This window comes from Macrotis lagotis, chromosome 8 (genome assembly GCF_037893015.1).
Source record: "Macrotis lagotis isolate mMagLag1 chromosome 8, bilby.v1.9.chrom.fasta, whole genome shotgun sequence".
Classification (NCBI taxonomy): domain Eukaryota; kingdom Metazoa; phylum Chordata; class Mammalia; order Peramelemorphia; family Peramelidae; genus Macrotis; species Macrotis lagotis.
Genome location: NC_133665.1, coordinates 36,716,560 through 36,860,738, shown reverse-complemented (window position 1 = coordinate 36,860,738; position 144,179 = coordinate 36,716,560).

Sequence of the window (144,179 nt, the reverse complement as noted above, 5' to 3'; positions counted from 1 at the left end):
TCTTGATATATGGTATGAGGTTTTGGTCTAATTCTAGTTTCTGCTATATTATCTTCCAGTTTTCCCCGCAGTTTTTATTGAAGTGTGAGTTCTTATCCCAGAAGTTGGACTCTTTGGGTTTATCAAACAGCAGAATATATAATCTTTTCCTGGCTCTTTTGCACCCAGTCTATTCTCCTGATCCATCACTCTATTTCTTACCCTGTACCTGGTAGCTTTGATGACTGATGCTTTATAATATAATTTTAGATCTTGTAAGGCTAAGCCACCTTCTTTTGTATTTTTTTCATTAAATCCCTGGATATTTTTGACTTTTTGTTTTTCCATTTGAATTTAGTTACAATTTTTTCTAGCTCACTAAAGTAATTTTTTTGGAAGTTTGATTAGTATGGCACTAAATAAGTAGTTTAATTTAGGTAGAATTGTCAACTTATTATATTAACTTGGCCTATCCATGAGCAATTGATTTCTGTCCAATTGTTTAGATCAGATTTTATATGTGTGAAAAGTGTTTTATAGTTGTTTTCATAGAGTTTCTGAGTCTGCTTGGCAGATAGACTCCCAAGTATTTCATGTTTGATGTTATTTTAAATGAGATTTCTCTTTCTAACTATTGCTGCTGTATCATATTGTATAAATATAAATATATAAATATAAATGCAAATATATATGTATATAAATTCTGAGGATTTATGCAGGTTATAACCTACAACTTTGCCAAAGTTGTTAATTGTTTCCAGTACTATTTTTTTTTAGGTTTTTGTAAGGCAAATAGGGCTAAGTGGCTTGCCCAAGGCCACACAGCAAAGTAATTATTAAGTGTCTGCGACTGGATTTGAACCCAGGTACTCCTGACTCCAGGGCCAGTGCTTTATCTAGTCCGCCAGCTAGCCGCCCCTTCCAGTACTATTTTAGATGATTTTTTTAGGTTTCTCTAGGTATACTATTACATCATCTGCAAAGAATGAGAGTTTTGCTTCTTCCTTCCCAATTCTAATTCCCTCAATTTCTTTTTCTTCTCTTACTGATGAAGTTGACTTTCTAGCATGATACTGAAGAGTTGCAGTGATAACAAGCATCCTTGTTTTACCCCTAATCCTATTGGGGATGCTTCTAGTTTATACTCATTGCATATGATACTTGCTGATGGTTTCAGATAGATAGCTTATCATTTTAAGGAACTCTTTTTATTTCTACTCTCTCTAGTATTTTAATAGGAATGGATGCTGTATTTTATCAAAGGCTTTTTTCAGCCTCTGTTGAGATAATCATATGATTTCTGTTTTTGTTATTGATACAGTCAACTATGCTGACAGCTTTCCTAATATTGAATTAACCCCACACTCCTGGAATAGATCCTACTTGGTCATAGTGTATTATCCTAGGGATAACACTGCAATCATTTTGCTAACATTTTATTTAAGATTTTAGCATCCATATTCATTTGGAAAATTGATCTATAATTTTCGTTCTCTGTTTTGACTCTTTCTGGTTTAGTTATCAGCACCATATTGGTTTCATAGAAGGAATTAGGTAGAGCTCTATCTTAACCTATTTTTCCAAATAGTTATATAGAATTGGAGCCAATTGTTCCTTGATTGTTTGATAGAATTCACTAGCGAATCCATCTGACCCTGGAGATTTTTTCTTAAGGAGTTCATTGATGGCTAGTTGAATTTCTTTTTCAGAGATAGGGTTATTTAGGTATTTAATTTCTTCCTCATTTAACTTGGGCAATTTATATTTTTATAAATATTCATTCATTTAACCTAAATTATCAAATTCATTGGCATACAGTTGGGTAAGATAGTTCTGAATTATTACTTTAATTTCCTCCTCATTGGTGGTGAGTTTACTTTTTTCATTTTTGATACTGGTAATTTAGTTTTCTTGGTTTTATTTATTAAGTTCAATAGTTTTCTTACTTTTGATTTTTATTAATTTTCTCTTTTAATTTTTAGAATTTCTAATTTGGTATTTAATAGTGGGCTTAATTTGTTCTTTCTCTAATGTTGCATGCTCAGTTTATTGATTTCCTTTTTCTGTCTTTTATTCATGTAAACATATAGAGATATAATATATACCCTAATAAGTGCTTTGGCTGTATCATTTAAGTTTTAGTATGTTGTCTCATTATTATCATTTGTCTTGTATGAAATGACTAATTCTTTCTATAATTTGGTTTTTGATCCATTCATTCTTTAAAATGAGGTTATTTAGTTTCTAATTAGTTTTAGGCTTATCTTTCCATGACCAGTTTTTGCAAGTTATTTTTATTGCATCATGGTCAGAGAAGGATGCATTCAATATTTCTGCCTTTCTGCATTTGATTATGAGGTTTTTATGACATAGAGCATGATCAAATTTTTTTGGAGATGCCATGTTCTGCCAAAAGAAAAGGTATATTTATTTCTATCCCCATTCAACTTTCTCCAAATTCTATCATGTCTAGGTTTTCTAACATTGTATTTACTTCTTATTTGTTTTATGTTTAGATTTATCTGATTCTGAGAGAGGGAGGTTGGGGTTTCCCACCAGTAGAGTTTTGCTGCCTATGTCTTCCTTTAACTCATTCAGCTGCTCCTCTAAGAATTTGGATATTGTACCACTTGATGCATACAAATTTAGTATTGAAATTGCGTCATTATCTATTGTACCTTTTAAGAAGATATAGTTTCTTTCCTTATATTTTTTTAATGAGATCTATTTTTGTAGCTGCTTTGTCTAAGATAAGGATTGTTACTCCTGCCTTTTTTTCTTTTCAGCTGAAGCATAATATATTCTGCTCCAGTCTTTCACCTTTACTCTATATGTATCTCTCTGTTTCAAATACAGTTCTTGTAAGCAGCATATTGTAGGATTCTGATTTTTAATCCAGTCTGCTATCTGCTTCCGTTTTATGGGAGAATTCATTGCATTCACATTCAAAATTAAAATCACTAACTCTTTATTTCCTTCTATCCTATCTTCCCTCCATTTATATTTTTCCCCTTTTCCCTATTCCCTAGTATTTTGCTTCTGAATATCCCCTCCTTCTTTGTGTTGGCTCCCTTCTATCAAACCTTCCCTTTTCTTCCCTCCTTTCCCTTTGCCCCTTTTTCCTTCCCTTTCTTCTGTCAGTTCCTCCTTTCCTATCCCCTCCCCCTTTTGCCTCTTAGTACTTAATAGGTAAGATAAGTTTCTAAACTCTACTGTGTGTGTTAATCCTGCTTTGAGCCAAATCTGATGTAAAATTCAGGCAATTCTCACCTCCTCCTCCTCCTCCTCCTCCTCCCTTCTTCTTCTCCTCTATAGCAATACACCCTCTGAACTTCTTCATATGATACAATTTACTCCATTCATTCTCCTACTTCCACTGGTCTCTTTACTCTCCCTCCCCTACCGAAACCCTTTTAAAGGAAATATTATTTTTAATGCATTCCTTCAGAGTACAGAGAAGTCGTGAATGTTCACTTCTGCCCAAATATATTGCCCTCTAATAGAATTACAATTTTTGGGGTGGCTAGGTGGCACAGTGGATAGAGCACCAGCCCTGGAGTCAGGAGTACCTGAGTTCAAATCCAGCCTCAGACACTTACCTAGCTGAGTGGCCTTGGGCAAGCCATTTAATCCCATTGCCTTGCAAAAACCTAAAAAAAGGAATTACAATTTTCAAGAATTATGAGAACCTTTCTCCCAGGTGGGGATACAGCCATCTTCATCTTATGGAACAGCATTTTTTCTTTTCCCCTCTTTTCCTTTTCATATATCTCTTGATACTCCTGTTTGAATACCAAATCTTCTGTTTAGCTTTGGTCTTTTCATCAGGAAAAGTTGAACATCTCCTATTACATTAAATGTCCATCTTTTCCCCAGGAAAAGAAGGCTCAGTTTTGCTGGATAGTGAACTCTTGGCTGCATTCCAATCTTCCTTACCCTCCAGAATATCATGTTCTAGGCCCTTCAATCCCTTAATATTGATGCACCCAGATCTTGTGTAATCCTTACTATAGCTTATTGGTATTTAAATTACTTCTTTCTGGTCACTTGCAGGATTTTCTCCTTCATCTAATAATTAGGGAGTTTGGCCATAATATTCCTTGGTGTTTTCATTTTAGGATGCCTTGCAGGAGAGGATTGTCAGATTCTTTCAATCATTATTTTGCCCTCTGGTTTCAGGATATTAGGGAAGTTCTCCTTCACTGTATTCTGAAATATGGAGTCCAGGTTTTTTTCTCTTCAAGGTGTTTATAATTGTCTCTTTTGGATCCATTTTCCAGGTCTGTTGTGCTGAGGAGATATTTTACATTTTCTTCTATTTTTTCTTTTTTTTTGCGGAGAGCTGTTTGACAGATTCTTGGTGTCTCATGAAGTCATTAGTTTCCACAGATTTCAATTCTTTTATTTAAGAGAAGAGTTTTCTTCATTTATCTTTTGCATCTCCTTTTCCAATTAGTCAATTCTATTTTTGAAGTAGTTTTCCATTTGTTCAATTGTGTTTTTGAGAGAATTATTTTTTTTACTTGTCCAATTGTATTTTCAAATGATTTGTTTTCTTGTAGAATGTAAATTTTCTCTTGCATTTCTCTTCCCAACTTCTCTTGTGATTTTTAAATTCCTTTTTGATCTTTTCTAAGAAGTCTTTCTGGTCTTGAGACCAATTCATATTCTCCTCAGAAACTCTAGACCTCTCTGAGTTAGGATCCTTGCTTCAAGGTAACATTCAATGGACCCCCCCCCCTTTTGCTGGCCTTTCTTCTTTTTGGTTCCTTTCCCTTGGGACTTGTGCTGGGGAAAGACTGGTTCACAGATCTTCAGGTGTTGAGATCCCTAGAGGCTTTGTCCACTTCAGGGGTCATTCAATGGGTTGACCTATAGGGGGGGGTGTGGGAAACTTTCTTTGGCTTGTCTGTGAATAGTGGCCCACTCCCTAGGTCTGGGGAGGTGGGCGGGACAGCAGGTTCTAGGTTGTCCTTGAACAATGTGGGCTGGGCCTTAGGGCTAGATAGTTAATCTACTTAATCCCCAATCAGCACTGGGGGGACATCTGCCACCCACACTTGAGCCTCAGGGCAAGGTACAAACACCCAGGAGGCTCATTCTCTCACAGGAATAGGTAGGGGGAGGGGACTCCACTGAAAACATGGGGGCTCATGGCCTGGGTCTTCCAGACCAACTGAGTTGACTAGATAGATGTCTGGGTTGCTGTTCTGGAGCTCTCCCACCCACCATATGCACAAGATATGCTTCTGCCAACCCTGTTCTCTGGTGAGCTCCCTGGCTTTACCTCACTGCTCCTGCACTGGGCCTCTGCTCTCTGCCCCCAGGTCACCAAGGCTCCCCTGTGACAGAATTCGTTGATAGATATTCTTTCCTTCAGTTCTTCTCTGGGGTTCTTTGATTCCAAAATCTGTCAAGAGGAGTCCTCATTTTATTTTTCTTGAGGTTTCTCTTTCTTTATTAGGAGGGTTTATATTTACTTTTGCAACATGATTATTGTAGTAATATGAAAACAAATTAAAAATTAAAAATAATTTAAATAAAATTCAAGGACATAGAGTACAGATTCTGTAAAACTGTGAACCACTTTGAGAGACAGTATACCATTCAAAGTCCATCAGAGAAAGCCAAGGCATAGTCAAAACCATTAATGTCCTTGAGATCAGGTAATTTTTATTTATCAGAATTAAACCATGAAATTACATTGTATTTAGCAAGTCAATAACAAGATACTGCAGTATTTCCCAGAACAACTAAATGTCCTTGGATATAAAACAAAAACCAACTATGGTCATCTAGGTCTGAATTAGTGCCAACAATTAATTCCATGAAGAGCTTGCATTTTTTTGCATTTTTTAAATTTGAAATTTCATGAAAATATGGCAGCAATTGCTTATATCTCAATGAAAATATGAAATGAAAAGTCAAATAATGAGACTATGTCATGGACTCTATTATTTACTTATAGGGCCCTTGCTGTATTGTTAAAGATAATTTCTGTACTATTTTTTGTGCCATACCTGTTGTCAAATTTTTTAGCAGGTGCCATGAATTCTAAAAAGTTACTAAGACTTTCTAATTGTCTTATTTTAAATTGGATTCTATATGTGCAAAAAACAATTCCCCTGCAAGGAGAAACTCATGCTGGTCAGTATGAGGAGATAATGACAGGAAACAAATGATTTAGGGGTATGAAGGACCATAGAGATCATTTAGTTTTATTCCCCCAATTTTACATCTGAGGAATAAATACATATATTTACATATGATGAACAAAAAGAAGTAATTGTCACATGGTCACACAATGAGCTAATGGTAGAACTGAATGTTGACAAAGGATAGGACTACATGAGTTCAAAGAAGGGAGAGATCGCTTCTGCCTGGATCAATGTGGGAAGGTTTCATAGAAGAAACTGAATTTGAACTGGAGTTGGAAGCACATCATTATAATAGTATATCTTACAGACAAGGGAGATAGAGGAATGTGCTATGGGATTACAGACATAAAGGACAATGTAAAAAAAAAAGAATATAGAAAACTGCAGGATCTGGAAGGAGGGGTGCAGAATGAGCTCTAGAATATTGGTAATAGCTGGTTTACAAAATGTTTTTATATAATCTCATTTGATCCTTATAACTATATGAAATTAAGATGGAAAGAAGTTAATTAATTTGCCCAGGATCACCCAACTAATGGGAAAGATAGGATTCAGACTCAGGTCTTCAGATTCAAGCTAGCCACTATGACATCTAACTGTTCATGAAGAATTATTGGGAGAATTTGGAGAGGATACATGTTCACTGACACTTTTCAAAAAAAGTAAGCTCCAGTTATTCCAGATGGATGATATGCCAGGGCCGTAACATTTGACAGCTTCCATCAATTATAGTGTCAGTGACTAACTGGCTCAGTGGATAAAGTGCTGGGCTTGGAGTCAGAAAGTTTCTCAAGTTCAAATCTGGCCTCAGACACTTACTTGCTATATGACCCTGGGCAAGTCACAAAAATCTGTCTAAATTTCTTCAGCTGTAAAATGAGCTGGAGAAGGAAATGGCAAACCACTCCAATATCTTTGTCAAATGGGGTCATCAAGAGTCAGACATTACTGAAAAAGACTGAATTACACCTACAGTTAAAAAGTTCTTCCCTCATCTAACTGGCAATTTCTCGTGTTTCCTCTTATTCAGTGGATGGATGCCTTAGTCCATCTTCTCACTTACAGTTTTCTAAGAGAACCCAAACAAACAAAGATTCCCACAGTGTGCTAATTCTGGGAGTGAGATTATTCTTAGTGGGTAGCATCCAAGCCAGCCAAACAAATGAATTTTTAAAGCCTCATTTTGTTGAATGAAAGCAAACCACCCTGTGACTTTAGTTATGAAGAAATGCTGTTAGAAATCAATAAAACAGCAGGTTTTCCCTAACCCAACATCTTTCATGTCAATAAAAGTATAAAATTATATAATGTAAAAACATCACATTTAGGTAGATTTCAGTAGGATTAAAGACTACACTCTAGCTTGATATATTCAGAGTCAATTTATAGGTAACACTTTCTAAACTTGCCCCTAAAGAGTATTAATTTAATATGACTGTATGAGAATGGTTTGGTCAAAGATCTGAATCAAGATCACAGCCAGAATAATACCAATTCCCATGCCCCTACTGCATTAATGTCCAATACCTCAGTCATCTACTACTGCAAATGCTGTTTTCCCATCAATCAACCTACTACCCTTACCCAATTCCAGAAATATTGAAAATAGTCTTACTTAATCCCAGGACTCTAAAGTTAAATTCAACTTTTAAAAGTCCCATTTTTATAGAAACAATGACTTCTCTGCCATCATATATACATACATACATACTTACAAGCATGCATATATATATATATGTATATGTATGAATAGACAATATTCTTATGAAAAATGTCCCTGGGGAGGGGCAGGGGGGAGTACTTTGCAGGAAATAATCCTTTGAGTTTCAATTACTATAACATGTTTTGCTATATAGACACCATTTTCTATAGCCTCAAGAATGAAAACTTTGGAGAATTATGAATTTTAAAGAGGCTCTGACTTGTAAGCAATTTCTCTACTCTTAACAGAACAGCTACAGAAAAAGAAATGCCATGACTAAGTTTTACAATGTGTATACTATTTTGCTCAAGTATTTTCTTGCTTCCATGTTAAGAAAGAAAGGTTCATTTCATTCTCTGGTCTTCACAATGGTTCTTTCATTTACATTTACATCGTTTGTAGTCATTTTGTAACATGTTTTTCTGATTATGCCTATTTCCTTCTGCATTAACACATGCACATACATATCCATACATACTTGTCATATTTCTCTGAATTCTTCAAATTCACTATTTCTTATTGCAGAATAGCATTCCGTTATACCTATATATCCCAATTTCACTATTTTCAATCATCAGACATACACACTGTTTCCAATTACCTGCTACTCCCCAAAATGGTGCTATAAATATTTTAATACTTATTGGATATTTGTTTCCATCTTTGACTTCCTTGACATAAAATCTCAGAAAGACCTTTTGGGTCCAAGGGAATGAACAATGTAATCACTTTTAAAATAATTCTAAACTGTTATCCTGAATTATTCAATCAACTTATTGCTCCACTAATGTGTTATTGCACTTATTTTTCCATAGTCCCTCCAACATTGATTCTTCACAATTTTTTAGCATTTCCAAGTCACATAATGTGAGGTAAAAAATCTCATAGTTTTTTTAATGACTGATCTTATTATGGATGATTTGCAACATGTTTCCTTTTGATCATCTATAGTTTACAATTCTATTTTGAAACAATTTCTTCCTATTCTTTCTTCACTTTTTAAAGAAATGACCCTTGGTTGTGTATATGTGAATTAATTCCTTAAATATCTCAGATTTCTTATACTTTTACCTGTGATATTTGTTGCAAAGATTATTTTCCTGATCAACCATTTGTCTTATAATTCTCAGTCTTTTCTATATATCTCTTCCTTTTGTCTATGCAAAGTTTTTGGATTTTATGTCTTTCATGATTATTTCTATTGCTTGCTTGAATAGGAACTCTCCACCTAGCTATAGATGTGAAGAATGCCTCCTTCCATTATTCTCGAATTTTAAAATAGTACAAATACCCCTGATTATTACAGTTTTGTTATTCAGCCCATAAGATGATCATCTACCATATTAACTGCTAGAAGAATTAAATAAAAGTAGTGGGTAAACCAGGATTTAGATACACAGAAATACTGGGCCTAATGCATCTAGCCAAAATAATACTTTATGATATTCTGAACAAAGTTAATAGGATCTTTATGGAGAGAAAAATAAATGTTTCTCAGTTCTCAACTACTCATATACTACTGATCCTCATTGCAGAGTTGTTTTCTTTTTCAATAATTTGAAATTTGGAAAACTTAAATCTAGATAGAGTTGAAATTTACTTTAAGAACATTTCTGAAGAAAAAATTGGCTAATGAATTACACATGAAGTCTGTAATGGCAAGGAAGTCAGGCATCCCACCCCTAGAGAGACACACGAAACAGATTTTAAAAGGAACTGAGAGTCCCAACAATCTTGGCAGGCCAAGTCTTCCTTAGCTAGAAAAATTAGAGCTTCATCCAACATCCAACTAGAGAAGGTTGTCTGGGTCAACTCCAGGGATAAAATCTGGTAAAAGAGTTTAAGTAAAGATATGGGGCAAAGACAATGAGGAACTAAGAAAAACTAGGCTTACTTCTGTGTGTATTTCCATGAAAGGCCAGAGTTAGTTTTTAAGATTTTTTTGAAATTGACAGTTTTTCCTTCAAAATTTAAACTCCTGCATGTTTTCCTGATATTATTAGCAACAAAAAAGAATTTTTAAACCCTAGAAAAGGTTTTTTGGGAAATTTTCAAGACAGAGGAAGAAATAAAACTCTACCCTCCTTTCCTCAAGGCAATTTAATGAGCAGTATCCCAGTTAAAGAAAAGGTAATACAAATAAGAAACCAGTAGGGAAACCAGGGACCCAAGTTCTGTTCCTTAGTTTACATTTTTAAAAGTTTACAATTTATAAATACAATAATCCTTTGAAAAAAGGTAGGAGGAAATTTGGAAATATAATAGGATTATGGTATCATCTTTTCTGAGCTAGTTATATTTTAACAGGAGATCCAGGGAAGCACAATGTCTTAATTCAAAAAAAAATTAATTTCTGTTGGCATTTAAGCAATCCTTAGGAGGTCAGTGGGAGAGATGTTTTTGACCAACTTTTGTAGTGTAATGCCCCCAGGTCTCAATGAAAATTGCTGGAAATGAACTTGATTCCTCACCCCCACTCAATTTCCTACTCTCAGTGGCCAGGACAATAAGGTACTTTTTACTGAGTTGCTAGGGAGTATTTAGTGAAAAATACATTTTAGATGCAAAATTTTGCTTGAGAGAGGTCAAGGTTTTAGCAGATGTCACACACACACACACACACACACACACACACACACACACACACACACACTCACACACACACACAGACCTAAAGTCAAGCAAAACAAATTCCCATCATAACTACATGAGCAGACATATGTCTCATTCTTCACCTTGAGTCTGTTACCTCTGTTAGAAGGTAGATAGTAGACTTGATCATCCCTTCTCTAGAATCTTGACTGCTCATTGTATAGAATAGAAATCTAAAGTTCTTCAAAGTCATTTGTCTTAAAAATCGTGTGGAGGGGCAACTAGGTGGTACAATGGATAAATCAATGGCCCTGGAATCAGGAGGACCTGAGTTTAGATTCAGTCTCAGACACTTAATACTTAGCTGTGTGACTTTGGGTAAGTCACTTAACCCTATTGTCTTGCAAAAAAATCATACACACACACACACACACACACACACACACACACAGACTTACAAATTGGTGCTGTTAGTGCATAAATTCTTCTTTTGTTGTTCTTATTTCACTCTAATTGGTTCATGCAAGCCTTTTCACAGTTTTCTGAAACAATTCTTTTTTGGCATTTCTTACAAAACCAAATGATTTCTCTAAAATGCACATCTGATCATGTTTCTGCTTACTTAGTCAAATGAGTCCTATTGCCTGGAGAGCAAATTATCTTTTTGTTCTTCTTCCATGGCACTTCTTCTTGTGTATGACTTAGTACTGACTCTCTCCTAAAACTGGACTACTTTTTCTTTTTATCTTCCTTTTTCTATGTCTCTCAGAATTCCTCGTTTCCTCTGTTCCTATGAACCATATGCATTCATCGAGATGACTTTTTTATTCACTCATTAAGATTGAGCAGCTATTGTGTCAGACTCTAATATAAATGAGTACAAGACAAATATGAAATAGTACTTGCCATCAGGACATTTATATTCTACTCTGTGTCTAGGAGAGACAGAATGGCATATCAGACAGCATGCTGGACCTGGAGAGATGTAGATGTGGGTTCACCCATACACCTCTATCTCCAACACTAACTATGTAGCCTGGAGGCATTTTAGTTCTCTGAAAGTCAGTTTTCTCCTCCAGAAGATGAGGAGATTGGATTTAATGACCACTAAAGGACAATTTAGCTTTAATCTGTGTTTCTCTGAAAAGGACTTTTCCTTTGAACATTGTTCTTAATGTTATACCCAATTCTTTGAGAGCTTGTAAAACCTAGTTACTCCCACCTGCCTCAATCCTGATTGGAAATCCTTTTAAGCTGCTGTTCTGTGAAGCCATTATATTCATTTGACACTGTGGAAACTACAGTGCCTTTGGGTTTTATTATTTGTACTAAATTTAATAAGCTACAAGGAGGAAGAAACTAACACTTCATCATCTTGGAATGATTAAGGAAAAGACAATTATCAGCTCAGGGAGATGCCCCATCTAAAGGGATGCTCTAGTGGACTCAGAGGAGTTAGATTTGTTAGCTATTCCTTCTGAAAATTAAAAGCTAGGTTGTCTGCAGGACATGGTTCTAACTTTGTGTGAAATTGAGAAGCCTGGGCCATGAGAAGGATAAAATCTCTGGGTGCATAGTTTAGATTTTGAAAGACTGATACAGCAGAAATGAATGAACGATTTTGAAGATATTTTGCACTTTATTCTTAGATTTCATTTCTACTTGTAAACTTAAAGAAAAATCCATAGATGGTAATTACCCTGACCATGTATTCTGACTCCTCTAGAGAAAACAGTTAATCATAATAGAAATCTACATAGCACTTTAAAGTTTGCAAAGCATTTTATACACATCATATCATTTGAAGCTCTATTTGGTCCTGTGAGTTAACTACTACAAATCCTACCATTCTATATGGAGTAGGCAAAATGACACTGGTTTTTTTATTCAGAAGGCCTGACTCCAAATCTTGCTTCTGTCTCACTTCTTTCCTGTATTGGAAAAATCACTTACTAAATATAAAATTCAGTTCCTTTATCTATAACAATGAAAATAGACTGGAAATCTTCCAAAATCCTCTCTAAATCTGAGTCTCCATTTTACCCATGAGTAAACTGAGGCTCATGGAAATTAAGTAATTAAATGAGAGTCATACAGCTAATAAGCTTAGAAGTAGGATTTGATTTCCAGTTTATCTTGTGTTATCTTGCATTTTGTCTCCTTCCTTAGACTGTAAGCTCCTGGAAAGCAGGGATTGCTCTTTATTTGTTTTGCCTTTTTAAAATTCCCAGTACTAGCACAGTGCCAGACTAGTAAATACTTAATAAATTTATATTGACTCACTGACTCTGATTTCAGCAGTCTGCTATGCTGCATTCAAAGTAGAAAGTTGAATGGATGTTTTTGAAATTGTTTCAAATCTACTTTGTTATGGAAATAATTGTTTTATTTCTTAAGTTCAGGAAAAAACTTGTTTTATCTATAATCACAAAAGCTGATTGATCTAAACAAAAGTCAAAAACCAAATGATTAAACCTAGGACCCATAGTTGGGTTGGTGGAAAAGAGAGAATGCATAGGTAGAAGCTTTCACCAGTTCTGGTGTGAAGGAATCACACCAGATGTATGTAATGATGCCAGGATGGCACATAAAGATCTGAGAAGTAAGAAAGATAGAGGAGATAGATTATTCTCAAAGAATTCATGTTCTGAAATTTTGTCTTTGAGAACTACCTGAGTTGTTGAGATTAAGTGAGCTGCCCTTATATGCCACAAGTAGAACTTGAACCCATACCTTCCTAACTAAAAAGTCAGTTTTCTATCCATAATTCCTTTGGAGAAAGTTATTGAGGAATTAATTAATTATTCCTTCTATCTCTAAATTTTTGAATTAATTTTGTCAGAAAAAGAAATTGTAGTCATATCCCTTAAACAAGTCAAACTTATAAGTAAAGAGAGGAAACAGGAATTTATTAAATATTTACTATGTCCCAGAAATGCCTATCATTTATAAATATCTTATTTGAGCCAGACAACAACCCTGTGAGGTAGATGCTTTTATGATCCTCATTTAAAATTTTAGAAAATTTAGCAAGATATAAGTTAAATAACTTACTTGACCAGGATTGCATAGCTAATAATTGTCAGAAACCAGATTTCAAGCTCATTTTGATTCCAGGCCCAGGACTCTATCCACTTGAATGCCTAGCTGCTTCAGAGAAGCATGGGAGAAAAAAACAGAAATAAGAGATTATTTAGGCAACAAAATAAATTGAATGAGCTATGCTTATCCTTTCCCTGCTAGAGGTAGCAACCATTCTCCCTATCACCCAGGCTCAAAATCCCTTTGTTATTTTTGATTTTTGAGTTCCTTCCATTGGCAAATGTTTTCATTTCCTTCATAACATTCTACATATTATACATGTTGTATGAGTTCCTTGTGTGTTTCCCCTTCTCTCCACTCACAAAACCAATACCACTCACCTGGACTATTCCAATTGACTTCTTTGCCATCTTCTGGTCTCAAAGCTCTCTTCACTCTAATCCATCCTTCACTCATTAGCCACAGTGATATTCCTAAAGCATAAGTCTGACCATGCTATTCTCCCCTCCCCATTCCCCAGCACCTGATAAAATCCAATGTCTCTTCTAGGAACAAATATAAAATCCTCCACTTGACAATTTTTTCATAACCTGGTTGCTTCCTACCTTTCCAGTCTTCTTATACTTTACTCAACTACATCTACCCTATGAATAAGTTTTACTGGTTTACTTGCCATTTCTCAGATAAAACACTCCATCTTCATATTGACTGTTTTTCCCCCATTCCTAGAATGCTTTCTTCTCTCATTTCTACCTTCTAGCTTTCCAGGCTTCCCTCAGCTCTCAAATTCCACATTTTTCTGCAGGAAAATAGAACCCCCCCCCCCAAGTGCCTTCCATTTGTACATTGTCACCTCAATTAGCATGTTATCTTTGTGAGAGCATCTTAGGATCCCTAGTGAAAGCATATTCCCTAGCACAAAGTAAGTTCTTAAATGTTTCTTGATTGAATAACTGTTAGGAGTTTACACTGGATAGCATGAGGTATTCAGAAAAGAGTACTGAGCTAGAAAACAGAGTACCTGAATACTTGTCCTGGTTTCCTGTGCAAATTAACTTCAGTCACTTCACTTTACTATCCTTAAGGATTCCTATCTGAATCAAAAGAATAAAACCTGTGGGTTCGTGATATAATAAAAAACTGGAAAAGGTCTTTGAAAAAAGTAAAAACAAGAGAAAAGGATGTCAGTGGTGATGCACAATAAAACTTTTTATTAAGGTTATTTGGAAAAGGTGACCAGTGAAGATATTTGAACTTTCCCAGAACATTAATAAATGTTGGATACCTCTTGATAATGATAAACATAATTGTGCAAAGCTTTTTTTCTTTTTCAGATTCTGAAAGATAGCCTTCAATAGAACCAATTAGAAGCTTTCTTCATTTCTTTGAAAAGTACTCAGGTTCATCCTTCTTTCCATTCCCTTGATGCTCCATTGAATACAAACCATTGTGTAGCATTACTTAGCAAAATTATCTTACTCTTCCCTGGCGCTTCCTGAAGTGGCTGTAACTTGAATTTCTCTAGAAGTTAAAAAATAAAAACTAAAATTAAATGGAAAGTGATTCATGGTGACACAGGGTTCCTGCCTCAACTATAAATACATGAAATAGGTAGCAGGAACTGACTTCATTATTGGTAGAGTTCTTTGGTAGAGTGCAGAAAACTGAAAAGAAGAATAATGCATTAAGCTAACATTACAAGGGCTAGAAGTATGCTTCAAGAAGTAAAGGAACAGAATCTCTTAACTGGAGTGTAGCCTCCATTTTCTATCTCCTGCTCCCTGCTGTCATTTGCAGTAAGTGTGGGATAAGAGAATAGATACATTTATCTATATGGAAGCAAATTGATCTGTATAGGAACAAATCTATCTATGCACACTCTTCAAACACTTCAGTGCTTGTACATGCACAGTTAGGTCTAAAAGAAGTCATATAGAAACAAGTGACTCAGAATTGGATTTCTCAATTAGAGGTTTAGATTTTTTTTAAAAAAATGATCCAAAGCCAAAATTGTATCTTAAATAGCTTTTTCTAAGGAGAATCAGGGATAGAGGAGAAAGGTGAGAAATCATTAGAACTTGTTTTTATTATTTTATCTTTTTTGTGTTTCTCATTTTCAAAAAAAGAAGTATTCTTATTCAAAATTAGTGGCAAATTATTCTTAAAGACACTTAAATAGTAAAAAAAGGAAAATATGAAAATTTAATATTTCTGAAAAATGTTTTGATATTTTTATGTTTTACTATTCATATAAGGAATAGTTCTGTAAGTGACTTACAACTGAACAGCACAGGTTTGATATGTGGTGAGTGATTTTTAATATCATTGTTCCATATAGCAGTAGAGGATTCTAAAAGCTTATTTTATTTTAATTTTTAGATCTGTTGGGTGTGCATGTGGGGGGGTGCCTATTTTATTGAAAAATCTAGCTCTTTTGCTTTTTATGGAGTTATTATTTGTTTTATGTTTGAGACTGAAAAGGAAAACAAACACCTGGTATAGCACAGTTTACTCAGTGAAAACAATGAAACGCTTACAATCCTCTTATATTTTCCCCCTGGACAACATAGCTTACCTCATTCAGGCAATGGTTCATGTAAGAAAGTTGGACTATGATCATAACCTTCTAATTGATCTTCCTTCCTCATATCTCTCCCAACAGCACAGCTGCCAAAGTGATTTCCTAAAGTATAGATATGACCATTTCACCACTCCCCACCTCAATAAATGTTACTGGTTCTCTATTATACCTAAATCACATATATAAAGTCCTTAGGCTTTTTTCAGTTCTTTGTAACTTGGTCCCTTCCTACCTTGCCAGTTATGCCTTACTCACCTTCACACATTCTACAATCCAGTGAATATAATCCTCTCGAACACACTATTCCATCTCCTATTTTTGTCTGTCTGCCTTTTCATGGACTGCCCCCCCCCCCCCGCATGGAATGCTTTCTCATTTAACTGTGCCCTGTAGCAACCATACTTTCCTGAATTTTTTTAAATTTTCACTTATTTTATTTTTGATTTATGGAATAGGATATATATTTCCATAAAATAGTATAATCTTAAAAACATGATTGCACATAACTTCCTTTAAAATACAACTGAAATGACACCTATAGACAGCCTTTATTAGTCTCCCTTTTCATGGTAGCTTTCCATTCCTAGGCTTTTTCCTTAATTCTGTATGTATTTTGTCTGAACCAATAAATCTACATGTTGTCTTCCCTGTTAGAATATAAACTCATTGAAAGAAAGGATTGTATTTGCTTTCTTTACTTTTTTTGGCTTTCTTTATACTTCTAATACAGAGCACAATTCTGACTCATAGTAAACAATTAATAAATTCAGGTTTTCTTAACTTGATTCAGTCCCGCATTGTCTGGAAGCTTGTGTTTTTCATTCTGTCCTTTTCTCAACCTGCTGACAAGGTTTTCTTCTTCCCTGTCATCTCTCCCCTCTGTCTCTGAAAATTACAATTAAATTCCAATGACCTTTCTAAAGGATGTGTTTAACTAAAATTCCAATGATCTTTTTAAAGAATTTGTTTAAGTATTACACCCTGGTTGCAATCACCATCTTTTGACTTGATAGACCATAATTTCTTTGCCTGGCTAATACTCATCCCCGCCCCTATCAATTATATCCTCTGTTAGAATATCAGCTCCTTGAGGGGAGGGATTGTCTAACTTTTGCATTAGTATTCCTTTCCAGTAGAAGTTTTTTGGAATAGGAAAAGAGAAAGGACTGAAGGAAAGGAGGGGGGTGAAGTAGTAGATCTTTTCCTAACACATGCAATAGCAGTGAAATGTTGGAGGTCAATAGAAATGACATCTACAATTTTTACCCTGAAGTCAAAACTTCCAAGAAAGACTACAATAAATAAAGGCTAATGAGATAAGTGGGAAGTATGAGATTTCTTTGGTCATAAGCATCCATTGGAATCCTTACCCTCCACTCCTGCCTTACTTTAGAAGGTTACAATGGGCAATCATTCCCATTCAAGTTCTTTTAGTCTGCTGAAGACTGCATCTGACATATCTAATCTTATTTATCATAAATTCCTGTGATTGGTCCTGGATTGTACATTTCACTATAATAAGATATGAAGTTTTAGTTCAGTAATCAGAGCAATAGAGGAGAGAATGATTTTTCCTGGTCATGGTTCAGATCTAAAACTGAAGTCCATTACTAGGAAGTTTTCACTCTCTAACTGAATGTATAATCATGAGCCATCCAACTGTTCTTTAATTATGCTTCCAAGAACAGTCTTTAAAATCTACCTTATCAGACATTAATGTAGCATGCATGTGTAACATCTGGAGCTACACATTTGTAGACAAACTGCCAACTGGATTTTTTCATTGTTCAGCCTGTCATTCTGGCATTGGGTAGACACAGATAAAACATTCATATATTCCTAAAGTTTCACTTCTTTAATCATTAGCATGACCTTCCTTTTTGAGATGATCTTCAACTTAAAGCAGAAAAATTCCTCTGAGAATTCTACATCTTCCTTAGATTTTCTTCAGATTTGCCATGCTTTGTAACTTGAATTGGAATGCTTCTAGTATCTCTTAAAGGCCAAAATTCCAACAATATGTATGAACCCACTAATCAGTTTGCCCACTACTCATATCATTGTCTTCATTCTTCTTCTTTGTTTCTGGTGGTATAATGTTTCTTCCTTTTTTATCCCTTTGCCTACTTAATATTATTCTCTAGGTCTTGCTCCTAGATGCCAACATTTTAGGCATTGAAATTACTGAAGTTTCTCCTCCCCTCAACTTATCATTTGATGTCATTATGCAAAGTAAGAAAGAATGGGTATCAGGAAAGGGTATGCTGTCAGGTCATCTAGAAAAGTGTACAGTTACTCCTGGGGGGAATCCTACACTTTTTCCAAGCCTTCACTTATGTATTTACAAAGTCCTTGATTAGTTCCTCTTTCTCCTATTTCAGTTCTTTGACTTTCTTTTCTATTTGATGTCAGTATTCCTATCTCCACATTTCTACCAAGAATCATGTTATTTCTATATTATCTTTTTTCTTGGGATGGACCCCAAGAGAGAAGCATTTTATTGGCAATCTTCTGGGAAAGCTTCAGGTGACACCATCAAGCATTAGAAAACACTAGAGAATACTGTATGTTCTTCCTAATTTACCCCATATGTCTGAAACAGTCACAGATTTTCTTTGTGATAAGTACTATCCTGTCTTCAGGTTGTATATTAAACTCCATCCCTCCTGTCTCTGTGTATTACAGTTTCATTCCTAGGAATAATTTTGTGACTTTGTGCACTAACAACATTTTCCCACAAATTATTTTTGGTGAAGTATAAACATCTTTATCAATGATTTCGCAAAGACATAGATGACATATCAGATTTGAAAATGACACAAAAAAATGTGCTAATATACTGGATGAGAAAGTCAAGATTAAAAAAATCATGAACTTATCTGATGTTAGACTCAAGATAAAAAGATTAAATACACTGTTAATTCTCAGTCAATTCATGATCTCATCAGGGTAGGGACTCCTTCCACTGGCCTAGATCACAATCTAGTCAAATTTCTCATCATAAACAATTCTTAGCAAGATCCTTCCATGACTCTTTCACAGAGATTAATAAAAAGAATACTGAATTTGAAAACAGAGGCTCTGAGTTTTAAGTTCCCACTCTATTACCATATATTTGATCCAGGATAATGTAAAACTGAATTAAATTACATCATATATATTATATAATGCAATTTAGTTCAGTTTTTAAGTGATTAAGCACTTATTTAATGAAAGGAAGAGTAGAATGGTGGATTAAGGGATTACTTTGAAGTCAAGTTGACCTGAATTCAAATTCTACTCTTGGAAAATATTAGTAAATCACTTAATTTCTTAGAATTCTAGGAAATTTTCTAAGACTATAAGCACAGAACAGCTGCTGGTTTGCTGTGGTAGAGTGTTTTTCCTCACTAGAAATTCCCTACACTTGTGAAATGATATAAAAGGATATATAAAAAAGGGAAAAAATAAGCAGAAATGCTCAATTAACCTCTCTAGGAAGTCCAAGAAACAAATGAAGTAGCTCTCACCTTTTGCTAACTTACATTTTACCTGAAGTTTAATATATGAACATAAATAAATAAATACAATTCTAAAAAAAATTGAGATGAGTGATGTAGAGAGAAAGGGAGGGAGAAAGTGAGGAAGAGAAGTGAGGGGAGAGATACAGACAGAGAAGTGAGGAGTATGAGACTGAGATAAAGACAGAGAGATAGATTATACTTGCAATGAGGGAGATGAAGGAGGAGGGAGGAATTGGGGCAGTCATAATTGAGAAAGAAGAGACAGATTCTCTTTTTGACAGATGAGAAAAGAGAAGCAGTTTAAGCAAAAATATAGGTTGGAGATAGGGCCTTGAGTACAAGGAGAAATAACTACAATATAGTTGAAACAAAGAATTCATGAAGAGGAAGAGTATGAAATAAGTCTAAACAATAAGAGGGGAGTGGCTAGGTGGCGCAGTGGACAGAGCACCAGCCCTGGAGTCAGGAGTATCTGAGTTCAAATTCTGCCTCAGTCACTTGATAATTACCTAGCTGTGTGGCCTTGGGCAAGCTACTTAGCCCCATTGCCTAGCAAAAAGTAAAAAAAAAAAAAAAAAAAAAAAAAAAAAAAAAGCTAATAAGAAGATAAAAGACTGTAAATTGTTTAAAATGCTTGTTTAGTAGTGGTAGTAGTAGTAGTAGTAGTAGTAGTAGTAGTAGTAGTAGTAGCCGCCACAGCAGCAACAGCAGCAGCAGAAACAGCAGGTAGTAGTAATAGTAGCAGCAATGGTAGTAGTAATAGCAGTGTTGCTGGTAGTGGTTGTTGTCATTGTCATCATAATAATCATCATCATAATAGTAAGAAAGATTACAAAACATACTACATATTAACTGATATGATTCTCACCACCAGACTTTAAGATAGGGGCTATTAATATACCCATTTTACAGGTGTGGAAACTAAGGACAGAAAAGTTAAATGACTTCCCCAGAGTCATCTAACTAGGTAATGTCTGAAGCAGGGTTTGAACTCAATTTCTTCACTCCAAAACTGCACTCTATTCAGGGTACCACCCAGGTAGGAGATTGCTAAAACTTTTTAAACAAAGTAATGATACAGTCAAGAAATTAATGTTGGCAACTATGTTGGAAAGAAATTGGAGAAACAAGAGACTAATTAAGTAAATGTTAGAAGATACCAGGTGAGAGATGATGGGAGCTGAACAAGGATGTACTTTATAGGTAGAGCATGGATAAAAGAGTTTCTGAGGTTGAAATAATAAGCATGAAGACCACTTGTTGAGTTCAAGATAATGTCAGGTCTTTAATGTATGGATTGGACTAAACAGTAACTAAGGTGCTTTGCAACTTTTAAGTTCAGTGATTCTGTAAGCAAAAGGGATGAGGTAGTAGAACTATTGGGAAGGGTATGAAAATGTCTATAAAGGGCAGTAGAAAAGGAATGTGTTTGTCTGGTTTGTCAGTTTTCTCCCTAAAATGGCATGACCACATATGAACATAATTCAAGTTGTTCTGTACAGAGTAAAGTAAAATCATTACCTCTCTCATTTTGGATATTTAGAAACAAAAGATCATTTTGGGGGAGAAAAGTGGGTGTGTCCTAATGTAACTTAGAAGGAAGATCTATACACTTCTCCCCATTTCTCTAAGTCTGTGGATGTAACTCCTCTATTGTGACAATACATTTATACTATTGGGATTCTGGTCAATTAGAAAGTGAAGAGAGCCAAAAGAGGAGTAGCGAGGGGTTGCATCAGTGATTTAATTGTATAGGGAATCTACCAAATGCTGATGCTACCAATGCATGCCAACACCTTCTCACAAATATTAGAGAATTACCCAGAATCCACTAAGAGCTTAAATGACTTCTCTAGGCAGAAGTTGAACCTAGGCTCCAAAGTTAACTCTCTATCCATTATACTGCACTTCCTCCTATGTAAGAGAAAGAAAAGGAAAAAGGAAGAAGGGAGCCAAAGAGAGAAGTAGTCAAAGAGAGGAGTCAAAAGAAGGAAGGAAAGAAGAAAGAAAAAGGAAGGGGAAAAAGAAGGAGGAAAGGAAGGAATAAACAAAGGAAGGAAGACCAAAGGAGGAAAGGAATAGAAGAAATTTAAACACTTCAGGGCAAAATGATGAAATAGCTACCAAGGTACAGCTGACGTGAAAAATTGAAAAGCCAATGGAATGCAAAAAGCATGCATGACCATCACCATGATTTCATTCACTCACAACTTGATCTTAAAAATGTTTTCACACATTAGCAAGAAAGGCACCAGTTGGGATCCTTGGATAGGCATTCCTGATTGTCCTTGTCTTAAGCAATAAAATAGGGAAACATCTCAAGATACTGTGTTAAGGGTTGTGAAACTTATTGAGATAAAGAAATCATCATTCAGAAAAATCTTCTAAGTAGCAACTTTCCCAGACCTCATTGTTAAGGTATTAGTGAAGAGAATTCAGACCAGGGACACACTTGGCAGTTGGGAGCTTCCCTTATATTAGAAATAGAAGTTATTTCAGAAGTATGAGATGATGTCTAAGAAGTCTTCTTTCTCCCCATTCCTTCTGCAGCTATGTTCTCTTCCTTGCTTTTACCTGTGAGGTTTTTATTTACTTTCTGTGAAAAGGAACATTTTCCTCCCATTTCCTTCCTTCCCTGCTCTTGAAATGAGAAAGGCTGTAGCAACTTGCTTCTTTTTAGCTTATGCACAGAATGTTCCTCTTTCTAACAGCAGAAATGGAATCACAAAGACCTGGGTTCAAATTTCACTTTAGACACCTATTGACTGTGTGATCATATGGAAATCATTTTTCTCTTCTGAGCTCTCTTATCTATAAAATAACAATAATACCTACCTCCAAATCTTGTTCTGAGAAACACATGATGCAATATATGAGAAATATTATATAAATGTGATACCCATATCATCATCATTATGACTTCTTAGGAATTTTCCCCTATTCTGTGATGTTTCATTAATTAAATGAGTTTCAGCATTTTTTGGTTTCAATTTGACTCAGACTGACTCAGTTTCCAAAATATCATTGCTTTTTTATCTTCTTTTTTTAAATATTGGGTCTTCTTATATCTCCCAAGTTATAAGGGCAGGAACTAGTTTATAAACCTGCTCTTACTATATATAGGGATAAAAATGTTGACCCACTTCTTTTTCTAACCTGGGTTGATTTAATCTTTCCTTAGGCAACCTGATGTCACCTTCTGAACCATATTGATAATGAACTAAGTGTAGGCATATGATTGGCTTAGTTCACTCCAATTCAGAACTCCTAAGCTCAAGAGATCTACCAGAATCATCCTGGTAATTACTGGGATTATTGGGCATGCACAACCAACTCCGGTTAAAGATAGCATAATAATAATAATTATTATTATTATTATTATTATTCATCCTATGTTTTCTTTTTCATTTGTCTTTTATGTTTTTTCTCTTCTTTTTTCTTTCAGTCACTAATACAGTTCAGAGAGGGTATCTTATAGCACATGACATTTTACTTTATAGAAATACTATCATATATACAATATATAAGTATCTGCTATGGTGAGAAATAATTTTTCATATATCTGAAGCCATCTTTAGAACCACTGTGTAATTTTCCTTGTCTTTGTCTCTGGCATTTTTTTAAAAATCTCTCTCTTTAATTATGCCAATAAATCCCATAGCAAGACTATACTGATTGTACACTCTCTGTAATTATTATATTTGGAGTATGCCAGATGTATTTGAATTCACAAAAATCTCAATTTGTTATTTGACAATTTATTAACACTAAACTAAAATAGAATATACAGCAACACCTACACATGTGGACCTCTGCAGTAAACAAAAGTCTCTAAGAATTGTAGTCATTTATCCCTTGTAGTCTTGCCAATTAGAGGACTGAAGTTTTTCAGTTTAAAACCATCCTTTTTGAACCTTGGCTAGTTTATGTGGTAGCAGCCTGCTGAATGTCTTTGGAGAGTGGCATGCATCATTTTGGATGTCTTCACCTAGTTTTCATTTATATTTGATTCTGTCTAATGAGCCACTTTAATTGTTTTGTGAATCACTTGGAGAAAAACTACTAGTGTCCACTTAGAAATTGAATAAAATGGGTGATTATGTTTGAAAGGGATCTAGAGAAGAAATCATTGAGGGTTTTCAGGTATTAAAAATTTGTGTAGGGGCAGCTAGGTGATACAGTGGATAGAGCACTGGCCCTGGAGTCAGGAGGACCTAAGTTCAAATCTGACCTCAGAAACTTAATAATTATCTAGCTGTGTGACCTTGAGCAAATCACTTTAGCCCCATTGCCTTAAATTTTAAAGTGTGAAGATGTGTTTTTCAAAGGTAAAAAAATGAAACACATTAATAAAATTTCTATAAATGGTTAAGGCTATCATGCTGTGTAGGATAAGGCTATCCCCAAAGAGGGAAAATGCTAATTAAATATTTAACAGCCAACTCTCCAAGAAAAAAAAAGAACATGTGATATTTTAAATTTAATGTTCATTGTTAATATTATCTTCACAACTTTCTTAAATCTAGACAATAAATAGAACAATAAATCATGCCTGACTTGTAGCATTTGGCTAGCCCATTCAAGCTGAATCCAGCATACAGCTGTCCATAAAGGTCCTAAAAGATGAGAAATCTGAAATCATTATTAATAATAACAATACTCTCATTGAAAAACAGTTCTAATGTTATCTTCATAGCAACTATGAGGGAAGTGCTATTTTTATTCCCACTTTACATGTAATAATAATAACAGCAACAACATACAACTATATAAATATTAATATGAACTATAAAACTAAATAATCATGAACAATATGTATAAAGTGTTTTCTACGCACTAGGTACTTTGCTAAGAATTTTACAGTTATCTCTTTTAATCCTCTCAAAAACCTTGCAAAGTTTTCTCCCCCTCCCCATTTTTCAGATGAAGAATCTGAGCCAGGCAGAGGTTATATGGCTTTCCCAGGGTCACACAGCTAATAAGCATTTGAAGTGGGATTTGAATATAGGTTTTCCTGACTTGGAAGTTCATTGTGGCATTACTAATAGGAAGAAATTAGTGGATTCTTTCAATATCTATTTTATAATCTGGTTCAAAGAGATCTGAGCAGTTTACTATTAACATTGAAATATAATGTCTAGGTACTTTTTTGCTCATGGTGTTGAGTCCAATGAATATTAAATTTTTTCTCCTTAATCCATTTTCTAAATTAGTTGATTTAGCTTTAAAGTGCCATATATTTTCTTCTATTTTGGGCCTTTTAACTTTGTTTTAGAATTTCTTATTGTCTCATAGTCATTGTCATCTTTTTGGTCCATTATAATTTTCAGAGAGTTTGTTGCTTTGGCAAGATTTTGATCCATTTCTGCCAAAACCAGACCATTAATTATCTTTCTAATTCTTCCATGTATAGCTCTCGTTTCTTTTCTAATATTTTATTTATTTGCATTCAATTATTTAATATGAAAAAAGCTTCTTTTTATCTCTTCATCAAATTCTCACTGAATTTGAGTCTATGGTTGTGCTGTTTTTTTCTCTCTAAGTATTGTTTGTAGATGTTTGGGAGTCATTTTCTTCTTCTGAGTTTGTGTCTTAAATTATCCTTGCCACCATAACAGTTCAATATAGTTGTATAATTTATTGTTTGCCCATTCTTCCAGACTCTTTCCTGACTTTGGACATATTGTTAGGACTGTGTTCTGCCAGGTTTCTGGATGGAGCATCTGGGCTGGTCCTGTTGTTACTTTCTTGGAGTATTGAGTGTTGTGTTATTCTAGGATCTTAGGATCAATCTGAGGACTTGAAAGCTTTTAAAGCTCTCAAAACAGCCTGATCCAGGTCAAAGTTTGACTTTTATTTCCCTCATCTGAGCTCTTCAAGTTCCTAATGTGGACTTGGTTCTGTTCAAGATCACCTGCTGATAGATTCCATATCTATTATCTATCTGGAAAATTGTGTTGGTTAAAAGTGGCAGAATTGAAGTGTTCCCTTTGGTATGAAATTCTTGCTTTGGTTATTTCTCTGAAGGTTGTGATAGATACTAGAAGTCATATCCTGCTCTGAACCTGGGGTCTACTACTGCTGACATCCAAACTCAACTTATCATCTATAGATACCCTACTCAAGAACACCACCCCCTTAACAGTCCACCCTATATGTTTGGGGGTGTTCCAGTAAGAAAAAGATACTCCTTCTTACCCTTTATTGTTCTAAGGGACACCTAGCTATTATTCTATTTGAAAAAATAAGGTATTATTATTCATAAGTTTGCCAAGAATTTGAAGAATTAGATTTATTCTTAAAACCTTCTGAGTACCACAATTCATTAAAAGAAGCATGGCATAGGAGATTTTATAAATCTTAAGTCAGGAAGACCTATGCTTAAATCCTGCAGGTGACATCTACTTGCATGGAAAAGGCATAGGATCAGAGATACAGACTTGGAAGTGATCTCCCGGATCATCTAGTACAATAGTCTCATCTCAGTGATGAAGAAACTGAGCCACAGAAGGGTAAAGAGATATTCAGAATCAAGTCCTTTAACTCCAAATAAATAGTCCTTTTCATAGTATCCTGTCACTTCCCTTTTTGAACCTTAGTTTACTAAGACAAATAGGGATAATAATAAATATATTATGTACCTCATTAGAGGCATCATGGCATAGTGGGTAGCAATTTGGTCTTAGGATAAGAAAGACTTGGATTTAATATGGTCCACTGATACATTCTGACTGTGCAACCCTGCACAATTCATCTAGCTTCTTAGTGTTATTAGTAATTCTTTACGAATTTTGCACAGAAATTGCTAATGTGTAATGGTAAAGGGAGTATTCTCAACTGAAAATATTTTATATCAATGAATCATATCCATAGGTCTCATTCCTATCATATGTACCAGATAAGGATTTTTTCAGGTTTAAATAAGATGATTCCAGGAAGAGCTTTGCAAACTTCAGAGTAATATATAATGTCAATTATTATTTGTTATTATTATTATCATTATGTGACTTCAGTATAAGGAATTTGGTAAAAGAAGAAGTCTGTGTTTCTGAAGGGTTTGTTTTTGAAAGCTAACTGGTTCACACATAACCTCCTCAGGAAAGGTTTCCTCCCCACTGGGGCACTCACCAGCTCTGAGTTATCATTAGAGGTGCTAATGCTGGAAGGGAAAGAGAAGTCAGTAAACTCTTTGTTAATCTGCTCATGTGGCTTCCTGACTAAATGCCTGCAGAGAAATAGTCTTCAAAGCCAAGCCCACAGAGCCATGCTTGCAAATGGATTCTGGCCATTGAACAAAAAGTCTGGCAATCTCAGGCTGAGGGCTTATTGGAAAGGACAAAGAACATAGTAGTTTTTCATATGTCATTAGTATCCTAGAAATTCATTCAAGTGTAGACAATCAAAAATAATTTTCTTTCTTTTCTTTTCTTCCCCCCTCCTTCTAACATTTCTTTGCTAGATGCTTAAACAATCTTTTCTGACCAAAGGATCTTGCTGTGCCCATGCTATCCCACTCCAGAATTTTCCCCTAAGTCACTTGGAAATTATAAAAATTATTATTTCATATAGGGAAGAACATGAGTTTACAAAATTCTTAGACTTCACAAGCAGAAAAGAAAATCTTTTCCATATGTTTCTGTTCAATTCATTGATTAGATACATGCCAGGCAATGAGTTTGGATAGAAAGACAAAAACTAAACAAGACCCTGCCCTCAAGGAAATTTCATTTTATATACATATATATATATGAGAACAGATTAGGGAAGGTAAAATATATAATATCCCCAAAGTCTTAGTAATTTTATGAATAGCTTGGAAAAAGGATACGTAGAATTCTTATAAATATTTGAGAACTATAACCTATGTTGTGGTGTGTGTGACTCCATTTTCAAGTCATGGAGTAGAGCACTATACCTGGGGATATCAGGAGAAAATTCCCAGGAAAAAGTGGTTGGATAATAAGACCCAAAGACTAGTCATTACTGATTCAATGTCTATATGGAAGGAGGTCTTTGGTGGAGTGATCCCGGGATTTGTTCTTGATCTTGTGATGTTTAGCCTTTTTATATAAATAACTTGGAAAGCAGGACACATGCTATTCATATCTAATTTTAAGGTGACAGGATACTAAGAGAAATAGCTAACCCAACAGATAATAGGATAGGATGAGACTTAGTTTCAAGGTCTGAGATTTACAAAAGCTGATGATTCACAATGATTCATCCAAAGCCATAAAATGGAAATCGATTCTAGGATTAAGGCACTGACCTGAAACTCAAGTATTATGATTGCATTTTAGAGACAGGTAGCATAGAGTACTAAGTTCATGACTAAGAACAGGGAAGACCTGGACTCATCTTACCTCAAAAACTTATCTTTGTGATCCTGGATCAGTCACTTAACCTTTGTCAGTCTCAATTACCTCATCCATAAAGATGAGTATAATAATAATGCCAACACCCAGGATTGTTGTGAAAATCAAATGAGATAAAATATTTGAAGTACTTTGCAAACCATTAAGCAATAATGATATCTATCACTATTTCCTAGTTGAATTCAAATATAAGTGATCAAGGATTTCTGGACTTGTACTTTTAGAGAAATTACTGAGCACTTTGTCTTGGAATAAGATAAAGAGAACATTGAGTAGAATTGGAGGGAAGGAGGAGTTCAGTAATGAATAGGAATAAAAAGAATGAAGTATAATAATAAAATTATAGATTTGGGAAATTCCAAAGCAGCCAGGTGCCACATGGAAGAAAAGTTAGGCTTATTATGTTGCATCAGAAAGCAGAAATAGACCCAATGAATAAGAAGGTAACAGACAAATAGATTTTAGCTGAATATAAGAAATATCTTCTAAATCCTACAACTATACAGCAATGAAACAGGCTATGTGTAACAATGATCAGATCCCCATTACTAGAGATAATCAAGCTGAGGTAGAAGACAAGAATATTATGGATTCTTTCATGGAATTCCATCCAATCTAATTCACCTTAACCATAAATTGCTAAGAATATGCTCAAGAATGGTCAAAGTAATAATACATGTGGTCCTGGATTTAGTTCACATAATTATAGATTTTTACTATCGGAAGTATCCTTAATGGTTGTTGTTCAGTCATTTCAGTCATGTCTGACTCTTTGTAAACCCATTTAAGTTTATCTTCACCAAGTAGTTTTCATTTCCTTCTCTAGCTAATTTTACAAATGATGAAACTAAAGAAATAGTATTAAGTGATTTGCCCAGTGTCATATAAGCTAGTAAGTGCCTGGGACCAGATTTGAACTTACATCCTTCTGCTTCTAGAACTAGCATCCTATCCATTGCACCACTTAGTTGCCATATCCCAAGTTCAATTTCCAGTTCCATGAAGAAATCCATAATATTCTTGACCTCTACTTTGGCTTGAATACTTCTTGTGATGGGGATCTAATCACTCTTCCATATACCCTATTTCATTGCTGGATAGTTGTAGGATTTAGAAGACTTTTCTTACACCCAGCTACAATCTACCTGCCTGTTATCTTGTATCCATTGATTCTATTTCTGCTTTCTGATGCAACACAGAATAAGTCTAACCTTTCTTTCATGTGACATTCCTTCAAATATTTGAAGAGAGCTATCATGTTCCTCATAAATCTTTTCTTCTTCAAGTTAAACAACTGCTGTTCAAATGTTAGGTAGATGAATATTATTTTCACCTAAGACCATAAAATTTCATTTTATTCTCATTTTAATTTTTTTATTTACCTTAAGTTTGTACCCACTGAATTTTAGTCTCATAAGATGGATAGATAAATATTGCTAGCCATAGTGGTCTCAATCCTACTTATTCAGAGAATCGTTGATGCTTAAAGTTTAGAAGATCTCAAATGTTACCTAGCCCAATATGAGATCATATTTCTTTCTTTCTGTCAAATTTTCAACTTCACTTTATTACTCATATATACATATATATATATATATAATTATGCAACATGCACATCAATTTATACATATAGGACCATGCATATTTCTCCTTAATCTCTTTCCTGTTATTTCTACTTATTAATTATGATTTTTCTTCCTATATAATGTCTTCTCTCCTTCAGAGTATTTTACTGGGGTGTTTTCTTCTCTCTACTATCACATTTCAATTTAAAATCCTTACTTGAGTCACTTCTGCTCCATTTACTTGGACTTGCTGATTTTTAAAAAGGAATGAATAGAGATGAAACTCACATATTCTCATATGACTGCTACCTTTCTGAATCAGTATTTGTCCTTCTTCATCTTCACAACTTTTTCAGAAATTTATGTTTCTTGAGTCCTTTGCTGTTCTTGATTAACCCTACCTGATTCTGAGTCCACTGAGCCCTGCTCTATGGCACCACAAATTGGAGCCCAGAGGCTACTGACTCTGCATGGACTCAGCATGTGAACTTTAGCTATATAGTCCCTGGAACATGATGGGCACTTAATGAATATTTATTGATTGCTTAATTGTCTAATTGTACCTGTCTCCTCACTCCTAGGCTTGTGGTAGTGAGTTCATCACTATTTGCCAATGGTATCTTATGAACTAACTAAATTACCTAGAGGTTTGATTAAGAACTCTTCCTATTCTTCATATGCCTCTCCAGAGGAAAGAGAGACTTTTCTGACAAAGAAAAAAAATTAAATAAGCCCCAGGCTTAATCCCAGATATCCCATAAATTTCCCCAGGGTAAATTTTCCAGAAAAACTCTGTCAACTGAGAATTATAAGGTGAATGAGTAGCAAACCATCCTGGCTTTTCAAAGACATACTTTAGAATGCAAAGGAGAAAGTTATGTATCCAGTCAGTAAGATACATAAAGATATATAAAGAATAGAAAAGATAGAAAAAATAACATGGCTAAAAACTCCACTTGGTCTTGAAATGTATTGTCTGATGCTTTATGTATCTGTATCTATTATAAATATAATGTTTGTCCTTCATTTTCAAAGAAGACCATGGCATCAGAGAAGTGATGTCATGACATGCCCATGAATTGAATTTTGAGTTAGGGGGTGCTGTACTAAATAACCAGCCTCACTTTCTCTTTCGGATATGAGGCAATCAGGGTTAAGTGTCTTGACCAAACTTACTTACAATCAGGATTAAGGGTCTTACCGTGGTTAATAAGTGGCTGTGGTCACATTTGAATTCAGGACCTCCTGATGTCAGGGTCATGGCTCTACCCATGTCATACATACATATATGTGACTACGTATGCCTTGACTGAAAAGCAATTTGAAGATATGCTTGAAGATATAATTCTCTGGAAATATAGAGCTAAACTATAAGCTTTTTGGTAGCAAGAGATTGCCTCACTTTTGCTTTTGTATACCTAATGTTGCCTAATTGCCTGCTGATTGATTGATGCCAGTAAAGCCCACTAGCCATCGCCATCCCCCAAATTTACACTGTCAGTCCAAACAAGTGAATAAGTGAATATGGGCAAATGAACTGAATAAAATTGAGATGAAAAGTTTCCCATATATATTAGATATGTGTGTCTTTCCCTGCTTTTTTTTAACATTGATCTTCATCCCACTCCATATGTTTCCCTTCTGATTTGTGAGCACTGCTACTTGTCTTAATACTAAATTAGAAAAAAAATACTTCATCTACTTGATTCAGCCCCCACCCCCACCGCAGCTCCTTCAGTTGAATGTGTACCCCTTCCTCACCCTTCATTCCCCCTGGCAAGTTTGCTGAGGTGTGTACCAAGTTCTAGAAAGTCTGAATACCATCTTGCCTTGAATTAAATGGGAGCCAGCTGGCACCACTTATCTCTTCAAGTTACAAGAAAATGTGAGAAACAACAGGGTGTAAATGCGGGTTTGAGCAAAGTCCTAAAGGGCAGCTATGTGTGAAAAAGTATATCATGAGGATGAGCTTGTGAATTGTGTATTATCCTGAAGGATTCTGACTTGACAAGACTTAGCCCAATTTTGTTTCCCTAATCAGCTCTTCAGAATTTTCTTTACCCATTCTAACTATCTTCCAACACAGGATAATTTTTTGAGGAAGGGAAGCATGAAGGGGGGTGTAGAGGGGAGGTGAGAGGAAATTCATTTTCTCACTTTGCACCCATATACTGTAAAATGGAAATCAATATAGGGTAAAAAAAGGATTCCAGTGAAGATTGAATATTAATGCTTTGCAATTTCTTGGAATTTCTCGAGTTTCAACATACCATACTTGGATCTGTAGGCTAACTTTAATTCATTATATAATGCATCACCTTTTAAATAACTATCACTTTTTATAGTGTTTTTTTAATCCATGTGACTATGTATTGCAGATATACTTCATAAAGGAATCTTTTTCCAATGAAAATGTTACTAAAGGAGAAATTTATTGAATCCAAGGCAAGATTAGACAAGATGAATGTGTGTGTGTGTGTGTGTGTGTGTGTGTGTGTGTGTGTGTGGTGATATTTTTAGAAATGAAGATAAGTAGAAAGCATGTTCATATTATTTGTTTGGATATCATTTAATGAAGTAAGAAATTATTTCAGGAAGTTCACAATTGCACAATTTGTGTTATTAGTTTTCCCTGTCACAATTTTTACTGCACACACAGCAAAATATAAAAAAACCCTGGGGAAAAGATAGGTCAGAAAAAAAGGGGGTAGTTTGAAAAAAGTACTAGAAATACAAATAAGCAAAGATTGGCCTTGAGAAAGAAAGATTTGTACTTTAAAGAGAAAAAAGATAATAAGATAATATTATCTGTAATATAATAGATAACAGTGAGATTATACAAGAAAAAATATATTTAGACATCTATCTATATCTTTGCCTATGTAGCTCTATATCTATCTAGACATGTCTATCTCTATTTATCGCTGTCACATGTCCAAGGGGCCATTGCTTCTGGTTCACATATATATTTGTATGCACATGTATATATACATATATATATATTATAATGCATCTTTGTATATATACAAACATGTATTCATATTGTTCAAATATATACATATATATCTATCCCATGTCCAATGTCCATTGCTTCTACTTCTCATACAACATATATTTACACACATACATATAGACAGATATACATTCAGAATCCAATGACCCTGTGAGGTGGGTGGGTTAGATAGGCTGACACAGGCAGCTAAGAGCACATTGGATAGATTCCTGGGTTTGAAATCAGGAAGAGCTGAATTCAAATCTGAACTTAGTCACCCTAGACAAGTCACTGTCTCAATTTCTTGAATTGTAAAATGGAGATAATTATGACAATTACCTCCCAGGATTGTGAGGAACAAATGAGATATTTGTTTGAAAAGAAAAAATGGTAGTTATCATAATGACATTGTAGATGTAATTTAAATGCTTGTTACTTTCCTTGTGCGATTTTTCAATCTTCAGATGAGGACATCAAGTCTTGAAACACTGAAATGATTTAGGTCAAAGTGCCAGGACAAGTGCTCAATGGAATATTTATTATGTTTGGAAGCCAAGAATCTGAGTTTGAATCCTTGTATTTCCTTGTACTTTCTTCCTGTGTAACAGTGGGCAAGTTGATCAGCTTCTTTAGACCTCAGTGTCTTCATGTGAAAAGTGAAGGATTTGAATGAGGTAGCCTTTCATCTTTTTTTTTCCTAGCGCTAAATTCATTCATGATTTAAATCTAAATTTTCTGACACAAAGTATAGCACTATTGTAGTATGTGACTGAAGAAACATGAAATTTTTTGAGTAAAATAGAATTTTTTAAAAAAATAAGGCTCAAAGAGGGGAAGAAGGTGAGTCTGATAATAATATTCAGTACTCTAATAACCAGGAAAATATTAAAACAAATTACCAGTGATTTTATGTTTAAGCCAGAAAGCACAAAGTTTTACAGAGAATAAACCATGCTAAAAGTTTTGGCAAAGATTGAAAAAAAAGTACATTCATACTGACTGAATATGTTTAGATGCAATTAGATTGACTTTTTTGTGAGCTTCTTATCAACATAATATGAAGTGATCTTTGAGTTCAGTAGTTCTAAAATTTTTTGGTCCCAGGATCCCATTGCATTCTAAAAATTTTTGAGGACTAACCCAAAGAACTTTTGTTTAATCCAGTTATATTTACCATCTCTTAATGTATTAAAAGTTAAAATGTATAGTATTATTACAAAAATAATTTTGACTTTAAGGATCTGCTAAAAAAGATTTCAGGGATTTCTTATTGGTTGCTGGACCACACTGCAAACTGTTGATTTAAGCCAAACTATTCTTTGAGTGAAAATCATAAGGGAGTAGCATTGGAAAAGGAGGAATTTATATAGATGGTGCTATGTTGGGAAGAAGGAAAAGAAAGATTATCACAAATTATGTCCCCTGGGGTCATTTCTGTGGCTTCATTGCTCCATATCTTTTAATACCAACCTTAGGATGATATCTTGAAATACAAATTTTTCTTTTTTTTTTTTTGGTTAGAATAGGAAAAAAAACTGCTGGGGAAAGAAAAGGGATAAAGTTATTTTAAAGTTTCAACTGTGAGAATCTTATAGGAGATGCCGGATGAATGGGAGAAGGCCAGGAAATACACAAAGAGCATAAGGAGAATACAGGGAAACAAAATCATGTCTTTACATCAATCTTTTTCTATAAAGAAGGTTGAGAAAAATGACTGCCTCTGAACCACCCCAGGGAATGTGACAGCAAGGCATGACTGAAGATAAAAAGAACTTGAGAAGTTGTTCTGGGACAACTAGAAAAAATTCAATTGTAATAAATCTCCAGAACCATTTCCTAGTTTTTAAAGAATTCTTAAGGCATGGGGACAGATAAAGTAACTGAGATACTAACAAAATGTGTAATTTCTTATCATTAAAATCAACTGCTCTCCTAGAGAACAGGAGGGTGATGTGACTGTCTTTAGAGAGAGAAAAGGTGCAAATTAAGAGTGAAGATGGGAATTAGAGATTGGTGAGTCTTGTTTCCATAGCAGAAAAAACTACAGATGAGAAATCTATCACTGTATCACAAGAAGGGTTAAGTACTAGTGACAGGCAACCACAGGTTCCTGCCAAGGCAAATGTCTGTTCTTAATAGCTTAGAATGTAGATAATTCAAGGGAAGATGAACCTCAAAAATCTCATTTCCTTAGATTGTAAAAAGGCTCTCCTAGTGATGTGGTATTCTTAGAATAGTTTTAAAAAAACTATTACAGAGATTGTAGACATATAGAATGCTAGAGGTGGAAGAGACTATAGAGCTCATTTGTCCAGTGGCTTCATTTTACAGATTAAGAAACTGAGATCCAGAGAGAGTGAAAATTTTAAAGTAATGAGAATATTTGCACTTATATAATGTTTTAAGGATTATAAAGCACTTGACAGATTTTAGGGTTTGCAAAACACTTTCTATTTTCCTTCTGAGCTGTCCCAGCACAATTTCTAAGGTGTCTTTTATCTTTGATTACGCCTTATGTTCACATTGCCTGCAGTAGCTCATTGCCTGCATTATAGCTTCAGGATGAGCCTAGAGGGATGAGAAAACATTCTGAGTTACTGTATGATTTACCCCGCATCAAACAGGGGAAAAAAGCTGAAGTGGGATTACATTCCAGGCCACCCAGACTTTACGTCCAATTCTCTGTCTGATATGATATATCCTGCTGCCTCTGCTAATGCATTAAAACACAATTCTAATAAAATAAGGCTGAAGGCAAAATAGATGCTATTGTACATTAAGTAAATAGGAGAATATTCCCAAGCAATAAAGGTTAAGATTAGGCTTTTATTCACATATGGGCAATACATCAGAGCATACTGCCCATGTTGTATTTTACAAAGGAATTCCTCAAAGATGTTGAAGAGAGCCAGAATCCATAGCCCATAATAATAATTAGACCAGAAAACTGAGGATATTCACAATTATAAGACATCACAGTGAAACAAAGGAAAGGAAATCCTTCTAAATGGAATAAATCAAGGCATACTAGAATTGCTTTTGAATGAGTTGTAAATCTCTGGAGCACTGGGGGCAGGGAATCTGACTTGAAATCTTGTTCTTGCTCATTAAAAAGTTTAATTGACTGTGTACAAAATACTGTACTGTTATAGTGTCCATGGGAGTCTGGGGTTAAATACTGCTTCAGATACTTACTAGCCATATGATCTTATTCTGATTATCCTGAATTCTGATCCTCTTTCCTCATCTGTAGAATGAATATTATCATATCAGTATCACCCTGTTCCACAGGACTGTTGACAAAATAAAAAGAAGTAATACATATAAAGTGCTTTACTAATTTCAAAGTGTCATAGAAATTTCAGTTACTATTATTGCTTTCCCAAAATATATAATACAATAGGAATTCAGCCTTTGGGAACTGGTCAGATTTTATTATGTTAGCATTTTTTAAAAATACTTCTATATTTACCCAATTCTCTGAAATAACTTCTCTACTCACCATCCCCTTTGAGATTCATTGTAATTAACTTGTGGAACTCAATGCTGCAGGCTATTGTTCAGTTTCAGAAAGAATTAGTTATATACCTTGAATGAATGAATGAGGGAATATACGGTAAAGCTATTAAGAATGAAATTATAGGCACTGATCTTCGTGTTTTAGGGTCCAAGTTGGACACTAGTTAAATGAAGGTAGGCTTTCTTTTATGATCTTCCTCTGATCCTCCCAAAATGGTGTGAAACTGTGTGTACAATAAGGAAGAGAGTTGTTGTAATTGTTGTGGTTAGGCATTGAACATTGCTCAAATCATGTCTTCCCCTACTTTGGCATAAGAATTCATCTGTGTGTCCACTATAAGTTGTCCCCTCACAACCCCCTAACCCTCTCCCTTGACTTGCACCCATACCTTATGCACACACCCTACCTTTTTTGTGGACCTCCTCAGGGTTATAAAATGGATGAGATATTTGGGAGATCTAAATCTAAAGGAATGCAATTTTAACATATTGTGTCATTAAGAAGTTTAGGGGCTTTTAGACACAATCTGGAGGTAGTGGAAAATTAGATGCAGTGTTGCATTAGACATGTTTTTAGTATTTTCTTCTTTTTGTAAAAGCTGTAATTTTCAGAGTTTAGAACCAATTTAATGTCCCTGGAGTTAGAGCTTTTTTGTATCCATTGTCCATTAGGTGAATTACTAAGCCAAGAATGGAATCCATTTATAATGTATAAAATACTGTAAAATGTCTTAAAAACAGTCTTTGCAGGGGAAAAAAAAGCATCAGGAGTCCATTAAATTTGAAGACTGAATTCTGAGGTTCTTCTTATAATCATATAATGGGTTTTTGTGCTTTGATAAGATGCATTAGATATTGGAAGATTTATTTAGAAGTTTGAATTCAATAAAAATTTATATAGAACTAATGCAAAATGCATTATGTTTGACATTTCAGACAGCTTTCAAAACTGAGTGTTTTGTCAAAAAACTCACTTTAATAATATTTATTATATTTTAATACAAATTAATAAATAACCTATGAAATGCTTCTGTGCTGTTTTTAAATGACAGTGTCACTATCAAAGATACTTAACAGGTTTAAAAGGTTTGTCATCATCTTTTATAGATAACTACTTTGAAGAAAGTTTGATTGGATGATAAAATGATTGTGCCTTGGATTAAAGAGACTGTACATAGCTTAGATATACAGTATACATTATATTCATATATGTATATAAAAGAACACATATATAAACACATTCATGTTTTGATTAACTATTAGTTAAACAGCAAATATTTACCTAATGGCTCCTCTGTGTTATGCAGGAAAAGATCTATAGGGGACAAAAGAATATTGCTTTGATCTCTGCCAACCTAATCCAACTAAGTTAAGCCAGAAATAAATGAATTTTTTTCTTCGTTCATTTCTAAAGAAAGAGAAAAAATTACTCATACTAGATTAGATAATTTCAGAGATTCAGTCAAATAAGCAATTTCCAGAATATATTCTGGGATACTATAGATTTTGTCCAATTCCTTAATTCTTCTTGAGCTACAACTCAGTAGTCTAAGAATCATTTATATATATTTTAAAATTTGTAAAATGATCTGAAGACATTAACTTCTGGGATAAGAACTCACTATTTGACAAAAAAAATGTTGGGAAACTGGAAAATAGATAGTATGGTAAAAACTAAGCACAGACTTACATCTCATACATTATATTCCAAAATAAGATCAAAATGGGTACAGGATTTAGACATAAATGGCAACCCCACAGATTTAGTAGATCAAGAAATACTCCATCTATCAGATCTATGGAAAGGGAACAAATTTATCACCAAACAAGAAATAGAGTGCATTATAAACTGCAAAATGAATGATTTTGACTATTTAAAACTTTAAAAAGGGTCTTGTACTAATAAAGTCAATACTGCCAAAAATTAGAAGGAAAGAAGAAAGCTAGAAAACAATCTTCACGACCAGGAGTTCTGATAAAGGTCTAATCTTTAAAATATATAGAGAACTGCATCAGATTTTTAAGGTTGCAAGTTATTCCCCCAATTGATAAATGCTCAAAGGATATGAATAGATGCTTTTCAAATGAAGAAATTAAGGCTATATATAACCATATGAAAAAATGCTCCAAATCATTATTGATTAGGGAAATGCAAATTAAAACAACTCTGAGGCACTGCCACACACCTATCACATTGGCTAAGATGAGAAAAAGTTAAAATGGTCAATGTTGGAGAGACTGTGGGAGGATTGGGGCATTAATGCATTCCTGGTAGAGTTGTGAACTGATCCAGTCATTCTGCAGAGCAATATAGAACTATGCCCAAAGAGCAATGAAACTGTTCATAACTTTTGACCCAGTGATTCCAATTCTAGGGCTAGATTCAGAAGAAATCATAAAAAATGGGGAAAGTATCACATGTTCCAAAATTTATGGTAGCTCTTTGTAGTGGCAAAGAATTGGAAATTGTGAGGGGATGCCCATCAATTAGGGAATAGTTAAACAAGTTATGGTACATGAATATTATAGAATACTTCTGTTCTATAAGAAACCATAAATGGTCAAACCCAAGAGAAGCATAAAATGAATTACAGGGTCTGATGCTGACCAAAGGGAGCAGAACAAAGAGATCAATGTACACATCAACAACAACATTGTGAGATGATCAACCCTGATGGATGCAGCTGCTAGGACAACCCTATTCTAATAAAGTTATGCACAATGCTATCTCCATCCAGAGGAAGAAAAACAGAACAAAAGAACACGCAAAAATAAACACCCTTCAGAATCTGATGAACACTACATTCACTTTTTAAATATCTCTTATCTATTTATTTCCCTTTATCCTAATTCCTCATACTGAAAATGAGTAATATGTAAACATATTTAACACCAATTTGTATGTACAATATTAACCTGAATGCTTGCCACTGAGGGGAAGGGGGTGGGAAGGGAGGGTGGAAGGAAATTTTGTAAGTTAAAAATATACACATGCATATATATGAATGTTGAAAAACTTTCATAACATTTATTTGGAAAAATAAAATGTCAATTTTAAAAAACCTAAATTTGTAAAGTATATCTTCATATACATGCATGTGTATACATAAGTATATATATATATATATATATATATATATATATATATATATATAAATGTGTGTGTGTGTAATCTCATTTGATCTAAGCAATACTCCCATGATGTAATCATAGTATTCATTAATATCCCCAACTTACAAATAAGGACATTTCATCTCAGAGGTAAAGGGATTTACTCATGGTTACACAACTAGTTAGTCAATGAGTTAATAAGCATTTATTAAGCCCCTACCATGTGCCAGTCACTGTGCTAATAGATACAAAGAAGAAAAGATAGTTCCTAACCTCAAAGAGCTCGCAGTCTAATGGTGATGATGATGATGATGTCTATCCTTCATTCTTGAAAAAGACTATAGCATCAAGGAGGTGATGCTTGCTTTGACATACATGTGACTTTGATTTGAGCGAGGAGGTACTGTACTAAGTCACTAGTCTCACTTTCTCCTCTGGAGCCTTTTGGGTCTAGTGGTTCAGTGGATATGACTGGAGATGGCCCTGGACATCTTACAGAGAATATGTAAAAATAAGCTATATACCAGATAAATAGCAAATAATTAAGAGGCTTTAAAAATTAACAGGAATTGAGAAATCTCATTGTTCTGCAGAGGATGGAATTTTAGTTAGAACTTAAAGAAAGTTAGGGGTGGCAATAGACAGAAGTGAGGAGAGAGAGCATTTGAGTTGAGGGACAGTCAGAGAAATTACCTAGACTCAAAAGATAGAGTATATTGTTCTTAGAGCAGATGGAGGACAATGCCATCAGATCAAAAAGTATATGACTTAGAATAAGGTGTAAGAAGATAGAAATAGTAGGAAGAGATCAGGTTATAAAGGACTTTGAATGTGGAAAAAAAAAGACTTTTTTATTTGTTACTCAATACATTAGATGCAGATTTCAAAAATAGTTATCTCCTGACACCAAATACAGCATTTTCACCAATATTCCTTACTATCCCTCATTGATTAAAGCATGACTAATTTTTATTTTCCAATAGTATATTGTCAAGAAAGTGTCTTTTTACTTTATCTATCTATCTATCTATCCATCTATCCATCTCTATTATCATAGCAAAAGAGCCTGGCTCAGTAGGTGCTTAATTAAATGTTCATTGATAATTAGCAATAACATATATTTATCTTTCTATGTAGGGATTTTGCACACATATTTACACATATGTTAAACCAAAAATATATTTTGTGTGACATAATTAAATACAGAATTTAGTTAAGGGAAAAAACCTTATTACATAAACATTCCAGTTAATTGAGAATTGACTGTGATTGTGAGGTTCTCTGACCATAGTAAGAACATAATAAATGTCTGTTGTATTGCATTTTTATGATCCTATTTTAGACTTAGTTTTTCTACAATCTGCCCCTGTCTCTCTTTCTTACACACACACACATAAGACATTTAAATGGTTTACTTCAAAGCTTCAAGCCTTTTGACAGGGAAACATAATCTGTCAAGTCACCAAATTCTGTAAAACTAATAATACAGCAAAAGCCCAATACTGTATGTGGTACAGTCCATTTAAATTTTTTTCAATCTCTTTTTAAAAATGTACTTCATGAATTGTCTCTTTAAATGCCAATGAAATAATTCAATTAAATTGGAGAAAATGAATATGTCAACATAGAGTCTCTTGAAAATATGATTAAGTACCCAAATTATATATACCTCCTAAAGTATACTTAATATATATATATATAGACACACACACAAAATACATAAATACATTCATGAGTATATACATGTGTGTGCAAAAGAAGAGGAATAATTACTGGAATGAGATTCCAGAGAAATAGGAATGTGCTGGAATCAACCTATACTAGCTGGGAAGAGATGTAATTGTTAAATTTTCAGTATGAGCATCTATACTTTATTAATCTATAAATGTTGTGAATGCATACACATATAAAAGACTTTAAATAAGTACATGCACATATATTATATATAAATATATATGCTATACATTACACACCAGTGTCTTTATGTACATAGTCACATTATGTGTGTTTATATGAAATGGCTATTAAGTATTCATTAGTTACTCTAAATCAACATGAAAAATTTCCTTAGTTACGTTGTATAACTTGAAAGATCCCAAAGACATTCACTATCCTAAAATCCTAGTCAACTATGCCCCTTACACACACACACACACACACACACACACACACACACACACACGTGCACACGTGCACACACACACACACACACGTATTTTGATTTTCTTTTATGTAGTGCTATGTAGCTTAATGTATGCAAAAGGCCACAGTAGGTGACTATATATAAATTATTTTTGTAACAGACTTTCCTTTCTCTAAATCTTATCAAAGAATATTTAAATTGAAAGGCATCTTAGAGATCATAGAGTCAAATTTCATTTTGCATAGGAGAATACTGAAACCTGGAGGGTCAAATTAAAAATCCAGATTTTATATGAAGAGATCGATATCTGCCTGCAAGTGAAGATGTCCTAGATTTCATGAAAAAATTATATTGAAATCAAATTCTGTGGGGTGGCTAGGTGATGCAGTGGATAGAGCACTAGCCCTGGAGTCAGGAGTACCTGAGTTCAAATCCGACCTCAAACACTTAATAATTACCTAATTGTGTGGTCTTGGGCAAGCCACTTAGTTCCATTGCCTTGCAAAAACCTAAAAAAAAGGAAAGAAAGAAATCACATTCTGGATATTGGGTATAAATCCTAAATGAATCACTTAAATACTAAATAATTCATGATTTTTTTGAGTAAATTTATACATTGAGTAATGTATAAAGAATTACCCTACATTCTAAGAGATATGGTCAATATAGTCACTATCCTCCTGAGCAGATAACAATCCATCCAAACTTTAACATTAGATTGCAAGCTCCTTGAAAGTAGGAATTATTTTTGTCTTATTTTGTATATTTAAATGCTTGTTGACTTGACTTTTCATACTAAATGCATCCTATTCCTGTCCTTCCATAGATCCTTCTCAACCAGATTCACCTAATATTCTGGATACTATCTTCTCCAGATCTTGAAATTGAGAATCATATCCACGGTCCATTGTTTGACCCTTATAGCCATTACTTTGGTTTGCTTCCTTTTTCAGGTACACATCTCTGATGATACTGCTTATTCCATTTCTGCAAAATTCTTTTTGGTCAGTATATCACAGACTGTTCTTACATCATTTGTTTGTGACTTTCTATTAACTGTTTCAATAACCCATAACTTCATTTCTTCTGGAGATTGCATCATTCAAAGATTTATATACATATAATATCTTTGGAAGAATATTTCTAATAAAAAAGAGGTCTTTATTTTGTAGAAAATCTCAGCATCATTAAAAGCATGTGAGAATTCCTTGAAAGACATCCAGTCTGTACTCTCCATACTACTCAATCTTTGTCACATTTTCTGTCCACAATCAGTGTTTGTCCAAGACAAGTGTAGTGACGGACTAGCTCTTGTATATGTCCATTTAAACTCCAGATATTAATCTTGAAATAGTTTTTCTTTAATTATTTCTTTTTTCTTTATGAACAGTTAGACTAAACTCTTGAGAAATTGTGAATCTCATTAGGAGACTACATGATGTTTAGTATCTTCATGAAACTAGAACAATATCTTTAACAAATATGAGTATATGACTACACATGTATAACCTATATGGGATTTTTTGCTTTCATAAGGAAGAAGGTGAGGAAGGAGAAAGGGAGAGAATTTGGAATTCAATATTTTAAAAATAAATTTTAAAATTTGTATTTACATGTAACTAGAGAAAATAAAATGTTAAATTAATGAATTTAAACAAAAGAATTTTTGTCCCCAATCAAATGGAACACTAGACAAAAAAAAACAAACAAATATGGTTTTATGGAGAACCTCACCATGTATGAAAATCTCTCTTTGAACTGATTTATTGCTGTATATCTCCAATGATAATGACAAATGCTTTGGATGAATAAATGTTTTATAAATCTCTTGATATTAACAATCCGTAGATAGTCAAATAAAGACTTTACATTTTTATACAATTGGCTAAATATATAGGAAGTTCAACATTCCAATATGTTTACTAATTATTAACTATAAATTGGAGGTGGTAGAGCAAAATGCCAGATTAAAAAGTGACTCCTAAAAGAGTCACTCATGTATACATCAATATTAATCAAAATTCCTTGAAAGCTCTATAGAAGTGACTTTTGATGATTTTATTATAGTAGATAATCTTCTTAGGAAATGGTGATAATATAAGTTTATGTCTGACATTTTGTCCATTTTCCATTTTCTAGTATTGCCAGCTTACTTAATAGGTCAGATTGGAGTTAATTCCATTATGGACCATTAATACAAATACATACATACATATATATATATATATATATATGTAAATAAGTATATATGTGTATTATATAGAGACATTGATATGATATATGTATAAGCTTTGTTCTAATTTGTAGTGGTTTTATACTTCCACAAACAAGTCAGTGATTTGATTGCTTGAAAACAATCATTTTGGAAATAACTTCCACATAATCAGTCATTTCCTGTCAGAATATAAATTACTTTTAATTTTTGTGATTTTGATGAGGCATATTTGCCTTATTCTGAATTCTCACATGATTCTCTTCTATGAGGACTTATTTTGACTCTATATTTGTGAGGTTTTTATTTTGTCTATGAACCTCCAGCCTCTCTTATTTTATAAACTGGAACCATATTTTCAAACATACATAGACACCCCTACACACATATATGTGTCCCACATATTCACAACAAATCTCTCCTGTGACCACCACTTTTGCGTTGAAGTCTGAAGATATTAAAACATATGTTTATCTAGAGGATATTATCAAATACCTTCATAAAGTATTTCTCTCTTAATCCTCTGTAAGAGTTGTTAGTCTATAAGTTACAATTATTTTCTTTGTAGTTTGTTGTTTATTTCTTGTTTTATTTTCACAAATACTTATAATGAAAACTGTAAAAACTGAAGGTATCCCATGAAATTGTTATTCTTCTTTTGAAATTCAATAAAACAAACTTCTTTATTAATTTCTCCTCAGAGAATCTGTGAGCTATACTTCTATGTAGTTTCAACTTTCTTTTGCTTTCTCATTTAATTTATTAGAGATAATGTCAAGATGGTTGTAATTCAGTTCTTCCAGTAGCATAGCTAGTCAATATTCACATGACAAGGACCTCTCTTGTTAATTTATAAAATCAAGAATTACATTAATATTTGTAGATGGTCAGAAAAACATGTGATTCTTAGCATTCTCTGCTTCCATTATCATCATCCTGCCACTGTCACAACAAAACCTCCTAAGATCGCAAGAACAGCACAAAAATAACCATTTCAAAATGTGGGCAATTTTCATCATTTCTTAAAATCTTAACCATAATTACTTCTATGGCTAGAGACTGTACTCATCCCATCCTTATAAAACTTAAGCAGTTCTCTTTGGTTTCATTTCCTTTGCCTTTCCACATTAAATTTATAATTATGAAATAAAAACAAAATGAGGAGTAAGCCAAAGTGAGCCAGGTGTGTTTCTTTAACCCTTAAGGCCAGATTCTATAGTGCCTTGGTAGCAATTTTGTACTTTCTGGGTTTCATGTGTTACCTTGATCAAGGAATTCATTACCAAGTAGTCACCTTATGATAAGTCTTTTCATACTTACATTGTCCTCAGAAGACAGACATAATTCCTTTCTGGAACTTAAATCTAACCCTCTCCAGGATGGGAGAATTCTATTAAATGCCATCTTATAAGCTGTTGTGTTTACCAAAATATTAGCTTTCTCTCCTAGATTTGTGTAATTTGAAAATTTGATAATCATTCCACCTATGCCTTTACCCAAATCATTTACTTGAATATCTGTAGCTCGAAAAAAAGATTTATTCCCTTAGAACTGAAAGTTGAAGTATAGAATTAAAAAGACGAGGCCAAGGAAAGGAACTTGAGAAATACTTGTCTGAAGATATTGGTAAGAAAAAAATATAGTGATGAAGACAGAGAAGTGATCAGAGCGATAAGAAGAGAATCAAGAAAAGAGGCAGGGACTTTTGGGAGAACACAATTGAGGGCTGATATAATTACTACATATGAGACTAGGAAGGTATAATGCCATAATTTCCAAATAAGAATAGAATATAAAAAAGAGTAGGCCATCAACAATGTCAAATGTTGGCGACATCTAGGGGAATAAGGACTGAGAAATGACCATTGGACTTTGGTGACTTTTTGATCTTATAGAGAAAATTTTCTGTAGAGTGAGAAAGATGGAATCTGGGGTATGGTGTAGTTGTGAAGAAAAGGAGAGAAAGCATGAAGTATAGATTTCTTTTTTTTCAAGAACTTTGGTACAATACAGGATGATGGCATAGGATGAAGAGCGTTTTTGGGGGGGTTTTTTGGTTTTAGTTTGTTTTAATATTTAGAACAGTTAAGTATATTTGTAGGCAGATTGGCAAAAGATGTAGAAAGGGAGAAATCAAAGATACAAAAGAAAAGAGGGATAATTGCTGAAATGATAATCCAGAGAAAACTGGAGTGTTGTATTCCTGCCCACTAGCTTATCCTTTAATCAGACGTTGAAGAGGCAGGAGACAAAGATGGCAAGTTCTCTGAAAAGTTCTCCATTTATTCAACTCCAAGCAAGTATTTAAATACCCTTTTTCACTCTCAATCCTGAGGTATTCTCTAATTACAAGTCAAATAATGCCCCAATGCTTGCAGACAACAGGTGTTAAAAATTTACTTAGTACTATCACACACAACTGTCCCTTACACAGGAGGAAATGGAACAGGGATGTGCTAGAGTCAGCTTGTACCAGTTGGAAAGAGACAGTTGTTATACTATCAGTGTGAGCACTGCATTTCATATATCAGTAAATGCTTTCAATCAGGGCTTTATTTATTTTGTACATTTTCTGGATTTAAGAAAGCATTGGAGAAATGTCAACAACACATATTAAACTTAAAAGTGGGTTGTGATTGTTTTTTTTTTCCTGAGAGCTATCTCTCTTGCTGAAAATTCGCCAGAATATTCCTAAAATGGAATTAATAGAACAAGTGGATGGCTTAGCCTTGCAAAATTCTACCTACTTCTTCCAGGAATTGAAGAAAGAAGGAAAGAATAGATTCTCTTGCTAAGAGGTGTTGAAGCATAGAGACAGGATTTGCAGGAGCTCACAAGGTTCAACCTTGATCTTATCAATAAAGTAGGAGGTAATGACCATTTCTGAGACTATAGAAGACAAAGAATACTTTAGATGTTTGAGTAGAGAATCAAGTCAACAAGAAAGGAAACATTTTTTAAGTGCCCACTATTGTGCACAGGCACTGTATGAAGTGCTGTGCATACAAAGAAAGACAAAAATACTTGCTTCTCTCAAGGAACTCACGATCTAACAGGTAGTCAATGTGCAAATAACAATGTAAAATAAGATATATATGCAGAATAAATTGTATATATCATAGAGGGATCACACTAGCATTACAGAGATTAAGAGAAGCTTTTTTGAAAAGTGATATTAGTTAGGAAAAAAAATAACAAAATTCATATGGAAGAACAAAAGATCAAGAGTTCCAAGATAATACATTAAAAATGTGAAGAATATAGACAAAATATACTAGATCTCAAACTCTAATATAAAGCAATAATCATCAAAACAATATAGTTCAGATTAGGAAACAGAAAATTAGGCAATATATATTATAGTAAATGACCACAGTCATGTTATGTTTGATAAACACATAGATTCAAGTTTTTATGACAAAAATTTACCATTTGACAAAAAGCTGTTGAGAAAATTGGAAAACAGTATGGCAGAAAATAGGTATTGACACATTTTATACCAAAATAAAGTCAAGATGGGTGCCATTTCTGGGATGGGAAAAGGGGAGGAAGGAATAAAATTTGTAACACAAAACATTTTTTAAAAGAATTTTAAAAGATTGTTTTTGTGTGCAATTGGTGGGGGAGAAAATATTCTTTAAAAACACAGTTCTTGGGGCGTCTAGGTGGCATAGTGGATAAAGCACCTGCCTTGGAGTCAGGAGTACCTGGGTTCAAATCCAGTCTCAGGCACTTAATAATTACCTAGCTGTGTGGCCTTGGGCAAGCCACTTAACCCCATTGCCTTGCAAAAAAAAAAAAAAAAAAAAAAAACCTAAAAAAAAAATACTCTGAATGTAGAGTCTAGAATTCTTATTCTTTGTCTCCCAGTTCACAAAAAAAGAAATTAGAGTAACTACAGTCATAGAAATACAAGACAGAAAACTTCTCAGGGTGGGTAATTGGAGAGGCGCATAGCATGGGATTTAATCATTCACTCCAGTTTCTTATTTCCTAGATAAAAGAAATGGGGGCCATGAGAAGCTGGTTAACTTGATCAAGTTATTACAGATATTTCATGCCACTCAAGGCTAGAACCCAGGTCTATTGGGTAACTACATTAGCCTTTCCATACACCAATCCAAGCAATAAAAATTCTGCATTTGAGGAAGTTAGATTTCAGACAGACAGGTGAGATTTTATTATGAGCTTACCACATATGTGATAAGTACTATGCAGAGTTCTAGGTATACAAAAAATGGGGAAAAAACATAGTCTCTGTCTTTGAAGAGCTCACATTTAAAAGGAAAAAAAGAATTTATTCAGCATCTATTATATGCCAACCACATTCCTAAGTACTTTACAGATATCTCTTTTGAACCTCACTTCAACCCAGTAAAGGCTGCTATTAATTGCCTCCGATTTACATTGAGGAAACTATATCAGATAGAGCTTAAATGACTTGTCCAAATCATACAGAAAATAAATATCTAAGGTCACATTTGAACTCAGATCTTCTTGACTCCAGATTCACGACTAAATCCATTGTACAATATATGAGAAACAATCTCAAAGGAAAGTACTAGCAAAATGGTGGGGAGGAGACTCTAAAATGTCTCTTGCAGAAGACAGAATTTGAGCTTTTTTTTGAAGGGTGTCAGGAGGCAAAAATGAAAAATGAGAGAGTTCCAGACACTCTGACCACTGGGAAGTCAATTAAAGGGTTTTTTCCCCTTTTATGATAATAGTGAATAATATCATCTAAGTCATACAGGAAACATAGCAATAGAGGTAACTTTTTTCATAGACCAAGAGAGCCTTGAAATGGGGACAAACCAAGCACAATTGCTGTTATCATGGAGGAAATCCAGTGCAAAGTCCAAGTTAAAGAGAAAGGCAATAGATGTTGAGGTCTTACAGGTTCTCTTATTCATGAGTGACATAATTCTGATGACATTAAGTTCCAGATCATGGCAGACCTTCTTTTTATAGAATGCTATAGACATTGAAAAAGATTTGGTCTAAGTGGTGAAAGAAAATCTATTTGCTAAACTATGATGCATTGAGTTGAATAGACAACTAATAAAACTCATTCATTGGTATTTGTGTATGCATGTATGTGGGGATGCATATGTGTACATGATTTTTTAATATGTTTTTATCTTGGGCAGATACTATAAATGGGTTCTGATCTGGGTCCAGAATAAATTTTTAAAAGAAAGCAAGTATGAATGATTTTTTATATACATTACTAAAATATTCTTGTTTAAGAGTAAACATAATACCCCTCCCCCCAAAAAATATAGACCCTCATGAGAAATAAAGTAAAAGAAAGAAAAAAATGTGTTTCAGTCTATATTCTGATACCATCAGCTTTGTCTCAGTTGGATCACATTCTTTATAATAAGCCCATCACTAAAGTTACTTCCATATTTTTCTACTGTTGCTGTTGCTGATTGTAATTCCCTCCATTCATACCTCTCCACTACCATATATTATATTTTCTCTCTCCTTTTACTCTGTCCCTCCTCTAAAATGTGCAGTAGGGTAGCTGAGTGACACAGTGGACTGATCACAGGCCCTGGGGCCAAGAGGCCCTGAGCCCACATACCACTCCTGAGACCCAGCAACCACCCAGCCCTGAAAATATTTTTTTAAAAAAAGAATACATGAAAGAGAGAAAAATATTCACAATAAACATTGAGCATATTTTTTAAAAAAAAAGAAAGCAAGTAGTTTGAATTGCAATTCCTCTAATTATTCCAACTTTCTCTTTTAGAGAAAGATCAATCCTTTTAATACCACTGTCATTTTGGTGATGTCATATGATTTTAAGTCATGACACCCTATTAAAATTAAAGAAATGGAATTAAAGACAAGAGATTGTACCACATTATAAATAAGGAATTGCATAAGGAGAAGAAGAGCAAAGGATTTAATAAAATAAGTATATATGATTGAAAAAGAAGATAGGCTCATCCAATAGTGAAAGCAAAAAAATAATTGATAACTCATATCTTTCATTAGGTTCTTATGATGTTAAGAGAAAGAGGGAAAACTTCCAACTCATTGCCTGAACTCACCATAGCAAACTTCTGTGAGTACATGAATGAGTCTCAGAATAGGGGCAGACATGGATAGATTTAAATCTGCATCACTGGTGAGAATGTTAACCTTAATAAGATCATAGGTCTATTACTATAGTGGAGAATTATGTTAATGGCATAAAATATATGCCAATTTAAATAACTAATCAGTAATTGCTTGAGATTAACAAACATTGGAAACAAAAATGAATATAGGAAAATAGATCTGGAGTTAGATGTCATCCAATTCATCCCTTTACCTTTAAGCCTTTATTCTTTAGGCCTTGTTTCTAAGATCCAAAGAGGTCAAGCAGTTTGTCCAAGGTCACACAGATAGAATTTGTTTATTTGTTTAACAAGTTGTGTTACTCAGGAGAACATAAACTCCTTGAGAGTACAAAAACTAGTACCCCGAGCTAATGTAGCACAGTTCAAGGGACTTTTTATTTATTTTTTATTTTATTTTAGTTATTTAACAAATGCATGTTGAATTAAATTAAGATGATTTGGGTACAAGCAAGCAATTCTCCCCCCCCCCCAATAGAGATGATTCTCATTCTACCTTCACAAGATTTGGTTTGTATATCATCTCTTGTGTGAATGATCATTCAGTAACTATACTGAAAAAGAAAAACAAGAAAATGAAAAGGGACCAAAAGATCCTGAAATTCAAAATATACATCTAATATTTAGATGTGTAGATATGCAATACTAAGTAGAATAAATGCTTATTAATGATGTTAAAGCCTAGAATAAGTATCTATATGCCAAATTAGAGAAGTAAAGGACTATTGTGTTCTTTTGTCAATAGAAGAACCAAATAGCACAAGTCGTACTGCATTCACCCCCTCTGTATTACCCTCAAAAGATAAGACTTGGAAACTGATTTCACTTGAGTGTGAAATGTTCTACCCTTCACAGGAAAGGTGGGGGTGGTTACTAGACATGTTCCTTCAATTGTCTGCTTCCTATTCATTCTAATGGGCTGGCAGAGTGACTTATATTTGGAAACTGAATTTCTGCTCCTCCTGAACTTTAAAAAATGTGAGGTTGCCAGTTCCTACAGGTTGAAAATAGCACTGTATTATTTAGCCAAGCATTTGCAGATTTAAAATGCTTTTTTAGAATGAAAAATTGAAAAAATATAATAAGGCAAAAGTGTCCATTATACCTAATGGTAAATAAACCTAGAGGGTTCATGTTTTAATGGTTTTGTGTTCATTTTTAATTTTATTTCTAAATATTCCTCTGTATGTATGTGCATTTTATGCATACAAACATATAATGGGGAAAGATAGAAATCAGAGAGATCTTCCTCATATTCCAAGCACATTTGAATATAGTCTCTCAGAAGCCTTTAAAAAAAGTGTCAAAAGCTGTTTTCTATGAACTACTTTCTGACTGAAACTCTAGGAAGGTGCTCTGTGCATAGCTAAGATAATTCAGCAGCTAGAATAATAGAATCTCATTTGATCCTAATATCAGTTGCAGCAGGGAAGGTTGAACCTACACACCAGAGCAAGCTTTTCTTAAGAACTTTAGCAGCGCCCTTTTATATATACATACATATATATATATATATATATATATATATATATGTATATATATATATACATATATATATATATAAATGATGAATGCTCTAGTTGCAAATCATTATTTTATTTAGTCACTTATATACTGCCTTACATTTCTATGCATTTAATGTCTTTGTCTCGTGAGACTGTAAGTTCATTGGTAGTAGGGTTTGTGTCATCTTTGAATGTACCATTTGTACCTATTTGTAATTAAAGTAGGGTCTTAATACATTGTTGATACTTGAGTCTTTCATTTTTATGAAAGAATATCTCATTGATATCTATCTACATCTTAGTTTATTCATCAATTATCTCTGGGCATCTCATTTCCTCACCAACAACATGAAGGGTTTGAATTAAGTGACCTCTGAAGCTCCTTCCTAAACACATACCAGGGAATAACAAAACTATATTGCTTTTAAAATATTCTACAATTCAGACATTTTAGCTATTCAGAGTTTCTCCCACTCTTCTCAATCCAAATATCTTACTTCATGGAATTTGTGATGTTAATCATACTCCAGAACTATATAGATATGTAAATGTTATTTACATCCATGTTGGCACATTGGAGTAGAAGTGGAAAACAATATTTGAAATATGAGGAGAATAAGGATAGGGGAGGTTTAGGGTGATAAAAATTTCTGGGAGTGGTCTGGAAAGATCTCTTTGTGGATATTAGTCATTTTTCTATGATAATATTGCAAATATCTTATATTTTGACAGTTCCGATCCCAGCTCTGCCATGACAGAGATAGAGGTTGACTTCTTTAAGGATTGCTTTCCACATAAGTTTCATGGCAGGCTTGAATTAAAAGGATGGAAAAGGCCCTCAGTACTTTACTGAATTTTCTGCTCTAGGCAAAGCTATACTTCTAGTCTCACAGAATATAAATGGACCTCAGATCTCAATTTAGGTTAACTCCATCCTTCTACAGATAGGAAAATAGGTGCATGGAGGGAAAGTAATTGGATAAAGGACTTGTCCAAAGATATATTGTAACTAGCAACCCTGAAATTTGAATCCAGGTCTCCTATTTCTTAATACAATTATTTTTGTTTTATTTTACCACCCAACCTTTGCTTCTCTTCAATCAAAAAGGAGAAAGTGACTATAAGACAATTTCTAGTAAGCAGAAGGAGGAATGGTTCTTCTGGGATATGAAGGATATTCCCAAATTACTGAATTTGTAAATCTTTTCAAAGTTGTTTTAGTTTTATAAAGGTTAAATGGTACATTTTACCTCTTAGACATAGTAGGAGTCTACAAAATGAATATTGAATTTGGTACAATCATAAAAGAACACTGGCTCTAGAGTCAAGGGACTTGGCTTCAAATTCTATTTTTGTTGCTTACTAGCTCTGTGACGCTGGGTAATTCACTTGTCCTGTCTCTAGACCCCAGTGCTTAGCACAGTGTCACAAAATCGGTGCCTATTGATTGACAGATTTGCCCATGGGTAAATTGATGGAGTTGAACTGTGTGACTTCTGAGGCTCCTTCCAACTTTAGATCTATGACATTATGGATTACTTATTTTTACTCATGTTTATACCTTCACCAAAGTTTTACTCTGCTGCCTCATTGTAGCATGGAGGTGATCCCAGATCTTTAATATTTATAGCATCAGAGAACAGGTTCTTGTATGTCTTAAAAGCCTACATAGATAGGTTAGGTGAAATCATAAGGATGATTTTTTTTGGGGGGGGTTTCTCTTAGAACCACACTTTTTAGTAAATATGCAATGTTTGGGGTATTAGAGTCTATCAAGTCAACAACTTAAAAAGAAACTAAGGATTGTGGAACTTATTTCAAACAAAAATGAAAAACAAGAAGAATTTTTCTATGACCTGCTAAGAGTATATTATGCCTGCATCTCAGTCATTACCATGTAATAACTGGTCAAAGTGCAAATCAGTCTTCCATAGGAGAAAAGGAGATTTGAAGGTGAGATACATGTCTACTCTTCAGATTGTAAGGGAGAAAGAAGCTTCCCTTGAAGCCAAATGACTTAGCAAATATGAAGTGTTTTGCCAGTCTTAAAGCTTTCTATATATTCAATTCACTAATAATAACAATAATAATAATAATAACAATAATAAATAATTGAAGAAATGTTTTGAGGGGAAAACGAAAGGAAAATGTATAGATAAATTCACTTCGTCAGAAGATTGTGGGGTGGAACTACGTAACACAAAGAAAGACATGATTGAGTACTGCTCCTTTGAATTCATACAAGTGATACAGCACTCTTCTTTCAGAGAGGAATAGGGTCATCTCTGGATGCAGGAGTTTCTTAGACTCAAGCAATGACTATGTGCAACCACAGTTGTTGTAAAGTTCAAGTTTATTTAAGAATGATTATAGGAATAAGAGAAAAATAGTTGTGATTTGGTGACTTGCTACTTAGGGAAAAGAAATCATAGTTAACAACGACTGTCTTCAGGACATGTAGGCATAATATGATGGAGAATCACTTGAAAAAATCATCAAAACTCACAACAATTAATCATTTTCTGTGTTAAATGTGGAGATAAATGATACAACACCTGAAGGGAGTTAGAAAACTTTGTAAAGGATTGTGAAAACCTTGACTAAAAAAACAATGAAGAGCTTTAAAATATAGAAGGTATTTGCATTAATTATTAAATTGAAGGGAGGAAGTTGAGAAAAAAGTCAGAAATGAAAAGTTAATAGTTTCCTGTGATGTTCCTGCAAATATGATTTCAATTTTAAACCATGGATTAAAATATAGGAATGATGAACTTTTGGCAAGAAGTGGGATATACCAACCAAGAACCAGTAAAAACATTTTTTCTTGAAATTTTGTTAAACTACCCCAAATGAAATTTGAATGAAAAAGGAAGAGTGAAAATTGTCTAGTTATATTTTTTAGCCTCAATACTTTGAAGAATATTTACCTTTTCAAAAGAAGAGTAACAGTAAAGGTGCCAAGAAAAGCATAGGAGACAAAATTCCAGAAAAGGAGCAGCAATAAAATTCACATATTTGGATTGCTACATGCAAATACAAAAAGTAGAGTTAATTAACAAGGTAAAATATTAACCCTAATTCAAGGAGGTAATTTGACAGGAATTTGGTTATGAATGAGTAAAATTCATTTAGAAGAAAATTATTCTATTTTTAAGTGAAATATCATTTATATTAAGATATACACATACCAGGAAATCCTGGGACATGGAAGGAGAACCAAGACAAAGAGTAATTAATGGAACATCAAAAGAGATAGAAAAGGAAATGCTACTGTTGTAGTAGCAACTGACAAGTCCCTTGGACAGAAGGATGAAGTTAAGGAATCTGAGAAAAAGATCATGAACCTGGCATGGAAGCACAGTATGTGTAATACTGGAGAATGTCAACTATCCTTAAGTTAAATATGCTTTTTTTTCTTCCAGTAGTAGAATAACTAATGATATTGTGCCAATTAGTCAGTCAATAAAGCAATTATTAAGGACACGTGTTATATTAGGCCATAAGTCAAAAATAAAATATTTCCTAACTTTTAGTCAATCAATAAACATTTGTTAACTTCTTTGTGCCAAACATTTTGTTAAAATCTTAAGTTGTCAACATTTACTTATATAAATGGATACAAAATATATTTAATAATTGCAATGTAACTTGTGTGTGTTGTGTGAGAATCAGAAAATGCTTCATAAAGAAAAATGGCACTTAGCTGAGTTTAAAAGGAAACAGAAGATTCAAGGAGGCAGAGGTGAGAAGGAAGTATGTTTTATGCACAGGAAATTCCATGCAAAAGCACAGAGATGGAATAATAATAGCTTTGCTGCTGGAAGGAAGCAATAAAGGGAGATGTTACAAGGGAAAGAATAGAGGACCTTTGATGATATGATACTTCTGACACCCACTACTTGTGTGACATTGAACAAGTCACTTCACCTCATAGACAATTATAAAAAAGGGAGAGTTGGAGAAGATGGTCTCTGAGGTCCCTTCCACTTCTAGATCTAGGATCCTGTCATCCTAAGACAAGAAAGGAGAAAACTAATGTCTATTTTTAAAAGAACCAAAACACTAGGAGTAAATATAAATATAAATTTATAAAAATATAAATATCCAATATTATAGCATTTGTGATAGAGAAGGAAGGAAAAGTAAATCATAAATGGAAGCATACCTTTCATTTTAGGACAGCAGACTGCAAAGGGATGAGAGGGGAAAATTTACATAACACAGCACTTCAGTATTTTGCAGGAGTAGTTGGTGTGGTGCAATAGGAATGAAAATTCTAAGAAATAAAATTCCATAGTCACAAGTAAAATGATAATAAAGAGAACTTTACCTTGAAAACACACTGATAAAGTCAGATGTTAAAATGACATCTAAAAGATGGAGTTATAAGAATGATGGTCAGCTTAGCTAATTGTTCTAAAGTGAAAACTTAAGATGCTAGCCTTGCTCCATTTACAAAGTGACACATGTTATTTTATTTTCACAATGTACAAAAAGTCTGAAAAAGTCCTGTACTCCATAGGTAGGACAAGAAAATTATTTTTGGATTGGCTAAAAAATTTGTCATCTCATCTAGAATTCATTTAAACAAAGGGACTGATAGGGATTCCACTTAAGATTATGTGTCTGTGAATGAGAGACAGAGACAGAAACAGAGACAGTTACACAGACAGAGAGAGAGAGACAGAGACAGATACAGAGAAAGACAGAGAGAGAAAACAGAAAGGCATTATTGTAAAGCTGTACTGACAAAGAACTGGAAATAAAAATAATGTCTATGGCTTAACAAGTTGTACTGAATAAAGTGAACTAAAGATAACCAATATGAAAAATTCAGAGGAGCATAGGAAGGTTTTGAAAAATTGAAGAATGAAATAAAGAGAACCAAGAAACCAATATGCATAATGACCACTATAATGTAAATAAATATCTAACAACATAAAAAAAAATCACATTATATAGTTAGGATGACCAAACTTAAACAAGAGAAGAAAATGCATCACAGTCTCTTCTTGTAAAGCTAGAAGATTGTGGATATGTACTATTACATATACTGTCAGACCCAGTAGACAGTTTGGTTATTTTTATTTCCTGAATTGCTCTTTTTCATCTTTCCTTTTTTAATCTTTGTTACAAGTGATGGGTCAAAGTTTAAGGGAAGGAGAGATCTATATTTGAAATGAACCAGATTTAAGAAAAAGTATCAAAAATAATTTTAATTTAAAAATGAATGATTCTGCTGTGTTGCTTTCTGTTTCACTCCAATCTCTGATATCACCATCTTGATTTCTTAAGATGGAGGAAAACTTTTTCACTCTATTTTATAGCATGGCCTTATACATAATGCTTAACCTCTCATAACCACAAGTGATGACTTTGTCTTTGAGATTGAGACCTCACATGGCCCTGTTATCAAGCTGGTCCAGGAGCAGTAGCATCCCACGCTTTTTGGTTATTTGCTAATTGCAGTTCTCTGCTGGTGGCACTAATTGCTTTGCTGTTATTAATATAGGGAAATGTCTTAATTTTTCTGTGCTTTCAATTACTTTCTCTTCTTGAAGTTTTTTTTTTTCTCTTCCATGTATCCATCTGAGCACTTTAAAATGCATTCAAATAGAACAGAACCACTTTTAAACATAGACATGGGCTGCCTGCCTCACAAAGTGTCATAGAACTCATGCACAGGTATTTCAGAATGGAAAAAAAAATGCCCTCAAGGCCTTCACTTAGAACCTGTCGACTCAAATCTGTCACCTTATTTTCCGCAGAATTCGAACATGTTGGGTTTTGTTGTTTCCCAATCCAAAACAGATCAGAAATAATAGATTGGAAAAGGACTTGCTGCTAGAGGCAAGGACACTTACAATAGCAAGAAGTGACCCTTGACAAGGAATGAGACAGAAGTATAAAAGCAGATACAACTTTGAAAAACATGGCAATCTGGGGTCATTTACACCTCAATGATTCTAAGGTCATTTGTTCTAAGAAAACTTACCCCCAGCACTAAGGCTTCTAGTTCCTATGGCATCATTTTGTAATTAGGGTGGTAGTTGGGGTCCTTATAATATCATGGGTTCATTTTGTTTAATTTAATTCCTTTCCCCAAAAAGCTCCAGTAGATCAGCACTGTCCTTGATGACACTGTGACCTGGGTAGGCTTTTGTCCTAGAACTTTCAAACTTGGGGTGCTATGATCGGAAAGACATATTTTCTGCACTAGTCCATAATGAAATCTGCCAAGAGCACAGTTGATGTATTATCCAGGAGAGATCTGGAACCAGTTTTCTGAGCTATTGAGAAAAGACATATTTCAGAGATTTCTTCAAAAGGGCATCAAGCCAAATCAGCAGAAGGCATCAGTCAAATAATAACTTAGGTCCTTAGTGCCACTGGTACCCTGGCATAGTGTGTAACTGGATTCTAGCCCAGTATCATAAATGATATTCATCTTGATCCTAAATCATGCAAAATGGGTAGAACCTGATCACTGTAGTCTATTTAAGAAGAAAAGAAAATGAATTATCCAGTTTTGAAATATTTCTCTAAATTTTAAAAATCTTAAAATTACTTTTGCTACTTGAAGGGCAAACTTCCATTATCTGGAAAAATTCATTTATTTAGGAGACTTCTTATTTTCCTTTGATGTCACATAAAGTGGGGAGAGGGTTCTTAAATTTCCATATTCACATGGATTATCCCTAGAATTTCAGTGCTTTACAGAGACTGACATTCTATTTTTGCTTAAGGACATGAGAATGTGAAGCAACTTGCCCTGGGTCAGAAAGCAATTATCAGCACAGCCAAAATTAGAATAAATAGTCCCCAAGTTACCAAATTATTGGTTTGCCATTGAGTATTTCTGCTTCTAAGTCCCTCAAGTCTTCCCAGCCTCAGCTGTCCCATTGCTTCAGTAGTCTCTTCCCCTTACATCACAAAAGGGCTTTCATTTGTCTGCAAAATCCTCACCCCTGATCACTATCAGGAAAGCATATAACTTGATCAACCTTTGGCGAATGACACATATTTAAATGGACAAAACCAAGCAATCACAGGCACCTTATCCTTTTCTTGACCAAAGGGCTCTTCCTGAGAAATCATTACTCTGAATGTAGAGTCTAGAATTCTTATTCTTTGTCTCCCAGTTCACAAAAAAAGAAATTAGAGTAACTACAGTCATAGAAATACAAGACAGAAAACTTCTCAGGGTGGGTAATTGGAGAGGCGCATAGCATGGGATTTAATCATTCACTCCAGTTTCTTATTTCCTAGATAAAAGAAATGGGGGCCATGAGAAGCTGGTTAACTTGATCAAGTTATTACAGATATTTCATGCCACTCAAGGCTAGAACCCAGGTCTATTGGGTAACTACATTAGCCTTTCCATACACCAATCCAAGCAATAAAAATTCTGCATTTGAGGAAGTTAGATTTCAGACAGACAGGTGAGATTTTATTATGAGCTTACCACATATGTGATAAGTACTATGCAGAGTTCTAGGTATACAAAAAATGGGGAAAAAACATAGTCTCTGTCTTTGAAGAGCTCACATTTAAAAGGAAAAAAAGAATTTATTCAGCATCTATTATATGCCAACCACATTCCTAAGTACTTTACAGATATCTCTTTTGAACCTCACTTCAACCCAGTAAAGGCTGCTATTAATTGCCTCCGATTTACATTGAGGAAACTATATCAGATAGAGCTTAAATGACTTGTCCAAATCATACAGAAAATAAATATCTAAGGTCACATTTGAACTCAGATCTTCTTGACTCCAGATTCACGACTAAATCCATTGTACAATATATGAGAAACAATCTCAAAGGAAAGTACTAGCAAAATGGTGGGGAGGAGACTCTAAAATGTCTCTTGCAGAAGACAGAATTTGAGCTTTTTTTTGAAGGGTGTCAGGAGGCAAAAATGAAAAATGAGAGAGTTCCAGACACTCTGACCACTGGGAAGTCAATTAAAGGGTTTTTTTCCCCTTTTATGATAATAGTGAATAATATCATCTAAGTCATACAGGAAACATAGCAATAGAGGTAACTTTTTTCATAGACCAAGAGAGCCTTGAAATGGGGACAAACCAAGCACAATTGCTGTTATCATGGAGGAAATCCAGTGCAAAGTCCAAGTTAAAGAGAAAGGCAATAGATGTTGAGGTCTTACAGGTTCTCTTATTCATGAGTGACATAATTCTGATGACATTAAGTTCCAGATCATGGCAGACCTTCTTTTTATAGAATGCTATAGACATTGAAAAAGATTTGGTCTAAGTGGTGAAAGAAAATCTATTTGCTAAACTATGATGCATTGAGTTGAATAGACAACTAATAAAACTCATTCATTGGTATTTGTGTATGCATGTATGTGGGGATGCATATGTGTACATGATTTTTTAATATGTTTTTATCTTGGGCAGATACTATAAATGGGTTCTGATCTGGGTCCAGAATAAATTTTTAAAAGAAAGCAAGTATGAATGATTTTTTATATACATTACTAAAATATTCTTGTTTAAGAGTAAACATAATACCCCTCCCCCCAAAAAATATAGACCCTCATGAGAAATAAAGTAAAAGAAAGAAAAAAATGTGTTTCAGTCTATATTCTGATACCATCAGCTTTGTCTCAGTTGGATCACATTCTTTATAATAAGCCCATCACTAAAGTTACTTCCATATTTTTCTACTGTTGCTGTTGCTGATTGTAATTCCCTCCATTCATACCTCTCCACTACCATATATTATATTTTCTCTCTCCTTTTACTCTGTCCCTCCTCTAAAATGTGCAGTAGGGTAGCTGAGTGACACAGTGGACTGATCACAGGCCCTGGGGCCAAGAGGCCCTGAGCCCACATACCACTCCTGAGACCCAGCAACCACCCAGCCCTGAAAATATTTTTTTAAAAAAAGAATACATGAAAGAGAGAAAAATATTCACAATAAACATTGAGCATATTTTTAAAAAAAAAGAAAGCAAGTAGTTTGAATTGCAATTCCTCTAATTATTCCAAATTTCTCTTTTAGAGAAAGATCAATCCTTTTAATACCACTGTCATTTTGGTGATGTCATATGATTTTAAGTCATGACACCCTATTAAAATTAAAGAAATGGAATTAAAGACAAGAGATTGTACCACATTATAAATAAGGAATTGCATAAGGAGAAGAAGAGCAAAGGATTTAATAAAATAAGTATATATGATTGAAAAAGAAGATAGGCTCATCCAATAGTGAAAGCAAAAAAATAATTGATAACTCATATCTTTCATTAGGTTCTTATGATGTTAAGAGAAAGAGGGAAAACTTCCAACTCATTGCCTGAACTCACCATAGCAAACTTCTGTGAGTACATGAATGAGTCTCAGAATAGGGGCAGACATGGATAGATTTAAATCTGCATCACTGGTGAGAATGTTAACCTTAATAAGATCATAGGTCTATTACTATAGTGGAGAATTATGTTAATGGCATAAAATATATGCCAATTTAAATAACTAATCAGTAATTGCTTGAGATTAACAAACATTGGAAACAAAAATGAATATAGGAAAATAGATCTGGAGTTAGATGTCATCCAATTCATCCCTTTACCTTTAAGCCTTTATTCTTTAGGCCTTGTTTCTAAGATCCAAAGAGGTCAAGCAGTTTGTCCAAGGTCACACAGATAGAATTTGTTTATTTGTTTAACAAGTTGTGTTACTCAGGAGAACATAAACTCCTTGAGAGTACAAAAACTAGTACCCCGAGCTAATGTAGCACAGTTCAAGGGACTTTTTATTTATTTTTTATTTTATTTTAGTTATTTAACAAATGCATGTTGAATTAAATTAAGATGATTTGGGTACAAGCAAGCAATTCTCCCCCCCCCCCCAATAGAGATGATTCTCATTCTACCTTCACAAGATTTGGTTTGTATATCATCTCTTGTGTGAATGATCATTCAGTAACTATACTGAAAAAGAAAAACAAGAAAATGAAAAGGGACCAAAAGATCCTGAAATTCAAAATATACATCTAATATTTAGATGTGTAGATATGCAATACTAAGTAGAATAAATGCTTATTAATGATGTTAAAACCTAGAATAAGTATCTATATGCCAAATTAGAGAAGTAAAGGACTATTGTGTTCTTTTGTCAATAGAAGAACCAAATCGCACAAGTCGTACTGCATTCACCCCCTCTGTATTACCCTCAAAAGATAAGACTTGGAAACTGATTTCACTTGAGTGTGAAATGTTCTACCCTTCACAGGAAAGGTGGGGGTGGTTACTAGACATGTTCCTTCAATTGTCTGCTTCCTATTCATTCTAATGGGCTGGCAGAGTGACTTATATTTGGAAACTGAATTTCTGCTCCTCCTGAACTTTAAAAAATGTGAGGTTGCCAGTTCCTACAGGTTGAAAATAGCACTGTATTATTTAGCCAAGCATTTGCAGATTTAAAATGCTTTTTTAGAATGAAAAATTGAAAAAATATAATAAGGCAAAAGTGTCCATTATACCTAATGGTAAATAAACCTAGAGGGTTCATGTTTTAATGGTTTTGTGTTCATTTTTAATTTTATTTCTAAATATTCCTCTGTATGTATGTGCATTTTATGCATACAAACATATAATGGGGAAAGATAGAAATCAGAGAGATCTTCCTCATATTCCAAGCACATTTGAATATAGTCTCTCAGAAGCCTTTAAAAAAAGTGTCAAAAGCTGTTTTCTATGAACTACTTTCTGACTGAAACTCTAGGAAGGTGCTCTGTGCATAGCTAAGATAATTCAGCAGCTAGAATAATAGAATCTCATTTGATCCTAATATCAGTTGCAGCAGGGAAGGTTGAACCTACACACCAGAGCAAGCTTTTCTTAAGAACTTTAGCAGCGCCCTTTTATATATACATACATATATATATATATATATATATATATATATATGTATATATATATATACATATATATATATATAAATGATGAATGCTCTAGTTGCAAATCATTATTTTATTTAGTCACTTATATACTGCCTTACATTTCTATGCATTTAATGTCTTTGTCTCTGAGACTGTAAGTTCATTGGTAGTAGGGTTTGTGTCATCTTTGAATGTACCATTTGTACCTATTTGTAATTAAAGTAGGGTCTTAATACATTGTTGATACTTGAGTCTTTCATTTTTATGAAAGAATATCTCATTGATATCTATCTACATCTTAGTTTATTCATCAATTATCTCTGGGCATCTATTTCCTCACCAACAACATGAAGGGTTTGAATTAAGTGACCTCTGAAGCTCCTTCCTAAACACATACCAGGGAATAACAAAACTATATTGCTTTTAAAATATTCTACAATTCAGACATTTTAGCTATTCAGAGTTTCTCCCACTCTTCTCAATCCAAATATCTTACTTCATGGAATTTGTGATGTTAATCATACTCCAGAACTATATAGATATGTAAATGTTATTTACATCCATGTTGGCACATTGGAGTAGAAGTGGAAAACAATATTTGAAATATGAGGAGAATAAGGATAGGGGAGGTTTAGGGTGATAAAAATTTCTGGGAGTGGTCTGGAAAGATCTCTTTGTGGATATTAGTCATTTTTCTATGATAATATTGCAAATATCTTATATTTTGACAGTTCCGATCCCAGCTCTGCCATGACAGAGATAGAGGTTGACTTCTTTAAGGATTGCTTTCCACATAAGTTTCATGGCAGGCTTGAATTAAAAGGATGGAAAAGGCCCTCAGTACTTTACTGAATTTTCTGCTCTAGGCAAAGCTATACTTCTAGTCTCACAGAATATAAATGGACCTCAGATCTCAATTTAGGTTAACTCCATCCTTCTACAGATAGGAAAATAGGTGCATGGAGGGAAAGTAATTGGATAAAGGACTTGTCCAAAGATATATTGTAACTAGCAACCCTGAAATTTGAATCCAGGTCTCCTATTTCTTAATACAATTATTTTTGTTTTATTTTACCACCCAACCTTTGCTTCTCTTCAATCAAAAAGGAGAAAGTGACTATAAGACAATTTCTAGTAAGCAGAAGGAGGAATGGTTCTTCTGGGATATGAAGGATATTCCCAAATTACTGAATTTGTAAATCTTTTCAAAGTTGTTTTAGTTTTATAAAGGTTAAATGGTACATTTTACCTCTTAGACATAGTAGGAGTCTACAAAATGAATATTGAATTTGGTACAATCATAAAAGAACACTGGCTCTAGAGTCAAGGGACTTGGCTTCAAATTCTATTTTTGTTGCTTACTAGCTCTGTGACGCTGGGTAATTCACTTGTCCTGTCTCTAGACCCCAGTGCTTAGCACAGTGTCACAAAATCGGTGCCTATTGATTGACAGATTTGCCCATGGGTAAATTGATGGAGTTGAACTGTGTGACTTCTGAGGCTCCTTCCAACTTTAGATCTATGACATTATGGATTACTTATTTTTACTCATGTTTATACCTTCACCAAAGTTTTACTCTGCTGCCTCATTGTAGCATGGAGGTGATCCCAGATCTTTAATATTTATAGCATCAGAGAACAGGTTCTTGTATGTCTTAAAAGCCTACATAGATAGGTTAGGTGAAATCATAAGGATGATTTTTTTTGGGGGGGGTTTCTCTTAGAACCACACTTTTTAGTAAATATGCAATGTTTGGGGTATTAGAGTCTATCAAGTCAACAACTTAAAAAGAAACTAAGGATTGTGGAACTTATTTCAAACAAAAATGAAAAACAAGAAGAATTTTTCTATGACCTGCTAAGAGTATATTATGCCTGCATCTCAGTCATTACCATGTAATAACTGGTCAAAGTGCAAATCAGTCTTCCATAGGAGAAAAGGAGATTTGAAGGTGAGATACATGTCTACTCTTCAGATTGTAAGGGAGAAAGAAGCTTCCCTTGAAGCCAAATGACTTAGCAAATATGAAGTGTTTTGCCAGTCTTAAAGCTTTCTATATATTCAATTCACTAATAATAACAATAATAATAATAATAACAATAATAAATAATTGAAGAAATGTTTTGAGGGGAAAACGAAAGGAAAATGTATAGATAAATTCACTTCGTCAGAAGATTGTGGGGTGGAACTACGTAACACAAAGAAAGACATGATTGAGTACTGCTCCTTTGAATTCATACAAGTGATACAGCACTCTTCTTTCAGAGAGGAATAGGGTCATCTCTGGATGCAGGAGTTTCTTAGACTCAAGCAATGACTATGTGCAACCACAGTTGTTGTAAAGTTCAAGTTTATTTAAGAATGATTATAGGAATAAGAGAAAAATAGTTGTGATTTGGTGACTTGCTACTTAGGGAAAAGAAATCATAGTTAACAACGACTGTCTTCAGGACATGTAGGCATAATATGATGGAGAATCACTTGAAAAAATCATCAAAACTCACAACAATTAATCATTTTCTGTGTTAAATGTGGAGATAAATGATACAACACCTGAAGGGAGTTAGAAAACTTTGTAAAGGATTGTGAAAACCTTGACTAAAAAAACAATGAAGAGCTTTAAAATATAGAAGGTATTTGCATTAATTATTAAATTGAAGGGAGGAAGTTGAGAAAAAAGTCAGAAATGAAAAGTTAATAGTTTCCTGTGATGTTCCTGCAAATATGATTTCAATTTTAAACCATGGATTAAAATATAGGAATGATGAACTTTTGGCAAGAAGTGGGATATACCAACCAAGAACCAGTAAAAACATTTTTTCTTGAAATTTTGTTAAACTACCCCAAATGAAATTTGAATGAAAAAGGAAGAGTGAAAATTGTCTAGTTATATTTTTTAGCCTCAATACTTTGAAGAATATTTACCTTTTCAAAAGAAGAGTAACAGTAAAGGTGCCAAGAAAAGCATAGGAGACAAAATTCCAGAAAAGGAGCAGCAATAAAATTCACATATTTGGATTGCTACATGCAAATACAAAAAGTAGAGTTAATTAACAAGGTAAAATATTAACCCTAATTCAAGGAGGTAATTTGACAGGAATTTGGTTATGAATGAGTAAAATTCATTTAGAAGAAAATTATTCTATTTTTAAGTGAAATATCATTTATATTAAGATATACACATACCAGGAAATCCTGGGACATGGAAGGAGAACCAAGACAAAGAGTAATTAATGGAACATCAAAAGAGATAGAAAAGGAAATGCTACTGTTGTAGTAGCAACTGACAAGTCCCTTGGACAGAAGGATGAAGTTAAGGAATCTGAGAAAAAGATCATGAACCTGGCATGGAAGCACAGTATGTGTAATACTGGAGAATGTCAACTATCCTTAAGTTAAATATGCTTTTTTTTCTTCCAGTAGTAGAATAACTAATGATATTGTGCCAATTAGTCAGTCAATAAAGCAATTATTAAGGACACGTGTTATATTAGGCCATAAGTCAAAAATAAAATATTTCCTAACTTTTAGTCAATCAATAAACATTTGTTAACTTCTTTGTGCCAAACATTTTGTTAAAATCTTAAGTTGTCAACATTTACTTATATAAATGGATACAAAATATATTTAATAATTGCAATGTAACTTGTGTGTGTTGTGTGAGAATCAGAAAATGCTTCATAAAGAAAAATGGCACTTAGCTGAGTTTAAAAGGAAACAGAAGATTCAAGGAGGCAGAGGTGAGAAGGAAGTATGTTTTATGCACAGGAAATTCCATGCAAAAGCACAGAGATGGAATAATAATAGCTTTGCTGCTGGAAGGAAGCAATAAAGGGAGATGTTACAAGGGAAAGAATAGAGGACCTTTGATGATATGATACTTCTGACACCCACTACTTGTGTGACATTGAACAAGTCACTTCACCTCATAGACAATTATAAAAAAGGGAGAGTTGGAGAAGATGGTCTCTGAGGTCCCTTCCACTTCTAGATCTAGGATCCTGTCATCCTAAGACAAGAAAGGAGAAAACTAATGTCTATTTTTAAAAGAACCAAAACACTAGGAGTAAATATAAATATAAATTTATAAAAATATAAATATCCAATATTATAGCATTTGTGATAGAGAAGGAAGGAAAAGTAAATCATAAATGGAAGCATACCTTTCATTTTAGGACAGCAGACTGCAAAGGGATGAGAGGGGAAAATTTACATAACACAGCACTTCAGTATTTTGCAGGAGTAGTTGGTGTGGTGCAATAGGAATGAAAATTCTAAGAAATAAAATTCCATAGTCACAAGTAAAATGATAATAAAGAGAACTTTACCTTGAAAACACACTGATAAAGTCAGATGTTAAAATGACATCTAAAAGATGGAGTTATAAGAATGATGGTCAGCTTAGCTAATTGTTCTAAAGTGAAAACTTAAGATGCTAGCCTTGCTCCATTTACAAAGTGACACATGTTATTTTATTTTCACAATGTACAAAAAGTCTGAAAAAGTCCTGTACTCCATAGGTAGGACAAGAAAATTATTTTTGGATTGGCTAAAAAATTTGTCATCTCATCTAGAATTCATTTAAACAAAGGGACTGGGGGCGGCTAGGTAGCTTAGTGGATAAAGCACTGGCCCTGGAGTCAGGAGTACCTGGGTTCAAATCTGGTCTCAGACACTTAATAATTACCTAGCTGTGTGGTCTTGGGCAAGCCACTTAACCCCGTTTGCCTTGCAAAAAAAAGCCTAAAAAAAAAACAAAGGGGTTGGTATAGAACTCTAAAAATTCAGGTACCTGGCAGTTGAGAGGAAAGAGTTCTTAGTTAAAGTCTTGAGGAAAAAATGATTAGGGGATGGAGCTCTTTATCCCTTAATCTTAGTCTTCCCTCAATCTTGACTAGAGGAACTTCAGGAACTTCAGAGGATTCAGAGGATTTGAACTTTTTATCAATGTACAAGTAGCACCATCAGAAAAGCATTCCCAGGATCTGAATGGGGTGTCAAGAATAGCCTGGAAAAGATCAAGAAAAATAGATTCAAGACTTTACAAAGAGTCTGATGGGAAAGGAAAAACAAAAACAATATTACATTATACCTGTGGGGAAATTATGAAGATTAAAGCAAAATAACTCCCAGGAGCTATGAGGTTTCTTTTTGCCATATGCACAAGCTTGAATATGCTTTCCCTTGAACTCCATTGGTGATAGAGTGGGTCATTGAGATGCTTGTACCAACTGTATCAACTGCAGTGTACTTAAAAAATTCCTTTGTCAAAGCTAATGAAATTTGATTGGCTAATTGGTGTCAAATGATAATCATGGAAAAACACTGGTGAAATATATAATATCAGAAAAGACAGCATCTAAGCCTTCAGGGTTACCCCAAGACTCCTCAAGGGATTTAGTAACATTGCTCTGAGATTTTAGTTTTCAGTTGTTGAGTGGAGGTTAGAAGATGCAAGGGCAAATAATTAAGGATTGCTACAAAAGAGTATCCCGGACTTACAAGATTACTCTAGTTTCAAAAGCACCAAAACTTATAATTAAGAAGCTAAAGGGGGCGGCTAGGTGGTGCAGTGGATAGAGCACCAGTCCTGGAGTCAGGAGTACCTGAGTTCAAACCCAGCCTCAGACACTTAATTACCTAGCTGTGTGGCCTTGGGCAAACCCCATTTGCCTTGCAAAAACCTCAAAAAAAATTGAAATGTAATCTCTCAGCCTACATCTGGACTACTATGTTCAGTTCTAGGCTTCTCCTATTGTAAAAACAAAACTAGACAAAGTCCAAAAGAAGTTTATAAGGATATTGGTAGAAGTGAAAAATATCCCATGCAGGAAATGACACAGTTGCTGGTTCTGTCCTCCAAATATAGTTATTTTATATGCTTTTTAATTTACTTATCCATACAATACTATTTCCCACTCTCATCCCCTCCCTGTACGCAGTAGAGTATAAACTCCTATATGGTAGAGACATTTTTCATTTTGTCTTTATATCCCTTCCAATTAGCATATAGTAGGTGCTTAGTAACTACTTGATGAATTCATTAACTCCCTGAGACAACTTCAATCCTTAACAACTTGAAATGCTTTACAAAGTAATTTTGGTAAAATTCCATAACTAAGATACAGTACAGTTATCCTCAGGAGGCTTATCCAAATAGTATAAAATTATTTCCAATAATTGTTTTAAATATTTTTCTGATTATGTTTCTTCAAAGCTTTTTAATTTTATGCAGTCAAAACTGTATTTTCTCTTTTACAGTAATATGTATCCCCTAATTGGTCAGGAATTCTCACATATTCACAGCTACAAAAAAATTTTCTTTCCATTCTCAACTCGTTTTTTTTTTCAATGAAGTGACCTTTTTCATTTGTTGCTGATACATTTAGAACTTAATGTGATATGTCATATAAGATGCTATTTTAACCTAAAATTTTCCTAAAATTTCTTTACTGTTTTTCCAGGCAATTATTGTCAAATAGAAAGTCAACTGGCTAATTCAAGAAGGGCAAGAGGAAATTATCAAATATTCAACTACCTTTGAAGTAGAAGTTGTGGCAAATCAGCCACACCCAACAGAGCCATGCAGGAAACTGCATTTCCCAGTTTATCTACAAATGTTTTACAGTGTCACTATCAAAAGAGTATAGACCTTAGGAAATCTTATATTTATGTTAATGGCATTTTTTTTTAGAAAGGGACCACAGCAGGAATAGATTTTTACTTTTTCTCATAGATTTTTTTGGAGTTTTTGTCTGGTTTGCATTTTTAATGCTAAAAGAAAACATCTAAAGATGCTATGTGAACTTTCTTGTCCTTAAGATAGATGCATAGCAAAACCAGACAATTTTTCAAGAGAATAAACTACTCTACCATCATTGTCTGAAAAAAAAACCTCTATTGAGTGATAATGTGTTTTATGCTTCAGTTTAGCTTTTGAATGTATTGAAAACATCTAAAAAAGTATGCACAGGTTATATATGTTCATTGTATGCATTCTGACCGACTAAATGTTTATTTTATATTTTGTTGAAAAAAGGTTTAATACCACCCCAGGAGACAAGCTGAAAAGAAAAAAAATAATGCTTCAGACTTAGTGTGTTTGTCTGAAAATGCTCAGTAGTATTTGGTGATTCCCAGAAGAATATTAAATGCTTCATTCCAAATATGGGGAAAATTATGATCTGCTTTAAATCTCTGCAGGTATGGCCTCAGAATGTGGCCCTTATTTGGAATTCTTTCTATTGTTTAATATTTTTTTAAATATTGAATTTCCCATCTCACCCAGGATAGAAGTTCAGGGTTGCTCATAGGTCTGGCCCCACTATTGATCAGTATAGGAGTTTTTGACACCTTTGACCTAGGTCAATTTCTTCCTCTTTAATAAATAAGCTGGTGGACTCTTGCTTCCCAGACTCACCATTTTGATGCTGAACTTAGTGTAGAACCATATTGGCATAGCCCACTGTGGCAAAATTTATGAGCCATAGAGATCCACAAGACTCAGCCTTCCTGGTGCCTAAGATTACAAACACAGCACCCCCAAACCAAAATGCATTGAAAAAATGAAAATAAGTATAAGTCATTCCAAATTCACAACCATTTTGCATGTAAGCCCATAAACATTGGGGAAAAGTTTCTGTACCCAATGTTCTTAATTCAATATTTAATGGATTGGTAATCTCATTGATGGGGCTGGTTCATTTGTTGATAGAGATACCAAGGGATCCAAGTATAACATCTGGGACAGATCCCATACTTTGGGCACCAGAGAAGTCATCACATATGCAAAGAATTCAGTAGATCAGCATCCACTCAAAACCCCTCAAGAATCAAGCTCAAGACTCATCAGTAATTTGTTTATTTTGTTATCTGCCTTCCAGAACGCACATTAGGGCAAAACAAAAGATAATTGATTTAATAGAACATAGATGGAATATAGGTCACAGAAGACACATCACCCCAGTCTGGTGCTGTTACACAAAGCAATCCCAAAAGTAGGCAGAAGAAGAAATGGAAAACATGGTGTAGTTGTGAAGTAGAATCCATAGGGATCCTATAGGGAGGGATAGGACTACGATTCATGGTCATACATAAAGTAGAGATGCTGAAGAATCACAGACAAGAGGATATGGGGCACTCTTAGACAAAAGTCTCAGCTGTCTCACCTTAATTGCTCTACCCTAGCTCTTCTTAAAAAACCTCCTCCCCACCACCCAGCTTTTTTTTTCTTTACATAAGCATTCTAAGTTGAACCAAAATAGAAGGATTTGGGACTCCTATGAAATTCTCCTAGACTGGTATCTTGCCTGTAGCCAACTCTCCTTCACCTCCTCTGCCAGGCCCTCCTTGTCTCTCCCAGCTTTGGATTCACAGTCGAAGGGCGTCAATGTATTTGCTGTGCTACCGTGAAGATGCAAACACATTTTCAATAATGAACATATGGGAAAGGAGTTAAAACCAGTTCCAATTCTCTCCCAGTCATATTACTGGCTGTATCAGTAAAGAAGGATAGAGAGAGTTGAGATAATAGGAGTATATATATATATATATATATATATATATATATATATATATATATATACTTGATTGCAGTTTTCAATTTTTCAATATTATTTTTGCTTATCTTCATACTCATTCACATTGCATACCTGATGTACCTGTGATTTCTTTTTATAATGTAGTTTTCATCCCAATAACCCTCAGTTAAACTTAAAGAAAATTCTTACCTACTATGAATGATATGTTTGCATTTTTTTGTACTAAGGTTGGATATTTTTGTAAACTTTGTCCTTGTCTTAGTAGCAGCCCATCTAGTTCAATATAATTAACAAAATCACTGATTCGAAAATGATAATATATTTAAATTATTCTTCCCCCCCATAAAGTTACTTATTTTCATTTCAACCAAGCAGTGATATTCCTAAACCCCATTGTTCTAAGAGGTCTTGGAGAGACCTAAAAGGCCATAACTTCTTTCTAGTCAATTGTACATCTACTCCTATCCATCAGTGATGAAGATAAAATTGTGGAAACTGGAAAGTGAAATACAAATGCTATAAACAGATGTTGTCTACTGTGTAGAAAATAGCTAAAGGTTAACAGAAACCCCTGTCATGTTGCCACTTGTAGAAAACTACAAATAACCTACTTGCTCAAGGATATAATTTTCTAAATAAAAACGCTGACAATCTGAACTTTTCCCTAGTACTGGTAGACTCTTCTAGATAGAGTAGAAAGAATTTTTTGTAATATTCACACTTAAATAATTTTCACAGTACTTAACAATACCCTCTTTTAAACTCACAAACATAATGTGAGGCAGCTACTATAAGTTTTTACTGATCAAAAAAACCAAACACTGAGATTCAGAATCCTTAAGTGATTTGCCCAAGGTCACATAGTTAATAATTGTCAGAGAGAGCATTTGAATCCAGGTCTTCACAAGAAGTCCAAAGTCATGCCTTGATGACTCCCCTATAAGGATATGCAATAATTATTTTCTCCTTTAAGTTGGCATCATCTTTCATATATATGTGTGTGTATGATATATATATAGATATAGATATATATATACATAGATACATATATATATATATATGTATATATATATATGTATATGTGTTTGTGATTTTTGAAGCAAATCTCTCCAGGAATTTCCACCATTCCAGGACTCTACCAATTGAAATGTTGATTGGTTAATTTGTATCCTCATTACCTAATAGTGTTATTAAATGCTTTTTGATTGATTAATTTTATCTGACACATTTGTCCTTTCTTTCATGTGGTTTGTTGAAAAGTAACTCACATGTATACATATATATTATATATATGTATATGCACATGCACATACATACATATATATATAAAAGATAATACCAACTTGTAGAGAAAATAACCACTGAGTATTCAAATCCTAGTTGATCCTATATTAGCTTAAAAGGGTTATTTTAAAATAAAGACCTCCTCTTCCACACTTCCACACACCAATTTTCTTTCTAATCTTATATAAAATTCAAGGATCTTTTGAAGTTTATCAAGGTATGACCAGAGACTTTTGTAAATTGTGACTAATATATATGGCTGTACATGGTATGTCTCTAGTAAGGTTGAAGGAAATGTAATTTAAATTTGGGTTTTCATCATGTAAGTTATATAAGAAGGAACTACAATGGATTGATTATATTCACTGTGTGGAAAGATGGAATATGAAATTCCTATTTCCTTTAGGAACTTGCTTTAGGCTGTTTTTAACTCTTAGTAGATGCCCCAAGAATTGACCTGTAACAGAATGAATCCTTTGCAAGTGATATGTGAGTTAATAGGCAGTCTAGGTTTCCCTATGCCAAGATCATAGCATCTTTTTTTCAAGGGTTTTGTCTATATTGAATCTCTCTTCTTTTCCTTCCTTTTCCTTCCTTTTATTTTTCAGACTTTCCTTTCCTTTCTGTTGTTAGCATTCTCAAATTAGGGAACACTTTTAGAATCTTATTTCTCTTAGCTATAAGGAAAAGAGGATCCCTTTAGGATTCTAGATTTAGAACTGAAAGGGAAATTAGAGTCTATCTAAACTAACCTCATTGTTCAAAGACAACATTGTATAAAGATTGAATAAGAGGTCCAAAGGTACTAAGTGATATATATCTAAGGTCATACAGTGATGATGTTGAACCTTGAATCCCAGTATCCTGACTCCAATTCCATCACTCTTTCTTCTATATCGGTCTGCTTTCATGGAAAAGTTTTTTTTGAATACTAAGTTATATTTATGTGGCAGCTGTCTCTGCATACTTAATGATACTTTCTTGAAATGATGAAATTTACTTTCGCAGGTCTTTAGTGTCTATATGATGCTTTTGGAATTAGGCATCAAGACATAGCTATTCAGGGAATGTTTTACATCTCTCTAAAGGTTGCAAGTTGGACAGAGCTTCCGAAGACCAGTGATCCACCTAATGTGGAGAGTTGGAGAGGAGTATAAGGTTAATAGGATTGTATGGAGGCAACTACCTTGAAAGCTTGGGGCTAGGGGTAGGGTGCCAATATATCAGCTCCAAGGACCTTCTGTGATTGGATATGTAATACCAAGTTATTTCACACCATTAAATCTCTCCTAGGGGGGAAAAAATCTGTCTTCCCCAATTCTCCAAACTGTTTCTTCTGTCTAGAAGCCAGATCTAGGATTGGCCAACCCAGCCAAAGAGACTTTTGGCTAGAAATGTGGTAATGGCGTTCTGTAGAAAATCTCTATTGACAGTCAGGACAGTCTGGATTTTAACTATTGATTTCATTTATCATAGAAGCAAATATCCATATCACTCTATATGGGATGTCACAACCTTTTCAACATGTTTCCAAAAAAAAAAAAGAACAGATCCATTTTAATCTGGGAAATCAATTTGGAATAGTGGAAACAATAGCAGACAAGTAGTCAGGAGACCTGGTTTCCAGTCCCAAATCTGCTATCACCTGTGCTTCTTTGGGCATGTCATTTCATCTCTTTGCCCCTCAAACTTCATTGCCTGTCAAATGAGGTATTATATTATGTCATATTATATTACATTATGTTACGTTATGTTTTATCACATCACATCATATCATGCCATATCATACATATTATATCATATTCCATAGCTCTGAAACATTTTAATGTCAATCCTTTTTAAAAATACTACTATTACTCAATGACTCCAGATACTGATCTCAAAAAGACTCTTCCTTTAGGCAAGAAAAAGGAGTTTAGCAAAGTAAGTCATCACATTAGCCATTTCTGAGAACATATACCTCATTTTGAGCCTATACTACACAATCTTTCTGCCAAAATCAGGGAGATATGTTTCACTATCAGTCCCTCAAAACAATAATATATCACTGAATCAATCAGAGTTCTGATATCTTTCAGTGTTCTTGTCCCAATCCCAAACCCCTTCATATTATTGCAGTCATTATGTAAATTGTTCTTCTGGTTCTGCTTATCTCCTCCATCAGTTCATACAAGCCTTCCTAAGTATTTCTGAACTCTTAATACTTTCATGCCTCACAATGTATTACTATTCCATTACATTGAAACAGATCATAATTTATACCCTAGTTGATGAACATTCTCTTCTCTTTCATTTTTATACCATAAAAAGTAACACTTTAGTTTGTCTTTGACATTGTCTAGCTTGAAAACAATGCTTACGTAAGTTGAAATTTTTATAATCTCAGCTAGACCCACACTATATTAAAGCAATCCTACTCCATCTCCATAATTGATTCCTTAGAATTTCAAAACCTTTTCTTCTCTCATCAAAAGTCCCACATATCTTCACTTCAAATGTCACCAAAGATCTGGTGCTTATTGCTTAGATTGCTTTTCTCCCCCACTTCTCTGCTCAAGTGCTTCTATTTTTTGTTTTGTTTTGTTTTTTTCAAGGCAAATGGGGTTAAGTGACTTGCCCAAGGTCATACAGCTAGGTAATTATTAAGTGTCTGAGGCCAAAAATGAACTCAGGTCTTCCTGTATCCAGGGCTGCTGCTCTATCCACTGTACCACCTAGCCACCCCTCTCATGTGCTTTTAACTCTCTCTCTCTCTCTCTCTATGTCTCTTTCCATATCTTTTTTCATTCAATACCTTAGAGATGAATTGATCCTCTTTGTATGTATTTTGAACCCATTCCTCCCATTTTTTTCCTCTAGTAGACTGACTGCACTATCAATGATTTTCAGTCTCTTCCTATCTGCTCTCCTTCCAACAAAGACATCATTCTCCTCAATCCTTAGACTAAAACAAAACAAAGCCCAAAACCCCCACACTCACCAGATACTTCTATGCCCACTAGAATACCAGATATGGATATAGATATAGATATATATATATATATATAGATATATATATTATATTCCTTCCCTTTTTAACTATTAAAAAAAATCTACAACTGGTGTCTCTATATCTTGTACTCACTTCTGAACTACATACCTCAAGAGCAATCTTACTTCTGACTTCAACATTCAACAGAAAGACTACATTTAATCTAACCAAGATCCCTTAATTGGCAAATTGAATGTTCTTTTATTGATTCTCTTTTCTTCTTGATCTCTCTATAGATATTGATACTGTTGACCATATAAATGCTCTCTTTTTTGTTTAGGTTTTCATAACTACATCTTCTCTTATTTTCTTCCTACCTCTGTAATCACTCCTTAGGTTCTTTTGATGAAACATTTTCAATGTCACATCTATTAACCAGGTTGTTCCTAATGTCCTATCCTGGCCCTCTTTTTTCCCCTTCTTTTTATTGCTCACTTGGGCGGTATGGAATATTAAAAGAGGACTAACATCACTTGTGTCAGAGCTTTTTGAGCCCCTTTCAGGGCTACTTATCTCACCTTTAGTATCTACCTGGCACTCAGTTCTCATCTGTGGCTCTAAGATGCTGTACATCAGCTATACCCTGGTAAAACCTTCTCAGTAGATGTACCAAGTTAGGTTGAGTTTAATTGATTAGACCTCAAGCCCATCAGTGAGTTAGAGGGGTATGTACCCCAAGAATATGAAGACTTCTCTGGACAGAATGGGTAGATAAGTAAAATTTATTCCAAAGGCCATGAAGGCATCTAAAGCAAGCATTGTGGAACACAGAACTTGGTGAGACATTTAAAGATGCCAGGATGCCACTGAATCTTCAGTTGTCCTGACTTTTGTCTTGCCAGATCAATCTGGAAGAAAGAATGAGGCTAATGGCTTTGTGCAAGTCTGCCTCACTTAAATGCAATTCAGGGGGTGGCTAGGTGGTGCAGTGGTAGAGCACCAGCACTGGAGTCAGGAGTACCTGAGTTTAAATCTGGCCTCAGACATTTAATAATTACCTAGCTGTATGGCCTTGGGCTAGCCACTTAACCCCATTGCCTTGCAAAAACTGGAAAAAAAAATAAATGCAATTCATACACGAGTTAAAACTTCGATCCTTCATGCCACTGATTCTCTTTTAAAAAGGACAATAACACTTGACAATCTTATCAATATCATAGGTTCAATCATCATGATTATGCTGATGATTACCACATCTATTTATTTAGTCCTAGTCTTTCTCCTAAGCTTCAGTCCCACATCATCAATTCCCTTTAAACATTTAGAATTGGCAGTCCCATAAGTATCTCTCATACTCAATATGTTCAAAAGAGGATTTATTAACTTTTCTCCTCCAATCCCTCCCATTTATTGAGAATATCACCATACTTTCAAGTACCCATATTATCAGCTTCTTCATCTTCGACTTCTCTTTTTCTTACCCAATATGCCAAATTTTTAATCAAGAGTAACTCAATTCACATGATAAAGGGCTCTGATTTTACCCCACATAAGGATTAGATGAAGGAAAGAGGTTGTGTGGTTGTTTAGTCTGGGGTTGGGGGTGGCGCAGTAGAAAGGAAGTGTGAGAAAGGACATTATAGTTGTTTTCAAGTATATGAATGGCTCTCACATGGAAGAAGAAATAGATCTGTTCTGTTTGATCCTAGTAGCTAGAAATAGAATCCAAGGAATTGATAAGGTGGTAAACTTCAACTTTAGGTCAGAATAAATTTCCTAAGAAATAGTTATTCAAAAGTAGAACAGGGGCGGCTAGGTGGCATAGTGGATAAAGCACCAGCCTTGGAGTCAGGAGTACATAGGTTCAAATCCGGTCTCAGACACTTAAAAATTACCTAGCTGTGTGGCCTTGGGCAAGCAACTTAACCCCATTGCCTTGCAAAAACCTAAAAAAAAAGTAGAATAGATGATTTCAAGCAAAACCTAGTTAACCATTTCTTAGATATGTGGAAAAGATTACTTTTTCAGTTATAGGTTGGACTAAATAGCCAACTCTGATATTCTCTGATTTGATGATTCAAATGTACCAGGAGTAGTTATATTAGGACCTGAAGAAATGCCTGTGAGAGAAATGAAAACTGAGGGTACCACAGAGATGCCAAACATTCTTTCAAGATCTATTATAGGGTCAAGCTTCACTTCCATAACTTTCTAAATGATTTTTGCAAGGCTGATTTTGAAGCTCACTCGGTGTGTGCCAGCAAAACAGTCTAAGGAGCTGTGAATTCCTTATTCCAAGCAGGCTTTTCTTCAGGGAGGATTGAAGCTGTAAGAGTCTGGCATTTTCACATCAGCCTCCAAAAAATTCTCTCTCAAAGAAGCAGGTTTTTGAAAGACCTAATTGAAATCTCTACATTGTTTCTTGCTTTTATTAATTAGCATATAAAGGCTTTCAGTCCAGAATGTACTAAATTGGCATAGAATAACCTACCTAGAAAGAAAATTTAAGTTCATTTAAAAAAACACACTTTTCTAGTTGAATGAAAGCCCACATTCCTATGGGCTGAAGTGGTTATATTTCTTCCAGTAAAAAAAATATGTAACTAGCATAAGAGGATATCTGGGGAACAGCTAGTGTGTGTCATCAGTATAACACATGTACAAAGTAGATGTTTGGACATTGATTTTTAATAAAGAGACTTTTCGATTTTAACTCTGGGATAAGCGTTTTCAGCCACAGTCAGTCTTATGTAGATGGAGGCCAATAAATCACTTGAAAAGTATGTCATTGGCCAATCATTTATTCATTCATTTGACAGCAATACCTAGAAGGGATTCTTGGACAGGTACAGGTTTAACTTTATGATCTCTGAGGTCCCTACTAACTATAAGAGCCTATCCTTCATTTAAAAATATTCCTCAATCATCTCTTATGAGCTTACCTAATCAATATTCATTTCCTTATTCTGCCATTCAAGGCCTTACAAAGTAGCCAGTTTGCTGCCATTTCACTGATCCCATTATACTCTTGCCTCAAATCTTTTTCTCCAGATGTCATCCTGTTTGTCTCAGTTTCCTCCTCTGTTTAATGAACTAGAAAAGAAAATAGCAAACTGCTCCAATATTTTCGCCAAAGAAAACTCAGATGGGTTCATGAAGAGTCAGTTACAACTGAAATAACTGAAGAACAACTTTGCTCATCACTATGTGAAATACAGGTCAGTGGGCCACTAAATATTTATTAAGTGTCTACTAGGTGCCAGACATTATGCTAATCATTGAATGCAGGTGTGTATCTAGAGCTTAAAATGGGAAAGATAATATAACATTTTGCCTTCCCCTCATATAACTGTGATCTATTTAGAACTACCTAATATGGGAAAAATAACATAATAGCCACAATATAGCATGGTATTTAAGAAATGTTAAGGAATCCAACTGGTTCAGTGGATAGAGTGCTGGGCCTGGAGTATAGAAGTTCTGAATTACATTCTGTACTGAGACACTTCCTACCTGTGTGACCCTGAGCAAGTCACTTAGCCTCTGTTTGCTTAATTTCTTCATCCATAAAATGAGGATAATCATAGATCTCCCAGTGTGATTGTGAGGATAAATTAGATGATAATTATAAAGCATTTATCATAGTACTTGCCAAATAGTGAATGCTATAAAAATGTTAGTAGTAGTAGTAGTAATACTAGTAGTAGTAATAGCAGCAGCAGTAGTAGTAGTAGTAGTAGTAAGTACTGTATCAATGATATGATGTCCTTATTGGGGGAATTTGTAGAAGAGAGAGTGGTTGGGAGAGAGTGAGTTTTTATAGTCTACAAGTACACTTGATAGATAATAATCATAAAACTTCCTTTGGGGACATGCCATGTGAGCTGAGCCTTGCAGGAAAATTTCTTACAGATTTTAATAAGTAGTGATAGAAAGAAGAAGGGTATGGCATGGTTCAAGGCAAAAACAACAAGAGATCCTATAGGGGGGTGGGGTTCAAGGAATGATGAGACTATTGATTGGATTGACAAAAGAAATTGGTGTATATTTGGTGGAAGAAAGAGTTGGAAGGGAAGACTGAGGTCAAATTCTGGACTGTCTTCCCTGCCAAAATAAAGAGGTTACACTTCAGGGGAGAGCACTGACTCTCAGGTCAGAAAGTCTGAGTTCTAATTCCACCTCTCTGGAATTCAGTTATCACATATGTAAAACGATGGAGTTGGATTAGATTCCTGACTTCCCTTCTATGTCTAGATCTATAATTCTTTGGTCCTTTTTCAACCTGGGAAGCCACTTCAAGAGTTTGAGGAGAGGTTGGGTAATCTCATGAAACAGAAACTATTGACCACTGTGATGGCATGGTGTATTGGATGGAAGAAAGGTGATCCAAAAGAGTAAGAATGAGATAATAAAGATTATAAACTAGGGTATGGGATAGAATTGGGATAGAAAGGAAGGAATGGATGCAAGAAATTGACACATAAATAAATATACATTCAAGATATAGTCAGTGGAAAAAAGTAGTGAAGCCAAGTTAGCAGTATATTGACAAAAGTCCATTTCAATGCCCAAAAGCTTGGGAATAATAGAAACCAAACTCCACTGGGGAAGTTTGTGAGTAATTTCTGTAGCCAATTTAAAGGCTAATTCTCCTAATACTGATTCAATTTGCATAGATGAAGCTTTTAGTGATAGATTAAAGGCATTTGACAGAAAAATGAAGACTAATTGCTTTCTGTTTTTAATCTTTCTACACCAGAACTTGAGTTGACTTGCTTCTCAAAGGAAGATGGACTGGTCACATGGTTACAGTGAGGGATGACAAATAGACTATATTCTCTAATTATATTCTCATGGGATTGAAAGAATGAAGTAGAGAGAGACCTTAGTTCATTGAATAGACTACCTCCACCCTCATCCATGAGTAGTCAGGTCAATAATGGCCTTCTCTGAATTCCTACAGTACTCTCAGTGTTTTTGGATTGATGCATTATAATTTTCCCCATACTTAGCATTTACAAAATGTGTTGATATGTCATCATTTTCTTGAAGGAAGAGACTATATATTTTATATCATATTGTGTACTGCACAGAATCTGGCAATATTACTTGTTCACAGTTTTAGGGTAGTGAAGATGAAGGAGGATTTTGCAGAAAAGGCAGTACTTGACCTAGAACTAAAAGGAAGGTAGTTGCATTATAGAAGTAGAGAGAAGGAAAGAAGGAAGGCATCCTCAGTAAGGAGATTCAATATAAATAAAAGCATGAGTCAGTCTCAGAAAACTAGATTATACAAAGAAGCATGGGAAGATTTACCTGAACTAATACAAAGTGAAGTAACTAGAGGAAAATAAGATTCACAATAACCACAACAATGTAAATGAAAAGAATTGCAAAATATATGAAAATTAGTTTTGTGACATTACAAAACAGATGAAAATGAGTGTTGTGACCTAAGATAAAAGATAGAAGACAGTCCCCCTCCTATTCCGTTGCAAAAGAGTGAGGGTCCACGGGCGGGGGGGGTATTACATGTAGTGGTAGAGGGTTTTTTCCAAGATCTCTATCAAAATTTTCTGGGGTTTTCTCATTTTCTCTTGTTTTCCTTCACTGAGAAGTGAAAAGGAAGGAATACAGGGGGGACAGTAAGGCTACATAAAAACAAAAAGTCTCAATAAATAAAAATCTATTTAAAATGACAGATGGGTTAAACTTGGTTAGTGGCAATAATAGAAAGAACAAGAATTATCTTCTAAAATCTCTATTTTAATAGAGCAAAGCAACAGTGCAATGAACAAAAACAATGGATTTTGAAGTCAGGGGACTTGGATTTGTATGACTTTTACCAAATCATTTAGTCTCTTTGAGTATTAGTTAACCTCTAAGATCCTAAATTAGTTAACCTCTAAGTCCTAAATCCTAAATTAGTTAACCTCTAAGTGCTAAATCCTAAGATCCAACTACAGTTGCAAATAGTTTAATTTTGGAAATAATAATAATAAAACTAGTATTTATGTGACTCTTTGAGGTTTGCAAAGCATTTTACAAATATCATTTCATTTTATCCTCACAACAATACTGACAAATAATGCTTTTACAGATGAGGAAACTGAGCCTAAGAAATGTTACATAACATACCCAGGGTCATATAACCAGGAAATGTCTGAAGTTGGACTTGAATTCAAGTGTTTCTGACTTCAAGGCCATCATTCTATCCACTGCAGTACTTAGCTATAAATATATATATATATATATATATATATGCTTATTATTATATATTACATATTATTTTATAATATACATGCTGCTGTATATAGGAAAGGTATAATGACCAACATTTTGCTTTTTTTCTTTATGATACTATTTATTGTGAAAGTAATGCTAAATACTTGGAAAGTGCCATTATTGCTTACAATGTACTATATAACTATCCATATTTTATCTAATTATCCAGAAGAATTAAGATGACTTAGTGTCTATAGAACACTGGGTTGTAGTTGTTTGTCCTCAAAAAGGACCATGATATCAGGAAGATGGTGCCATGACTTGCAAGTGAACTGGATTTAAGTGAGGGAGTGCTGTGCAAAGTCATCAACCTCACTTTCTTCAGCAAAACAGAAATCAGAATGACTGGAGATGACCCCCCCACCCAGAGCACTAAACCTGGAATCAAAAAGACCTGAGTTCAAGTTCGACCTTAGACATTTAGTAGCTTTGCAACACTGGACAAATCACTTAGTCTATGTATGTTTTAATCTACTGGAAAGGAAATGGCAAACCACCCCTTGCCAAGAAGACCACAATGACAGTTTGAATGTGCTATAGTCTACAAGATCATGAAGAACCAGACATGACTGAACAACAACTTCAATATCTACATATCATGTAATTTGACAATCTCAATAATATTTTAAGATAGATATGTTGGATATTATTATTTCTCTCTGAGAAAACAAGCTCTTGGAAACCAAGGAACTTCATTTTTCATCATACGGGAAAATATTGTATATAAAGTTCTCAAGACATGTTCAAATGTTGCAGCATGAGCATGACCAAGTCATTTAAATCTCATTGTGTCTTTAATAATTCTCTAAGACTAAATAATATAGAAAGATAAGAATTGGATCTTTGATATGTTGCTATAGACAGCCGAAAAACTCTTGAACACAAATCTTCTGATTCTGAATTCCAAGCTTGAAGTCATAGATTGTCATGAAGTAGAAACCTGTAAAAGAATCTTCCCTTCTTTCCATCTTGGATTCTCCCTGTGATTTGAAGATATCTTTTTTTTTTCTCTTATACAATCTCCATTCCAATAATGAGAAATTAGCCTAGATCACTGGTTTAAAAGTTTTACATCATAAAAAAGGTCTTAATTCCATTAAATCAAACTGTAGTCAAACATCTATGATTTGTATAATTTGGCTGGATCTCATGCAATACTTGATTCCTCTTCAGAAACAAAATATCACATATTTCCACTGTATCTTCCTCCCTTTGGTACGCCTGCTTCTGCCTTGCCCTCTTTCTTGCTCACTCTCATTGACGTGGCACCTACAGAACAAATTACCTTCTTTGTCTGAGGCCTGCTTGTTCACAGTGGGACTTTTGATTTGAACAAACCTGAAGATGTCAGGCTGTATAAACACTTGGGGAAAGATATGTTTCATAACAGTTCCTGCTCTCGAAAATTATATGCTACTTCCAAAATGCTTTGCCACATTTTTAAGTGTAATTATACCCTTCTTCTTAATGACTGACGGGGCATATGTTTACACATGTTTTAGATGACTTATGACAGTACACAGTAGTGCATTGTACGATTGGTGGCAACATCTAAAACATGAAGGGAATGTCTGAATTCATCTATTAAAATTGCTCAAAGATTTTAGGAATAGATAATGCACAAAATGCCATTCAGGATCTTTTTAATCTTTTATCTTTGTTTCGATGAGAGGTGCTACCAATTTATTCTTGTGATTTCATTGGTTAAGGAACTTCTTATGGGAAAATTCCCTCTATCAATTTGAATCCATAATTATTCTGAAACTTTTAGTTCTCTTTGGAGTTTTTTGCTGCACTGAAAGTTTAATTATTCAACCAAGCTCATTTAGTCAATATATGTCAAAGGCAGATTTAAATCTAGGTTTTCTAGATGCCAACAATATAACCCCCCATTCAACTTTGCATAAAAAATTACACTGGACTTTCCTGTTTTTGTTCACATTACCCTTAGCTTACTTATCTGATCTTATTTTTTAATTTAAGAATGTTTTGTCTATTTTTCAGGCAGATTTTTAAAGGAATTTCTAGGGAGAAATTTTTGTTGTAGCAAAGAACCAGAAGCAAAGTGATGCCCATCAATTTAAGAATGATTGAACAATTCATGGTATAAGAAAATAATGGAATATTGTTACTAGCTATGGTACTAAGGTGATGATAAAGGAGAGGAAAGAGGAAAAGGAGGAAGAAAAAAGAAAGAAAGACACAAACAAGCAAATAAAAAGGAGGAGAGGAGGAGGGGGAGGAGGAGGAAGAGGAGGAAAAGGAGAAGGAGGAGGAGGAGGAGGAGGAGGAGGAGGAGGAGGAGGAGGAGGAGGAGGAGGAGAAGGAGAAGGAGAAGGAGAAGGAGAAGGAGAAGGAGAAGGAGAAGGAGAGAAGGAGGAGGAGGAGGAGAACAGGAGAAAGGTAGGAAAGATGTATTTCTGGCAATTCTTGCTTAGATCCTGAATGGCATTTTGTGCATTATCTATTCCTAAAATCTTTGAGCAATTTTAATAGATGAATTCAGACATTCCCTTCATGTTTTATATGTTGCCATCAATTTACAATGCACTACTGTGTACTGTCATAAGTCATCTAAAACATGTATAATTTGCCAGCAATATCTCTCTGAACTGATTGAAAAGTTCAGAAGCAGCTAGGCAGATCAGTGGAGAAAAAAGCACTGGGCTTAGAGTTACAAAGACCTGAGTTTAAATTTGACTTCAGACACCATCTGCATGATCCTGGAAAAATCACTTTAACATAGGTCATTTTGCCTTAGCTTCTTCTATTCTGAAAAGGAATAATAATTGCACCTACCTCTCAGGGTTGTTGTGAGGTTCAAATGAGATAATATTTGTAAACTAGTACCTGTGGGTGGTTAATAAATGTTTCTTTCCTTCCTTTATTTGTTTAATATTTGCTTTGCTCTAATATTTCATTTTTCTTTGTTCTTCAGTACAATTTCAAGGAATTGCAGTATCATAGGTGAAGGTCCCAACCCCTCCATGCCTCCTTATTTTGATGTATCTGGGGTTTCTATTGATTTTTCTTTACTCTCACCATAGAATTGGCCCTCCTTCTTTTCCTGTCAGGTTGGAAACTCCATGGCTCTGTTCCATTAGTACAAAAAAATCTTTGATAGAGTCTGAAAACTAATGATAATGACAATGAACAGGAAGCATAATTGAACACAAATAAGTTATCTTTGGGAAACTTTTATATTTTTAATTGATCCAAGTGTCTTCCTAAAACCAAGAGTCATCTTGTCAATATCTGTGACTTTAAGCCATGGGATACCTCTGTCCCTGAAGAAGGAACTACCATAGTCTCCTGAGCAATAGAGCCAAGCAGATAGATGGTAGTAGAGTGTAACTTATCATCAATGAAGAGTAGCTAAGGGAATCAATATAAAAAATATTTCCTTACTGGACAATTTTACTTTAGTGTTTGGGCTAATTTCCCTCTCTTTCTGAAAATAGTCAATGAATCTTTAACTCATGATTAATTAAATATTGATATCAGAGGGAAACAATACAGACCTATATTGCCATTGTTTTCCAATATCAAATAAATACTTCCTCCAGATAGCAGTGGGGAGGGAGAAGGGTTAGAGGTAACTCTGCTAAAGCCCACTAAATTAACAAAATTTCAGATAATTCAGGGAATGAATTTAACATTAGGAGGAAACTTAAAAATTAGACACCACCACATCCTAAAATAATACATAGCAAATTGGTTTCTTCACTTGCTGCATTAATATTAAACTCTACCTTTCAGATCCTTCTATATTTGGGAATATTTCACTACTATGGTTAATAAGTTTTAGGATAGACACAAAAAAGCAGAATTGTATTTGTAGCTCCTTAGCTTACCTTACCAAATTTTAAAATGTCAGCTAAACTACTTAATCTTCATGATCTCGGTTTATTCATCTTTAGAATGACTATTGCAATATTTGTTCTGCAGTGTGTGATAAAGTAGCATATAGAGCCTGGCTCCTGGGAGTTAAGGAGGTTCAAGCCCAGATTCATTTTAGAATTTAATGTATAATCCTAACAAATTACTTCTCAGTGCATCAGGTAATTTTTCTAAGAACATAAATTACAGAATAGTTGTATTGGTAGAGGGAGCTTCCATACCAGATGAGATTCCCTACATAAATGAAATAGATACAGAGAAAATCAAACTACCTAAATCAAAAGGTTCTTTCAAAGATAATAAGATCATAGATACTCAGAGAGAGAGAACTCAAGAGTTCCTCTGATGCAAATATAACAGCATATACAAGTACATCTTAATTATAATATTTTATTTATTAAGATATTAATGATTATTATGTTGATAATAGTATTAAATACATATTGACAGTTTACTATATGTCATTACTGTGCAGAATGCCATTGGAGATAAATGAACAATGTAAGATAGGATCACCGTCTTCACAAAGTTTATGTGGATCAGCTTCAGAGAACTGTTTTGTCAAAATAAACCTGCTTCATTCTTTTTTTTATCACTAAGATTTTATAAAATTGTGAATATAGGCATATGTTTCCATATTTGCTTATGGTTTGCTCCATCACCATTTTTGGATAATAAGATTACCCCAAATTACTTTCCATTCTTTTTCTCTCCCTGACATATGTTATATAATAGAAACCCAGTATTTGCACCATTATGTTACTTCCAGAACCAATTTTCTTAGTGTACAATTGGTCTGGCATAGACATTATTCCCAACTTCATCTTCTTTTTTTTTTTACTTTTTTTATTCTTTTAAGGTTTTTGCAAGGCAAATGGGGTTAAGTGGCTTGCTCAAAGCCACACAGCTAGGTAATTATAAGTGTCTGAAACCAGATTTGAACCCAGGTACTCCTGACTCCAGGGCTGGTGCTTTATCCACTGCACCATCTAGCCACCCCAACTTCATCTTCTTAAGAATAATTTCAACTTCCTTATATAGCACATTATAGACTCAATTATTAGGGTAAATAAAAACTTCGAAAGATATTTCTTTATTTTTTGTCTGTATCATCCTTCTACTAGTTTCATCCAAGTATAATTCTGGGAGTATATAGCTCAGTTTAACCTTACTTACATCAGTAGACTCACTGTAAACTTTTTGCTTCTACCATTTTTCTCTATTTTGTTTGGTGATATTGCTCATAATCTTTCCCTTTCATGATTTAGAAGAGAATTTATATCATAAATTAGTGATGTACATTGCTTTCATGTCTCTGCAATGAAAAAGAACTCAAGAAATCATTAGATAAAGAAGTGACTAGGCTCTCATTTGGGATAATTGGTTCAGATTGGTTATACTTAACAAGAAATGATAGTAATCAACTCAATATATTTTCTTTTTACCATTTTCCGTTCTGTCCCCCTCCCCACAGGATGGCAGAGAATTTGGATAGATCAAGTTCAAGTTCCTACAATTATGTGTGATATCTTCTCAACTTTGGCCTTCTTCTAATCTAATGTCTGATCCCAAATAGATTATGCTTTCTTTTTTTCTGATTTTTGTATTTTTAAAAAATATTTTTTTCATTTTGATCATGCAAAATCTTCCTTCTCTTTTTCACAACTCAACTTCCCCCAATTCCCAACAGAGAACCTAAGTAAAAGAAAACATTACAAACATGTATAATCATTCAAAGTAAATTTCCATATTGGTCCTACTGAAAAAAAGATTTATCTCATTCTGCATTCTGAGTTTGTCACCTCTCTATCAGAAAGTAGGTAGCATGCTTCATTATTAATCCTCTGAAATCCTGGTTGGTTTTTACTCTGATAAACCTACTGCACAATATTATTCTATTACATCCTGTTACCAAAACTTGTTCAATATTTCCCTTCCTCCACAGTATATTCCCCTTTCCTTTTCTTTCTATTCTTAAGTTCATCAAGTCATAATTGAACCACTACTAATCCTTATCTAATTGGATTTCCTCTATGAATTCTGATGATGATATGTTTCAGAGGGGACAAATATATCACTTCCCATATTTGAAAGTAAATTTTATCCTTGTTTCATCTTTTATTATTATTCATTCAACTTTACCTTTTTGTTTCCCTTCACTCTTGTGTTTGAACTTCAAAATATCTCTGCACCTGTAGTCTTTCTATCAGGGATGCTTGATATTTCTTTACTTCATTAAAGGTGTATTCTTTCTCCCATGACATTATTCTCCATTTTGACGAGTAAATTATTATGTAAGCCCAATATTCTTGGCTTCTTTCGGATTGCTTGGGGTATTTCTTCTCTGACTTTGAAGTTATGGATTTTTTGACATAATATTCTTAGGAATTTTTGTTGTGGAATTTATTTCAGGATATGACCATGAGATTCTTTCTATTTCTACTTTGTCCTCTAGGTCTAAGAGTTCTGATCAGTTTTCTTTTTAAGATTTCTTAACATGAGATGTCTAGGCTTGGTTTTTGTTTGGTCAATTACTTTAGACTGTCTAATAATTCTAAATGTTTTTCCTTGATCTGTTTTCCAAGACAATTGTTTTTGCTACATTACATTAAATTTTATTTAATTTTTCAGCCTATTGACTTTATTTTACTATTTCTTACTGCCTTATGAAATCATTGGCTTCTATTTGGTTCATTCCAATTTTCAGGGAATTTGTTCCTTGGGCAAAATTTTGTACCTATTGTGCCAAGTTATTAATCCCTTTCCAATTCTTTCTTCCAAAACTTTTTTTGTTTTCCAATTTATTTTCTTCAAGTGCTTTATAAAAATATTTTAAATTAATTATTAAAATTTCTTTATCTCTTCCAAGAATTTTAGTTAAGTTTGTGCCTAAACTGTGTTTTGCTATAAGTTATTGAGTCATTTTCTTCTTGTGGATTTGTGCCTTGAGATTCCCTGATGCCAGAATAGTTAATAATAATTCTTTCAACCTATTATTATTTCATGACTTCAGGTTTGATTTTTAGGACTGGGCTCTGGCACACTCCTAAAGGGAAAATCTGGGCTAGTCCTCTTGATGTTTTTTATTGGGGTATTGAACATTATATTATTCCAGGGATAGGCTAGAAACTTGCAAATTTTCAGTGCTCTGAGTGGTCTGCTACTTGGCAAAATTGTTTCTGCCCTTATGGTCTGAGATCTACAGGCTCCTGATTTGGATTTGAGTCTGAGTAAGATTAGATTGCTACTAGATTCTGCCCCATCAACTAGCTGAAAAACTCTATTGGTTCAAAGTGATAGAATTGTAAATTCCTCTTTGGCCTATGATAAATGTTTTGATATTCTTTTGTAGTCTATGCTAGATGCTGCAAATAAGATCCTACTCTGAACCTGGGCTCTGAGCCACACATCTTTCTGAACCTCTTCCTTTTAACATATAAAGCTCAGGAAGGATGCCACTCTCCTGAGCAGATTCGCACCTCAAAGTGCCCTAGGTTGATGCCTTGAAAGTGAAAGTGGGGTGGCAAAGTTGCTAGTTTGCACCTGTTCTCATCTCTAGCAGAATATCATTCTTTGTCTAACAGATCCCAGTAGAGCTGTGGGTGAGCAGTCTCTTCCAAGATGACAAAGTGCTTTGCCCAATGTGTTCCTGACTTGACTTTATTTCCAATGTCCACAAATCTCCTTATCTTACTAAGCCTGCTTGGAATGGAGAAGTGACTTTTTCTGAATAATTCCAACAACATTCTGTCTGGTATATTTTCTGAATCTGTTTGGAGGAGTGTATGGAGGAGAACTCACCACATTACTTCCCAGCACTCTTCAGTACCCCATTTGGGGTTTTCTTGGCAATGATACTGGAGTGGTTTACCATTTCCATCTCCAACTCATTTTACAGCTGAGGAAACTGAGGCAAACAGAATTAAATGCCTTAGTCACACAACTAGAAAGAATTTGAGGCCAATTTTGAAGTCAGGAAGATGAATCTTCCTTACCTCAGGTCTGGTACTCTATCCATTGTAGCATCTAGCTGATTTTTTCTTGTGATGAGTTCTCATTATATATTGGAAAAAAGTATTCCATTTCTATACAGAAGCATAGGCAAAAGATTTCTAAGTTATCAAAAGATTTGATCTCATTTATTTCTTGACTCTACACAATTTTTTACATATACACATATAAACATATAATTGTAGCTATACCTCTATTTAGACCTATATCTAGCTACCTAACTTACATATACTGACATTCTTTATTACTTCCTTTCCACACTGATATTGATCTTCAAAGATAAGTTGACTTGACTTACAGAATCATATCAAGTTCTTATCTCCACCTTCAAGTTTTACAATAGATGTTAGCTTTTAAACTACAATTATCTTCACTGACCTGTTTTGTTTCTTTTTGTCATGAGCACTGCCTGATGAAATGTCCAAAGATAATAGGAAATGCTATTTCTTTTTTGCTTTGGAGTACAGATAAAAACTCTGTCAACTTCCCTACTTAACTTTCCAAAGAGTCTTTGAAATATCTTTCTTTCTTTTGTGATACTGTAGAAATGAATCTTATTGTAAATTGGATTTTGTGAACTGTCTTGATAATCTATCATCTAGTGATCCATGTACTTATGATAAGCTTCTCTTTATTTACCTAGGTTGATTTTGGAAAAGTATACTCCTTCTATTTTTGGAGCTTTCTAGAAAGTTCCAGAAACAAAATTTGTAAAATATACAACTTGCCAAAGAATGTACTAGACTGGTATAGCTTTTAAGGATCTAAGGTCACTTCCATGACATAATGAGATCTAAAATAGGAATTTGAAGAATGTTTCAATATAAAATCAAGTTTTATTTTTAGAGACTATAACTCCTCCCCAAATCCTGTGAGATAAATTGTACTTCGGTATTAATAGATGAGAATATTGTGACCTGCAGACCGCTGTTTACAAATTTTATTCAACCAGTTCCTACTTTAAATGCCAGTTAGAAGTTATTTCTAATGAAATGGCATTTCTGTTTGAGAATGAGATTGAGATTATATCATTAAAAATTTGTCCTTCTAAAAGATGAGTTCACAACCTGGGGTCCATGGGTACAATAATTTTGAATTTATTTTTAAAATACTGATAACAATATTTGTTTTGTAATTACCTTTGTAATTACACATATTTTATTTTGTGCTTTTAAAAACATTATTCTGAGAACTTAAGACTTTAAGAATTACTACTTGACTAGAAACTAGGGGAGGGGTAATTCACAGTAGGTACTTTCAGATATAAATTTATAAAAATAAGAACCATTGACCAATTAATAGTCAAAGGAAATTAATAGGCAGTTTTCAAAAGAAGAAGAAATAAAAGCTTTCAATAGTCACATAGAAAAATGTTCTAAATCACTGATTAGAAAAATGCACTTTAAAACAACTCTGAGGTATCACCCCACATTTATCAAATTAACTGACAAGAAAATGACAAATTTTAAAAAATATGTGGGAAAATAGATACACTAATGCATTGTTGGTAGAATTATACACTTGTACAATCATTACAAAGAACAATTTAGAACTACACACAAAGGGATATCAAATTGTAAATAATACCCTTTGATTCAATAATACCACTTTTAGATCCCAAAGAGATCAAAGAAAAGAGAAAGGACCTACTTGTCCAAAAGTATTTATAACAGATCTTTTAGTGAAGGCAAGGGAACTGGAAATTGAAGGGATGTCCATCAATCAGGGAATGGTTGAACAAATTGTGTTATATTATGATGAAATACTACTGTGCTGCAAGAAATGGTGAGTAGTAGGGTTTCAAAAAAACCTAGAAGTTTCATATGAAATGATAATAAGTAAAATGAACAGAACCAAAAGAACATTGTACACATTGGCAGTAATATTGTAACAATGATCAATTTTGAAAGATTGTTGTTCTGATCAAGACAGTGATCCAGTACAATTCAAAAAACTCATGATGAAAAATGCTATCCACCTCCAAAGAAAAGAGTGATGAATTCAGTGAGTGTTGGATACTTTTTCGTTTTCTTTTCTTTCCTTTCTTCCTTCCTTCCTCTTCTTTCCTTCCTTCATTCCTTCCTTCCTTCCTCCTTCCCTCCCTTCCTTTCTTCCGTCCTTCCTCTCTCCCTTCCTTTCTTCCTTCCTTCCTCCCTCCTTCCTTCCTCCCTCTTTTCCTTCCTTTCTTCCTCTTCCTTTTTCTTTCTTTCTTTCTTTCTTTCTTTCTTTCTTTCTTTCTTTCTTTCTTTCTTTCTTTTTCATTCTACCTTCCTTCCTTCCTTTCATTGTGCATTTTCTTTTGCAACATGAATTAATATGGAAATGTGTTTTGCATGACCAAAAAATCAGTGATTGAAAGTCACTAACCTTTCTAGCTAACTTAAACACAAATGCACTCTTCCTTCACCTCCATTTTAAGTACCACTAATTTTCTTCAAAGCTTCCTACAGACAGAACATTTCTTTATTCAGGGTCTTGTACTTCTTAGCTTTCAGTAAATCTTCCTTTATCTACTACTCAATATGAAAGAAAATGAACTCTAGAATTTATCATGCATAGTAGCATAAAAAAGGAAATCAATTAATTTAAATAGAATAGCAAAATTATTCACCAAATAATTTTTGTACATCCTTAGCAAGCTTCTCTCCCTTCAAGTTTGTCTGCTCTAGGTTGGGACTGCAAATCTCTATCCTATAGGGAGTCTTTCCTGATTTCTTTTGGCTTCCATTGATTCCCCTCAAATCACTTTGTATCTATTTTATATATAATTATATATGTTTATATACATAAATATACATATATATGCATATGTTCATAAATATATTTTTCCAAGAATTCTAAAGATTAAGATATTACTCCATTTTTGTCTTCATACCTTCAGTAACTGGCACTGTACCAGAGAAAGTATTTAATGAGTATTTGGTGATTGACTTATACCAGTCATGTGCATCTTAAATAATAATTCCCTTTTAAGGTATATCTTTACTGCTTCAAGTTCTTGGTAGAGACTAAGCATTCTTGAAAATCATTTCTTTTCATTTCTAGATATGTGAAATGAAAAGAGTTATAAAGTTTTTTCTCTTTATTTTTTAACTCAAACAAGAACAACCCATCTCTTGTGAAACATGTACCATGGGAAAATGTTAAATAGCTAAACTCTGGCTTAGGATTTCTGGGATACCCAAGTTTTTACCACTGCTTTCTCGTTGACTCTTCTCTGACCTCAGGCTGCTATGTCTCATGTATCCCTTTCAATCCTGCACCAGGTCTGTAGTTCACCCATATGCTCAATATTACTTGGAAGTCCATCTTAACAGATAACAATTTGTGGTGACTTTCCCTTACAGTGATATAGACCTTGCCTTATTGCCTCAATGAAGCATTTAAAATAGAGCACAGAAATCAGGCCTGAGAAGTAGAAATACAACTTCTTACAAACTCTGCCCCAAGATTAAACCTAAGAAATAGGAAAGATCCTACCCATCAGATCCTACTGTCTATTTAAAATAAAAGGTGAGACATAAGCAGGTATAGTTAGAAATTCTTATTTCTTTTATTTTTAAAGCTCTATTCCATCCTTTAAATAAAAGCAAATTTCATTGGTATCATCTACTATCCCTCATTAGCTTGATGATTCCATTTCTTTCCTGAACACCCAGCCTTATAACTGCCCCCCTCCCCCTGCTCCTCATAATTCTAACTCTTTACTGAAGGATTGGAATAGTCGGCACTTTTTGTATTATATATGCTCCATACTGTCTCTAATCCTCCATATCATAACTAACAGTCTCCTAGTCACATATATTTTGTAACTAAAACATGTGATTTTCAACAGAGTTCACAGAAGAAAGAAAAGTTTCAGGCTTTATCGGAAACATTGTATTCTGACCTCACCCCTATTTCTTTCACTAGAACTTACTTAGTTTCTTTATCATATTTTACTCTTTCTGAGCCCCCTAAATTCACCTTCTATTCCCTAATTCTTCAAATATTCATTTCACTGTCTCCTCTAAGAATATTGTTTTTCTCCTTCCAATCCTCTGCATGTTCATTCTTCCAAGGATAGAAGATTTATCTTCACTGAATATGCCTTATGTTCTATATAGTTCTGGGTTAAGCAACCTATGACAACTGGATGCCAAAGTGATATTAGAATCAATCAGTTGTTCTGTGCCCACTCCCAACACACACACACACACACACACACACACACACACACACACACACACGTGTGCACATACAGACAATACCAATAGTTTTGTTACACTCTTACAAGCACTTAGTGGCATGATGATAGAGTTCTGGACTAGAGCCAAGAAAACAAGTGCAAACCCAGCCTCAGACACATTACGTGAGGGACCCTAAGGAAGCAGACACTCACTCCAGTGTCCCAATCTGTAAAATGGGGATTAAAAATGACATGTATCTCCCAAATGTGAAGGAACAAGTATAATATTTCTGAAGCATTTCATAAACCTTAAAGCACCATATAAATGCTAGCTATTATTATTATTATATTATTATTTTACTACTTTTAATTTTTATTGAAAAATAATTCTACTACACATACCAATGGAAGAATATAACTATTTTCTGTAATTATTTCAATGAAAAGATAACTGGGATTTTTCTAAATGAAAAAATAAAATTAGAAGAGACATTTTCTTCAAGGTTTTTTTTTTCTCTCGCTTCGTCTAGACGCAAACTCACATGCACAGATGTACATAGAAATTTCCAGTCACTTGAGTCTCCAGGGTGTTTGAAAATGTCTGAAGTTTCTTTAAAGAGCAGATTAGCATGTATCCCAAAAGTTCGACTGTAATACTATTTAACTGCTCTATTTTTCCATTATGGGTCTGTCAGCAGGAGTATGTTGCCCTATAGTACATGACAAGTGAAAACGCTGGTAACATTGTTTTTCATAGACAGAAAAAATACCAAAGAAGCAATTTCTTAGCTAAAATGTCACCTGTTAGATGTATGGGGCTCACTGTATTTTGTTGCCCTGGTAACCGATGGTGTAAAATGACTCCTTTGCACAGCTCCATCAGAATGATTGCATCCTGTTTTTTCCATCATTTTACAAGAGGCTGTTTTCATTCTCCCTTCCTGACCATATTAAGTGTAAAGAGATTGAATTACTGTGCTGTACCCTCTCCATCCGATGTGGATTTAAGAGTTGATATTGATGTACTGAGAACTGCGTGCTTCTTCAAGAAAAAAAAAAAGCTACAAATTATAATGAATTTGACTTTTATGTATCGACCATTCAAGCAGTGAAGTAAGGTTTCTGCACCCAAGGGATAGACATGGCATGATCAGCATTTTTCACTCGAACGAATCCAATTGATAAAGCAATATACTCAGTGTCACTTTGCTTGATCTCCAGGCTTAACAATAGTCATGCTAAAAGTAGATACATTACTCCATAAATTTTACCCATAAAAAATGTGCTAGCCATAGCTTTCTACAGCTGCACTCCTTCCAACTTTTAACTGAGCAGGGCAGAAAAATGGTACATACCAAAATTGTGCTGAGAGCGTGCAAGTGTGGGCGATGGGCATACTAGTCACACATGCGTAGAAAGTTAGCTAGTGTGGTATGAACTCATAGTATTAAAAAAAAATTCCACTTTGTCCAAAAGTACTGTTTATACAAATCAACTCAACCTCTCTCAAATATATAAATTGCTTCAGCAAGCAGTAAACTTACTGTTAATTGTATAGTTGTTTGTCTGTACCATTAAAAATAGCTCAAGATCACTCGAGTTTAAAAAAATAAATGGTAGTTTATCCAAAGAAATGACAATATGAGAATTGTTTTATTCAATACCGCACTTTCTTAGAAGTATTTTCTTAGAAGTAACTCAGAATTTGACTAGTGTCTCAGGAAAGATGTTATTCCAGTGAATAATATTTTTAAAAAACCTGAATTATTCCAGAGAGAGAGGGCAATATACTCCCTTTTCACCTCTATTTCCCAAGAATCAATAACTTCTTGCAAAATACAACTCAGAACCTGGGAACTTTATTAGGCTTTTCCTGATCCCTCTAGTCACTACTACTCTGAATTGCTTTGTGTTTACTTGGTGTAAACTGCCTAGTTGTTATTTCTTCTCAATAGACTGGAAGTACCTTGAGGAGAAGGATTTTTTTTTAAAAAAATGTTTACTATGTGGCCCTCCAGTGCCAAACATAATGCTTGACACAACATAGGATTTTAATAAATGCTTTCAGAATTAAATGGAGTTGAATAGAAGATAAGTTACATGAATATTTCACAAATGTAGAAATTGTTTCACCTGTTTGTTGTCCATTTCCAGTTATTTTTCACTCACCTGCAACTCTTCTGGCATTCTATTCTCTATGCCACCTAGCTCTCAAGTAGAGATTGACTTTAGTTTCAGATCATAGAAAAGAGCAGCCTAAATTACTCAAATGAACAGTTCCTTGAATAGTTACTTTTTTTAACAGAACTTTGTTTCTCAGTGGGATAAGTGTGGGACTATGGTAAATGCACCAGTCTCTGCCTGCAGACCCAATAAAATTAGAAGATGAAGCCTTTGTGATGACAAAAGTCCTGTTATTTCTATAGGGAAAATATGTCATTTTTAAGCATGATTTCATGCTATTTTTGACTGTGATTATTTTTTAACATATTAAAATGAGAAAACGTGCCAGAGACCTTGTCTTCTTTCCCTAAAGGTCTGACTGGACATTTATTTAGCCCCTTTATGTTTTTTTGTTCTAATTCATTCTCTCTTCCTCCCTTATTCATCTTTCCCAGCCATTCAATGACAAATAATGGTGTGGTCACTCAGAGATTTTTCCAATCAGGGAAAACAGAATACTCAGGCTCTAAACATCTATTTTAAAGAAAAATCTCCTTGTCACTACTAGTACATTTACTCTGCCATTATTAATTCCTGATGCTTAATTAAGGAAAGAACGAAGTCTGAGATGGAGGTTGGATTTCTGAAAGAAACCAAAGTTGTCCACTTGTTCTGGTACCCCCTGGTGGTCTGCAAAACTCTTTTTTTACTTCACTTGCTCTTCAGTGAATGGAAGCAAGGTTATTTCAGAATACACTGCTGTGAATTGTTGAGTCTTGTTAAGTGTTTTTTTTTTTGTCTCCTTGCTAATTTGGAAGGTGCTTGTTAATGCCTAATGAAATCTAAGGACTCTTAAGTGAAAAGCAACTAGAGGCTTCCCATTTCCCTAAAACAGAAACAACAGGGATGGTCATGAAAAACACCTGAATATGGTAGAGGAGAAAAAGCCCTGGCCCAGTCCTGGTCTCTGAACTCAGAAATCCTCATCTAGCTCCAACTCTGCCATTAGAAAGGCATTTGTCCACATTCAGTCACTTATCCTATTAGATGCTTCTCTCATTGAGGATGAAATTCAAGATTTGAGAAGTAGTAAACCCTTTATAAAAAATAAAATTAATTACTATTAAAATTGCTGTTATTTTAAGATATTAAAGAAAGTTTGGTAGAAGTTGCCAAAGACTGTGATGGAGAATGCCATTTGTATACTGAGAAAGAAATGTGAAGTTTGAAGAAAGGCAAAGACTATTACCTTTAATTTTTTTAAATGGTATCTTATTATGTAATTCTGCTATATCATATCCTATATGTTTCTTCCTTAAGGATATGATTTCTCTCTCATCACATTCAACTTAGATCAATGCATACTCTGGGAATGATGTAAAAACTAACAAACAGCCTTCTGTGGCGGGGGGGAAGTAAGATTCGGAGGGAAATTGTAAAACTCAAAATAAATAAAACCTTTCTAAAATTAAAAAAGAAGTCGCCAAAGATTTGGGTAATTAAAAGATACCACCAGCTTTATTTTTCCAATATAGGATCTCCTTACAAAACAAAAAACAAAACAAAAAAATTCAAGGTGTGATCTCAAGGGCTGTTCCCAGGTTTCCTTCCCATTTCGTTCTAGAGTCCACTATATAAATGGCCACCTGCTTGGAAGATGACTCAAAGAGCTGGTCTCATTTGATGCTCAATCACTGAAACAGTCCCTCACACATATTTTAAGGAAGATGAGAGCTGCCATGCATAAGTGCCTCGTAAATATATTTCCTTTGCAGGATTATAAGACATGGAGAAGCTGACAACCGTAGCTAGCCCTTTCTGGAATGTGTCATATCCTATGGGTTGGAGGCATTCAAGTGAGAAGTTTCCTGATGGTTAGCTCTTTCTCTCTCTCTCTCTCTCTCTCTCTCTCTCTCTCTCTCTCTCTCTCTCTCACACACACACACACACACACACACACACACACACACACACACACACACAAATACAAGGTATAGATATGGTGAGAAGAGATGCCATGCATGAACATTTTACATTGATAAAAACATGAACTGGATAAATATTGAACCCCTAGGAGAGAAACATTGAGCATGCATGTTTCTTTAGTAATCTAGAAGACTTCTTTTGTCTTCTCTCTTCTACCATATTATTATTATTATTATTATTATTGTTTTTAACAATAATAATTTTTTTTACCCTAAGTCTTACACATTTGCTTTTGACTCCACTGGACACAATAAACTGGTCAAGTCTCTTTTTACCTTTATCTTTTAGATGGTAATGTTTTTGTCTGTCTTGGCTGAGTGAAGCTTTCTGTGCTGTCTCTGAACAGAAACTGAAAGAGATGATTTATGATTTGAATTCATGAATGCACTGTATTCATACCAAATTGTACTCCTGTTCTCTTCAAAAACAAAAGACTGAAAGCTTCCTCTTTACAGGCTTGGAGATGAAATTGTTCATATAAAAGAGGCAGGAAAAAAGAAAAGGAAGTGGGGAAAGGGGGAGAGGGGGAGAGAGAGAGAGAGAGAGAGAGAGAGAGAGAGAGAGAGAGAGAGAGAGAGAGAGAGAAATAATTCGACCATCTGCCTATAATCATCTTTGACCCATGGACAAATACAGAATTTTTCTTTACATAGTACTACATTCTTCATGGATTTATATTTAAAAAAAAAAGAAAAGAAAATCCCTGGGTAAGTATGATTGTATTAAATTGGGATTAAAAATTCCTGACATGACAAAATCATTTAACACACCATGAAATCTGAAAAATAAGTGTTCCTGTGTATATACACAGATTTGTAAATACACACACACATCTGTACATGTGTGTGCTTGATTTTTTTCTTGTTCAGTTTTACTCTGCAATCTTTCTTTCACATAAGGACATAGTAATAATCTCCTCAAAACTTTCAATACCATCCTTTACTCCTTCCTTTTTTTCCCAGGGAAGGTCATTGTAAAATTTCATTTGACAATACCATCCAACATGACCATAAATCATGGAGCACATGCAGACATGTGCCCATACCATCTTCCTCATCAGAGTCTCACTGACTAATTTAGCCCCTGATTTGCTATAACTGGATAAAATTTTATGGCATTCTATGATAGTAAATATGTCTCCTCTCATTCACAGCCTGGGAAGTTTAGAGAGCCATTACATCTTAATTGGGTAATTTCTTTTTAGATCTCTAAAGGCAAGGTTGCCACTTCAGTGACAACTCAGTTCAAAGCCTCCAGCACCAGCTGTTAAGTTATTGGAGATTGTAGAGAGACTGTAGGCCAGTGACAAGATTGGGACATTTTTAGGGTTGTGAGACTTTTTCTGTAATCCATCTTGAAATAGACTTTGTCTTTCAATCTCACTTGATCCTATGAAATCTCTCTCCCCTCCCTCTTGTTTCTAATATGTTTCAGTTTTAGGGGTTTCAACAAATATAATACCCATTGGTTTATAAACCCCAATGGATTTGTTCTGATTCTTCTTTGCAAAATATGTACATAAAATTTAAATCTGGAAGAAAATGAGTAAAAGGATAAATTACACAGCGTAGTTTGAATTATACTGGTGCCATTTTTCAGAAACTAAATGAGGCAATATGAGAAAAATCATACTGAATTAAGCAACTCTGCAACCTATATGTATCAAAAATGGACCTTTAAAGTCATTCCCTATATGGCCCTAGACAAATCATTTAATTTGATAGTTTCACAAGCATAACTCTAAAATCAGAAGTTTCAGAAAAGATGGCAGCCTGAATAGACAGAAAGAATTTCCTTGCTAGGGATGTGTATGATGAAATCATACAGATAGTCCTGATCTCTGCCTTTCTATGTACCAGGTACTATGCCAAGTCCTAGGATCCAAAAACAAATCAAAACCAAAACATCAGCACCTTCCCTCAAGGAGTTTACTGTCTAATGAGAGGATGTAACAAAGATAAATAGACAAGAACATTGTGGTCTAGTGGAAAGAGTTGAGTAGTGTTCAAATCTTGGTCGGGTTATATTTTTTAAATTATTAGTGATCTTGGGCAGATGCTTTAATCACCCTATGCTTCTGGTACTTCTTCATTTGTCAAGTGAAAGCAGTGGAGCAGATGATCTCTACTGTCCTTCTAGCTAAAAGTCTTATGAATAACATGATAACATGAAAAAGAGGAAAGAGACAATTGTCAATTAAGGGGATCATGAATGGTTTCCTATAGGAGATGATACCTGAACTGAGACTAAGTAGAATTGATGAAAAGGAAAAAAATTATTAAATACCTTCTATGTTCAAGGACCTATGCTAAGTACTTCAAAAATATGATTTTATTTGATCCTCCCAACAACCCCAGGAGGTAAGGTGCTATTGTTATTATTACCATTTTACATTTGAGGAAACAGAGTCAGATAGTGTTTAAATGGTTTGTTCTAGGTCATGGAAGTTTTAAACTCAAGTCTTTCTGTTCCAGTCTTAGGGCTTAAGTATTTTTCAGGAATGGGATAAGCTTGTGCAAAGGTTCAAAAAGAGCAAAAATCAAAGCAATAGAGTCTAAATATCCAATAACAATGTGAGGGTGAAAGGGAGTATGTCTGACAAAATCACAAAAACCTCAAAGGAAGAACAGGGTCAGAGCAACATGCAAGGGGGAGGGAAAGACATCCCAAGGTGGAAAATAGATGTGGGTGCAATTCCCACTACTCCAAAATCTGCACAGCAAATTATCTGTACTTTAAAGAGAAGGAGCAATCAGCAGCGATTGAAATATCCCTGAATGCAGTTATAATGACATTCCTTTTCTCTCTCACTTGTCTGGAGTCAAAGGCTGTTACTGGGGATGCATGCAGTCAAAGATATTGGACCTTTTCCTTGGAAGAGTAAATTCCTACATATAAACCATTAGACAAGATTTTTTGTGGGGAAGAAGGGAGGGTGCAACTAGCTGGAGTAAGCGTCCAGAAGAAATATTCTAAATTCTGCCTATTTGTTCAGTCATCAAAAAAAGAAAACTGAAAGATATCAAACTTTGCAAAAATATCACCACTAATTTGTTTTGGGTGAGGGCTGTAGGATAAGGTGCAAACTTAATTCTTAGCAATGTGTCCAAGGCTCAGGGGACCATGCCTGCTGCCTCTATCAAACAGGTTTAGTTACACAGCAGCTCATGTCAGGTCATAAATGCGGTCTGATGTAAAAGAGGATCACATGACCTGATGGAAAGGAGAAAGAGAACTGGAAAACAATCTCTTTAAAAAAAGGGTTATGCTTGCAGGAGGGCAGATATAAAGCAAACTTTGTAATGTGGGAGAACAGAAGTGACAGTAATAAAACTATGCTGCTAAATAATAAATGATGGTCCATGCTACTTTCTCTAGCTTCTCTCATTCATGGATAGCAAAAATTCCAGAGGCTTGTTTAAGTCATAATATCTTTGTAGCTGTTGAATATAGCAGATGTGGATGCTAGAATACTGTCTGTGCTAACCCTCTTTACCACCTGGGAAATGAGGACATTTCATGTAAGTGGAGGTACAGCCATTTAATAGATATTGTTGTCAGAAGACTCAAAGAAGAGGGGGAAGCAACCTTGCTAACCAGCTGGAATTAGTGAGGAACTGAAAAGGAATAAAAAACCTCTCTGAACAGCCCAAATGGTTAAGAGCTTAGAGGTGGCTGCTGGCACATCACAGTGAGGAGCAGGTGATTTGGGGGAGGTGGGGAGGGGAGATAATGTGCTCTGATCACTTAACCTCAGATCTAAAGGGTACCACCTGCCACTGGGATTTGTCACTTTTCTGGTATGATTATTCAAGGGAGAAAGGGACTGGGCATGGCAAGCTCTAGATAGAGAGAGACATCCAGCTGTCAGTATTCCAAGACTGTCAACGTGAGATGTCCACTGCCAGGACTCACAATCTCAGTCTTCAGTTTCCTTCATTAGCAGGCTAAACTATGCCAGTGAGTTAGAGACTCTTTATTAATTCATCCTCAGAACAAGATGAAAGGATTGGTACAGGGAAAAAGTATGTCTTTGGCATGAGAGGAGGTAGGATCAAATGGGACCTGTGGCAAATCATTTAATCTCCCTGGCTCTCAGTTTCCTCATTTACAAAAAAATGCTTGTAGATGGCCTCTGAAGACCCTTTCAACTCTAGATCAACTTAAATGAGTAAGTATTTATATGCTACATTTGAATTACTGTGTGTACTGTATTGACTGGTAAAAAAAATCCCTCCATTGAGTAAGGGTAACATGATGGGATTGTGATCTTGCCAAAATACTTACTGAGTATTTTCACAAAATTAAATCAACAAAGATTTGGTAAATGCCTATTTGTCCAAGGCACTGTTCTAAGAACCAAAGATACAAGGGAGAAAAAAAAGAATGTAATTCCTGTTAAAAGGAGATTTACAAGTTAATGGGCTATATGCCTTTTTCAATACACTCCTCAGTCTTCCCTAGTGAATCATAATTCAAGTAACATTCTGTAGCTGTGGGTCAGCCTCCATGTTCTGTGATGGACCCTCTTCCCCCGCCTCTATGTTCTCTCACTTTAATTTTGTCAACAGTTTCAATAAGTTTAATTATCAGTATACAGAAGATTATCTGATCTATATTTCTAGACTAGGATCTCCTCTGAACACTTAATCTCTCCTAAATCACAAACTATATTGGACACTTGGAAATAAATGTATGTAGACTTCTCAAACTCAATATCAAAACCAAAACTCAATTTCTTTTTCTGCCAAACTCCTTTTCTTGGTTTTTAGCGAGCTCACCCTTTTTCCTCTATTTATGTTCTATTTCTTTTCTCTATACCAGATTTCCAGTCATTCAGATTCACAAACTTGGTGTCGTTCAGCATTTCTCATTCTCACTTACAAGTTATCAAATCTTTTTTTAATTTCTATAATATTCCTTATATCCCCTTCTCTCCACTTATAAAACCCCTACTCACTCATGACCTCACCATTTCTCTCTTGAGCTTCAATAATTACTTCCTACCTGACTCTGTCTTAAGAACATTACACTCACATGTCCTCCCCAAAAGTGGGGCCAAAGTGATTTTCCTAAAGCCTGAGTTTCCTCTTTCCATCTTCCACTCTGTGGCTCTATATTACTTTAGACTGTGAGTATTTTCAAAGTAGAGAGACTGCCTTTTTATCTTTCTTTGTATCCCAATAGCTTAGCACAGTGCCTGACTTAAAATAACATCTAATAAATGCTTGTTGAATGATTAAGTAACTTCTAGGATCAAGGCCAAATGTCTGTTTCTGATTTAAAGCTTGTTAGAACCTAGACATTAGAACCCTACTTTTCTTATCTTATTATACCTTATTTCCTTCTAAGCACACTATGGATAAGCCCATTTGAACTTCTTGCTGTTTCTCATACAACCTTCCATCTTTTATCTCCATGTCTTTGTTCTAGTCTTCAATTCCTAGAATATTCTTTGCCCTCACCTCCACCTTGTGAATACTCTTGGAACCACTGGGTTCTTTTCACACTCAGCTGAAGTGCAATGCATGTCACCTTTCATGTTCCCCTTCCCCTCCTCCATGCTAATGCCACCCACTCAATCATGTTACCTTGTATCTACTTTGTGTGTATGTATATACATGTTTATATGTATATATAGTCATATATATATATATATATATATATAAAATATCTCCTTCATTGGCTGTCAATCAAATGTCCTTCTGTCATGAAACCTTTAATTATAAAGAGTACCCATTAAGCTCTCTCTGCTCTCAGAGAACTGAATCTCCTCTTCTTCTAACTCTGACCTTTCTCTGGATGGCAATACTCATCTCATTAATAAGGATCTGTGTGGCATATCCAAAAAATTTTCTCAGGGCTCTAACTCTATCCTACTGAAATAAAATTCTCTCTTTCCTTCTCGTTCTCCATTCCGGGAAGCATTGATTGATTTTTAAATACAGAAACTATCATAATAAGAATTTCACTGTTATAAATAAAAGATAAAATGGGGATATTAATTAGAATCTAACATGGACCACAGAGACCACACCTTCTTCTTCTAGAAGATCACTGATCATTGATTCAACCCAAGTAAAAATATTAGAAGACTGAAATTCATCTTTCTCTCTTAGGAAGGGGGAAATAAAAAATTTCTTGGAAATTCAGTTCTCAGTTGTTCCCAGTTGGGAGCTGAGTAAAAGTGTTTTTCTGCTCACATATCTGAAGTAACCAAAATGAGACTTCCAAGCAGTGTAACACAAGAATACTCAGATTCCCCAGGGAGTCTCTCCCATCATAACTTAAGCACAGTAGCTGGCACCAGGCACTGAGGATAGCGAGAGGAGGGAATTTCTTTCTATGCCACCTTCCATCCTTTGAGCCTATAAGACTTACCAAGTTTACTCAGTCCTGCCCAAATGAATGCTGAGAGAAAATGTACTCTTACCTAGGTAGCATATCAAAGTCTTTCTAGTATGTTCATTTTTCTTTTATAAAAACAAAATAATTTCCTATCTTTCAACTTTTTCCAGTTCTCTTCCCTTCCCTTCTCTTTTTTTAGTAGAATCCATGCACTCACCTACATTTTAAAACTAGGTTTTGAAGTAAGAAAGGAGTTCAACCTGTGGAAATGTAAACAGATGGTTTGTGATAAAGCACAGTGACAGGAGAGCATAAGGCAAGGTTTGGGAAAACCAGCAACCATCCAGTGTAGATAGAATTGAGTGGAATATATGAAGGAATCCAGAAATTCAAGTTGGAGCCAGGTTGTTAAGGGTCTTGGACAACAGGATATAGGAGTTTGTATTTTATCCTTTAAGCAATGGGAATTATTGAGGTACAGCTTTATACTTGCAAATCAAATTAAGGTGATGTACAAATGCCAAAATCTAAACATTAGCAAATTAACTCCTTAGTTCAGTCAAAAAAAAAAAAAAAACTGGCATGCTTAGGAAAATGCTTTGGGTCTTTGTCATCAAGTCAAAAAGCACTTAAGTGCCACATGTTCATATGATTGTTCCAGATGTTATGCAAAGCAACCCAAGTCATTCCAGTGTTGCTTACAAGGGACCAGTCATTCACAATCCACAAGCTCTTGATACAATATTATATTAAAGCCAATGTAGTACCTCATTTCTCTCTAGCATGCCCTCTTGATTCTCCATACTTTCTTTCTCATGCCACAGAGGTCTTTTCATCCTAGAAGTCCATTTCACCCTCCTCTCCAGTAGCCTCTTTCTCTGTTTGACAGGTGCTTTCTAGAATCTCCATTTTCAGGAAAGCCATAGCTTCATTCTTTTCCAGGCTACATACCTGACTTTCTGTATTTCTTTACCATGTCCATTGACATAGGTTCTTCCCTTCCCTCCTTCCCCTTTCAGCTTCCTTTAATGTGTTTTCTCACCCCATTGGCTTTTCAGCTCTTTAAGAGCAGAGACTGGCTTTCTGCTTATAGTTAAATATCCAGTGCTATTTATAAATGCGTGACTTGACTGATCTGAAACATTTTCTTTGATAATTGTGCCATTAAGAATGGAAAATGCAAATTTAAAAAAAATAAATCTGCTTGGGTCTTTGTCATTTAGACATCAAAAAGAAAAGAGAATTCAAAATGTTTGACATAGCATCTGAGATCTAAAAAATCTCCAATGGAAAATTCCTAATCAATCCAGTGAATATTGTTCCAAGGGAGAGATGATTTTTAGAATGCTCTTCAGAATATGAAGCATATTGGGTCCTTGAGTCTGTATTTGCTTCAGTTCCAATGTGTTGACATTTGACATTAGGAGTTTTGAACTTGCCAACCTTGTGACACTCCTAAAGGAGTCTATTGGAAAAAAAGAGGAATTCAGGTATAGCATAAACTGCAAATAATTTGAAAGAGAGCAGTGCAGGTCACTTTTGGCATCTGACATCATTTATAGAGTTCAAAGTCAGAGCCTTCAGAATGATGAGGAAATGCCTTAAAGGAATCCAGTTAGTCTGATACACTTTGCCTTTTTTTATCTGAGAAGAGGATTGGATAAAGGCCCAGGAAGCATTTACTTCTCGGGAGATTATAACTTGTGGGGCAATCTGGCGAGTTGTCTTCTCTTAGTTGAGATGCTCAAAGTCCCAGAACATTGGGGGAAGATACTTTGTATTTTTACCATTCAGACATCAAAAAAGAAAAGAGAATTCAAAAGGTTTGATATGGCATCTGAGATCTAAAAAATTTCTAATGGAAAATTCCTAATCAGTCCAGAGAATATTGTTTCAAGGGAGTTGGGGAGAGATAATTTTTAGAATGTTCTTCAGGATATGAAGTATATTGATATTAGCATAATGCAATTTTTTTAGGATTTTGCAAGGCAAATAGGGTTAGGTGGCTTGCTCAAGTCCATACAGCTAGGTAATTATTAAGCATCTGAGACCAGATTTGAACTCAGGTACTCCTGACTCCAGGGCTGATGCTCTATCCACTTTGCCACCTAGCTGCCCCTGCATAATGCAATTTTACAAACATTGATTCAACACTGCAGGATGCAAAGCACTGGATTAGGCATTAGGGAAGTGAGAAAAAGGAAAGATAGATAGATAGATAGATAGATAGATAGATAGATAGATAGATAGATAGATAGATAGATAGTTAGATAGATAGACAGATAGATTAGATAGATAGATGATAGATAGATGGATGATAGATAGATAGAAAGAGATCTATGTAAAAAATAAGTATATACAGATTAATTCCAAGAAGCAATGAAAATTAACAACTAGGATGGGAAGAGGAAATCAGGGAAGGTCTCATTTCGGAGGTAGCACCTTAAGAGAAGGTAAGAACTCTAAGAAATGAAAGTGAGGAGGGAGTGCACCTAGGACATAGAGAATAATGAGCAGTTGTGCTTTAGCTCTCTACAGGATCCTACTACTAATTGTCTGTGTGACCCTGGGGAAATCACTTAGCTTCTCTCTATATCTCAGTATTCTCCTCTGTAAAACAAAGAGATTGGACTAGATGATAGCTGAAGAATCTTCTAAGACTTACGTTTTATGATTCTTCATGACTGACCTCGTAAATAATAATCAGAAAATTATGGTGGAGCTGGTTTAGTAGTCATTGTCAGGAGCTACATAGGGTGTGGTAGCAGGCCCTCCATCATGACTAAAATACCCAAAGGAACTCAGGACCCAATGGGGGGGGGGGAGCATTAGAGTTGCTTGCCCTTCATCTTACCTAATGAAGGCAATACTTCTTCTGCCATTGTTCATTTTATCACATATTCAGTGGTTTGTTTTTATTGGAGTGATTTTTTTTTGATTGGACAAAGGAATAGAAGGTATTAGCCTTTGTCTCTAAACTCTATTTCTGTTATGAGAAAACTAGACTAGGCGACTTAAAAGGTCCATTTTAGCTGTATCAGTCTATAATTCAGGTACCCATAGTAACCTTTGCCTTCATTGTTCCCCAAATAGGTAACATGTTGATTTCAGCAAGGATTGTTGATAAAACCTCCTGCTCTTCAGATAGACAAATAATAGAAAGATTGCTAACAATTTCTTTGCCATGAGCACAATACTCTAGGGAGAGAAGATAGATTTTTGTATATACCTATGCCTCTAACTCAGAATAGTCTCATAGTTGGCTCTATGTTCTTTCATTCCACCCTCTTTGGACCATTGTTAATGATAGAGTCTTTGAGAATTGGCATTAGAAAGTGGACCTTTCATCCCCCATATTCTGTTATTCCTATCAAGAAAAAAAATCATGAAAATAGAAATCATTCAATTGCATTTAAGGGTCTAAGTAAAGGAAAGAGGGAAATAATAGAGAATTGGAAACAACAGCAGGAAAGAATAATCTTGTAAGTTAGATTTCTGGAAAGAAAATTTTTATGGAATCAAAGTCTAAGGTATTACTTGTATCCCTCCAAAAAAGAAGGAATGCAAATAACAGATGGTAGTAAGAAGTCAAAGGTCTTGAGTATTTTAAAAACTTTCTTACTAGAAAAGTCCACCAATAGGGTTAATATCAAGTACCAAAGTATGGGCCAAAGAGCTACCCTGGATGAAATGGAAAGATAGAAAGCTAAATTAGAAAATAGGAGGAATGTTGCTGAAAAGCACTTTAAAAAACTGAATAAATGGATTCAAATGAATGAGGCTTGATGATGATAAAACAAAATAATTAGTATGTGTTACTGTGGCATCACTAGTTCAGTAAGTTAATTGTCAAGTTCACTGAGAAAATAGGGGTTATATTTGCATGCCCAGAATATATTATAGTTCCTGACTCATTGTAGGAGTTTAATAAACGCTTGCTGACTGACTGATCAAAGGAGGTCTGAAAACAGAAACGGCCAAAAGTAGTGCCAAAGTTTCCAGAAAAGAAAAATGTTAATCCTTATGAACCCAATGTATTTTGTTTAAACTAAAAACTCACTGAACTTGAAAGGCACTAGAACAAACATCAAATAGTCAGTATACCACCACAATCCCAAAACACAACCAACACTTTGAAGTTTGAATTACACCACAGTAATTTTTGTTTCCTTCTGTGCTAGAGTGACAGGCCGTGTTGATAAGGGAAAAGCAATAGCTCTAATCTCTTTAGATTCTAGCAAGGGTCTAGATGCTGATTTTATCCAAAATGACATTCTCCTCAACAAGATAGGGAGATATATTATACTTTGAAAGACTGCACTCAAAGGGTATTTATCAATGACTAATAGTCACCTACAGGATATCCCATGGGTATAGAAATTGAGATGAATTTGGAAGACCTGGAGTTCAGCTACCAACTTTTTATGTACCTAGGTGACCTTGGAAATGTGACTTAACTTCTCTGGGTCTCAGTTTCCTCATCTCTAAAATAAGGGGGTCTTGTACAATTTGAAATCTATATTTCTATATTCTAGCTTCCTACGGGGCTCAGGCCAGTAGTTACTACTCTTTTTCAGTGAGAGACCTTAAGGCTTCTTTTGATATTTGATGTTTATAATATGATAATATTTTATATTATTGCCCTTCAGATGGTACCTAATTGAAAATAACCTTTCAAAAGTTTTTAAAATAATACTTAAATTAGAAATATCATTCAGTCAGAATGTAACTCAATAAGGAAAATTGCAGAATAATAAATTAGGGTTTGAAAAATAATGCCTTCATATAACATATTGGAAACTATTGGATCAGAGAGATTGGAAGGGGATAGAGGGCCCACAATAGAACATAAATCAAATGTCAATCAAAAAAACATAGCTATTTTTAAAATACACAATATGATATTAGGTGGTATTGACATTTGTAGTGGCAGTTGTTGTTGCTGTTACTACTAGTCCTTTGGTATTGAAGAGGACCACACCAACTAACCAAATGATTGGAGACTTGAATCACACAATTAAGTTTTTTATAGTGAGGGGTATTCTGAGGAAGTCATCCTTCTCACTTGCCTTTGTTTACCAGAATCATTACATCCCATTACCCAATTTATAGGAAACAGGACTAATGAAGATGGTCTGCTGCAGCAGGAGTCTCTTGGTCTTAAATTGGTTTTGCAACTTCATCAACACCAGGCAAACACTATCATGTTCTATCTGGCAACCATCACACTTCTGAGTCAGTGAGGAACCATGCTGCACCACCAATGCTGAGCAGTACTCATCCAGCAGCAGGATCCTTATACACCCTAATCTGTCACTGGATGGATTTTTCTCAGACATTATTGGCAACAATTCTAACAATAGGACAATTCCAGCTTGCCATTCACTGTACTGCTCTGCTGTATTGTTTTCTAGAGCTTGATTCATCTCACACTAGGACAATGTTGGCTTGCCATATACAGGATGATTGACAAAGAGATTCTCTTCTGGGCTCCCGCTGGCTTCTCTGGGTTCAGTTCCATTACCCAACTGGATGCCTTGTGTGCCTGTCTTTGCCACTCTGGATTCAGGGATCTAAACCTGACTCCCTTTCAATCAGCTGAGGGCAATGGAGGCCATCAGAATGAGAACTTTGAAGGTCAGAGGTCTTTCTTCATCTTATTCTTTAGATGAGGAAGTAGAGGAAAACAAGGTTAAGTATATTGCCCGGGATCAAATAGTCATTAAGCATCTAAGGTCGATTTGAATTCACAAAGATGAGTCTTCCTGACTTCAGACCTTGCTGCACTTAAAACATACAAAATGCAAACATACCATACATACTAGGTTGGATTAATTGTAGTAGGGAATATAAAGGCCCACAAAAATTCTTCTGAGAATTCTCAGTAGATTTTAAGACTTTATTAGAATATTAAGAACTGTTTTAAGAGAACTGTCAAGGAACTGAGAATGGTTCAGAAAAAAAGGACATAAAATTATGAAATACTGAAAAATGATCTTTGAAAAAGAATCTAAACTTATTTTAATGGGCAAAGAATATGTTAAGAATAGAGGATTGGTGCATTACCCTTGCATATATGTAGAGTAGACTTCATACAGTAGAATTTCCAAGTATTTAGAAGGCTTGCTTAAAGCTTCCAAATCTCCTCCCCACACTCCCATCCCAATTTTCTGACCCATGATTGAAAATCTATCATTTGGATTCTATTCTTTTTAAGTTAAGGTATTTACTTCTGATAAAATTCGGGAGAAGCCTGTAATGACTAAACTGTTAGTCACTTATGAGTCATTGATGTTTGGTGGGGATTTTTTTTAATTCTTTTCTAGGACAAGATTTTAATAATAGAAAAGAGAACATCCAACTGGTTGATGGTGACTGATAAAGTGGAATGTCACTTTTAAGTGGAAGGAGATGAAAGACTAGGAGCTAATAAAAACAATTTTTTCTCATTTCAATATTTTTCTCAGACATCCCAAGTCTAACCATTATAAATCCATAGATTCAGAATCAAAGAAATGGATGTGGACTTAGAGATCTTCTAGTTTAACTGGCTATGCTATTTTCCTCCAAAAAACAGAGGCCAGAGACATATGAAGAGAATGTCACTTATGAGAGACAGATGAGGTATTCATTTAAAAAAAAAACTTATTGGGGGCAGTTAGGTGCAGTGAATAGAGCACCAGCCCTGGAGTCAGAAGGACCTGAGTTCAAATCCAGCCTCAGACACTTAATAATTGCCTAGCTGTGTGACCCTGAGCAATTCACTTAACCCCCCCATTGCCTTGCAAAAACCCTAAAAAAATAATATTTTAATACACAGATACATTTAGTACCAAATAGAGAGAAGATAAGGTTTATTACTGAGGTTTTATCATTGACTTCTCACTCTTCTTCATCCCACCTATCCCAACAGTTACTGAATCTGACCATTTCTACTTCCATGTCTCCCACAATTCAACCCCTTCTCTCCAGTGAGTCAGCTAGTACCTTAGTTCATCTCTTATCTAGACTACGGAAACAGCCTCCTTGACTTCTCTGCCTCAAGTCTTCTCAACAAAAGTCCATTCTACACATTGCTGCCAAAGTAATTTTTATCCAACATAGTTCTGATCATTTATCTCCCCTGCTCAGTCAGCTCCAATGCTTTTTTACTGCCTCTATTTGAACTCCTCATTTAGACTTTAAAGCCACCCTACAAACCTACCTTTCCAGACTCATAGTATATTACTCTCTCTTACACTCTACAATCCAAACTGACTTTTTTCTTTATATATGATACTCCAATCAATTACTATACCTTTTTATTAGGTCCCACATGCTTAGAATGCATTCCTTCTTTCATCTGCTTCATTGATTCCCTTTGTTCCTTTCACACATGCAAAAAAAATCTATCACAAATTTAGGACTGAAAGAGACTTTGGACGGCACCTTGTCCAGCCTCCTGATTTCATGGATAAGGAAACTGAAGCTCCCCAAGGTCAAAAGATTTGTTCTAAGTCACAAAGTTTGTAATTAATAGAATCTGAATTTGAACCCAGGACTTTTATACCTTCCATTTTCCCTCAAAAAAGTGTTTATATATGGGGAGTCACATCATGAGAGAATGAGCTCCATTTCCACCCAAATTAGAAATACTTGTTTGCAAATAGTATTTTGAGGGGGAACTTTGCTTTAAAGGTTTGGGTGGTGTCTTTGTGTCCTAGGTTCAGTACTATCAGGAAGTCATCATTGTGATTTACAAGAGAAAACAAAAACATAACAAAACAGAGGGACAACTCCCAAGACCTCTTCTCTGTATTCAGTGATTTCTGCTTGATGATTCTACTTTCTTATCAATGTGCTTAATATATATATATATACCATATATTTTATCTGTTTTTTTATTCCTCCATGACACAACTTTTTTAGGTAGTGTGATATGATGGATAAAGTCCTAGATTTGGAGCTAGGACGACTGGAGTTCAAGTGCCAACTTCAAAACCTAGTAGAACAAGTCTTAGGCAACTCTCTAAGTTTATAAATTTCAGATTAGTGGTCATTTTTCTATACAGGCAATTCCCACACTGATGAAATCATAGGTCCTTGACATATTGATATATCAACAAAGAGAGAACAATCTTGTTTTCCTGTTTAGCTATGTTGTATGTGAACATGAAGTCTCCAACAATGGAATATCCACTTTCAAGCAGGGCCAGAGAATATTTCCTGCAGGCCCTAGCAGCTTCATTCCAGGTCCATATTTTAATCTCTTCATTATTCTCTTTGTAAAAGAAGTGGCCACTTATTTGGAAGGGATTCATGGACTCTAGGAAGACATAATATCCCTAATGCCTTTTACCAGTCAAGGGCTAGTGATTGAAATGTCACTTCTTTTCTTTTCTCTTTTTTTTTTTTGCTCTAAATTCAAGAGGTGTAATTCTTGAGAAGTTGCTATCAAATATTTTAATGATTCTACTTGGATCATCTTCTGATATTTTCCTAAGAGTATGTACAAATGAAGGTTTGTGTGGTAGAAAGGGTAAAAGTTACTCTTGACCTGGGGTCAAGTCTTTCCTGAATCTAGCACATATTGCCTTTTTGATTTTAGGTAAGTCTTCTACTTGTCAATGCCTACAGACAACTCCCTATACCAATGCAATCACAGATCCAGTCTTTAATAACAAAAAAATTCTAATAATAGGAATATTTTATTTACTGATGGATACCAACTCTGCCCTATATAGTACAGCAATGAACCAAGTAGGTTTTGTCAAGGTGGGGGGAAGTAACTGTGTACTTTGCAGGAAAGATTTTCAAAACCTGTCTGCCCTAGTTTTGACTAAAAGTATATTTTCTATTTTCTTGACTTGTTGGAGATTTTGAGCCCTTCCCATTCCCAACAGCTGTGCTTCTGTGATGGGGTGACACCATTTCTGCACGTGGTATATAATTTGTGATTAGTTTGTTAAGCCCTCCAGGGAGCATTGAATGAAAAGAGTGATACAACTGTCAGCCATTTCTATTATCATGAAAGGAGAAGCCTGGAAGCAGGCACTCAGAACAAAGAACATTCAAAATCCCGAGCAACCTGTCAGCTCATTAGCTAGAGTCTTCAGGACACATCTCCAAACTTGTTGGTCAATCTTGTTCTCCTTCAGCATCAGGTGATGTAGCTTTCTTGGAAAAGAAGAAATTTTGCTTGAGCTAGGTAAAAAAGGAGTTTGGAGTGAATAATTTTTGTAAAGCAATTGTGATATAAAGCCAAAATTGAGCTTGGAAAGAATGAGACACATTGCACATAACCCTGCTGCTTCAGGGATGCTAGATCCTGTTGTCTGCAACAATTTTGTTCTGTACTGTCGCGCCTTGTATATAGTCAGTCAATGCAATCCATAATTGCACTAAGTAGTGTGAAAGGAAACCTGTTACAAGGCTAATATGATAATGGGAGTTATCTGGGCGACTAGAGGGAAGGCAGTTATTAGAAATATAATTTTTCATGATTTTTTTTGTTCAGGAAAAAAAGCAAGCCTCATTAAGTATGGTTTTAAATGAGTTAAATTTTCCCATTTCTCTGACAATTAATTTCCATGCAACCCAATTACAATTTGCAATTCTGATGCTTTGCTAGTTGTCTCTGAGTGAATTGGTAGGAAACAGCAGAGGGCAGTGCCGAGCTAAAACTGATGCTCCTGTCCTGTTTCTGGCAGTAAAATTGTGCTTGTTAGCAAATGAAATCTTAGGGCTAACTTTGCCACAGAGGAAATTAAACTGCTAATTACATGTGTATAAACCACTAAAAATGGATCCAGTTGTTGCTCAGGATTTCAGAAACACCCATCTCTCTTCCTTGGACTGAAAATATGTAATTATGGCAGGAAATAGCACCTACTTCAAGACATTTAAATATATGTTTATATTTATAATGAATGTATATATATAATGTATATATTTGTGTATATGTACATATGTATTTGTAGAAGTAATCTGATCACTTACATAGCCTGTCCTTCACTGTTAACAATTATTTTCAATATACCCTTTACACAGTTGCCATTGTGATATTCCTAAAGCATAGGTCTAACCAAGTCACTTCTCTATTTAATAAACTTCAGTGGTCCCCTGTTACCACTGAGATGAAATACAATCCCCTATATTTGACTTTTTAAAATAATATTTTATTTCCCCCAATTACATATTAAAATATTTTAACATTTAAAAATAAGTTTTGAATTCCAAATTCTATTATTCTCTTTCTCCCCTCCTTCCTCCCTGAGATGATAAGCCCACCATAACCTGTCCCCAGTCTACTTTTCCAGGTTTATTATACATTAATCTCCTTCAGGCCCTCCAACTAAACTGGCTTTCTTGCTGCTCTATCTCTGGTCTCTGTATCTTTGTACAGATTCTTTCCCATGCCTTTAGTGCAGTCCTTCCTAGCCTTGCCTCTAAAAAACCTTCAAAGAGTCTAAATACCACTTTGAACAAGAGATCTTTCCTTACTCCTACTCGGTGTGCTAATACCCCCCATCCCCCAACTAATTTGTATTTGTGTGTGTGTGTGTCTGTGTGTGTGTAAATTAGATATGTATATGTGTATCCCTCCATAAAATGTTAAGCTTTTTGAGGTCAGGCTATTTCATTTTTTTTTTGTCTTTACATCATATATACTGGAGTGGCTTGCCATTTCCTACTTCAATTCATTTTATTGATGAGTAACCTGAAGAAAACAAGATGAAGTGACCTGCCCAGGTTCACAGAACTAACAAACTATCTGAGGTCATATTTGAACTCAGGTCTTCTTGACTCCAGACCTACTGAGCCATCTAACTACTTCCTGGGCAAACAGAGATTAAGTGACTTGCCCAAGGTCACACAGCTGGCATCTGAGACCAAATGATGGGTCTTCCTGAATACAAGCTCATTGCTCTTATCCACTGATCCACTTAGTTACTTGTTTAAAAAATCTTAGAACTCCCTAGCAAACATGGTGCTTAAAACCCTTATTTTATAGAAAAGCAAGCTAAGACTGAATAAAGCCAAGTGACTTGACTGGGGTCAAGCAATTTATCAGACTCCCAATACTGGATAACCTGAAAGAGACTCCATATATACCAAAATTTTCATAGTAGCTCATCTTGTGGTAATAAACCCTGGAAGAAAAATCGAAGTTCATCACTTTGGGATTACCAGAAAAAAAAATTGCCATGGAATAGTATTATAGTATAAGAAATGGTGACTATGAATAATTGAGAGAAACTTTAAATGCTGTATATGAATTAATATAGAGATAAGTAAGCAGAACCTAGAGAACAATATATAAGAGAACTGTTGTGAAGTAAAAGAAAGCATTCCTAGAAGGCATTATTCTTTATGCTTTTACCCGTATGAGTCAAGAGACCTGGATTTGAGTCCCAGCTCTGACATTTACCTGAGCAAGACATAGAGGGGGTTTTGAAGTATTCTGTAAATCTTTAATGATCTTATATAAATACAAATTATTATTACAATGATGGAATAAATGAAAATGAGAATGAGAAAAGTGAATTACATTTGAAATGGTGCTAGATTTGGAGTTAGAGGGCTTGAGCTTGAATACTTGGTGGAGATGGTCTAGGGCCTTTGCCACAGCAATGGCAACAATAGCAACAAAGTCACAGGGATAACAATACTTTCCCTTCTTCTAGACCACTGAGTGCTTCTGAACTGTCTTAAAATCCATCATTTAGGGAAGCAACTCTTGTGGAGAAGGGACTTTGTCGGGCCCCACCCCCAAAACAGCCACCAACACCATTTACTGTTCAGCTGCCATCAACAAGCAGATAAGCCCAAGAGTCCAAGGGTAGTGGCACTTTTCAGACACAACTTTCATATCTCTCTCTCTCTCTCTCTCTCTCTCTCTCATTCTGAATCATATATGTGTGTGTGATACATATATGAGAAATACAATGGAAAGATATATGTGTGTGTATGTGTGTGTGTGTATACACTCACATATCTTTATATGTATTTTAATGGAAAAGATACTAATGTATCATAAGGACAACAGGGCTGATGTTTTGTCTTTCCCAGGTAGGATGAGAACTAATTGAAGAATAGGAACTGTCTTTTTTTATATTTGTATTTTCAACATTTAGCACAGTGCTCTCAACATATAAAGTGCTTAAATAAATGATTTTTCATGCATTCATTCATTCAAAAGTCCTCTAATTGGTCTCTTTCCCTCAAATTTCTTCCCTCTTCAATATATCGTCTTCTATACTGCCCAAATGATTTTCCTTAAGTGCAAATCAGCCTATGTTACTCTCTGCTCAATAAACTTCAGTGGCCCCCTATTGCCTGCAGAAACAAATATATCATCCTGTTTTTATCACTGAAAACTCTTCATAATCTGGTTTCTTCTTTTCCTATCAATGTTCTTATACTTTTCACTTGTGCTCTATAATCCCATTACACTGGCCTATTTGCTTTTTCTCACACACTGCACTGTTCCCCTCCCCAGGCCTGGAGTGCTCTCCGTCCTCATCACTGCCTATTAGCTTCCTAATCTCACATTCTGCAAAATTTCTTTATTGCTTCCCTTAGCTATTAGTGCCTTCTTCTATAACATTACCTCCCATCTACTCTATACATATCATGCATGCATCAAGTTTTGTCACAATGTCTCCCAAATTAGAAAGTAAATACCTTGAGAGCAGGGACTGCTTATCCTTTTCTTTGTATCCTTATCACTTAACACAGTGCTTTGCACAGAGTTAGCACTTAATAAATGATTTTTTGATTAATTGACTAATTGAGATAAATAGGATGACCACCATTCTAGAAGCAGCTCTTTTCTCAGCACAAAGAAGGTGGACTTTCAGTTGTTTTCCAGTCATCTCCCATTCTTTGTGACCCTATTTGAGGTTTTCTTGGCAAAGATACTAGAGTGGTTCTCTATTTCCTTTGTCACTTCATTTTGCAGATAAAGAAACTGAGGTAAACAGGATTAAGTGGATTGCCCAAGGTTCCACAGCTACTAAGTGTCTGAGACCAGATTTGAACTCAAAAAGATGAGTCTTCCTGACTCTAGGTCAGGTACTCTACTCCAATGTAGAATGTAGGTTATAGTGTCACACAAGGTCAATAAACTAATTTTCTTTGCTTAACTGTACTTTGTCACAAGGGAGGATGTGTGGTGATTCTAGCCTAATGTTCCCCAAAAAGTATCAATAGAACATTGTTGAAAAAAAGAATGAATGTAGGTCACCAACCTACCACTTGATTCTCTTGAATCTCCCTTCCCCCCCAATCTAGACATTGACATTAAGAAGGAAACAATACCCACACAGATTCTATAGGAACACCACTCCCTTGGTAGAATGTCTTTTTTCCTAGTTTATTCATCTGGACTTTTCTACGTTTTTGAAAAGAAAATAACAATCCATTGTGGGCTATCCATCAAGGCTTTGAACTGAAGGCTTTCCCCACCCCCTGAGGGTATCTTTAAAGCATTAAGGGCAGTATGGGTAGAACAACCAATCAGAGTGATGAGTCTCTGCTGCTTGGCAAAGTCAAATTAATCTAAATCAAATACTTTCCACCTTAGCAATTTTAACTAATTCCCTCATGAAAGTACAAGAGAGATGTGAAACCCCTACAGTCAGTGTAAACCTCCTGGTAAGACGAGACAGGTAATGCCTTTTAAGCTTGTTAATGTCTGAGCCTGCTGATTTCTACGACTGCCTCAAAGAATAGTTGAGTACTGCTCAACCTCTCATTACAAAGAAATGCACCTTTCCATGAGGGGAAACGGAAGATACTGCTGGGGTCAGCCTTTGTATGTTATGACTTGGATACCACAGTGAAAGCCTGTGACGACACTGGTTAAACCGAGCCCCTGATTGTCAGTAGCTTCTGCTTCTCTCCCTTGGATCTCTCACCAGAAGGCCTTGCCTCTGAGTCATTCAAGCCTCAGATAAAAGAAGTTTTCTCCCTGAGAAAACTCCTGGACCTTTCTGCTATAGTTGTAGCAGGCTTCATTATGAAGCACATGTTGAATGGACTTGCTGAGTATATTTGGGAAAATGGTTTGGCACCATCTGGAACTGGAGTACTAGCACAAAAGTTCTTAACCTTTTTTTATGTGTGTCCTGGATCCCTTTGGCAGCCTTAAGATACATCTGGAAGCCTTCTTAGAATAATCCTTTTAAATAATTGAAGGAATACTAAATTTCACTTATAGGTTAAAGAAAATAAAGATACAGATATAAATTACATATCTATATTTGCAAATGTACATATATGTACACACACACACACACACACACATATATATATATATATATATATATATATATATATATATATATTTCCCCATACCACCTTTAGCATCAGTGGATATTTTTTAAGAACTATTATTCTTGGGGTGGTTAGGTGGTGCAGTGGATAGAGCACCGACCCTGGAGTCAGGAGTATCTGAGTTCAAATCTGACCTCAGATACTTAATAATTATCTAGCTGTGTGGCCTTGGGCAAGCCACTTAACCACTTAAGCCACTTAATAGATGTTTGTTGTATATCTGATTAAATTTTGAAATGAGTAGGTGCTATATAATAGCAATTTAGAGAAGTCAATGTGTTCTAGAATAAGAGGGGAGGTTTCTGGAAGAGCATAAAATATGAGTAAAATATTAATCAGAAGAGAGAGAAAAAGAATGAATTAATATGAATAATGAATTGTAAAAAAAAACTAAAAAAACTCCTATTCTCAAATTATGATTGTTCTATCCTTCTTGTCTACAGTGACTTTGATTGAAGTGGTCCATCAGTTTATTTATCGAACATAATAGAGGGGTCCATCCCAGCCCTACCTTTGGCACAGTGGGGACAAGTCAAAAAATAAAATAAATATTCCTTCAACTATTATTTCCAATTTTTCAAATGTTCTTTCCAAATTCAATAAATTTTTTAAACACATACTTTTTTCAATAAATAATCATATACAAAAGACATAGCTCCTTCTTTCATAACATTTATAATCTAATAAGTCAAATGTTATCTCCTCAAAGTCAGGTACTATTTCATCTTTAGTACCTGGTAGTCACATAATAGGTTTATTGTATTGAATTAAACTAAATTCATAGTGCTTCTAGCACTGAATTTGTCTTTTGAAGTTTCAACAAAATTTAGTTTTATTTTTTTCCTTTTCTAGCACCATTATTAGATCTAGGTGCTAGCCTGAATGGACAAATCAAATCCTCACTCATCATCTAAGCTGTCTGTCCTGACTTCTAACATGCCCTTTGCCATGCTTCCACATTGGCTGAAACTGTATTGTAGCACTCTACACAAGTGACATTTTTTTCTGCTATTGTTGTTTTTGTTGTGGTGCTTGAGAAGCAGTGTTTCCCTGTTCCGAAGGAAAAATAAGCACAGACACTTTAAAAATAATAATACAGTGTGTGTGTTAAATGAAAAGGTATTATTAAGAACCTAGCAATTTATCACAGCAAACTCTCAAGTCTCAGAAGGATTTGGCAATGCAGGGACCCAAGGTGGCCAAATCTCCCCCCTTCCCCCACTCCTTTTACTCATCTTTTGTCAAATAAAGGGAGCCCAGCTTTTCAGAGGAAATAGCTAGGCTTTGGAAAGAGTTGTGGAGCTTACTCTATTCTTTCATTTTAAAGACCTTCCCTGTTATTTAATCCTATCCTTCCCTTCTCCTATGACATCCTCGATTAGCATGCTCTTCAGGTTGTTGAGAAAACAAACAGGGGCTATCAAAACACAAGCTACACTAAATTCCCCTGAGCTGATTTGGTGGGAGAATGTGCTTCTCTGTCCCCTGGTGGCTAATCTCAGAACAAACCTCTTCATGAGGTTGCCATCATTGGTAGTTGATTAATCCTTCATCTGATGACCATCGGGAAAGTAAAAAGTTTTAAGATTTTATACTGTTACCCTATCTACAAAATTGATGGAGAGTATAAGACTGGCCTGCTTGCATATCACTGGAGTTTTTTGCTTTCCCAAGTCCAAACTACTTCTGGTTTCAGGCAATATCAAACAAAATAGGTTTGGAGCAGGTGCTGAGATTTCATTTTCCCATATGAGACTGGTAGGATTTGCCAGGAAGGTCATGGGATAGGCTAAGAGGATACTTAGTGAAAAGCTATGGCTTTGGAGAGTAATCCAATATTCATTCAAATTCATGAAATTATCTTGAAAACAAAATCTTCTGCTATTAGAGCCAGCATAAAGTAAATGAGAGCTCTTTCTCATTTTTTGCTAGGTGTAGCAGCAGTTTTAAAATAGCTGAGTACCAAGGACATTTTGACATGGTAATAAAAAAGTGCTCTTTATGTAAATGGTATCTTCCTTCACTGAACTGATATTCATTAGCCCTGTGATCTTTGACTTTTATATTCCTTGTTCCCAATGCCAGAAATATTCTGCCTTCTCACTTCTGTTCCTTACAATTCCTGGTTTCCTTCAAGACTCAATTCAAGTTCCGCATTTCATAGGAACCTTTCTAGAGTCTCAGCTGCTCTTGTTTCCCTTTCATTCATCACCAACCTTGACTATCAAGAATATTTTTTACCTGCTATTTTGTATTTGCCACTTACACATGGACATATTGTCTCCTCAATTAAAATATAATCTTATAGAAGTGCTTTTGACTTTCTGTAATGATAGTATCATCAACAGTAACAATAATGTATTTTAATACAATGTTTTAAAGTTTGAAAAGTGTTTTATAATAATATTTTATTCTCATAACAACTTTGGGAGGGCGCTAAACGAGAAAACTATTAAGAATTGTAAGAGACATAGATTGTGAGTGTCTAGGGCCAAATTTGAACTAAGATATTCTTGACTCTATGTTCAGTACTCCATACATTGTATATCTTATATCTATCCATAGTGCCTAGCCATAATAGGTGCTAATTGATTGATTAGATAAGTCACTAAAACTTAATTGACCTTTAGAACTACAGGTGTAAAATGAAAGAGGTAGACTATATCAAGGGTTTCTAACATTTCTTGTGTCATGTACTCTTTTGCAGGTCTGAAGAAAGTTCTCAACTCATTCTAAGAATAATGTTTTTGAGCATATATAATAAAATACATAGGATTACAAAGGAAACACATTAAATTAAAAACAATTATCAAAATATTTTAAAATTATTTCACAAACTCCATGTTAAGAATCTTTGGTCGGGATGATACATGTCTTGGGTTCCTTTCAGTTCCAAATGACAGTCAACATTGTCTCTAAACTCCACCTCCCCTAGTAAATATATAAGGTACACTTATATCTTGATTTTAGGGGAAGAATAAATGTGAGTTGGTAAGTTATTCGGTTAACTTCCCCATGCACATAGTAAATTAGTAACAGAATAGTTAATCAGCATCATGATTTCTCATTTCTCATCTTGTCTCCTTCTTTCTTGTCTATTCTCACTCCCCACATCAGTAATGAACCACTTTCATTGCTTCCTTAATGTGCCATATACCTCAGTCAACTTGCCCTTCCAGGCTGCTGGAGGCACTGGGTCACCATGCCACAATGCAATGTCAAAATGTCAAAATAATATCCCCATAACTATGACAACTGAGAAACTTGACACAAGGCATTGAAACATGTCTAGATTTTGTCATGTTAAACACAGATGTCATAATTTCTTCTTTCACCATTCAAAGAGATCTGCTGGTCATCTATAGCATAGTAACTAAAAGGGACTTTTTTTCCCCCTCTCTGGTAATATGGGGGGATACAATACAATACAATTTTTATTGTATCTTTGTTGCCATTTAGTTTTATCCTCACTCTTATTTCATGTAGAGTGACTTATCTATCCAACAATCAAAAAAACACAAGTGATAATTAAGTTTCTTCCAGATGCCAGGCACTTCTTGGGTTACAAACACAACAAATGAAACTACCCCTACTAGCAAAAAGCAGATATTCTAAAGGAGGAGTCAGTAGGTATATATGATTGCTCTTTTTATTACTGTTCATGTAGAAATAGAAAAGTCAATAATTTTATTAATGATGATGATGGTCACTAAAAACATCAGTCCTGGAGTCGGGAGAACCTGAATTCAAATCCAGCCTCATATATTTAATAATTACCTAGCTGTGTGACCTTGGACAAGACACTTAACCCCATTTCCTTGCCAAAAAACAAAAACCAAAAAAAATGATGATGATGATGATAGACTTTATATAGAGTTTTAAAGTTTACAGAATATTGTGCAATTTATACTCATAACAACCCTGGCAGGAAAGTACTATTATATTCATTTTATAGTTGAGGAAACTGAGATAGACAAGCTAAGTAATTTTCCCTTAGTTACAAAGCTATTAAGTGTCTCAAACTGGATTTTTTAATTCAGGTATTTATGACTTAAGATTCATCCTCTGGTCTATTATAGCACATAACAGCCTTGAGTTTTCTGGCCTTCAAAATCATCATCTGAAAAATAGAGTAATACATGATGTTACCTATATCTTGGAACTCCAGTAAGAATCAACAGAAATAATGCAAAGAGCTTCATGCTTTAAATAAATAAATAAATGAATGAATAAATGAATGAATGAATGAATGAATGTAAGGATATTCTTTTCAGAGGAGTAGAGCCAAAGTGACTGAAAGAAGCCAAGGATTTGCCTTAGCTCTTCCCAGTTTCCCTTAGAAATAATACTCCAGGGATCCTGGAGTAACAGAATCCACAAAAGACAGAGTAAAGTAATTTTCTTGCTAAGGATATCTTAGAAAGACTTCAGGAAGAGTCTTTCTCATTTGGATAAATGGAAAGCACAGCCTGATGAAGATCTGGTGCAGGAAAGCCAGTGGGAGGCTCTTATATGCAGTACAGATAAGCAAATATAACTTCTTGGTCCTAGCTCAGCAGTCCTGCTGCAAGACCTCTAGCCTCAGTACAGAAGGAAAATTGAAGGCCTTGGAACCTTGACACAACAAGTACAGCTAGGTTGGGCTACCCACTAGGAAAACTACCAGTAGGAAAACCAATACTCAGAACCCTAGGTCCTAGCAGAAATTTAGGACACTGACCCCTGTGCCCCAGAACCAGAGCTCAAATTTGAAAAATGAGCAAAAAACTAAAAAAGACCTGCCCATAGAAAGCTACTATGGAAACATCAGCAGGAAAATACCTACATGTGAAATCTCAAAGGGGAAGATGAATTGGTCTCAATCCCAAAAAAGTCCTCTTGGAAGAGATCAAAAAGGATTTAAATAAATCAAGTAAGAGAGATGGAAGAAAAGCTGGAAAAGAAATGAGTTATGCAGGAGAATTTTGGGGGGAAAAGAGTTCAACAGATTGAAAAAGGAAGCATAAAAATTAACTGAAGAAAATTTATTTTAAAAATAGAATTGGCCAAATGGAAAAAATCCACCAAAGAAAATTATTTTTAAAAAGAAAATTAGGGTGGCTAAGTGGTACAGTGGATAGAGCACCAGCCCTGGAGTAAGGAGTAGCTGAGTTCAAATCTGGCCTCAGACACTTAATAATTACCTAGCTGTGTGGCCTTGGGCAAGTCACTTAACCCCATTTGCCTTGCAAAAACCTAAAAAATAATTGGTCAAATGGAAAAGGATATTCAAAAGTCAACCAAAAGTCAGTCCTTAAAAATGAGCATTGGACAAGTGGAACCCACTAATGCTGAGTCATTAAGAATCAACTCAATGGGAGGCAGAACCAAGATGACGGCATGAAGTCAGGAATTCCCAGAAGCTCTTCCCAAAAAAACTCTAAATGCATAAAATGATGACTCTAACCAAATTCTTGACAGGTGGAACCACAGAAAGATCAAGTGAAACAATTTTCCAGTCCAAGACAACTTGGTAGATCCATGGGAAAGGTCTATTCCACCAAGACTTGGATTGGAAAGAGCCACAGCACAGCTACAGTCAATATTACACAGAATCTGGCTCATAGGACTTTGAATATGATATTCCAGAAGGCAAAAGAGCTTGGATTACAGCTGAGAATCAACTGCCCAGCATTGAACAGAAAGTTTGATCTTCAAGTACAGGACTCAGGTGAAGCATAGTGAAAGTGGATTGAAAGGGCTTATTTTGAGTCATTTAATGATGTTGAACTGAGTGTTTTCTTGAATGGGAAGAAAATATTGATAACTCTTATTAACCTTCTCATTTATAAGAGCAGTTAGAAGGAGCTTATACAGACAAGGAACAGGAGGGAACTGAATATAATGATATAATATAGTATAAAGATGGAAACAATAGGTGAAAAAAGGAATCTACTGGAGGAAAGGGAAAGGAGAGGTAGAATGGACTAAGATATTTTCTGTAAAAGAGTCAAGAAAAAACTTTTGCATTGGAGTGGAAGATATATTGCTGGTAGAGTGGGGAACATCTCTCACCATTAACCTTGAGAGAGGGGGAATGAGTGAGCCTTCATTATCATTAGAAATTATTCAGAGAAATATAGCATACACAGTCATTAGGGTATAGAAATCTGTCTTCCCTAGAGGAAAAAAGAGAAGAAAGGGATGGGAGGAGAACAGGAAGGAGTGGGGGTGTAGGTGATAGAAGAGAGGGAAAAAGTAGTCAGAAAAAAACACTTCTGAGGAGGGACAGGGTGAAAGGAGAGAGAGAATGGAATAAATTGGAGTGGGGAGAAAAATAATGGAGGGAAATACAGTTAACAGTAGCAACTGTGAAAAAAAATATTGAAGCAACTTCTCTGATGGACTTATGATAAAGAATGAAACCCATCCCAGAGAAAGAGCCACTGGTATCTTAACATAGACTGAAGTATGCTTTTTTCCCCTTCTCACTTCATTTTTCTTGAGGTTTCTCAATCTTTGGGGGGGGGGGGGGTTTGTGCAGAGAAGAGTATATGTTTGCCATCACAACAAGATTTCTGTAGTAATGTGAAAATAAATAAATAAATAAAACATTTTTTAAAAGAATCAACCCAACAAAATCAGGAATGAGAAAAATACAAGAAAATGAAAAATATTTCATTGGAAAAAGAACTGCCTAGAAAATAGATCCAGAAGAGACAATTTAAGAATTATTCTACTACCTGAAATCTATGGTCACAAAAAAAACCTTGACATCTTTCAAGAATTTTTAGGGGTTTTTTTAGCAAGGCAAATGGGGTTAAGTGGCTTGCCCAAGGCCACACAGCTAGGTAATTATTAAATGTCTGAGACCAGGTTTGAACCCAGGTACTCCTGACTCCAGGGCCAGTGCTTAATCCACTATACCACCTAGCCACCCTCTTTCAAGAATTTATGAAGAAAATCTATCCTGATATTTTAGACCACAGAATGAAATAGTCACTTAAAGAATTCATTGAAAACCTACTGAAAGAGATCTCAAAATGAAAACTCCGAGGGATATTGCAACCAAATTCCATAATTGTCAGCTCAAGGAGAAAACACTGTATGCAGTCAGAAAGAAATAATTCAAATAGTAAGGAGTCACTTTCACAAGGATCAGATGGCTTGATATATATGATATTGAGAGAGACAAAACCAAGAATCAATTACCCAACAAAATTTAGCATAATTTTTAGGAGGAAAGATGGATATTCAAATGAAATAAGGAACAGTCAAGCTTTCATAATGAAAAAAAACAGAGCTGAACAGAAAATTCAATCTTCAAATACAAGACTCAAGAGAGATGAGTAAAAAGGTAAATAAGGAAGAAAAAAGTTTCAATAGATTGAACTGTTTGCATCCCCTCATATGAAGGTGATGCTTGTAACTCTTAATAACTATATCTCTATTAAGATAGTTAGAAGAAGTATACATAGACAGAGGGTGTGGATATAAATTGATTTTGATGTGATGATATAAAAATAATCAAGGGGTATAAAAATGATCATACTGGGAAAAGAGGAAAGAGGGAGGCAGAATAAGGTGGATTGCATTCCCTGAAGAGTAAAGAGTGAGTTTGTGTTCCTTGAATCTTACTTTCATTGGATTTGGCTCAAAGAGGGAATAGAATATACATTCAGTTGGATGCAGAAATTTATCTTATCTTTTAGAGAAGTAGAAGGAAAAAGCGGAAAATGAAAGTGTGGGACTGACAGAAAGGAGAGCAGATTGAGGAAGGTAGTGGTGAGAAGCAAAACACTGGTAGGGAGGGGAAAAAGTGAAAGGAGAGAGAAAAGTATAAACAGTGGGGTAAATAGGATGGAAGTCAGTTATCATAACTGTGAATGTGAATGGGATGAACTTTCCACATAAAAGGGAAGGAGAAAGCAGAGGAGATCTAAAAAAAAATCAGAATTTACAATATCTCATTTACAAGAAACAAATCTGAATCAGAGAGAAGTAAATACAGTGTAATGGTAAAAGACTGGGGCAGAATATATTATGTTATAGCTGAAGTAACAACAAACAACAAACATAGCAATCCTGTTCTCAAAAAGCAAAAGCAAAAATAAATCTAATTAAACAAGATAAGGAAGAAAACTACATCTTTCTAAAAAGGTATCTTAAACATTGAAGTAATATCAATAATAAATAGTCAAATATTCAACACTAAGTGGTATGAAATCCAAATTCTTAGAAGAGAACTTAAGTGAGTTTTATATATATATATATAATATATATATATATTATATATATATATATATATTTTATTTTGTCCTTCACTTGTAAAGATCATGAAATCAGGGAGCTCATGAATTGGATTTGAGTAGAGGAGGTACTGGGCTGTCATCAGCCTCACATTATCTTCCTGAGTCATCTGAATCAAATGGCCAGATATGAATTAGAATGACTGGAGATGACCCTGGATGTAAAGCAGTCAGTGTTAAATGATTTGCCCAAGGTCATACAGCTAGTAAGTGTCTAAGGTCATATTTGAACTGAGGTCCTCCTGATTTGAGAGCCAGTGCTCTACCCACTGCCATCTAGCTGCCCTTAGGTGAGTTATAGGAAGAAAGGGACAGCAAAACTATATTAGTAGGGGACTACCTCTCTCAGAATTAGATAAATCTAACCAAAAAAATAAACAAAAAAGTTATAGAGCCAAACAGAATTTTAGAAAAATTAGATATGATGGATTTCTGGGGGGGAAAATGGAACGAGTATAGAAAGGAATATGCCTTTTTCTCAGTGGAACATGACACTTACAGAAAAATTTACCAAGCATTAGGACATAAAACAAAACCTTACAATCAATGCAGAAAGGCAAAAATAGTATATCAGATCATAATGCAATAAAAATTACATAGAAAAAAGGATGAAAGATACACTAAAATATACTAAAGAAACTAAATAATCCTTGAAAATGAATGGGTCATCAACATCTCACACCCTATACCAAGATAAGATCCAAATGGATACAGGATTTAGACATAAAAAACAATACTATAAGCAAATTAGAATATCAAGGACTAGTTTTCCTGTCAGATCTATGGAAAGGGAAGCAGTTTATGACTAAGGAAGAGATGCAGAACATCACTAAAACAAACTAGATGATTTCGATTATATTAAATTAAAAAGCTTCTGCACAGACAAAACCACTGTAACAAAGATCAAAAGAAATGTAGTAAACTGGGAAACAATCTTTACAACTAATGTTTCTGAACAAAGGATTTATTTCTAAAATATACAGAGAACTGAGTCAAATTTAAAAAAAAAAAAGCCATTCCCCAATTGACCAATGGTCAAAGGACATGCAAAGGCAATTTACAGATGAGATCAAAGCAATCCATAGTCATATGAAAAATTGCTCTAAATCATTACTTATTAGGAAATGCAAATTAAAGCTTTTCTGAGGTACCACCTCAATAACTCTCAGACTGGCCAATATGACCAGAAAGGATAATGATCATTGTTGGAAGGGTTTTGGGAAATCTGGGACACTATTACATTTTTGGTGGAGCTGTGAACTCATCCAGCCTTTCTGGAGAGAAATTTGAAACTATGCCTAAAGGGCAACAAAAATGTGCATACCCTTTGATCCAGCAATACCATTACTGGGTCTATACCCTGAAGAGATGATGAAAAAGGGTAAAAACATCACTTGTACAAAAATATTCATAGCAGCCCTGTTTGTGGTGGCAAAGAATTGGAAATTAAGTAAATGTCTTTCAATTGGGGAATGGCTTAGCAAACTGTGGTATATGTATGTCATGGAACACTATTATTCTATTAGAAACTAGGAGGGATGAGAATTCAGGGAAGCAAAGAGGGATTTGCATGAACTGATGCTGAGTGAGATGAGCAGAACCAGAAAACCACTATACATCCTAACAGCAACATGGGGGTGATGACCAACCTTGATGGACTTGCTCATTCCATCAGTGCAAAAGGCAGGAACAATTTGGGGCTCTCTGTGATAGAGAATACCATCTTTATCCAGAGAAAGAACTGTGGAGTTTGAACAAAGACAAAGGACTGTTACCTTAAATTTAGGAGAAAAACTGATTTCTTATTGTCTTATCTTGCTATCTCTTATACTTTATGGTTCTTCCTTAAGGATATGATTTCTCTCTCATCACAGTCAACTTGGATCAATGTATACCATGGAAACAATGTAAAGACTGACAGATCTGTGGGGGGTGGGGGAGGGAAGTAAGATTAGGGGAAACATTGTAAAACTCAAAATAAATAAAATCTTTAATAAAAAATAAATAGGGGCAGCTAGGTGGCGTAGTGGATAAAGCACCAGCCTTGGAGTCAGGAGTACCTGGGTTCAAATCCGGTCTCAGACACTTAATAATTACCTAGCTGTGTGGCCTTGGGCAAGCCACTTAACCCCATTTGCCTTGCAAAAACCTAATAGATAGATAGATAGATAGATAGATAGATAGATAGATAGATAGATAGATAGATAGATGAATGAATAGATAAATAAATAAATAGATAGATAGATAGATAGATAGATAGATAGATAGATAGATAGATAGATAAATGGATGGGTCGAGGAACAAATTATAGAAACAAACAAAATTTCATCCAAGAGAATGACAATAATGAGAAAACATACTAAAATTTATGGGATGCAGCCAAAGCAGTACTTAGGGGAAATCGTATATCTCTAAATGCTTACTTGAATAAAATAAAGAGATCAATGAATTGGGCATGCAACTAAGAAAGCTAGAAAAATAACAGATTAAAAATCTCCAATTAAATGCTAAACTAGAAATTCTGAAAATCAGAGAGATTAATGAAACTGAAAGTAAGAATTCTATTAAAGATATTCTTTTTCATTTTTTCTCCTTCTCCTACTTGCCCATGAGGTATTTGTTGTCTTTCAATCCCTAACTGCTGACTTAAGACAATCCTGGTGACTGAGCAGGCACAAAGACTACCATCAGTTCATGTTTTATAAAGACAGATTCAGTTGAGGGTTACAAAGACTACCTTCCAAGAGAGAAAACCCTAATTTGATGGAATAAGAGAGGGAATAGGATTAAGCCAGGCAAGAAGGGTGAAGTCCTTGTTGGGGAAATATAAAGTCTCAGATAGCATCCTACTTTAACTCAGTTATTTCTACCTGTTTAAGAGCTACAGGTGGTTAGTTATGAGGGAATTCTTCCCATCATTACCATCTTTCATTCACTAGAATATAACTGCTTATTGTTATTCAAAGAAGAAAATTTTAAATCTGTACTTATTTGTCTTGCTAAAATTATGTTATGGAAAACATTATACTCAATATGATGTTATAGTTAAATATAAATAGAGATCACATATTTTCCCTTTAAGAATCTTTAAAAGGGGAAAAAAACAGAGAGGGAGAAAAACAGGTAAAAAATGTAATCCAGTGATATTCATGTAGATACTGCAAGTACTTGTACAATGGACTTCATGGAACTTCAACTAATGTTGAAAGCTAACTGATGACACAAGCTTGTAACCACGGAAAAACTCTTGAAAATAGAGTCACAGTGGACTTAAGTCTATTCCAGTTGAAATGTTATTTTCCAATTTTAATCATGTTATTTAAAAGGATATTGAAGTGATCATTTTAAAACTGATAACAAATATTACAAGTAAAGCCTAATCTCTCTTCTCAAGTGCATCTAGGGAGGACTTTTTTTAAAGGTTGAGTGAAACCTTGTGTTCTGACTTTGAATTATTACTATGAAACCAGAAAAAAGTACTTTTGGATCATGAAAAATGTCATCATCATCATCATCATCATCATCTATCACTGTAATAGGATCATATAATCAAAGAAGTCCTTAAACACCACATGATAGCCTAATCCATTTTAAAGAAGATAATATTGAGGTCCAAAATAATTATGTGACTTGCCTAAATTTACAAAGAGCTGAATCCAGTTTTCTTTCCATGACATCTCTGTTTCTGTTCATATCTCAGAAATTCATTCCTTCCATTATTATTATTAACCTCATTAATTACTTTTGGGTTTAGCACAGTTACATGAAGCTACCAAAATCTATCCTCCAAATAAGTATTATTATATAACACTGAATAACAAAGTTAATATTGAAAAAGGGAATTTTCTCTCTTAAGGCATTGTAGTAGCCCTTGATTTGCAATTAATCTGTTTCTGTTTCTAATTTATTAACTCTCCCACTAATATAGAAGAATATCATCATCATGAAGGGATTTATCCATTACATTCTGAGTTCCATAAAAGCAGAGACTGAGTTGTTTGTTTGTTGTCATTATTGTTGGATTTTTTTTTTTGCCTTTTTTATATCCTTGGTGTTATGAATGGTATGTTTTGAATAAATACTTCTTGATTTGACTTCCCTTGAATTAATTAATTTAAACCATACTATTCTCAAAAGTTTCAAACCCAGTAGAAAAGTAAGGGGAGGGCATTGGGGGAGTACCCATCTAAATTACCATTGTGTTACCAGTGCCATTAAAGAGTTAAGTTGATAGAACACCTGAGAGGCAACTGCTAATGATTGTTAGAAAAAAGGGGAAGGGACAGTGTGATGCAGGTAACAGTCAGAAGCAAAATATCAATGAGGATAAGGGGAAAGCAGAAAGGAAAATTCAAATAGGGGAAAGATAGGTTGGAGGGAAAGGAAAAAAACGTTTTGAACAATTAAAACCAATGCAACCAAGATTAGAAGGAATGCAGAAAGTTGGAAAACAATTTTTCATAGCTAATGTTTCTAAATTATATAGAGAACTGAGTTGAATGTATAAAAATACAAGTCATTCCCCAATTATAAATGGTCAAAGTATATGAACAAGCAGTTTTCAGATGAAGAAACTAAAACTATTGCTAGATATATATGTGAAAAAACCTCCAAATTATTAAAGAAATGCAAATTAAAACATCTAAATTTCTACCTTACACATACCAGATTGAGTAAAATGACAAAAAAAGGAAAATGATCAATATTGAAGAGAATGTGGAAAAACTGAGACACTAATGCACTGCTGGTGATATTATGAACTGATACAACCATTCTGGAGAACAATTTGGAACTTTGCCCAAAGGGCAGTAAAACTGTGCATTCATTCCCTTTGATCCAGCAATACCACCACCACTAATCTATAGCCTAAAGAGATCATCAAAAAGGGAAAAAGGCCCATATACAAACATATATATATATATATATATATATATATATATATATATATATATATATATATAGTACCTCACTTTTGTTGTGGCAAAGAACTGGAAATTAAGAGAATGCCCATCAATTTAATGGCTGAACAATATATGAATGCTAAGAAAAACTATTGTTTTGTAAGAAATCATGAGTGGTCAGACTTTTAGAATAGTCTGAAAAGACTTGAATGAACTGATGCAGAATGAAGTGAACAGAACAAGGAGAACACTACACATTAACAGCAACACTGTTAGATGATCAACTATGATGGATGCAGCTCCTCTGAACAGTTTAGTAATCAAGGAGAATTCTGACAAATTTGTTATGGAAAATGCTATACACATCTGGTGGGGGTGGGGGAGTGAAGTCTGAATGCAGAGCAAAGCATACTATGCTCACTTTTTAAATTTTCTTTTATGTTTTTTCTTTCTCTTTGATGACCTTTTTGCTCCTTGGTTCTAATCTTCTTACACATTATGTCTGATATGGAATTGTGTTAAATATCACTGTACATTTACAACCTATATCAGATTATTTTCAGACATAGGGAGAGGGGAGGGAGGTAGAAGAAAAATGTGAAACTCAAAAGCCTGAAAAAGGATAAATGCTAAAAATTATGCTTGCGTGTAATTGAAAAAACAAAGAAATGCTAATCTTAGTTTCTAATCAACTCCTTTGGTTATCCAACACAGCAGGAGAGGTACACAGCAATTTATTCAAGGTGCAGCTAGGTGGTGTAGTGGATAGAGTCAGGAGAATGGGAGTTCAAATCCAGCCTCAGATACTTGTCACTTATTAGCTATGTGATCTTGGGCAAGTCTCTTAATCCTGCTTGCCTTACAACCAAAGCCATCTCCAGTCATCCTGGTTTATATCTAGCCACTAGACCCATGTGGCTCTGGAGGAAAAAAGTGAGACTGGTGACCTTACGCAGCACCCCTTCACTCATGGCATCGCATCTCTGATATAATGGTCTTCTTCGAGAATGAAGGACAAAATAACAACATTAGGGAAACTGACTGAAGTGGTTGTATTGGAGGCTTGGTTCCTTGGCAGGGCAACTACAACTACCAATGTAGTGTTATCTATTTCTCTTTTTGCTACAGCCATCAATCCTGATAGACACAGCTGCCATATTTTATCATCTTTCTTTTATTGTCCTGCCTCATGAGATTCCCCTGTCTTTTAGTTAGTGTGTACTGAGAGCTTGTCTACCTAATCAGAGTTCACAATTCTTCATGTCTATAACCCTAAAACATAAATGTTTCCAAGAGTATATACCAAAGAGAATTTTTTTCAATGAGTGATGTTCTATTAGTCCCAGACATTATAGAAAAGATAAAATCTATGAATAAAACTGACCCTGTGATAAAAAGTTTATATAGGCAGGTTTACATATAACATTTTAATCTATAGTCTTTTTAAAGTGGTCTGCTTTAGGTACTAAGAAAACACTGAATGATATGATAGCAGTAACTTCAGTTGATGCATAGTGTAATTGTAGGTTCAAAGATCTAGAGCTGAAGAAATCATATATAATATTATATATATATATATATATATATAACAAATAAATGCAGAAAAGGGAAATATGAAGAGAGAACATTGACAACAGTGAATAGTCCAATTTGGATAAATGATTTGTTCATAGTCACACAGCAAGTCAGTGACACAGCAGAGACTGAAGTCAAGATTCCTGACTATATTCCAACTGATCCAAGCAGGTTATGTATTAGAATGTCCAAATTAATAATATATTTAGTTAACTGTCAAAATAAAAAACTTTGAAAACTCCTTTGCCCGACTAACCTTCTAAAGATGGCTCTCATTTTCTTCCAATCTACTCTGTTTTAATTAATTGCACCAGGATTTTCAGGTGGACCACTACAAGAGAGAGGTGGGATGGAGATAGCTCTTTTTGAGAGTTGATGGTTAAAGATAATGAATCCTCGTCTTTTATTTTTAATCATTTGCCAGGTGTGATTTCTAAAGTAATAGGTGGGTTTTATTTTCATAGCAGCAACACTGGCAGAGGTGGGGAAAGAAAGAGGTTTGGTGAGGAGAATAAGAGTACAGTATATCAGATATTTAACTAAGACAGTCTAAAAATCAATAGTAATCCTTCACTGGTGGCTGAAATTTTCAGGCAACTTAAGCAGATGAATGGACTACAATGTCAGTCAGTAGTATTAGTCTGTTCATTGGCTCACTCTTGCACTAAATGAGAACTGTTGTTGATTAAAAAAATCTATCCCAAGGATGGCACTTCACATGTTAAGCAGATCTCATCTTAAACCCTAATCTAATCACTAGACAGAAAATGTTCTTCTCTTTGCCTTTTCAGACTTTTCTTTAATTGCACCCATCTCCCAAGAGTAACTCCTTTCACTTGTGGATTGAATTTAGCTAGCTCTTTCATGTTCCTTCCTTAGGAGAGATGGTAACATGAGTTGTACCTAACTGGACCAGAAGCCAGGTATTGGAGTTTTAACCATGTTTTTATCTATAGAATGTCTTAGCTGATTGACTATTTTTTAGATCAATCCCATTTATGCTTCACTTCATTCACTATGACTTACCACATTGGTCGTCCAACTATTTTCTTGACAGCCTCACCAATAACCTTGCCAAACATGTTGTACCCTCTTTACTCTCTCCCACTCATTTCCCCTCCACTTATGAAATCATGATCAAATCAACTCTTCCTTTCTTCCTAGGAGGAAGAATCTACTTCTTTAAAGTCTTATTGTTCCAGTACTTTTCCACACCCTTTATGTGTTGTCTCTTTCATTAGAATGTAAGTTCCCTGAGGTCATCCACTGTCTTTATTATTGTATTTTTATCCCCAGATAGTGTATTTTTAACCCAAACTTAGAGGTTGTTACATCACTTTTTTTATTTATTCATTCTTCTCCCCCCCACCCCACCCCCCATGTTTGAAACAATAAAAATTTAATAAATGTTTGTTGCCTTCCTACCTCCTGATAACAGATAGATTGTGGGAAAAAAGTCAGAGAACTGACTTTGGAGTTAGGAGGCCTTGAGTTCACACCTGTGTCTAAGGTATCCTAGCTGAGTAACTAAACAATCTCCACCTTTCAACTCCCCAGGCAATTATCTAATATCTAGATGAGATGTTGAATTGCATTTCTGTTTGGATATTTCCACATCAGGAATTCTTTACACTGATAGTTCCAGACTACAGTCCTTACACACACACACACACACACACACACACACACACACACACACACATATTCACATGCACAGACACGTAAATATAGGCATCAGAATGTATCTCTGTGCATTTGATAATTGATGGGGGGGAGGGAGAGAGAAGACTATCCCAGGCATAAAAAATGTCCAAATTACCAGAACCAATACCTGTTTTCCAAAATGGTCATTTTTTTTCTTTGACTTCTCTGGTCTTCATTGGAAATAATACTCCATTTATATTTTTTTCAAAATGTGACAGCAGCAGAACTTCAAAGATTTACTAATAATTTAAGTGGAACTATGGTGGCAAAGGAGGTGTATGGCCTCAATGATTGGAAAGATAGGATGGATGTATTACCCAAGAGTTGGGATCTCATCCTCCACTGAATGACTTTAGGACATAATTGCTTTGATTAAGAAAGGTCATATTAGTCAAACCTCTATTTTGCTACAGATTCTGAATTTTTCATGAACAATACAATCACTGTTACTAAATTTTAAGAAAAGATCAGGTTATTCATTGTCCTGAATTTACATTCTACATGGTTTAAAGATAAAGAAGTCATTTGTAGCTGTAGTAAAGGATAAAAGCATGGAAAGCTATCTGTAATAAAGTAATAAATAAGAACCACATTTCAACTCTAAGAGGGAGCCACTCAGTTCAGAAAATATTTAGTAACTGCTATGTGCTAGGCCTTATACTAGGTACCAGGGATGCAAAGACAAAAAAAGAAATAGATTTGGCCTCAAAGAGTTTAAATTCTACTACAAGGAGAAAGAGCCCAAGTTACTAAGTGGAAATTAACTGACTTCTATTATTCTCTTCCATTGAATGTATTTTCCAAAATGTAGAGGACCATATGGAAAGAGAAAAGGACTTACCACATTGGTAGTTCAATTGAGGTGAATGAGGAAGGAGCAGTCTGATATCAGTAGAGACAAAGGGATAAGGTGATTGAATTTTCTTTCACATGAAGGGAGGAACCATGGAATAGCATAAAGAATATTGCACCTTGAATCCAGATTCTTGTATCTGAGTCCTATCAACTTGTTGACCTGATAACTCTGGACAAATCACTTCCCCACACTGGGTCTTGGTTTTTCTCATCTGTAAAATGAGGAGATTGGATCTGGTGTTCTGTATCCTATCCCTAATAGTTCATGACTCCATGATAATCAAATATGAAAGTGGTGAGATGAGGCAATTGCCCAAAGATCTGTGATTGCCCTTGTATGAGACTTTGTTCCAATCCCATAGATTAAAGCCTCACTTGTCTTAGCAGACAATGTTCAAATTCCTGCGCCCCCCCAAAAAATAAAGCAAAACAGGATCATCATCTAGCAGCTCACTTACAGGATGAGACTCCAATAGCAATCAGGTTGGTCATCCCACCCAGTTTTTTCAGTTTAATAAATACTTAAGAACTTGTGTTTCTCTGGCACTATTTTTAAAAACTAAAGATTACTTCCAGGAGGCATCAGAATAAGACTTAGTAAAAATTTCCTCTTAGGATATATCTTCAATTATCTGAGGATTCTGAACAATTTGCCCCCCGTGGGTCCAAAATATTGAGATAATTTCTCACTTTGGATTTGGAGTCAGGAGACACAATTTCAAGATTTGTCTTTGTCATTTATGATTTGTTGATCTTTCACTATTAACTTTGACCTCTATTTCTTCCTGTAAAAATGAAAGTATCCCATATGAACTCTAAGATCTCTTCCATCTCTAATGTTTTAAAAGTGTAAGTAAAAAAATGATTTGAATGTACTTGCCCAATACAACCTACTTTCCCTAGGCTACTCTATACCACATCTAAACCTTCATCTCCATTATTTCTCATGGGGCATTGATGGGGATTACTTTCATTCTGAGAACTTACCTACACCTTCCAGACATCAATATCAGGTTGCTAGCTTTTTCAATGAAATTAATGCCAATGAAATTTGATTCAATGGGTATTTATTAAGTATCAGGTATGTGTAAGGTATTTGCTAGGCTTTTGGACACAGACAAGAGACCAAAAGGAACTTTCAGGAGTTTGTGAGATCTAAAAAAAATAAACACACAGAAAAATTGATGGAGTGGAGAGGAAACTATAATAACAAATAGGGTGAAACTAGGTAAAGTTTTTGGACTTAAGTTAAGCCTTGATGAATTATAAGTATTTTAAAAGACAATGGTAAAACGAGATTAAATTCTATATCACAGAATTATAGAATTGAAAGTTTGAAAACTTTCTCTTTGCCACCCCTTTCTCAGCATTTGCATTTAGGGGGTTGCTTCACCTCCTTGACTACAGGAAGAATTAGATATGCCATGGGTAGGAAAGCCTCATGGTAGATATACTGCCATTAACCACTTTGGAGAAAAATATACATGTACATATATATGTGTGTGTGTGTGTGCATATATATATATATACAATTTATTACATTTAAGAGTATATGAATTATAAGTAAATCAGTGGAACACAAGTTAAAAAGGGGAGGAGATTAAATAGGGTGAGAGCTGAACTCAGTTGTGATCTGACTGGATAACTCTGTATCCTATCTGGTGACAAATCACATCCACTTAAAGAAGTGGTACTGATTTTAAAAAGAGAGATTGTCAGCTCTCAAAGAGTCAGAGACAGCATGAAGTTATTCTGGAGTTTCCTATAATGTTAGAGTAGTCTACAAAACAACTGTGGCCGAACATTTGACTTAGAGCAATTGACTCTAACTACTAAGTTGGTCAGGAAATTTTTTCCAGTGTATCCTCTGGTCACTATGTAAAATTAGAAAACTTCTTTATAACAACAGTGACAATAGTAGACAAAATTTATCAAGGGTAATAAAAGTATCAACTCAATGGTTTTTTGGTTATAAATAAGAATATTGTCCAAGTTAAGATTAGTATTTCCTGAGGAAAAATTTAACCAAAAGAAGGAGCTACCTTGGAAGAAGAGTGTAGTCAGAGGAAAAGACTGCTATTTATGAGAGACCATGATATTTCAGGCTTTGTTCAGCTGTTCTTTTTTAATTTTTCCTTCATATGGAGTATAATGATCCTTGGCAACTGTCCGCACAGAATTCTGGAGGAATTTTATTTTTCTTTCTTGTAAATCTTATTTCTAAACCATAATGAAAATATCATCCACCCATTCTGTGAGCAAGGCACTAAATTATCCATGATCTTGGCAGCAGTTTCTGAAATAGGTGAACTCCAAACCTGTGGCTTACTAATTGTATTGCCCATTATAAGAGAAAAATTTAATGCTTGCATGTCATTCCATAACTGCCACATTCTTGTACCTTCATTAATGATGTGAGAGACATTTATTCTTTTTCTCAATCCTTATTTTGTGCATTGACTAACAAAACCATTAAGCCTATGCTTTGAAAATATTCTAGTTATGATTTCAGTGTCATATCTCAATAGTAGTTTGTGCAACAAACTCATAATTTCCTTAAATTCACTTTCCCACCAAAAAATATTGGAGCATTTTTTCAAGGTCTTAACTATGTTCTCTTTGTAACAATGTGCTTGCTTTTCTTGTACAACAGCAGTAAAAGTCTGATTAATACCAGTGCATCTGGCCAAAGAGTAATATATCTCCCTAAGAGGAAGAATAGCTCAGACATCTGGTGTCTGAGTATTTTAGAATCCCAAATCATGGATTTAGAAGGACAAGTGACTTTAGAGGTTACATCATCCAACACTCTCATTTAACAGAGGAAGAAACTGAGGCCAACAAAAGACTTCAGAACCCAAAACTGCTGACTATCTTCCTCAAATTCAATATCTCTTAGTAGTCAGTTGTAGGAAAGATGTAAACTTCTCTAATGAGGAACATGAGAGGTTATATGATCTTGGGCAACCTCTTAATTTTTGACTCAGCTCCCAAAGACTAAATGCTATAAAGAAGGTGCCAATTTGTACTAGTAAAGAGTTTCCTCATCAAGGAGTGCCCTATACTGATGAAATATGGTAAAACAATGAAAAAACAAATTCAGTTTTTATTCCTAGTACCTAATACCATAATGGCTATAGTGTTTGAATTTAATTAAGAAATTGATTTTTTTTAAAAAGTAGATTAGAGTTACTAAGAGGAAGAATCATAGAAAAATAGAAATATAGAAGAGATTGAAACTAATAACCATTGAATCTGATCTTCTCATTTAATAGAGCATGAAATTCCCAAATGAAAGTGATTCATCCAAGGTCTTATAACTAGTTAGTGGTAAAGGCAAGACTTACACTGTAAAATGAGAGTTTGAGGAGATGATTTCAAAGGTTTCTTAGCATATCTCCATGTTCTTTAAACAGTTGAATAAAACAACAATGATCTTGCTATTCCTCAAACACAGCATTCAGTCTCTCACTTCTGTGTCTCCTCATGGTGGTAAAATCCATAAAGTCAGAAGCCTAGAGGTAGGAGAAGAAAATCTAATGTAGTGCGTAATGAAGTTTTATAATCAACTAAAGGATTGATATGTCCCTCCCTTGGTCTTTTATTCCCCTGGAAAGCTTTTAAATATGGAGGACTACTGGGGAAAGCTGCTCCCTCATTTTTATACTAAGCTCCTTTTTTTCCTTTGTGTCTATTGTATTAATTCTTTCTTGAACTAGGGCAGACTAGTTTACAATCTTGTGAGCTTTTAATACTTGTAAGTATCATCACAGATACCCTTAATGGCTATTTTGGTGGCAAAGATCATCAGAATTGGCAGCATAACAGTGAAGTCTAATGAAAAACTAGCATAATGACTAAGTGATCTGACCCTGACCAGAGAGAAGTAGGAAAAGAGAGAGTGAGCAAACTGTTTTGGAGAAATATTTTTGTAACATACATTTATAAATTTTTCCTTGATAAATCCATTTAATTAAATCTTCTTAGTAAATATCCACTTTAAAAAACTAATTGATATCAACTGTACAGGTGAGTTTGTGAGGAATTAACCCATTCAGGTTTATCCCAGGAATCCTGAGAAGAGTTGTCAGCTACTCTCTAAGAATCTAGCTTGTTGCCAACTTTTTGACCAGTTCTCAGAAAGGGCAAAAAATAGACAAAAAGGTCTATATGGCTTTTAGGTTAATACATATATTTTCTATTTGATTCTGCTTCTGAAAAGTCACTCATAGCTATTTAGGCACAGGGATAGAGGAGAAGAATTTCACACATACCTTGATCTACTATTCTATTGTGGTCTTATTACAAAGACAAAAAGCAAAAAGAATTATAGTCCTATCTAAGGATTGCTTTCATAAGTCAATGGAAAAGGTGTCTCCTTCAATAAGAACTCATCCTCTCAAAAGTCTGAGAACACCAATTCATTTGGGGGGAAAACCCAAGTTATTGAAAATACAGGTCCTACAAATCCTTTTGAGAGACTCCAATCCAACCAGTCCATTTTGGAGCATTAAGGATCACTTCACAATAACACATTGATCATTAACTTGCCTAATCAATCAATCAATCAATAAGATTTATTACATAATAGGTATTATTCCTATTAATAGATATAGAATATAATAGTTATATTCCAAGCAGAGTGTTAAATGCTTTCAAAGATATATGACAGACAGATAGATAGAAAATAGAAGGATAGATATATAGATGATAGTATTTTGTAAAATTTGAAGTGATATGCAAATATCAAAGACAGTGTCTGAAGGAAGAAAAGTTACCAAAAACATTGAAAAAACTAATGAGCCTTACAATATTTTTAAAATGTAATCAAGAGTACCTTAATACCTAACAATCTATATTACTTACATTTATATAAAAATTATGAGAATGATGCACACTTTTATAAAGACATACTTGATGTTATTAGAAGAAAATGGAAAGATTTTTTGTAAAAAGTAGCCACATAAGATCATGTCTTTATCATCACAAAATTGAGTGGGAAACTTTGGAGCTATAAAAATGAATTTTAATCACTGAAGCAAATCTCTACCTCCATTTCTCTTTGCACATGTCAAAATCATACAAGATAACTTGAAAAATCTAACCATGGAAATAATCTTGTTTGGTCATCCTCCAATCATTAATACCAACTGAAGTATAAAATAGGAAAATGTGTGCTCACTGATGATTTTTGCCACCATTATGAAGGAGATCCAGTATAGAATGCAAGTCAAGGAAGTCCTTTAGTTTCTCCTCTTTGTAGATGACATTGAGCTACCATCAGTCATCATGCAGTCATCAAGCCTTCCAAAACTGCAGAGTTCTTAGACAGATAGATAGATAGATAGATACATAGATACATAGATACATAGATACATAGATAGATAGATATGCAGATGGACCATGAACAGGGCCTAGAATTTAAAATGAGTATAAAAGAATCCAGAACTATTTTAGGAAACTAAATTATTTTAATAACTCCAAACTTCTCCTTGAAAAACCCAACTTTTCAATATCACTATTACTCTGGTGATGCCCCTGTGAAGAATACCCCCTACAATCCATTCTCCTTTTGTCTGTTGCTTCTCCCTTTAGACTGTGAGCTCCTTGAGGTCATGGATTGTCTTTTTATTAATTGTATCTTCAGGACTTACATAGTACCTGAAAGATAAAAGGCACTTAATAAATCTTTATTGGATTAGGTTAGATTGAGTGAAACTTGAGCAAGTTTCTTCCAAATTTTAGCCTCTTGAAAAGTCTCAAGAACTCTTACTCCTACTTCTAATATAAGATGATATATCTTCATACCATTTAAATTTTATTGATAGATTTTATTTTTATGCTACCCACATTTCCCTCTATTTTCCTCCTCCCCTTAGTAGATTCCTCATAATATAAATTTTTTTAAATAGGCAAAAATTGCCCAAGAAAACTAAAACACTGGCAAAATCTTCCAAAACTATTATATATAGTGGTACATAGAATGGTCTCCCACCTTTGCAAAGAAGCAGAATGAAGGGTCTTTTCACATCTCTCCTTAAGGAACAAGCAAATCAATAAAAAATTTTTCATCCTTCAAGTTTGGTTGTTTTCTTTTTGTTGTTGTTCTTGCCATTGTGTATATTGCTTTCTTGATTTTACCTATTTCATTTTGCATCATTTAACAGAAGTTCTTTTTTTTTGCTTTCTCCTATTAGTATTTTTTTGTTCCCTTCACCTCTCCTCCTTACCATTCTTGACAACAGACAAAAGGAGATAGGACAGGGGCATCTTGTTCCATGGAACTGAAAGCTGAAACCAGGTAGTGTAGTATATGCAAAATGGAATAAGTGAACTCTCAAGTACAGTTTCTGTCCTCTTATAAAGGAAAACTTTGGAATGATTTTGGCATTCTAGGCTCCATTCCTCCAATCAGAGGGAAACAGAGAGGGAATCAATTAAGAATTGAGTTTACCTTGAGCAAGCCACTTAACCCATTTGCTTTGCATAAACCTAAAAAAAAGCAAAAAAAAAAGCAAAAAACAAAAAAAAATGAGTTTAGAAGCTAAGTTGAGAAATGATGAGTTTTCTCTTAAAGGGGTTTCTTGTTCCATGGAGTTGAAACTAGACAAGGAAATAAGTGGAAAGTGGAGATACGTCAGACCAGGAATTCATTTCTGATAGCCAGGACAGGTAATTAGAAACACCAATGAGTGGGTCAAGTAACTTGCCAAACTTATGTAATTGGATAGGGTATCCAGGACCAAAAAAATCTAAGATGTTAACTTAACACTGTAAGTCAAATTTGCTTTTGCTAATTATCTGTCTGTACAAACTTGGTCAATTTTCACTTGTACTAACACAACTTGAGCTTGAGATAATTATCAGGACAGAGTTTTTATTGATGCATTATTGATATGAAGGAGAAAGAAAGATGTTATATAAGAGTAATAGCATTTGTATATCTTCAGGTTAGCAGATGCTTTATAACCTCACTTGTTCCTCACAACAAACTGGTGAAGTAGGTGTTGTTATTAATTCCATTTTACAGATGAGGAAATTGAGGCTGGCAGAAATTCAGTGACTTATACAATATCTTATATGCACTAAGTGTCTGAGATGAGATTTTAACTGAAGAACACTTTATTCCAAGCCCAGAACTCCATCTACTCTGCCACCTAGTTGTTTCCACATGGTTATAACCTATGAAGGACAGAGATAATTTGTGGCCTATTTTGATGTACTAATATTGTAATAAGAACCTGGGTTTACCCACTGAGATGAAAAAAATGGGGCTAATGGAAGGCCTTTGGAAGGATAAATAATAGCTTTTTCTTCATGTTGTATGCCAATTGATAGTAGGGTTGGGGTCAATATCAAGCATAATCTGTCATGGTTTCTATTTTAAAAGGCAATCTAAGCAAGCCTGGTGTCTCATTGTATCATTTTAGCTTTATTGCCATGGGGAATGGGGGGTGGCTTTAAAAAAACAAAATGCCAATAATCTTGGGATATAGGCCAGCTCAGTGATGCAATAGATATAGTGCTAGACCTGAAGTCAGGAAGGCTCTTTTCTCTAAATTCAAATATGATCTCAGACTCAAACTAGCTGTGTTTTCATGGACAAGTCATTTAACCCTATTGCCCTCAGTTTTCCCACATGTAAAATGAACTGGAGAAAGAAACGACAAATCCCTCCAACAGCTTTGCCAAGAAAACCCAACATGGGATTACAAAGAGTTTAACATGACAGAAACAACTGGAGAACAACAACAATCTTGGGAAGAATAATACATTAAACTTATTCATTTTTGAGTGCAGCAAGATAGTAAATAGAGATCTGACCTTATTAAGTAAGAAACTATAGTTGCATGCCTGCCTCTGACATATACTGTAGGTCACAATTTGTCAGTGTCCACAAGTTGCCATAATGATGCTGAGAGGCATTTGGTAGGAAGATTATTTATCTGATACTTACCTAAGCCAACAGGATGTGATATATCCCTTTTAATTAAGCATCCTGATAAGATGTCTCATATAATATTTGAGGAGAAAGGAGTATTTTATCTTTCTTGTCTCTTACTTAGTTGTCTCTAGTCTTCTCTACCCTGTACTACTGCAATGGCCTCCTAATTGGTCTCTATTCCTTTCCAATCTATGCTCCCAACAATTGCTAAAATACTTTTCCTTAGGAACACTTATGTGACTATGACAGTCTCCTTCTCAATAAATTCCATTTCTTCCCTATTGCCTTTAGGATGAAATAAAAAGTCTTCTATTTGGTTCTTAGGACCCTTTGCATCCTATCCCCAACCTATCTTTCTACCTGTATTAGATGTTACTCCTCTTATTATAATTTATGGTATAGTCAAACTGTCATTGCTTTATATATAGCAATGGCACTGATATCCCCTATGACTAGAACCTTATAGAATCCTTTTGCTTTTTTTCAAAACTATGCTCAAGAATCAGTTTCTTTAGGCAGTTTTGCCTGATTATCATCCCACCCCCTTACTGCTAGAATTCTCCATTTCTTACCTATCTTGTATTTATTTTATATGAATTCTCAATATAAATATGTAGCAAGTGTTGCTACAATGGTTCTCCTCCTCTGGAAATATTTTTGTGGACATTTATGCTCCTGCTAGAATGTAATAAACTTTTTGATAGAAGCAATTATATCAAATTTTTGTTTTTGAAACCCCAAATTCATATTGTTTGTTTGATTTATTGATTGTGTGTATACATCTATTTGAAAAGCTACTTGATAGAAAGTTCCCTTCTCTCTACAGCCCTCTTCTTCTTCTACCCCAATCCTCACTCCAGTGAGGTAAATTAGATCACTTCCACCTATAGGGCCTAAGTCAGTCATGTTTAATTAGG